Raw genomic sequence first — 144,179 nt, 5'->3', positions numbered from 1 at the left:
ATACAGCAGCAGTCGCCAACATGGTGCCTGCGAGCATTTGAGTTGACCTCAGGGCAAGACTGTCTCCTAATACATGGAACCTATTAAATGTGTAACAGTAGGTCCCACACAAGTATATTTGGTGACCCATTTTAGCATTTTATACTTTTTTTTTCCTTAATCCTTCCCAGAGAACAACGCCATCAACATTCGGTTAACTAGTGGACCATCTGCCGTCACTCTTCCCCTTCCATTTACTGTCCATCACAACACATGCTTTGCAGACAGAGAGGCACTCTGGCATCACATCCCTCCTGTAAACACACTGATTGTGTTCCCTCTTATTTAATGTAGGCCTACTTATGCCGTTGTTTTGTAGAAATATTTATGTGCACCTGGTTACATAATTAATAAAAAGCTTCCTCCACATGTGGCTCACCTGCTGGTATGACAGGCTATGGTTATAGTTACAGGTTATGACACATTGAAAAGCGCTAATATTGTCACATAAACCTGTAAATAATCTCAAAGTTTGATGATTCAAAGGTAAATGGAAGTTTAATAAGTCAAACTGTTATTCTAACCAGAGGGGGGCTTTCTCAGCATTGAATCATGGCTAGACTCTTGATTTCTAGAGAGGAGCGCATGGAGCATGTAATGCTTTTGAGAAACTCATCAACCATCAGCAGATACTTTTGTAATGAAAAAAATGGTATTACATTCTAAACAGATTGCAAAATAGAAGTATCTTGACTGGTTGTCTCAGACCTCACTGTATAGTGCAGTGTCTGTGCGAAATTGGTTCATCAAATTGTGGCTGCTTGACAGCACATTTCCAGGCTGCTTTTTGTTGCTAGTCCATCTCTGTATCTCCCATAATGTTCCATGATGATGTCAGATCTGACAACATGCCAGATATGTGCTCTTATCTCCCATATGTTGAGTGTTGATCTCAGAAGTCATCAGAGAGTTTATGTTTACTCTGAAATAGGGCAGAAGCTCTGGGAATCAAACTGTTTGTCCTCCTACTTTAAGCCTGCACTTCTAAATCTGCCTCAGTCTAATACTAGCATCTCCTATATGTTGATTTTAGGCCTGGAAAACCATCAGAGAATTTGTTGTTTACATTTAGATGGAGTCATGGCTCAAGGGATGTTATGTTCTGCAGCTCTTCCATCCTCCATTCCATCAGTATCACAATTTACTGAATAAACTTTTCAGTCTGTGCAGGGAGATCACTGAAGGGCATAGACGATTGTGCATTATAAATAAACACATGATAGTAGAAATGCAAATTGGGGCACAGATAAAAATTTGTTTGGTGTGTCCATAACAACAGAAACACCATTTTAAATTTCAATACTGTCTTGTATATGATGATGTTTATGGTGTTACTGTGGCATACCTGTTTTGGAAAACAAAACAAAAAAAAAATGATTCAGGGAATAAGCAAAGACCAACCAAGGCTAGACACAGAAATACAAACGTTTAAACTATTAGTTCAATGGTTCTGCTCTGATTAAAAAGTGCTTTTTAATCATTATAAATGTAAAAGTAATGTTTTATATACCGTAAAGTTAAATTTATAACCAGCCTTTAATGGCTCAGATGGAGGTTGGCAGTTTGATCTCTCCCTCTTCCTGTCCATGTGTTGAAGTATCCTTAGGCAAGTCACCTGATGTTTTACACCCAATGGTGAGGCAAGCATGTTGCATGGTAGCTCATTGCTATCAGTGTGACTGTCTGCGCGAGTGGGTGAATGGAAGTCGAAATTGTAAATCGCTTTGGATAAAAGCATTATATGAATGCAGCCATTTACCATTTATGTTAGTGAGATGGCCTACAGGGGAAAGTGGTTACTCAAAAGATATTGTGCTTAATAAATGTTTAATTTAGTATCTGAATAAAGAATTCTGGGAAGGCTTTCCACACGATTTTAAAGTATGTCTGTGGTAATGTGTGCCAAAAAAGCTTTAGTGATGTCAGGCACTGATGTTGGATGAGACGGCCTGACTCACAATCAGCGTAATGATTCCTCATGGTGTTCATGGGGTTGAGGTTAGGGATCTGTGCAGGCCAATCAAGTTCAACACCAAACCCATCTCACCATGTCTTTATAGACCTTGCTTTGTGCACCAGTGGCACAGTGATGCTGGAACAGTGTAGGACCTTCTCCAAACTGTTGCCACAAAGTGCCCAATTGGCTACCGTACAGTACACAAAACCCCTTGTGTCAAATCTGATATTTGTGATATTGGCTATATAAATACAATTTGAAAAAACAATTCACAACAGACCAACCACACCAGTCAATTATGCTTTTTATTCAGCATTAATCCCAATACATATTTCCCAAACATCATGTTTGGGTGCCACATGAAACCATGTTTTCTATCCTGCCTACTATACCAAAGACATTTCTGAACCAACATGAAAACAATCAATCAATCAATAAATGACATAACCTGTGTATTTCACAATTAACACGTTGTTTGTGTGTTCTGAACAACAGGAAACTCCACTCTGTACAAAAGAAGTTGTAGCAGTTAATGAATCGTGTGTGTGTGTGTGTGTGTGTGTGTGTGTGCGTGTGCGTGTGTGTGTGCATGCATGCGTGTGTGTGTGCCATATGATTACTTGCATTGACGTTGTGTGAGGGAGTAGATGAATGCTGCAGGTTGCAGGGTATTTTATGTATGGCTGCTGCAACAACATATTAGGAAGGTATTCTATGTATTAAACATGAGCTCTACCAGGAGAAATAAAGCACACTTGACATGTTTCCTTTTTCATATGGTCGCTGTTTACTCAAGCATTTTGCTCTTCTGCTTACAAAATGCTTCAGGGATTTCCAGTGTGATAAACAGGCTGTTTCTCTTGTTGATTTATTCAAATATATGTTCCTCTTGTGTGCCTTTTGACATTAAATCATACCTAAATCTCACCATCTGTCTCAGACATTCAGCCCGTGTGCCCCCCAGTATCTACAGGTATGTACTGTGAATATCCTGCCTGTTGACTACAGCACAGATTACATACCCTTTTTCGGGGGTTTTCCAAGTGTGACACTATGGCCAACCTTTTGACAAAATTGACACAATCACACTGCCCGTACACAAAAGAATTCTGAAGAGATTGCTTGGGGATGTAAGCACGCACCAGAATTTGAGCGTGTACCAGAGTCAGGCAGAAGAATCAATGCCTGCTGGCCTGTTAGCCTGTGGTGACTACTGCTGCCTGTTGTGCCTGTTAGAGATAATAACTGTTTTGCATTTTGATGTAAGTATTTGGATCATCTCCAGGATTATTATTTTGGCTTCTGTCATGACACAACATATGAGTTAGTTTACTGTTAAAATAAAACATGTAGCATCAACATAATTATCAAAGTAAGTAAGTAAAACACTTTCATAAGTTATCAGTTTTATAGCTTAGCTTTAGCCTTATACTATAGGAGGCTAATGAAGCATACGTTACTTTACTTATATTTGAAATATTTTAATTTATAATATACTAAGTATTAGGGGTGCACAATTAACTGGTATTGACAATAAGAGTGAGATTTTGTGACCTTTGATACAATCCATGTGATGGATGACCATGGCTGCTTCTTGCTGATTAGCACCTTTAATGAAACGTGTGATATGAAACGCTTACATGGTATCCTGTCATATATTTCTGGAGTCATGATAATTAAGTCAAACTGTCTGCCCTTCTATTTTTCTCCAAGGTGATCTAACAAACACACAAATGTTTCCATATAATGTCAATGTATGTGCAAATCTAGTGTATTTCCATAAACTGTTTTGAGCCATTGAATGGATGTGGATGTAAACAGAGGGCTAGAGGTAAACAAACCAGGAGACAAAATGGAGAAAGGTGTTCAGGAATTATTTTTGATAGGGCAAGGTGTAATTGTTTTTGCATGTCAGCTAGCATTGGCCATGTTGCATGTTGTCCGGAGATGATGAAGAAATGCAATGATTATAATGCACACAGGAAACAGAGGAAACAGCTGATCAGTCATCTGAGTTGAATGTTCACTACTTCAGAGTTTATTCAGCAAAATCTGCACATTTTGCACATTAACTCTCATTCGCAAAAGACAAAAAACATTTCAAGCGAGCATACAAATTTTTTTGCGAATTAGACAAAGTTTTTTCGAATTTTGCTGTTTCCATAACATTTCTCATGCGATATTCTTCAACATGTGCAAAGATATGCATTATGGAAACACGACTTGCTGTTGTCCACCTTTACACTTTACAAGTGTAAAGGTGGACACTACATTGTGTTAGTATTACCAAGGAATGTCACATTTAGTTAAGGTTAATATGCCTATCTGTTGTTGCTTATTGGGCTTGACATGTTATGCTTTCAGCCTATTTTTTGAGCATGCAGTACCTTTGAGGTTATTCTGGACAATATTCTGGACAATATTTTTCGTTGTTTAGCATATTTGCAATAATAATAAACATACATTTGCATAAAGCAAGCATATTTGTCCACTACCACGTTGATAAGAGTATTAAAAACTTGAAAAATATCCCTTTAAGGTACATTTAGAACAGATAATGAATATACTGTACACTAGGCTAATATTAGTGAGCAATGGCACATACTGAGAGTGTGTAAGTCTGTATGGTTAAATTCAGGACAACTCTCAGTGAACTCAGCATTCACCAAGGACCAGACCAGCATACAGAACTCCTAAATTATCTGTCCACTTTTTTAACAGAAATCTCAGAACTTTTGTCTGTCATTCACACAAGCTATGATACCTGCATTTTAATTTGTGGTTTTAACAAACATGTTGACAATTTGGCAGATACCAGAGCCAAAGAGTTTTTAGAATCGTTGAAATGTATGTCTTTTAAATAGCATGTCAATGTAGCAACTCACAAACATGGACACACTCTGGATTTAGTTATATCATATGGTCTTACTCTAATATCAACATATCTTCAGTCACTGGTCTGGCTCTGTCTGACCACCACTGTGTGTTTTTCAACAGTTTGAATCATTCTCTTCCAAGTACCAAAAAAATCAATTAGAAATATTTCAGTCAGGTTTTAGAACACAGCACAGAGATGGCCCTACTTAAAGTAGTGGCGGATATCAGATCAAATCTTGACAACAACAAGCCTTCAGTTCTGGTGCAACTTGACCTTAATGCAGCTTTTGATAAGGTGGACCACCAGATTCTTTTAAATAGATTAAGCAAGCATGTTGGCCTGTCTGGAATTGTTCTAACTTGGTTTTACTCGTATTTTTATGGAACATTTTTTCTATCCATAGGTGACTGTTTCTGAAATCGCTACAAGGTTGTCTGTGGGGTACCACAAGGATAAATTTTAGGACTGTTACTTTTTATTTTGTACATGCTTCCCCTGGACAGTGTCATCAGGAGGCACGGCATCTCTTTCCACAGCTATGCAGATGACACTCAGCTCTATGTGGCCGTGTCTCCTGATGACACTGGGCCCATTGATTCACTTTTAATTGTATTTTAGACATTAAGGCCTGGATGTCACAGAACTTTTTACAGCTCAACCAGGACAAAACAGAAATTTTAATCATCGGTTCAAAGGCTCAGATAGAGAACTGGTCTCCAAACTAAATGCACTAGGCATCAACCCAAGCCAAGAAGCTAGAAATCCTCAAGTGATCTTTGATTCAGATTTTAATTTTAAGCCACATTTACGCTATGTCACAAAATCACCTAAAAAACATTTCCAAAGTGAGGCCTTTTCTATCTCTGAGCAACACAGAGAGACTAATGCATGCTTTTATAACTAGCAGGGTAGACTACTGTAGCGCTCTCCTTTCTGCTCTGCCAAAGAATTCAATAAATCAGCTGCACTTAATTAAAAATTCTGCCGCAACAGTGCTGACTAAGACCAGAAGGAGAGCACATTACGCCTATTTTAAAGTCTTTACACTGGTTGCCTGTTAGTTTTTATATTGATTTTAAAATTATTTTATTAGTTTATTAGGCACTACATGGCCCTGCACCAGAATACATCACACAGATACTTTTAATTTATGAGCCAGGAAGGCCCCTCAGATCCTCCAGCTCATCTCTTTTAGCTGTTCCACGAAGCAAAACAAAAAACCTTGGTGATGCTGCTTTCAGCCTACACTCCGTGCCATTGGAACAGCCTGCTGGAGGATCTGAGAGGAGCTGGAAATATTGATATTTTTAAACGTACCTAAAAACCTATCTATTTGGTCTGGCTTTTACGTAATGTCTTATATTTTCTTTAATTTCTTGTCATTTTTATGGTTTTGATGTTTATACTCATTTTAATTTATTTTGTTTTTATCATAGTCCTTTATTTGTTTTACTATATTTTATACAGATTGTATTTGTTTTTATTCTTATTCTAATGTTATATTTTATTATTTATTTAATCAAAATTTTACGTGCTTTATTTATTTCTATCATTATTTTAATTGCTTTTTTATCTTTCATTCTTTATCTTTCATTTTTCTAACTTTCCATTTTCTTGCAATTGGTGTGCATAGTCTAAACCTGTTTTTATACCATGTTTTTTCTTTCTTTCAATCAGTTGTTAAGCACATTGGATTGCATTTTGATTTGTTTCAAAAGTACAATATAAATGCATTTTGATTGACTGATTGAACATTAGAGCACATAAACACCCAGCAATGGCAGCCACCCCTGTGGATCGCTGCTGCAGTCAGATTGATAAACAGAAGCAAAGATAAATCCTCATTTCAATCCCAAAAGTAATCTCTTAGCTCTCCTGCTGTTGGTAAATGGCTCTGAAACACAGGAATCATTTATAAAACTCTGTGCAGAATCCACATTAAATGTGTGTGTACGTACAAAGGGGAAAATGTACGTTACCCAAAAAAATATTCTGATTTATAAAACCTGGCATACGCCAAACAATGTGCAATTTACTTTTATAAATGTCAACTTGAGTGTACGCACATGGATGAGCCACATCCTGCCCTCTCCACACACATTCAACAATTAATGGTCAGTGCAAAGTGTCTTCTGAATGTTAATGTATAGAAATGAGCTGCTGATTGATGGTTCTTTACAGTGAATCATGGCAACAACCTAAAGGAAAATGAAGGAAGGTGTTTTTGGATGAGGAGGAGGTTACAAAGCACTTGTGAAGCCTTTAATTCATGCAGTGTGAGGACAGGGAAAGTCTGAATGCATCCATCATACAGCATTACCTGCGAGTGTCAACGCAGTATTAATATGTTTACAGAGATCAGACTGACTGCTTCACAATACTGACTTTATTTCCAGGATTTGATCATTTATACAGTCCATATGGGCAGGTGGTGAAGATGTAGCATCGAGCTGACTGGAGAAGGCTGAGTGTGTGTGGCAGCCACTATTAGAAGATATTATTCCACTTTGTTCCACAATTCTTTACCATCTGCATTGCCATCTCCCCCTGCTTCCAAAATGTCTGTACGCATGGGTCAGAGTTTGCTTACAGGTATGGCCATTCTCCCATCAAGTTTGTTTTTGTAGATCACAACCTTTTACACCCTGTTTTTACATGAAACCCCAGGTGAGAATCCGATGAAACTCCAAGTGTTAATTCCTCCAGAAGATCAGGCTCTGCACCCAACTCAATAGCCGGCTCTGAGCAGCTGATCAGCAGCTATGCTACCCCACTCCATGCGGCTATCCACACAACACTCCTCAAAAATGTTTTGTTTGAGCCCCCCAGCGGCAGAAGTTATATATTGTACTTTTAAGAGCAGAACAATCGTTTTGGACTACATTGGATTGCGCAGGTGTACATTGCGCAGGTTGCTCAGCAACCTCCAGTTAACACCAGACTGGGACTGAACGCAGGCTAAGAGACCGACAAATGTAGTTTGAAGACAGGGGGACATAAGAGGGGTGGAGCAGCAGGTGAAAAAATAGTACATATAACTGGAAATTTCTCCTCTTCTTATTCTGTAAACTGAAGATGTATTTTGACCAAACCAGACGTGATTGTGTAAAGAAAAAACAAGACTGTTTTAATGTTTGGTAAAAGAGTTGGTTGTTAAAAATATTTACATTTTGAAAGTTAACTTTGTTCATTTATTACATTAAAAACTAAGACCTAGTGAATCCTACCTTACTTGCCGCTTACATATTTATCCTAGTTGTAATGGTTTGAGATTTTGGTTTCGTTATTTCCTGTTTTATTTTGTAGCAGCCCAACAGGAGAAACACTTACTTTCTCTGTGTGGAAATCTGATGTTTTCACATCATAGATGGCAAAGAAAGGTGTTAAAATTGAGGCTGCAGATAAAACATAATCATGTCAGTTGATAAAGGAGTTTAGTTTGTTGCTGAACTGAAAAAATGACAAATTATTGAATCTTTTTATTGAACACCCAAATCCAATTTGACTGAAAAAATCCTGAGCCCTGTCAGGTACAGCCCTGTCACATCATCCTGATACACATGTCTACAAAATTCAAATAAACTAAATGGTGGTTTATGTCTGTGTTTTCAACACGGCACTTCTCTCCAGCTCCTAGGTCCTGTCCCTTCTTCCTAGTTTCCCTTCAGACCTGCTTTGCCTCTCAGTCCTGCCTTCTGGTGGCCCTTTGGACCTGCTCAAAGTTTGAGTTTTTGACTTAGTTATTTCCTGTTTTATTACAGGAAGGTACTCTTTGTAGTACCCATCTCAAGTGTCATGTTTCACTTACCACTTCCTCCCTTTGTCTGTCTCCCCTCTCTTTTTTTTTGTGTACACCTGGGTTTGCTGAGTCTTCAGACTAACTTCAGTTCTCTGCAACACAACAGACATTTTTGATGTGTTATTGGTTCACAATCTGTTGTTAATGTTTTTATTATTATTATTTGAATGTTTTGAACTACAATTCTGGCCATATCTACCCATTGCACTTTTATTCCTTATTTTTCATGGTCAAACCCTTCAAATATGTCTAGTAATTTGAATCCAATTCATATGATCAGGAGTAAAGAATTAGGCTGAACACACACACAGTTTTCACACAGTTTTAGTTAAGGTGAACACAAGGGAACATACAGGCCATCATATGGACCTTCTTCTGCTATATACGTTGATAGCAATCTTCTAATACATTTTGAAATGGAACTAGTTACATATAAATTACTATGTGTTTATCTTAGCTTTAATCAGTGTATTGATGATGATGAGCTAGTTTCAGCGGTGCTGTGGTAACAAAAAGCCATTTAGCTTTGGGATTTGATCTCTGTCAGTCCAGTCTTATCAGCCAACATCTAGAGGGAAAATCTTCCATACATATTTATAGTCTGGGATTGTGATTCTGACAAGAAATGATTAGATGATTATAAATTAGGAAGATTATAACTAGGATGACGATTGATAGCTGGGGAGCACGTAGAGGTTTCAAAACATGGTAGCATAATCATGCACACATTAGTTTAGCCTTAACCCTAAAATAACCTAAATGTCATATTACTATATTAAATATACTAATATTATCTGGTAATAAGCCTCGAGGAGCTGTATTTAAGCCTAAACTCCAAAGGTCTAAAACTCAAATACATATACATACATACATATACATTAACAATCTGTCAAAACTCTGTCAAATTCCAGACTCCTTGATTAACATTTTTAACACCCACATTAAAGCATCGAGATGCAATTAATTGCTTACATTAGTTTGCATTACTCCACAGCTCAGTGGGTTGATCTTAATTTTTTCCCTCCCACACACATCAGGCAGCTTCAGGCTTCTATTTTATGAACTAGTCAATGGGCACACTGAAAGAATGATCAGTTAAAGACATGGGAGTAAAACACACACTGATGACACTTGTAGGTTCAACATATGTACTGTACTTAAAAATGTTCCATAAAAATTGGGTGGAAAATATGTCTTCGTAGTGGTGCAGTTGCATGGCATTACATCATCTGCAGAACACCTTATACCATCAACAAGGGTGTAATTCTGGTGCTTCCCTTTTTTCTGAATTCCTGTATTAGATTAGGATATTATTATTTACAGGAGCATCCATCCATCCATACCATTATCCGTAACAGCTTATCCTTTTACAGGGTTGCGGGTGGCTGGAGCCGATCCCAGCTGACATTGGGTGAGCGGCGGGGGTACACCCTGAACAGGTTGAGAGTTAATCACAGGGCTGACATAGTAGCATCCTTCATATATTCAAGTAGCCATATATGTGGTTTGATAAAAAAAAAAAAAAAAAAAGCATCTTAAGGCGAGCAAAATCATGTTTAGGGGTAAAAAAGAATGGTTAGTCAGTCACTGGTTAGATAATCTCCCATCGGCTTGCTTCAACTTCTGTTTGTATAATAATGAATAATTTGGCGGCACATGGCGGGATGTAAACATGAAATAAAATAATAATAATAATAAAAAAATATGAGATAAATAGAGTCAGATTAGGCTGCAGTCATACAACATGAAATGCAAACAAAAGAAAGAACAAAACAAAACAGGAAATATGATTTTTTTTGAAGGGGGGGGGGGTAAAGCATGTGCTGTTGCAGACCTAAACATAATCAATAAAGCTTAGCCAGCACAGTTCACAACATCTACAGTAATATGACAATGGTATGATTGAAATTGCATTTTGCTGGCGTATTAAAAAAGGAGAGATGGAAAAAAAGATAAAAGAAAACACAGCTGTTGGACTGTGGGTTATATGTTATAACAGTCGAGGAATTAATGCAATTGCATTAGACCAAATGGATAATGTCTCAGGTTTTGGCCATTTAACCTGGGAGCTGATTTTTCTAAAAGACAGGTATCATAAAACAATACAGTCCAACCTCTACTCAAAACAATGAACTGGGGATGATTCTTTTCATTGCATATGTTAATGTAACATGTGGGCTATCACGTAAAAGCCAGAAGGATAGGCAGAGTGTGTAATGTTTATCCCGTAAATGTATCAGTGTTTCAGTGACATGTTCCCAAAGATCTTTCAGAATTGCACAAACCCAAAACATAGGAATACACAAGAACACGAATACCCTGGTTAGGGTTAGGGTCTTATACTCTGATTTTAGGGCTAGCAATCCTGTCTATCCTCAAAGAAACAGGATTTCTGAACGAATTCAAGATGGAACATTACCTTTTCCAGAAATGAAGATCCCTTTATGTCACTCTTTGCTTAAATATGAGGAGAAAAAATTGCGGGGGAAAAAAAAAAAAATTGCATATTCCTATTGCTCCTTTGTGCGAGGAGGAACAGGAGGAGCACTGCCAGAGCCCTACTAAATTACCTCCAGAAGGCTACTGGTGTGCATGTTTCTGACCAAACTGTCAGAATCAGACTCCATAAGGGCGGCATGAGGGCCCGACATCCTCTAGTGGGACCTGTGCTCACAGCCCAGCACCATGCAGCTCGATTGGCATTCACAAGAGAACATCCGAATTGGCAGGTCTGCCATTGGCGCCTCGTTCTCTTCACAGATGAGAGCAGGCTCACATTGAGCACATGTGACAGGCGTGAAAGAGTCTGGAGACGCTGTGGTGAACATAATGCTGCCTGTAACATCATCCAGCATGACTGGTTTGGCAGTGGGTCAGTGATGGTTTGGGAGGGCATATGCTTGGAGGGTCACACAGACCTCCATGTCATAGCCAACGGACTGCTGTTAGGTACCGGGATGAAATCCTGAGAGTGATTGTCAGACCTTATGCTGGTGCTGTGGGCCCTGGGTTCCTCCTGGTGCAGGACAATGCCTGACCTCATGTGGCCGGAGTTAGTTCCTGGATGACAAAGGAAATGATGCCATTGACTGGCCCTCTCGTTCTTGGTGCACCTGGCGCCAAGTATCGCCACAGACTGTCCAGGAGCTGACTGATGCTCTCATCCATCGACAATTGTTCTGACGTTATCAGGGGCATCTCTAGGATTTTGACACATCCGGGGCTTAGCCTAGAAGAGTTAAGCAGATGCGTGCGCAGAGCGCGCGCCGGAATTTTTAGACATAGAGACATTCTCCACATACCCTACAGGTACCTGCTCTTCTGGACTGAATTGAATTAAGGCATTTCATGGTTACCAGTTAATACCAAATAGGCTAGCAATTTTCACAAACTTCCCTCAATAGCCCAGGCACAAAAATGCCCCATTCATCATGTTGAACATACCAACAGCAGGGGCCATCCAGCTGGCAGGGGAGTGATAGCGTCTTGCCTCACCGGAGTGACTGTGTTTGATGTTGTTCAGGCTGGAATAAACCTTATTGGACAATATGTATTTTGTACTTTTTTGGAATTCCCTTCAACCATGAAAAGTTTGGAAACCCACCAACCGTAGTGTAACATTTCCGGTGCAGGCGTGATGCTGCAGGTTTTTCAGGTTCGTCTGCAGGCGAGTTAGTGTGAAGTGATTCAGGTGTGTTTTCACTCCGCTGTCAACACCAGAGCCACTGCAGCTGCATGCTCATTAAATACGGTTAGCGTTAGCTTAGCTTTAGCTACTAGCCGCTAACGTTACTCCTATACTTACTATAGGCGTCCATGTTAACCAGAGCTGCGACTTCACCTTGTCATTTTTCACCGATAAGGAGAGAAATCACTGAAAAATAGAGCAACAAGTCCTGAGTGCTGATGTATTTCATTCAATCTGCGGAAAACTACAACAGCGTTCAATATTGTCTGTTTTCAAGCATCGGTTTGCAATGCAGGACAACAGCAGGACTTTAAAATTAAAGTCTTACCAAAACCAGCGGAAACAAACAACTCATTTCTGTTTCTGTTCTCCGGTGCTGAGTGCAGTGAAGTCGCTGGACTCATTTTGAACCAGACTGCGGTGCTGAAAGTCTCAGGAAATGTAAAATTAAATGACACAGTCCAGGTCTCAGCCATGCAGTGAGGGCTGCGTTGTCAGTGTTCCATGGGCCACTTGTCGAATCCTCTTTTAGTCTGATGTCCGACATCATCAACCCGAGAAGTAGCAGCATGAACATTTCCACACTGAGTGACATCCAAACTATGGAACACACCTTGCTGACTCAGAAGCAGACGGCAGTGGAGATGTTCAAAAGAGAAGACCTCAAGTTTGGTCGAGCGGACCAGAGGATGTGCCACAACATCATGTCAGCAGGCACCAAGGACAAAGTTCTTAGGCAGCAAGCAGCTCTGAGGGAGATGGAGCGCAGGAGAGAGTTTAACTGCCAGCCATGCACAAGTGCTGCTAAAGCAAGATGAAGTCAGGCTGATGAGGATCAGTGAGCAGAAGAAGAAGAAGAAAGCATGTTACAAAGCAGTGCAAACGTGCATGCGAAATTCTTGTACAGGCAAAGAGACTTAAAAAATAAAAAGATATAAGATAAGAAAGAAAGTGAGGTGCTCTTATTCCCTCAAAGTCGTTTTTTTATGAGAGATTTGCCCTCTCTTTAACTGGGAATCTGGGATATGTCTTGGATTGTAATTGGGATGGATGTGCCTAGCAAGAGCCATGTATCTACTTGCACACAGAAATTCTAGTGTCAAAACACTCCCAAAAGCTTAATTTGCATATTAAAATCACTAAAATGTTCTCCCGGGGGGGATGCTTTTCACTGTATATTCTTCGTGTCTCTACGGTACCTGTTTTTCGAGCTCACCACAGAGGAATGGTTTAAAAAAGATAACAAAACAAATCAATCAAAATCTTCAAAATGATTTACCACCTAAAGATATGAGACAAACAAGATTCACTTATGCACCTAGTGTCTTTAAAGAATTTAGCCATACACACAAGTCTTGTTTTTGGAAAGTGGATCACAGGAACCATAGTGACCAAATTCATAGTCTTATTTCTGAATAAAAGCATCTCTATGAGGCCCAGATCTTGCGCACACCAAATACATTCATCCGCCCCACATGCCGCTTGGAATGATGGCACTTGGGTGGAATGATGGCACTTGGGCGGTCCACCCCTGTTTGCCAGATCTAGAGCTGGCCCAGACTAGGGACGGTTTTGGTTCATTCGGTTTGCCCAAGTGCCATCAATCCAGCCAAGTGCCATCATTCGACGCAGTATGTGGGCCAGATGATGGTGCCTGTTACAATTTTGCTATCTGGGCTGCCATTAACACAAATCACAGAACTGCAACTGGTAACACAAGTTCCATGTGAACAGCTTTACAATTTATCTTATAATACATTTTTATGTAAGTGTGTGTGTGAGCACGTGTGTGTTTGTGTTGTCCTTGCAGAGTAGCAGAAGACTACATTATCATGTATGGTCTGTCCCGGGCTGACCACTAGAATTTATACTGATGCTATCCTGAATCTGCTGACAAATCAGTCAGCCATATAAAACCATCCAGTCACTCAGGAAAAAAAACATGGTGCCACTGAGCAGCCATGAAAATATTCATTTTTTTTCATAAAAACATCCATTAAGTCAGCTGGGAAAAAAACAGTCCCCACAGCCCCCAAATAAATAAGTAGCGTTGCAAGTAACTTGGGGTAAGTAGTGCCAATTTTTACTTAAAGTGCCTTTAAAGCAAGGGGGGGTTACAGTAATGCCTCCAACTAAAAGATGTACATATAGTTTAGGATGTTGTGCATCCCTGGGAACAATCACTTTGGATCTTAAATAAACTGTTTGAGAAATATAGCTTTAGTGGCACAACTTGCCCCCCGTGCGGGGCAAGTTGTGCCATTAGAAAGAATACACTGGGGTAAATTGTGCCATTGATAATTGAAGTAAAACAGATCATTTTAATCTCACAAGCGATAATGCTAAATAAAAGCAAGACAAATTCAATACAAAATTACTTATTTAACGTTTATTTAAAGTTTTAACAACATCAAATGCCACTTTTCTATAACAAGGCCGATACCATCACATGAACACCTAATTGACTCTTACTCTTCACAGATCCAGCCTACTAGGCCTACAACTTAACATCCTACTTGTCAATGCTGCATGGAAATATGAACCTCCAAGTTTTGTGGTGTGGGTGGTTTACTTAAAGATAGTTTACCCTGTCTACCCGTGTCTGTCTTCTGTTTGTATTTGCGTGGCATGATGGATTTTGGTCTAAAATTAAGAATGTCACATAGTTTTAGTGATCAAATGTAAGAATACAATTTACAATATCAATAAAATACAATAAAGTAATATATAGTAAATAATCACAAGTTGATTATTTACTATACAAGTCACAAGTTCAGCCAGGCCCTTTGGCACAAATAACCCCAAACCCACCATTTTGAATAAAATGCATCCCCTAGCTGTTTTGAGCTAGCATCATGTAGCAACTGTATAGACTCATGGTGTAGCTTACTAAAGCACTAAAACATGTGTGAACTGTTTTCAAAGTTGTCTATAATTGTTCAAACACAGCAATCAAAAAACCTTGATCATAGAAATTTTACTTTGGAGGGCAAAAAATTGTTTTTTGAACTTAAATGTGCTTACCTCTCAAGCCATGTGTCTCCCTTCTTTGCAGGATGAGCGAAATGGATGCCTCTTCAAAAATATATGGTCACATGACCAACTTCTTCTATGGTTTTCTAGATAACTGGGGTGGCACTACTTGCCCCTTGGCACAAATTACCCCACTCTCCCCTACAGTGCTGCTGCACTTTAGCATTCGAGCATGTTTACCTATTCTAGTAGTAACCCAAAGTAAAATTCTAAACCCCAAAATGCATAATGTGTCTCCTTCGTCATCTAATTGTCAGGCTTAGCAGATAAAAGAGGACTCAGATGCAGAAAGGTGGCAGTATCGACAGGCTTTTATTTTCTGTTTAGCAGCTCTTCAGACAGAATGACAAAACATTAGGCTATGAAAAGTCTATGTGTCCAGGGGACCAAACACAGAACGACAGAACTGCAAAACTACACTGATCTCGAGAACTCTATGAAAATTTAGCAAACTGAAAATCACTCAACGAGGAGGGTGAAAATTAAACAAACTGAAAATCACTCAACGAGGAGGGCTTACAGGCTATAAAAATTAAACTACTCTGAATTACAAAAACTTTATGAACGAAAAGCGCTCCAAAACGGAGGAAAAAACAAATGCTATGAAGCTATAAGACAGAAACAAACAACTGACCACAAATACTATGAACAAAAAATCACTCTTCTTCAGAGGACTACTAACCAAAAAATAAAGCTTGGCAATACTTAACTTAGTACTGAATCGAGGCTGAGAACAAGGCTGTGGAACAGGGCTGGACGTATTCGACAGGACGAACGAAATACTCTGGCAACGCAGACAGGGGAAGACAAAGACTATATACACATGAGGAGGGATGGCACAGGTGGAAACAATCAGGGATCAGGGGAGACGCCAGACCGGTGACACAAGAGGAAGGGCAAGTGACCTGAAACGAGAGGAGAGTTACTTTTCAAAATAAAACATGAATTTCACAAGACAAAAACCCAAGACAGGACACTCCTCACCGCGGTGTGACACTAATGTGGATTGTTCTAATTTTTGCATATTGGGTAACCATGACCACACAACAGTTCTTCATGGGTGTTTTGACTCCTTGCGTTAATTTGTGTTCTCAATCTGAATACATTGAGATTATCACGACAGTGGATTGACATTGAGAAACAGAGGACAGGGGAATCAGAGTGTCAGAATGTGTCGATGAGATGATTATTGACATAGACGGAGAGAGGTCAGAGAGGAAGGAGGCATAATGGGAGGATTTAATGTCATAACAAGGACAGCAAAGGAAGTAAAGGTCGGAGACAGAGATATAAATAGGAAATACAGATGGATGGAGACATTAAGAGAGACGGGGACAGGAGAATATGAGAGAGATAGACAAGGCGCAACCAAAGTAAATGATAATTAAGGCCAATTCTTCGAAAACCAGGCTTGCTATCCTACAGCAAGACGTTATTCATCTTATTTAAGCAGCACAAATGCCGTTGGGTAAGAGGAAACTTTATCTTTCTGAGAATTAATTCACCTTAAATGAGATTAACCTGAAGTAAACATGAGAGACAGTCCCAGATTGTTCTTATATAAAAGCACATGGAAGCTTTAACAGGAATGTATGGAGCCCCTCTGGGATGCATGGTAGGAAAAAAACTGGATGTGGAAATCCGTGGGAATGGATTTGTAAACTGTGGGAGCAGTTTTGTGAATCGTGGGAACGGATTCTATACACTATACTTAGGCACACCATGTAAATGCTAACAATGGCAATAGTGGTATGCTGACTTTAAGCAGGTACAATGTTTACCGCATTCCCCACCTCCATACAGCACGTTAGCATGCTAACATTTGCAGGTATCTATCCACAAATTAATATTTTGATCTGATAGTGGCACTACATAAAAAGTCATGGGATCACCAAAGTTATTATAATTTCATGTCAATCCATCCAAAGTTGGGTTCGTCCTGGGTTCGAATCCCACTTGGGCAGGGCCTGTGCAGAGTTTTTATGTTTGCTCCACATGTACTGCTCCCTTGGGAATAAATGCAGAGTACCAGTTTCACTCTGTTGTACATTGTTTGACATGTGACATAAATAAAGATTCTTATTATTATTTTGTGCCAATCCATCCAGTTGATGTAGAGATATTTCACAGGATAACTGAAACTTGGTGGAGTGAGGGCCAAGGGATTGCCAGAGTCATTAGGTTTCTTCCTCTAGGCACCATGGACATCTTTAACTATATATAGACTAACATGAATTTCACTATGTAATGGATGTTTTAGACATGAGATATTTTATATATCTTACTTCGGGATTAAACGGGTGACCCGACAGATAGATGTACATTGCAATCCCATAGAGCCCTGCCGCTGGTGGATAAAAATGCATAGTGCTAAGGCTGAAAGACCAGGAGAAAATAAAAACATGTTTGGCAGGATGTTGAGTCACAGAGATATAGTGAAGCGCTGAAACATTCAATAGAATATAGAATAGAATATAGAATATCCAATGTTATTAGCTTAAATCATTGAATGGAACTGCAACAGGGAACATGTCGAAACAAGATTTGCTGTATTTATCTAAATCACTGTGATTGTTGCTGCCAGGCATACTCACTGGTAGGAAATGTTCTACAATCACAGGGAGTGGTAAATGCAGGGGAAAACCATGGCAGCAGCATCTGTGCCACACTTACAGGTGTCTGAAGAGACATATGAAGCCTGTGGTTTTGGTGATAGTAACTGCTTTCTGGCATTTACATTTTGGCATTTTTTCCTGGACACAAAAGCTACCAGTGGTCAACTAACCTGACTGATTGTGAGTGTGTCACTCTGAGACAATCAAGCAAATGAGCCCTCAAACACTATGTTAGGCCTTAACATCCAATAATGTAACAAAGAACTGCAAAATCACCAAGAAACAGTAGTACAGTGGAAATTAGCTGACAACAGCTAAACGACTCGTGGGAAATTGACTTTCAAAACTTGAATCGGTTCTTTCTGAATGGATTTATATGCTGTTAGATATTTTAGAGACAACGTCAAGAGACCACAGAGGAGCTGTAACTGAATGGTCCGCTGATGTGGCATCTTTAAATGGACTGCAGTCATACAGCAATTTTACCCAAAGCACTTTACAATTTGCCTGTCAGTCTCCAACTCACACACAGTCTCACACATGGACGCACCATGTGAGGTGGTGGCCAACCCCTCAAGAGCAACTATGGTTTGGCGTCTTTCTCAAAGACACTTTGACATGTGGTCAGGAGGCATTTTGTGGGATCTATCAACCCACAAAATGGATCAAAGAAGGACCCGCTCTACAGGACCTGCTTTATTCCTTCACCTTTGCCTAGATAGAATATTTAATAGAATTTACTTTAAAACATCATCTTGGAGTCATAGTCCTGATCAGATTTGCTGTAAATCACCTCAGTACCCCCTGTCTTCAAACTGGCATCTGTTGGTTACAGTCTGATGTCCAGCTGTGTTCACTGGGAGGTCATAGTCCAGTCAAACTTCCATTAGTTAAAACACAAAATATACAGTATGAGCTGTGCCACTCTTAACAATATTTTTACTAATTATATGGAAAACAGTTTAATGAGTGGACTGATGATAAATGATATCAGTGATCATTTACCTGTCTTTGTGATTCATGCCTGTGACTGTGGAAAAGAGAAAGAGGAACACAAAATCAAATACAGGAGACTGAGAACAGAAGATTCCACAAATGCATCTAGAGCGCAATTGCAAGCTCAAAACTGGAAAAGCCTTTCTGAAGAAAAGGATATCAACATAGCATATGAATCATTTCTAAAAAATATTTAAATGATTATATGACAAAAACTGTCCAATAAAGCAATTTAATATGAAGCAAAATTCTGCAAACAGGCCATGGATCAGAAAGGGTTTGCAAAATGCCTGCTAAAAAAAATACTACTCTATACAGACAATTTATAAAATATAAAACTAAAGAGGCCGAACAAAATATAAGGGTTAGGGTTAAAAATAAACTACCTAATATTATGAGGTCATGCAAGAAGGATTATTATACTAAAATATTACAGGATAACAAAAACAATATTATTAGGAGCAGTTCAACTAACACAAGTTATCCTGAATGTTTTATTGATGATACTAAGTCCTTAAATAATATGAATGATGTGGTTGGTAGGTTTAATGATTTTTTTGTAAATGTTGGCTGAAAAAATCAGGGACAAGCATCCGAAAGAGGGGAAGACTGCTGAAAACTACACAGCAAGAAATTCAGCTAAATCTATCTCAATGCTGTAGAAACAAAATAAATCAGAGACATAGTAAAGACATGTACGAATAAAACATCTACTGACTGGAACTGAATCAATGTGACGTTAGTCAGGAAAGTAATTGACAGTATTGCAAACCTACTAACCTCCATCTGTAACGCACACACACACGCACACACACACACACAAGAAAATTGCTAAAGTTATTCTATTATATAAAGCTGGGGACAAACAACATTTCCACAACTACAGGCATGTATCATTACTCTGCCAGTTCTCTAAAATATTGGAAAAACTGTTTATTAGAAGGTTGGGCAATTTCATTGAAAAGCATAATTTATTGTCAGACAGTCAATATGGTTTTAGAGCAAATAGAGCTACATCAATGGCATTAATGGAGTTAACAGAATAAATTACTGGTTGTATTGATTATACAAAGTATGTAGTAGGAGTTTTTATTGATTAAAAAATTGATTGTGTTGGATGGGTAAAAAGCTATATGGGTAACAGGCAGCAGTTTGTGCAAATGGGTGATTACATATCAACATGCTTAGACATAACTGTTGGGGTCCCACAGGGGTCGGTATTCGGTCCAAAAATGTTTATTTTGTAAGAAGAATTTGTTCACAGATAACACCAATGTTCTTTGTTCTGGGAAAAAAAACAGCCAGCCACAGAGCTGATTTTGAACCGTAGTGGCCCTGCCAGTAAACACACCGGCTCGGAGCTGCAGTGTCTCTGGGCTTGTTAGGTGAAGCAGACAGGCTCCGTGGTGGAGCAGCAGCAGGGCAGCCCTTGGCCATGTTTGCTCCACCTAAAGAGCCTAGAGACTCTCCTGCAGCAAAGAGCAGCTCCAGAGGATGAGTGGCCCTGACAGGAGCAGCAGAAGACTGGGAGAGAGCAGAAGAGGTTGGTGTGTTGGTGAAAAGAAATCAGAGGGCCGTAACTTATACTTGGCATAAGGCAGCGCACAGCACAAGTGTCATTGCTAGTTTTAGACTGACACAGTTGTCATTTTCACGCCCAGCGCCCATGTCATGTAAATAACAAATGTGCTTGCGCCCACCTGTGCGCCCCTGGGCGTGTTGGTCTTAAAACTATATGTGGTCAGTAACACTGATGGTGGATTGCTATCTTGAGGCAGCAGAAAGCGACAGCGCCATAGACCAACAAAAAGTTGGTCTAGAGTCAAAAAGGGCAGTCTGTTTCCTGATAACTGATCCTGATAGGACGCATTAGATGCACCTACACAGGCGGGTTCACACCGTTCATACACTCTGATTTTATGATTTGAGAGGCTGCGTTCAGTTATTTTAAACATTTCCATGAATGCAGTCATGTCATTGTAACAAATATCGTGACACATTTAATCAACAAAATTAAAAGCTGGAGAGGAAACTCTCTCTTCAGAATTAATCTTTAGCTTCTGAAATAAATATTTTTAGACAGAATTCAGGATTTATTAGGACATCTGCTTCACTCCAAACCATTTTACTGTATGAATCTAGACTGTGTGTGACCTTTCTATGTGTAGAAGAACACAGAACATTAATTAACATGAAATACTAACCGATCCCTTCAGCGAGTCAGGAGTTTGTCTTCTTGAGTAGTATGATTCTACCCTCTGCTGTTCAAACAGAACAATACAAGGGCAAGGAGAGATAGTCGAATGCATTTATACTGATTACCCTTGCTAGATCCATGAACTTCATGAGCAAAATAATAACCTAATATTTTGGCAGCTATCGTCACAGTCCCATGACGGTATTACTGCATTTTTTTAATCTCAATATCGCAAAATTCGGTGTATTGTTGCATCCCTAGTCCTGAGTAATCTGTAAGAACCTTCACCAGAGGCAAAACCCAATGCAAAAGAGTCTGTATTGCACATCCAGCTCCACCTGCTGCTTTTGTCTTTGACGGCATGGTAATGACTGAGGGTGACTCAGATGAGTATCTAAACATTTTTATAGACTCAGATCCTCCCTCTTGTGGACTATGACAGCTGGACAGTAAGAACAATGTTCAAAGAGACATAAGTAAGAAAATCATCCTGAAACTATAAAAGTAAGGGAGACAAAAATAGGATGTATCCCCATCTCCACTGGATATTACACCCTTGAAGATCAGTTCAGAAAAAGGAAGAAAGAAAGAAAATCTGTGAACCAATTGAATTTTCTGAAAATATTTCCACCTTCCCCAGTGCTCACATATTCTTCCACATATACTGTAACTACTGCCTTCTTTCATTGGAACAGCAAGAAAACTTACAAATAATTAAGCACTTAGCCAGCCTCACTGAACTGCCATGGGATAGCATTACATCCACTGAACTCCCAAAAAGGAGAAGTAGAAATTTTGGACACATATTTGGAAACTATTTAAGAAACCCATAATCCCTGCTGATCATAACCAGGGAGAAGGTAGAGTGAAGTGCTGCTCCCACCCTGCTATGGCAGCTTCATAATTGTGATTTTGCTTACCCATATTGCAATTGGGGTTTTAAATTATGATTACATTCCTTGAACTTGGCTGATACATAAATCCTACATTCACAGTGATGACAGACAGTCAGTTGGAGACAAATCAACCTCTGGGTAAAAAAATACAATCTTGTCCATATTTAGTAGGATTCTAAATTAGTCATATATTTAATCAATACTTTTCAAAAATATTCATTACATTCAATGGTGGCATTATTCATTTGTAATAGCTACATATTTGCCTGCTCATGGTGATAATAACAAACTGTTAGTTTAGCTTCACAAACTGAAAAATGCCTTAACAGCTAAAAATCGTATAGGGTCTCACTTCATTTATACCACAGGCTTACATTATAATCTGCTTCAAACCTTAACTGGAAATGTCCATCAACTGTTCACTATCTGTTGGCTGTCAGTCATTTATACTCAACAACTGCTCAGCTGCTAACCCTTAAAGTGAGCAAGCATGCTTCTGTAGACCATCTTGCTTGCCTCTATTTAAAGTTTAATTGGAACCACATACATTTGTCACACCAGGGAGAGAGAATCCTAACCCAAGGGTAAATCCGCATCCCACAGTTTTTTTTTCCTGCATAGACTGCAACTCAGGTCCAAGATTTAAATGTGTGGCCTGTGCTCCACAGTTGAGCAAAGCTTGGTGCCCAGATGAACCTTGGCCGGTTTTCTATTAAACTTACATGCGCTGAGTCCGCCTATGCTTAAAAGAACAAGTTAAGAAAATGGTTAAAAGTTGTTAGGCGCCTGTGAAAGTGAGACAGCATACCCTGACCGTGTGGAATGCGTCCATTAAATTTGTCTGATGTAAATGTATGATGTAAAAAAACCTCACCATCAGCTGAACATCAGCACCCTCACCAAAGACACCTCTGTTTGTTCAAAGGTAACATTATAAGGTAAAGTCACACTATGTAGATTCCACAGTCTTCAAGGACACATAAAATTGTTTATAGTCACATCTTAGGTTAGCAAATGTTACCAAAACGCTACCTATGCTACTCGCTCGTTGACATATAATGGTAAGCATGACATCAAGAGGAGTTAGCCTAATGTCAGATCAACATTAGCCAGGTTTCCCTCCTCATTATTTCTCTGGTAATGTTAAAAAGATTTGGAAAATAACAGGTAGGTTGCTGATATAGTTTTAAAATGACATGAATTATCGTTACCGAGAAAAGATCAAGGCTTCTCTCGTTTTTGTTCAAACTGGAATGACTTGGCCTCAATTTGGGTTATTTTGACATGTTCATAAAACTGTACGTCATGAATATATCCTTTCATCACTGACTGTAGACCTTGCTGTTGGCTTCTTGAAGCTATGTATCCTGATTCCCAGAAACTATTTGATTAACACTTTTTTATATCAAGCTTATCCAACCTAGCAACACTAACTAAAAGGGGCAGGATCAGTCAATTATTGGTTTGATTGCCTTAACATTCTATATTATTTATTAATGTTATAGCCATCCAACTAACCCAGAGGGAAAAAAAAACGACTGACTTTAGTGAATTTTAATCACTTTCATTGTTAATTAATTTCATCTAGCCTCATCATGATGTCTAATTTTTAATTGAAACAGTTTATGACCAAAAATCTGCAAAATTAATGACATTCCCATCAGCTTCAGCTAGAATTTGTGTTTAGTGCTAATTAGCAAACGGTGAACATTACCTGCTAAACATAATCATATTAGCATTGTCACTGTGAACATTAGAGCTTCAAGGTGATTTATTTGTCATTTTACAACACAAGGTCGCAATACAGAATAAAGGTTCACCTCAGGTGGAGCAGCTGAACAGTTTTTGGTTCCAAGGAATCAACATTACAGAAAACCTCTCATGGTCTAACCCTAACCCTAACCCTGGTAAGAATAAGCACCTTTTAAAGAGGAGCAATAGAAAGCATCCTGATTGAAAACCTCACAGACTGGCATGGTTCATGCAAGGCCCAGGACAGGAAGGCTCTACAGCAGGTGATGAAAACCACCCAGAACATCACTGGTAACCATCTACAGAGCATCAGTGACACCAGTGAAGTGAGATGTCTGCACAGAGCCCAAAGGATAGTAAAAGACAACACTGACCCCAGCCAGTCTTTTCACCCTGCTCCCATCTTGCAAACGATGCAGAGGTATCAACTACTGTACCACCAGACTACAGAGCAGCTTATTAGAGAGGCTGTGAGACTCCTGAACTTATCGTCAACACTCCACCATAAAAAAATGTTTTTGCTTGTCTAGCATAAAGGGACTACAACTTCCATTTCATTGAACAATCCTGTATTTTACAATGACTATTAAATTAACCTTTTATACCTTGCATCCTTGCATGTAAAAACGTAGAACATATAGTTTATATATATATATACACACACATAAGCTATATACAGAAACACGCAGTGTGTTTTTTGAATTTGCGTCAGGGTGAATGCAAACAGCAGCAACAACATTGTGCTGATAATCTGGTCGGCATCCAAGAGCAGCAGCCAGCCGGTCAGGAGGGAACGCAAAAGCTGAAGAGTGCAGTGTGTTTACTGTGAAAACTACAGATCGCAATCTGCCAAGCTCTGCAGCAGAAACCAGAGAAAGTGATGCTTCTGCTATTCCACCAATGTGCTGAATTGACGCTGTACCTACAGTGTAGCCTTGGCGTAGGTGCATGCAGTACGCTGTAGCCTGATGCAGGGGATTATAAGCCAGCTGCTCAGCCAATACAGCGGATAGACTGGATGGCGGAGGCGGGCTGCCCCACTGCTGCACTGCCATCCAAACTGGAATTAAATTCCCTATTTTTGTTCTGAGCACAAAATCAAAAGTATGGAAAGCAAAACATTATTTGTTTTTTTTTCACGCTCATAAATAATGATAAAACATATCGTTTTTTTGGGTTTTTTTTTTTCGATTTTGGATTCTCCATTGAATTACAGATTTATCATCAAAGAGACTTATCACTGACTGTGTTGTGGCTGTGTGAAACCTCTCTATGGTGAAGTTCTCCTTATAGAGAATTTACGGTCAGCCGGACAATTAAATGCAGAATTTACACACTTGTCAGGATATTACAGCTGCTTGCTGGAAAACAAACAATATGACTGAGGCCTGCCGTGTACCAATAACATAAATATCCTCCTCTGTCTCCAACACTCACTCTCTTTCTGCTCTTTTGTGTTCACTATATGTCATCCTTGACCTGCCTTTGTTCTATCTTCATTCCCATTCTCTCTGAGAGATTTATTTTTTCTCCCAGATCCCCTTCATATATCTGCAGACCAACATTCACTCTCTTTCTCATTAACATTGCGTAGCTTTCCCCTTCACCTCTACACTGTTGGACTATTTCTCCCATATTTTGTCCCTTTTCATCCAATTTCTTATGCCTTCACTCTCACCTTCTCTTCCAAAAAGGGTAATCACTCTTCCTCAGGTTCCAACCACACCTTTGATTTGTAGTTACATATTCTGGCTGTAATTCATAGTTTTGCTGCTGCCAGAGGTACTTATCTCTGTGTTCTGTCTGCTATGGGATTCATTTTGCTCCAAGAACACTGTTGAGTGTGTAGGTCATGTCTGTCTCTCTATGTCTTTACTTGTATGTGTGTGTACATATATATGCCATAGTAATGAATAACAAAGGTGATTGCTGCTCCTCAATACGCAAACAACCACACCAATATGAAGGGAAATCAATTTGTAGCGGAGCTAATTCCTGGTGGCTTTATCCACCACTGCATTCTGGCATGGATATGAGTGTGTGTGCCCCAGTTTATGAAAATGAATGCTTCCTCATAGATCAATACTTATCTGCCGCATTTCCTCCCTTGTGTAATTAGATAAGCCACCAGGGACAGGCATTATTCATACATGTAGACATGGATCTATTGGTTACAGTGTCGGCATGCATATCATCAGTTTGCTGCTGCCTGACAAAAAAGCAACCTGTATATTTTTCAATTAAACTGATGGCAAATGCTTTCACTTGCACACAGTACATCTGTAACTGCTTTAGCATGTTTGAGATCAAGCACTGTCAAAAATGCATTAGGTGTGTCTAACCAATTTTTCTTACTTTAATTGATTTAGGTGTGGTTTTAAAGACAAGACTAAGAGTCTCCAGCCATGTTAGCAGCTCTGTGAGGCTGGAAGTACAGAAGTTATCTGCGCTCAGTCCTAACGTTAGGATACTAACATGCTGTTGGAAGCTATAATGTCTAATATGATCACTAGTTTTGTGTGTTAGCACTGTAACATAGGGTAATTAGAACTAAGCACAGAGTACACATCTGAGGATGATGGAAATGCCATTTGTTTATCAAGTATTTGCTCATACATCAAAGTACTAGACTAATTAAAAATGTACCCGATGATGGTGTTTGGTGAAAAGTCAGGGAAACACTAAGGTCATTGCCACCTCACCCTGATTAATTGGTAGACTAAGGTGGATGCTAGGTTGAAGGCAGGGCTATGAAATGTTATATAAACAGAAATAGTAGCAGCGTGTCATCGCTATATAGCATTTTTCATTATCACTTGTCAGTCAACCTTTACAGAAAGATTATTTTAAAATGATACATGCAAGCAATGCAACTGATCTGTTGTTTGATCACCATTTCAGTTACTGTGTCAGACTACAGTCTTAACTGTGTTATTCTGTCTGCTGGATTAAAACAAGGTGACTTGATGAATCCTCTTACCTTACCATCCATCACCATTGTCAGCATCTCAATCAATGACATATATCGCTATTGCCAAACCAACATGACCGTTGTAGCGCAATAGTGACACATCATACAGTCGCAGTTTAGTTTAGGCAAGAAAATGACCTGGTTTGGTTTGGAAAAATATCATACTTTTGGTTAAAATCACAACATTCCTTCTGACGTGACGTGACTTCACTATGTAATAAGTTAAGAACTGACCATTGAACAGCTGTGTCTTGAATCAAAGTCATGTGCTTGTTTAACCCGACCATCCATCCCCGACCTCCTCCCTAGACAGACTTAACAGTTTTCATGCTACCTCTCTTCTCTTACCCTTTTACAGCTGTAATAACTACTACAGTTGCTAGATGTCGCCACCTAACAACAAATGTAAATATGGGTCATGATAAGCTGCTTTCATTTTTTACCTACATGTTTTTTGTGATGAAAACAGGCTTGCCATTTCAAACAGAAACTTTTTTTATCTGGCCTAATCTGTATTATTAAAACACACTTGACATTACCACCAGGGCCAAAACGTTTAGGGTTAACTGTTCACAGTTTAATTTTCCTCACTTGAATCGAGGGTCGAAGGACAGAGGGTGTCGTCTCTGTACAGATTGTAAAGCCCTCTGAGGCAAACTGTGATTTGTGAATTTGGGCTATACAAATAAAATTTGATTTGATTTGATTTGAAATAAAAGCTATATTTTCAAATTAATACAAGTTAGTAACCTATTACACCTCACTGTGTAATGCAATAAACAAAAACAATGATTTTTCATGTGGATTTGTTGTTTTCACATGTGAAATGTGTTTGTGTAAATAAGCTGGACCCCTGTCCATAATCATACAGTATGTGACTTTAGAAAGGACGTCTTGACATTCAAACAGTATATTTCTTTACTCTGATCATATTCATGCTAAAAGCATATACACATGCACAAGACTATAAATGTATGTCTCCTGACTCTAACCACACCCAGGCTAAAAGCTTGCTTAGACTGTTGCTGTCAGCTCTCATCATCCGTCCCTGTGTTTGGTCTGCTGCGATTTGTATGTGACCATGCACACGCACAAATATGCATTTAGCCAGGCACTTTGTTGTGTATGCAGTGCATAGTGTTAGCTTTGATGGATTTAAGTTGCTTCCACATGTGCACTTTCAAAGTCTGTGTTAGTGTGTGTGTGTGTGTGTGTGTGTGTGTGTGTGTGTGTGTGTGTGTGTGTGTGTGTGTGTGTGTGTGTGCGCGCGTGTGTGTGTGTGTGTGTGTGTGTGTGTGTGTGTCGGTGAGAGTGTTTTGGCCAGTCAGCTGTGCTCTCATCATATTACCAGGGGTTGTTGTGGCAAAGCAATAATTCATGGCCCAACTAACCAAGCCAAGAGACAAGCAGGCTTGGCTTGTACTGGAAGTAGGTGGTGAAAAACTGAGGTTGTGCTGGTGTATGTTGTACATCTACTAATGCATGTGTTTTTTGTTCCCAACCTACACAGAACAGTATTAACCTAACACACCTTTGTGTGATTAAATATATTTGAAAAGTGTCAGATTTGCTTTAATCATCAGTGATGGCACAGAGAGGATTATTATATTAGAGTGAATAGGCGTATTCATAACAACTACATGTCAACATTGTGGAGTCTGGTTTTGAATGAGGAGTGATCGTGTGTAATTGGCATTGAAGCAAATGTTCCAGCCCTATTTATTTTTACTTAAATGTGTTGTGGTCTCAGTGCAAACACTTGTTCTTAGCTGCACAGCAACATATCCTCAGCCAAAAACTCTAGTTTGTATTGTACACAAACTTACCCTCAGTGAGATGTTTTGTTTTTAATCATGCCAACTGAATTGCAGCATTATCTGTTTAGCTTGACTTGTGAACCAATGAGAGCCCATTACAGAAAGACTGAGAAGGATTTATAGAGAATTTTAATTACATATGTGAATATGTGAACCAATGTCCCCACATCCAGAAAAGCCTATGAAACCACAAGACCTATTCTTCATGTATATTGTCTGTATATTTGTGTCTTTATTGGTACGTCTCCCAGTACCTGGATTTGTTTTTCTTGTATCTAAGCTGCTATTCTTTAGTTCCCTCTTTTGCATCTGTTGGACTTTTACTTGTAATCCTCTGTAAAGCACTTGGAATTGCATTTATATAACTTTCTACACAAATACACATGTACTTTACACATAAAATAATGTAAAAGCAAGATTTTACTGTTGTAGTTGGTAGAGGTGGAGCTCATTCTGAAGTATTTTGTGTAGGACTGCAATAATAATGAATATTTTCATTATGGAAATAATCATTACCCTTTCAATTGACCAACATGCTTATTGGATAGAAGGCAAAATAGGAAACATATTTCAGTCCATTCCAGTTGATTGAAAACCTCACACTGTGGCTCTCACTGTTTTGTGGAACAACTTTGTGTCGTTGTATGTAGTCTGCAGTGTCAGCGACTTCAGGCATGTCTGTTAATCTCTAAAAGGCAAAGATGTCTCTGTTCAGGCAAAACGTCACTGTATCTTAAGTACTGCATGCACCACCATGTGCACTCTCTGGTAAAGTGTGCTCGTATGCTCACTGATAAGATCCGAACAGCAGCAGAGCAATGAACCCACAGCAGCACGGCAGAATAAACACAAGTTGGGCTACATTGACTGACTGAAAGGAGGAAGACGCATGTAATTCAAATATATGCAATTTATTAAAAAAATATCAAAACAATGGTCCAATGACTCTGTCAGGCTTTTAAGGTTGTAGAAAAGTAACTAGAAGCAACAAGCAGTCTTTGGATTCATTCTGGTAGGTAAATTGATGTAGAGTGCATTTTGGGGCTATTGGACTAGCCAGAGAACATCTGAAGCTGGTCAGTCTCACATTGTGACAGCAAGATACAATTGCAATCCACACAGTGTGACCACACATTTTAAAACCAGATATAAATGCAAAGACTAAATAACAAGTAAAGGACCAGACCAAGATATAACTCTGACTTGAAATCGAACTTCAGTCCATCCGCACTATTCACAACAGACCACCTATATAGCAACTGTTTCTTGAAAGTGTTTGTTAGTTAGTTATGTTACACACACATAAAATGCTTCAAAAAACACCCAAAGTAGTTAAAAACAGCCAAGTGTCTTCAGTTTCAAGAGTTGGTAAATTGCACCTCTATAATTTAGGCTGCAGGATTATATATTCATATACATAATTTATGGGCAGTTTTGGAGTGTTTGTTCTGCACCTGGCATTTTGTCAGAGCTCTAACTGGACTTGTGTTGATCATCATTCTCAGGTTTTTGCATGCAACCTCAAATTACAATCCTGTAAATCTCCCTGACATGTATATAGCCATAAACATTTCACATCGAGGGACTAACCATTTCTAACAAATGGTTATAGATTTGGTGGAAAAGCTCTGTTCTCTGAGGGAGCTCTCAAAGGACCCAAGCAGCGAGGATGATTCTGCTCAGAGAACTAAACAGACATACATGAACGTTAAACCTGAACAATACCAAAAGCAGCATACAATGAGGTGGTTGGTGTGGTTAAGGGAGCTGACATGAGCATACAAGCAGAGTAATTTGAAATGATAGGTTGTAAAGGCTGTATTGTACTATTGTATTATTTATTACTTCATTATTCAACATTACTAGTCAGCTGGTAGCCACACAGCTAGTGAAAGGTGGCATCAAGTAAACATATTTTTATGTTCAGCAGTGTATGTATGGCTGTGAGGGATTTTTTTTATAAGAAGTTCTATTTTTCGTTCTTCTTTTGCTGGGATTGAGTCTCTCTGAGTCTCTCTCCACCTCTGACACATTCCTCAGAATTCACAGTAATTTACTGTCTTTAAACAGTTATTACACTATTACAATCATGGCCTGTGGAAACCCAGCCCTTGTCTCCCTTACATAACACATGCATGGCTACTGAAAAAAACACAACTTTAAAGCAGCTCTCCGCAGTGAACTAAAGCAACTCTCCGCAGTGAACTAAAGCAGCTCTTTGCAGTGCACTAAGGCGAATAAGAATTCTCACTTAAGTGTTACATTCTGTTAGAAGACAAAAGGCCAAGAAAGAAGATTAAAACATAAAGGCCTCTAATTCCCTCAAACTGGGTACAATTCCAAGAAAAAAACCCTCATGGATCAAGTGGGTGTGACCAACTAATTTGAGCAATTTTAGTGACCTAATCCTGAAGAAGCACAGCCTGAAGTTGGAGGAATATATTGTTTGTTGGAGGAATAGGATATCAGCAGGTGGGTTCTGGATGAGCTGCAGTAATGGCCAGTCACATCAGTCCCTTTTATCTCGATTAAATGCAGCAGAAAGTCTAAACTGGTTTCTCTGTGCCACCTAAAGGCCAGTTGTCTTCTGAGTGCCAGAGGGGAGAACTACACACCCAAAGTGTTTATATACAAGTCTCTGATAGTTAATATACAGTACCATAATTATAATATACAGCATCCCAAGTATGCTTCAATGGGCATTTTTCCACATGTACAGATGTATATGTCTAGTATAGTCCCTTGTATAAGTGCATAAACTGAAGTCTTCCAATTGACTGATCTAAAGTTCTGCCCACTTAGACAAGCTTGACAATAGGAAATATGGCGACACCAGTCCTATTTAGTCATGTGTCTCTGTTTATTTGATAAAAAGTGAGGACTACAATATGCAATGGGAGGATATATTCAGTCTTATGAACACAGCAAAACTATGCAAACTGAGGCAAAGTCATTCCAGTCTCAACAAAAACGAGAGAAGCCTTGATCTTTTCTGGCTAATGATGATTATAAACAAAATGTCTTCCACAAGGTCAGGGTAAGAAGGTACAGGTCCCCCAGCAACATCTTCTAACCATCTTCTTAACTTGTTTTTCTTTTCAACACAGACAAACCTAGCACAACCACATGTAAGTTTAACAGGAAATTGGAAGTGGGAATTGTTATTGGAACACAGAGCGAAAAATGGGCAGAACTTAGGGAGGGTCAAATATGGTCCTGTTTACATGATGAAACCAGAGTCCATCTTGCAATGGAATCACACCAACTGCAACACCCCTCATGTTCACGTTCCGACCCATGACTCAGTAGTCATTACTACATCATTCCATAAGTACTCAGTACTCCAACTACAAGACCCCCCCAGGGTTTTACAAGGTCTTCATGAATTTAATAGAAGTCTCAAGATGATTTTTTTCAAGAAAATCCATGACATAAACTGGGAGGCCGTAGGGGAGATGATATGGAATGACCCAACAATATTGCCTGCACTAGAGTGGATGGGAATGACTGGAACTGAGTTACAGTGATCAGCAACTTAATGACTTGATAACATTCAGCCACTAAATGTGGCATTTTGTCCCCTCCCTACCATTGCATACACGTTAAAGGACCGTTATCATCAGCCCCCTAATGTTAGGTAAAATCATTTTGGACGCATATTGTAAAATAAATAATTCACAATCAGAAATGTTTTTTAAAGAAAAGAGATACTTTTATCCTGCACCTTTCTCTAACCTCTGTAGATCTATTATTTTAAGATGATAATATTATTATTTGATTTAATTATTTATTTAAAAAATAATGTGACCTTAAAAATAATGTGGGCCAGGGGCATAACGCTGGAGGCCTATGGCCTCTTTTCTATCTCCTACTTTCCTAGTTCAGGCCCTCTTGCTTGGACCGTGCTCATTTTTAAATTTCCTGTTTGCTCTCAACTACCTGGTAGCACACATAGACTCACAAACTGAGTCTGAGACAATGAATGTCCAACATATTCAACATTTCATGGCAATTCCTCCAGGAGCTGTTGAGATTTTCACTCCGGACCAAAGTGGACTGAGTAATCAACATTGCCATTCAAATGCTGTGCCACTAAAATGCTTTCAAGCAATACCACTGATATGGGACAACTTACCAGCCTGCTGTATAGAAAAGCAGAGAAGATTACAAACTTGTTTAGTTGATTTTTACTTCAACACACGTCAATGCTATGACATGTGTTGAAGTAAAGGCTGCTGGCTTGTTAATACATTTCCATCCGTCTCTGTTCAAGCAGCACTCGAACATCATTTAGTTAGCCTGAAGCAAAATGTTACTAAAAAAAATAACTACTGTTACATTATCAGTGGCTTCAATGTCAGTACCCGGCCTTGCCAGCTCCCTGATTGGTACCGCGCATGCACACTCTCAACAGAGATGAAAACAAAGAGCGACGTCTCACTACTTAGCTACTTCCAGCTTCCAAAACGTCAAACTTGTTCTGTTGTGACATCCAAAATGTCACAACAGAACAAAAACAGAAAGGCAAACTGTTCTCATGGCAATGGGAAAAGAGTCAATCAACCATTTTAGTTGGTTAACCTGCACAGTCACCATCATTTTGCTGTTAAAATGTTATATGACTGTAGAGGACATGCAAATGATGTCACCAATGTTGAACTCATCCTCATATGTGAAGCTAAACTTTTCCTCTTGCCATTGAACTGCTTTGTCTTAATGGTGTTAGACAAACTTTAACTTTAAAAGATCTTAAATGATCTCACTGCCATGAGTTCAGTCTGTTCATGGAATGAAATGGATGCACTGATAAGGGTGAACACTGTACACACCTTAAATGACCATCTTGGGTCTACTTTAAATGCAGCTCCTCCAGAAGAGGGTGACATACAATATGTAATAAAATATTGGAAAATAGTCTTATTTCAATAAAATATCTAGTCCATCTTAGGGTATGGATAGGAACTCCCTATTTTCTAGTCATTAGTATTATGTGCAGTTGTTCATGTATCCTTAATTCCCTATTACAGTATTTCAGACAGCAACTGAAGGTAACACTTAATCAGGCTTTACAGTCTACAGTGGGGATTTCCAAATGCCTGATAGGATATATGTTACAATATAGTGTGTATAAATACTTCAGATTAGCTACAGAGATTAATAGGCTTATGAGGGATCATGCTTATACTTAGATCTCAGTGTGCCTCAGGCATATGATGAAGGAGGCTGGGCAGATGAATGCAGCATGAGATCTCTGAGTGAAAGTTGCTTGTGTTGGGAGGTCTGGGTGAGAACGAGTGTCAGAACATACTCGTAGAAGTTATCTTTCCCATGTTTTAAACCTAAATCTCACTGGTCTGCTTGTCTCTTAAATATCTACAGCAGCTAAACCAGTGAACAGTGTCAATACCCCTATGTACAATTCATCATTTGATATTTTTCGTCTGCTTTTATAACAGCCTATTTCATTTTTGTGATTCTATTAACTTATTTAAAATATAAATATCTAGAGAATGGTTATTATTATAATTTGTAATATTGATAATTTGAGATATACCTGATTTTGATTTTTTTCTATTGTTCCTCAGGTAAGACAGCAGTTACCACCATTACAATAACGTCACTGAGAAACCAGCCAACTCACAATGATGTTTCTATTTATTCTTTCAGAATAAATCATTTATATGTCACCTCTTGAGTAGGGAAGCACTTTGTGGGTGTATCACAAAAAACAGCTAACAGTGTTGGGTAACCCTTAATTTAACAGGTTCACAAATTTCATGGTAAGTAGTACCAGCAACATATTTGAAATTATCCCTAAATTACCGCAACAATTACTTCAAAATGTATTGTAAAATAACCCCAACATCACTTCATTATAATATTTTGCTATTTTCCAATAATTAGTAAATAAATAGCTGATAATTTCCAGGAAAAATCCAACTGTTTTCTGCTTTCCTTCAGCAGGTCAGTAAATTTAAGCATTTTTTAAGCATTTACTTTTTCACTAATTTTGTATAATTCCAGCAGATCAGTCCAACTTTGGAACAATTTTCCTAAATGTCATTTTTTTTTATAGTGAGCCATCATAAACGGGTAAATCCCCAACATAACACAACTTCATAATAATCAAGAATCAAGTGAATAATTTACCATTTTAAAAGTTTAATTCTTTAATTGCCTATTGATGCCTAATAATGTGTATAATACCTGTGTCTGACATGAGCCACTGATGTTAGTCAGAAACTAGTTGTAAATTAAGCTGCAACAACTCACTTCAATTTAGTGGCCTGTTGAGGGTAGTTAGACAGAAACTAGTTGGACAATTAAAATAGCATGATCAGCAGAAGGAGAAACCAAGAAAAGTTTGTTAATATCCACTGATGTTTTGTTGGTTTCCTTTTCTAATGTAACTTGGTAAAGTGTATTTAGTATGAAAGCACAATACAAATAAAATGTATAATAATAATTAAAAAAAAAATAATAATAATATAAAATAAATGACTGTATTAAGCGCTTATTGGACAATAGCAATAGCATATTACTATTAAATAATGTTGGGGTAATTTTCAGTCAATTTTGAGGTAACTATTGTGGTAATATGGGGGTAATTTAAAAGAAAATTCAAATAACTTAGTTATTAAATTTCCTCTAACCCAATGTTGCATATCTTCTCCATAACCATCACTTATGTTACAAAGCTTTTGTACCCGCTCACACAGATTTGAACTGAACTTACCAGTAGTCTACGACTCAAATTGACATACAAATATAGGTGAAGTGCTGCCCGAGCGCACCAGAGTACACTCTTAAAGTGATGAATTGCTTCAACTACTTAGTTGTATGGCATGCTTGAGCAAAGATAGGCATCTTGGCATCAAAGCTCAACAGCTCTGCTTGTTACATTATGCAACGTATATGTTACGAGCTGGGCACGTACAGTATCGTCCTGTCATTCACTCTGTGCGAGGGCCAAGGGGCTGCATTTCATCCAACCTACACACAAAAGTAAGTAAGAGTTACAGAAGCAGCAACTACATTTAGGACCTAAGCCAACAAACTATTGACCTATATTAAAAAGTGGCATGTCAAGGCTTTGCGCACAGACTTAAATGGAAGTTTCTGCTCTGACATTTTCAGCAGCAAAAATATCCACAGTGGGAAAAACAATCAGCCTACCTGCTGCAGTCAGACTGTCTTTTATTATCACGTACAAAGTGTCCCCTGCCAGGCTTTGCGCAATGATAAATATGGAAGCCCATTTCTGCCAGTTAAAGAAAAGGATAAGATGAAAACTAAGCTTGAAGAATAAATCATAATTATGAGAGATAAAGCCATAATCATGAGATAAAATGTAGAAATTATGAGATAGAAGTAATTATTATGAGATTGAAAATTATGAAATACAAATTCCAAATGACGAGATAAAAAATTTGTAAATATGACATAAAAAGTCGATGTCAGATGGGTTAAAGACAGAATTATGAGATAAACTGAGATACAAAAGTCTTAACTATTAGATAAAATGTCAACAATAAACCATAATTTTGTCTTACCACGGGAATAGATTTAATTATTTTATTTGCCTTTAACTGGTGTAAATGGGCTTCCATCAAAAAGATCATGTCAGGGCAATCAATAAGTCATGTATGCATGAGAGAGAAGTCAGTCTCCCCTGGGTCAGTGTGCTCCTCAAGATTTTCTAATTCCTTTTTAATGTTAATTATGGGTGATTTTAATAAAAAAAAAAGTATAGATTAGCATTTATTGGAAGTAAAGGGAAATAATCCTACATCATTACTCTACATCACTACAGCAGATTTTTTGACTGTATTCTGATCGCATGGTTGTTTCAACATGTTCAAAATCCAACAGGGTGGAAGATGGTGACACATCACGTGTTCAGGGGCGGAGCTACACTCTCCAACCGAGGGAGTGGAGCATTCTCAAGGAGACCTTCTGATAAAGTGATTTTACATTCATATTAAATAGCTCTCCTGCCTTACCCTATCCTGTGCTATAAACACAAATTGGCACTTATTGAGCAAAGTAAACTTATGGCTAGAATAGTCTGAAACCACTTTGTCGATTTGTCTTTTCTTGTTCTGAAGAACAAAAAAAGAACACAGAATGCCACTGTGGCGTTCAAATGTTTCAGCACAGAGGACAGCAGGCGGCGCTCTACATGCACTCAGTAATGGACAGTTCAGCACTAATGCAGATAGATTGCTTTTTTTGCAATCCACTTTCCTCCACAGAACAATCCAAATAAGTTAATGAACCACTTTGTCCTTGTCAATGTTTATGTCCCGCTCATCCAAGAGGCTTCTTGAGAGTTGGCAGTCTTTTAAACTCTGTGTGGGAGTGTCCTCACAGAGTCGTTAAGAACACGTGTGAGCTTTGAGTTTCAGAGTTGTTAGGGCCACTTGTGGGTCGTTGATCCAGCTGGCCTTCATGTGGGTTGCTAAGGCTAGTTGAGCCCAGGTGTGAATGGTTGTTAAGCTGTCTGGGGAGGGAACTCAGTACTGCATTGTAGGTGGGTGATAAGTAATGTCTTTGGCCACCCACCTACAATGCTGTACACATTAGGAAGGTTCAGGCTTTTTTTTGCTCAAGAAGCTCCGTCGGCTGAAACTAATGCTGCAAGCAGCAATGAGCAGGTTTTGGTTAAATTCTGTCCACTAGGTTTTGAAGTATAACTATCTGGTATTTGTGGAGACCCCTATGGTTGGGGCTCAAAATGTTAAAAATGTTTTGACCATTGGTTATTGAGTTATGGCCAACTTATTCTGAGTCCTGAAATGTGTATCCTACTCACACAAGGCTGTATACCCAATTTAGAAAGTTGATTGAATCACATTTGAAAAAGATGCCACTTTACTATTTTTGAGTTTATGCTTATTAGTACAAAAAAAATCATGACATCATGGCAGACCTAAATGGTCCAAGAGGATTTTTGTAGAGCGCATTGAGCTCGACTTGTGTCCAATTTCAACTCAATCCAATTAACTGTGATTGTGTGCGTAATTTCTGAAATTTAATTATTTAGCCTTCATTGAAGCGCAACCATGTGGCCAATTTGGTTCATATTTCCAGGGAAGTATTTGCACTCCATTTTCAGTTATTGGGCCAAGTTTCATGTGTAAATATTAATAATAAACCAGCCCAGCCCTTTGGACTTGAACCCTAACTACTACATTTTCTAAGGACACTTACTCAGCACATCTTCAAGAAGATCTCCATAGCATGAGTAAATGGTTAAGTATACATTTGAGAAATTGTGGGTCAGCAATTGGAAGAGGAAAAGGACATACGTAGGTGTAGTGGTGGATGATTCAGTTGAATTCCACACACATATTTCTTTGTCGAGATCTCATCTTGAATTTTCAATTTCAGTCTGATGAATTAAAACATAGAAAAGATTGAGAAGGTCCAGAGAAAAGCGACTAGATTTATTCCAGGCCTGAAAGAGTTGTCATATGACAAGCAAATCTAAAAACCTACATCACACAACATTAATCACACATTAAAGTGTTGAGTCCCAAGGGACCAGGAATGGGCCAAATGGGTCCTGGCACTTGGTCCAACATTTCACCAAATAGTAGTCTCTTCAATATAGGCTGGAGTCCAGAAAAGAAGATCACTGAAGAGGTTCAGAGTCTAGTACAAAGAAGTTTATTAGGTTCCTCAACGCAGCAACACCAATAAGCTGAATAAGTCCCTTTTGTGCTCCTGCTTTTATGCCGAACACTACCTTACTTGGGCTCCAAGCGGAATGCATAGTCAGCACACAAGCGGGATAAGGCCCTCCCCTATGGTAAATCCAAGACTTGTAGCTAATAGATGACTTCACTGAAGGGGCCTGGCGAGGTAAATCTCTCCCTTACAATAAATCAAAAGATAAGCACTCTTCTCCCAATTAACATAGTTTCACCTCACACAGAGTATGTAATTCAAATTCATTTGTGGTCACACTGGATTAAAATTGTTTTACACCAAAACAGCAGTGCTGAAAAGTTGAGTTTTGATGTATGTTTTGAACTTGGGGAGATCCGTGCAGTCTCAGCTGTGTTTGGGGAGAGAGTTCCAGAGGGTGGAGGCAGCTATGAAGAAGGCTCTAACACCCCAGGTCCGGCACTTGGTCCTGAATGGTGGGGACAGAAGTTGGCTTCAGAGGGTGCGAGAGGGCATGTGGTGGTGGAGCAGGTTGGTGAGGTAGGAGGGGGCCTGGTTATATGGGCTTTGTGAGTGAGTATAAAGACTTTGAAGTGGATCCAGGGAGCCAGCAGAGGTTCTAAAGGACAGGGGTGATGTGGTCACGGGAGCGGGTGAGCAGGCGAGTGGCAGAGTTCTGGATGTACTGGAGTAAATGTAGGACTTTGGATGATGTACCATAGAGAATGCTGTTGCAGGAGTCGATTCTGGATGTGATGAAGGCATGGATCAACGTTTCGGCAGCAGAGAATGAGGGTGATGGGCCAAGACGAGCTAATTTTTTATAGTGGGAAAAAGGCAGATCTGGTGATATGCTTGACATGGTATTCGAATGAGAGGTTACTGTTGAAAATGACTCAGAGGTTGTGGATGTGTGCAGCGGGAGACAAAATGGAGTTATCGATGGTGAGGCAGAAATTGCGAGTGGTCTTGCTGAGGGATTTGGGTCAGATGATGATTTTGTCTGATTTATCTCAGTTTAGTTTAAGGAAGTTGGCTTGAATCAATGATTTAATATCAGTGAGGCAGTTGGCCAGAGTGGAGTGAGTTGCAGTGGTGATGGATTTGGTGGAGATATAGAGCTGGACGTCATCAGCGTAGCAGTGGAAGTGGAGCGCATGATGGCGTATGATGATACCAAGCGGGAGTATGTAGAGGATGAACAGGAGAGGACCAAACACTGAACCCTGGGGGAGGCCTTGAGACAGAGGAATAGTGGTGAAGGCGTAGTTGTTGATATTGATGAACTGTTGTTTGTGAGATCTGACCTGAGCTGGGCATGGGCAGAACCAGTGATGTTGAGGGAGGATTCAAGGTGGGAGAGGAGAATGGAGTGGTTGATAGTGTGAAAAGATGCAGTGAGGTAGAGGAGGATGAGGATGTTGAGGTGACCAGAGTCTGAAGAGAGGGGGTGGTTGTTTGTGAAAATTCATTACACTTAGTGCTATTAAAGCATGGAATGAGCTTCCAGAAGATGTGTCGAGGCCCCCTTCAGTTAACTCTTTTAGAAATAGGCTGGATAAATTCTGGTCATCAAAGGACATTTTGTAGAATTATAAAGCTGATTTTTATTTATGTATGAATTTAATGTGGTTTTAAATTTGTATATTATGGTATTTCATTTTTTTGGTTGTTTGTTTTGAGTCTGGAATAGAGGATTAATATCCAGTACCAGAACATCTTCAATAGACTTCAATAAACTTAAAAGTGACAACAAATAGCTTCAGGCTACACTGCAGTGACAACAAAAGAGATTAGATTTGTGTTATTACTCATGACTGGTGATTAACTAGTTTATCAGAGCTTTTAACATGCACTTAAGTCTCAGCATACTGTAAAGAACTGTCTGTTGCAGTTAAAAGTATAGGCTGATCTAATCACCAGTACACAAAGCATCACCCATTTTATGCAGGGAACTGCAGTGCACCATCACCAACAGCAGGAAGTTTTATCTGGCTGAATGAAATATTTATAATGCACACCCTATAGGAAAAAACATTGTTGATTGACAGTTTCTGACTGCTCAGGGTTAAGAGGTTGAATTTTACAATTATTAAGGCGCAGATGGGTACTGTATGTAGGCTAGAGCAGCTCTGCCTGCAGGAAAAATAAACTCCATCTATTAGTTATTTTCCTCGAGTTGGCTCGGTTAAGCTTTGTTAAAATTGCTGCCAATGAAAATGCACATTCAATTTTAGGTACAGTGTTGCAGAATACAGCATGGTCTAAGGACTATGATTACACAATTCAACCATATGATTCTTAGCATTTACAAAGGTGAAAACAATGTCAGCATATTTATCACTTAAACTGTAAACATCCAGCATAAATGATAAGATTAACCTGTTAGGAGGATGGACCAAAAAAAAATTTTGTTAGGCCCCTATGACTCCTTCACATACTTTTACACCCACCATTGTTGTGTATCCTATAACCTCAACACACACAGACCCAGAAACCAGAATTTCTTTATTGGAGTCAGATGTCTTGTAATCTGCCAGTTACTCTGTGGCAATTTCATAAAACTTGTTAATAGAAATATGCACTGTAGGAGCACAATATAAACTGAAATCATATTCAGTTGTATCTTAAAACTACATTTTCAATCATGACGCCTCTACAAGACATGTAATAGCGTACATGCCTTGCTATGTCTGTGAATCTGCAAGTCCAGACATATGGATGCAGCCTCAGAGAGGGTTTTCCACCCCCACATCAGACACAGGCACAGGGGGAGATATGAGCACAGGAAGCACTGGGAAGGGAGAAACATAAGGAAAACACAAGTGAACATACTGGGGCACAGCCATGGCCATGACAGAAAAGAGAGTGACAGGGAAGATATGCAAGACATGAACGATGGGTGTCAAATGTTGACAAGCAGGTTTGAACTGCTGTCTCTGAGGGTGCTACACATACAGTGCTTACCCTGCTGTGGCATCAAGTACGATCAAGGAAAAACACTTACTGTCAGGTAACTGACAGCCTACACTTTCTCAGGGTTCACTGAAGGTTTGCACTTATGCCAGATAGTTGTATGTTGTACAACAACACGTGAGAGTTGTCAGTATTGATGTGCTGTTTTATATAATCTTGCTCATGAACTAGATGATTTCCTCACAGGACACATCCTGCAGATGAGCTTCCCCAAAGTGAGAGAGATTTGCATGTTTCAATGTTTTTTTTTATACTGTCCAGCTTCCAAAATCAAGGGGAGAGATGAGGCGTTCATAAAAATGTTGATATGTTCATCTAGGTACCTTTCAATTATTACACTGTACTCAGTGCAATTACATTTTGCAAGCAGGAGTGAGTGATTTATGGCCTTTTTTGCCACAGGTTTTGCCTCTCAGGCTACATAGCTACTGCTCTACCCTTTGATTAATGGTGAATATGCAGCCAGACAGCAAGACCTCTAGGCTTTACTCAGGGCAAGAAAAATACTTCAAACTCCTATGCATGTTTTTCTTGTAAAATAATAAATACATTGAATGTATGTTATCATTCATAGACAACATTCTCTTAAATAGAGAGTATTGAATATTGTACAAGGTACAAGGTAATGTGTCATTATAAAACAAAAGATTTCATGATGAGATGTTGTTCCTTCAAGCTAAACAAAGAGGACATACAATATATATAGTAGTTTATATACATACAGTTTATACACAAACACTTGGACACCCAGGCTTAATAATGTAGTGTATTTTTGAAATTTGCATCAGGGTGAATGTAAACAGCAGGAATAAGATGAATATGAATATGGTTTTCATCATCATCATCTCAAGCATCAAAGATGAAAAAACAGAGTCCACCTTTCCTGGTCCCACTGTAGTCCTGTAGGACTCTGTAAAGATGAGGGCATAACAGTCGCATATCATGTGATTAATTTCTCTCCAACCAGACATTGGCCAGGAGCTGTCAATGCTGATGAATGTAATTCTGTCGTAGGTTATACGTGTTTCAGCGAAAAAGCCCAAAAATTAAAGATGAAGCGAAGACTAAGGTAGCTACTCCACCCTGTCTGCATGCCACAACGCAGAGTTATTTGTAAAGAAGTAAGTACATGCATTTATCATAAAGTATCAGCTCTCTATGATTTTTTTTTAAACAAATTACATGCATTTCTATTTTATTATATAACCACTGAAAATAGCATTCTTTTTTAAAAATGTGTGATCCTGCTGTGTAGACTGTTTTGGCAGAGTGGCTAATAGAAAGCCACTATGGAAAAAAAACCCATGACATCTCAGTAAGCATCTGTTTCATGCCTTTTGGCAAAGAGGCAAGATGTTCTATGTTGTGATTTAATTTTCCATTTTTTCTTTGTTACAATCCAAACATCAGCAGGACCACACCATCTCCAGCATGAAGCCTGCTAATGGCGGTATCGTGCTGTGGGGTTGTCTCAGCAGCTGCAACAACACGGGAAATAATTGGACTCACAAGGTCAAAGCAATATCCTGATGACCCCCTCAGACTGCTTCTGAGTGTCAGTGGCCCAAAATATGTACACACACATACACACTAGTAGTAAACCAAGGTTTGAATATATGTTTCTTTTTTCAACAGTGACATAGGATCTAATCCTGGTGCTGCCTCTTCTCTTCTGTTGATTAATTAATCATCAATGTTAGATTATCTGTTACTGTATTTTAAATGTTTCACTGCTACCTGAAGATAATATCTAAATATTCAGGGAATGTTTAACCCACAAGACAGAATGTCTCACGTCAAAAGCATGTAGGCTAACGTGAAGTTGTGAAAAACTGTAAACTTGTACTTTTTCAGAGAATGCAATGAAAAATATAGTGTTAACTGAAAGAATTTGTTTTCTTATCTTGCTTGTCCATTTAACTTGTTTGTTTAGGGAAAGTAAGCTGATTATGTTCATAGTTCATAGGAATTTCATGTATCTCTGTTTTGCATGTTGTCTGTCCTTCAACTATTGATATATTAAAATCTTATTTAATATATTTGAATATGTGAAAATTGCAACAGTAAACAATCAAGGTTTTATGTTAATACTAGATACATAATAAAAAGCATTTTTAAAGTATGCTATTATATACTTTTGCAGAATATATTGCTTTAATTAAATGAACAAATATGATGTAATGATATTGAGGGTAGTGGTGCTCAAAAGTTGCCAAAAGAAGCAGTCAAGTCACACACTAGATATCTACATGTCAACCCAACCCATCTCCCTCAAGCAGCACTCCCCTCCATCAGGGGCAAAAGTCTGATATCAAAAGAGGTTAGGGTTACTTTAGGTCTGGGTTATGATATCTTTGTTGTGTTTTGTTGTCTGCACAGGCTGTTTTGATTTGGCACAGTAGTGTAGTGATTAGCACAACAGGATGGAAGTAAACAAGTGTCTAACATATCCTTATTTTAAACAACTTGATCACATTCCCACACGCGCACTACACCTGCATCCTGTGCCACTGCAGGGGGGAAACTACTTTGAGGCAAACAGGTGGGGGGTCTTAATCTTTTGAAACTTAAAAGAAGGCCATTATAATCAGCACAAGTTCTTTCATTGCACATCATTAATATTTTATCGAAGTTAGTTATTTTTACAGTGAAATAGTTTGTAAGACAATCATAATTTTTTTCCAGGATTTAGAGGTAATGTCCCATGTCCCCTCTGGGATTTCAGCCCAACATATGTGTCAAACCTATAATGACTGATAATGTAGAAGATACTAAACATATGTACATATATAGGGATACCCAGTTTTAATTTGGATACATACCGCAGTGTGGTATTAACCTGCGAGTGAAACAGGGTGTCCCCTAGTATCTTATATACATGTTTAAGATATTAGAGTATCCTCTGAAAAGTGTTTTATTGGAAAGACACCAAATATATTGGATAGGTGAAAGTCTAATATAAGCACCGTTTACTCAGACCATGTCACTCTAAAATGTCCAAACTTTGCCATTGATCTTGTAAACACTTAGGTTCTACTAAATCCATGAAGGTATACTTTAAGTATATGATGCAGAAGGGTATTAGGACCAAAGGATACTAAAAGACAACACCCACCCGAGCCACAGTCTATTCACCAGTCTATTTTGCCAAAAGATACAGAAGTATCCGCTGCTATACCACGAGACTACTGCACAGCCTTTGTGTTGTAAAAGGACAATTATTTTGTAATATTGGGGGTCTGTTTTGGTCCGCCAATATGACGCCAAGGAGGGTACACTTTTTGCCACCTCCATTTCTATGTAAATCCAAGTCGTCGATGTCCCGGCAATTGCGTGACATGGGCGGAGGTGTCGATGACGTGCACTGTTGTGCGACCCACAGCCAAGAGTGTTAAAAGCAGGAAACAGCTGATCACAGCAGTGAGTTCATCACTTCATCCGTGGACGCCAGATTTACCTGGCTGCAAATGTGACTGTTAGAATGCCCGAGCGGCCAAAGGAGGCAATAAGGAGATTTTTTCCACAATTGACGATCCAAAGACACTTTTATTTTTCTCAATACTCACAATCACCATTCCAACACCTACACCAACCCCCAACACTTTCAGACTGACTCCTTATATACATTGTTTCCTCTGGTAATTGAGCTGGACTATACCATTCATACAGGTAAAATCAGAAACACACACATATTTAATAACCACACTATTTACACAACCCATTACCAGAAAATATATATCATCATAATACCTATTAACACACCCCCACATAAACCTCATAAATACCCATATCTATCTTACATTAATTAACTACATATTTACACCCCATGAAACTCCCCTCCGCCTATATTCCCACTTGTTTCACTCCCTCCCGGAACTATAAGGTGCGCGTGTTCCTGGGGAACTCTTTTGCCCGCACACCTTGGGAAACCGGAAGATCCGGAGGTAAGTTCATGCCAACTTTCAGTTCTTACATTTGACGTTCCTTCAGTTCGCTTGTCATTAATTTATTGACCAAGGTAAATTGACCTAACTGTCTCCTTCACCGGTGAACACCGGAACGCGTCCGCTCCGTGTCCCTCCCCGTGAAACGATCGTCTCCGTTATTGTGATGTATCCCCCCAATCAAGTCCTTTAATCCATCACCTGGTGCGTCTGAGTTTTATCCCATGCGTTCATGCTTCTCAGTCTTTTACATGACCATCCTCGTACACGTCACTCTGTACGTAGTGACGGCGGCTCGTCGTCACATTTCCTCCCCCCTCTCCCAAGAGTACAGTACTTCAATCCTCATGTACTCTTGAGAGACAGTCTGCCACCAAGTTGGCTTTCCCTGCTCGGTACTGGACCGTGAAGTCGTAGGGTTGCAGGGACAGGTACCATCCTGTGAGGCGTGTGTTGGAGTCCTTCATCCTGTTCAACCACTGCAAAGCACGATGATCCGTCTCCAGGATGAAGTGACGTCCCAGCAGGTAGTACCTCAGCGACTCCACCGCCCACTTCATTGCCAGGCACTCCTTCTCCACTGTGGAGTATCTCGTCTCCCGGTCCAGGAGTTTGCGGCTCAGAAACAGCACCGGACGGCTTTCTTGATCCGTCTCCTGCAGAAGCACTGCTCCAAGGCCGACCCCCGATGCATCCGTCTGTAGCACGAATGGCTGCGCAAAATCTGGATTATGGAGAACCGACTCACTTGTGATTGCTTCCTTCAGATCAGCAAAAGCCCTGTCACATTCCTCATTCCATCTCACTTTGTTTGGGGCTGAGGCCTTGGTGAGGTCAGTGAGGACGGCTGCCCTCTCTGCAAAATGGGGAATGAATCTTCTGTACCATCCCACTAGCCCCACAAAGGCACGCACCTTCTTCTTTGTGGTGGGCACAGGATATGAGTGGATGGCATCCACTTTCCCCACTCGAGGCTTCACCACCCCCTGTCCAACAACATGACCCAGGTACTCCACCTGTCTCTGAGCGAACGTGCACTTTGTGGGATTGATGGTAAGCCCAGCTTTCTTGATCAGGCGGAGGACTTGTCGAAGATGAGCCACATGTTCTTCCCAGGTCTGGCTGAAGATGACGACATCATCCAAGTATGCGGCTGCAAACTGCGGCACCTCTCTCAACACTTGGTCCATGAGTCGTTGGAACGTCGCTGGCGCCCCCTGGAGACCAAACGGCATCACCTTGAACTGGAACATGCCGTACGGTGTTTTGAACGCTGTCAGCTCCTTGGTTTCTGGTGCCAGTGCCAGCTGCCAGTACCCCTTGCTCAGGTCGAGCGTCGTGATGAACTTGGCCTTCCCAACCCTCTCTAGCAACTCATCGATGCGGGGCATTGGGTACGATTCAAACTTTGACACTGCATTGAGGTACCTGAAGTCAATGCAAAACCTCAGTGACCCATCTTTCTTCGGGACCAACACGATTGGACTGCACCACTCACTGGTTGAAGTCTCAATGATCCCCAGCTGCAACATCAGCTCAATCTCTGTCTTGAGTTTTGGGACCAATCGTTCCGGGATCCTGTAGCACTTCCGGCGGGGAGCGGCATCCTCTTTCAGGTGGACCTTGTGCTGGACCAGAGTTGTGAAGCCCGGTTTTTCCTGGAAAAGTTCTGGATCCAACAATGCTCTCATCTCCCTCTGCTGGACAGGCTGAAGATGGGAAACATCCACCCCACTGGGCTCCGAGATGTCAGTGGGGAACGACTGCTCCCTCTCTTCCTCCCTGTCAGGGACCCGGATGAGGAGCTGCTGCTTGACAGGCTGTTGGCTCGGCGGTGAAGGCACCTGAAAGTCCTTCAGCAGGTTTACATGGAAACACTGATGTTTCTTCATCTTATCCGGCATGTGCAGTTCATAGGTTACCTTACCCAGGCGCTTGGTGATTTGGTATGGCCCCTGCCATTTGGCTAACAGCTTACTGTCACTGGTCGGGAGTAACAGCAACACCTGCTGGCCCGGAAGAAAAGTCCTGTCTCTGGCCTTCTTGTCATACCAGGTCTTCTGGTTAGCCTGGGCAGTTCGCATGTGCTCTTGTGCTAGGGCTGTCATCTGTTCCAGTCTCTCTCTCATCTTAATGACATAGGTCACCACGTTATCCTGGTCTGGAATCCGATTCTCCCAGTGCTCCCTCAGGAGGTCGAGTGGCCCCCTCACCTGGCGACCGTAGAGAAGCTCGAATGGTGAGAATCCTGTTGACGCCTGTGGCACCTCACGATATGCAAACAGCAGATATGGCAGCCATTGGTCCCAATCCGACCCTGTGTTGGAGACAAACTTCCGCAGCATGTTCTTGAGAGTCTGATTGAACCTCTCAACCAGTCCGTCCGTTTGGGGATGATATGGGGTGGTCTTTATACCCTTCACTCCTAACAACTGATACACTTGTTGCAGTAGTTTGGACAGGAAATTTGTTCCACAGTCTGTCAGGATCTCTCTAGGCACACCTACCCTCGAAAATAGCTGGAGGAGGCAATTTGCCACCTGTCTGGCCTTAATAGACCTGAGGGGAAAGGCTTCTGGATAACGGGTAGCATAGTCACAGATTACCAAGATGTACCGATTGCCTGCTGAGCTTCTCTCCAGGGGCCCCACTATATCCATGCCTATTCTGTCAAACGGCGTCTCAATGATTGGCAGTGGCTGAAGCTGGGCACGGGCTGTCCCCCTAGGTGACGCTAGCTGACATATATCACACGAAGCACAAAAATCTTTCACCTGGGTGTACATGCCTGGCCACACAAACCTACTGGCTATCCTGTTGAGGGATTTCTGGAATGCCAGATGGCCTGCCCAGGGAATTGAGTGACCTAGCGCCATGACCTTCTGTGTAAGGCTCTGTGGTAAAGCTAAAGCCTCAACTTTACCCTGGCGCTGGTAGAGAATGCCGTTTTTTATGACATAACTTGCCTCGGCTAAACTGTCTGCCTTGCCCTGTTTCACACCCTCAACCTCTGAGACTTTGTCAAACCAGGCTTCCAGTGCCTGATCAGCCTGCTGCAGTGCTGCTATGTCAGAGGGGATGTTGAACTCTACAGGCTGGCTGGGCTTTGCTGCTTCCTCCTGCTGTTCCCTGGCTGTAGCCAAAACTTTTACCCTCCTTTTCTGAGCTTTAGATTTCGGCTGCTTAACTGGACCTGCCTCCAACTGAGCATGGTAGAATGGTAACTCTTCAAGAGTATTTCTCGCTTTCTGCGCCCTCGTCGTGACCATGTTACATGCTGTCCCTGCAGGTTGGGGTCTTCGCTGCTGCTGCTGAACCGGTGCCTCAACAGTGCCTTCGACATGTCTCTCCCTGGTGCTCTGATGTTCATTTCTTGCCTGCTGTATCAAATCTAGCAGTGTGGGGACATCATTACCAAGAACAACTGGGTAGGGTAGACTAGGCACTATAGCTACTGACAGGAGGTAGGTCTGACCACCTACAGTAAGATAAATCTCAGCCGTGGGGTACTCTTTCTCATCACCATGAACACAACTGATGTTGGCTGTGTTCTCACTCCACAGCTCTCTTGGTACTATGTGGGGCTGAACTGCAGACTGGAAACTCCCAGAATCTAAGAGAGCCTCCTCACACTGACCATTGACCAATGCTGAAGTAGTGAGCCCTTCTTCCTGGTGTGCAACTGGGTGAGTGGGTCTGGGAACTGAACACAAAAGAGACGGCTTACTCTGTCTGGTAGCAGGGCATGTGTACTGAGTGTGACCTATCTCATTGCACTGATAGCAGCGTGTGTCTTGCCTAGCTCTGGACTTAGGTCTGACCTGGAATTGACCACCCCTTTCACCCGCATTGGACTTACTGTGCCCAGTGAAGTAGCTATCATGGCTGAATGTGATTCCTCTGCTCCCGCTTCTGGCTGACATGAAAACCTCTGCAAGTCGGGCGGCCTCTTCTGCAGACTTCGGGTCCCGTTCTCGGATCCAGACTTCTAGCTCCGGGCTCACCATCCTCAGAAACTGCTCCAGAATCAGCAACTCCGAAATGTCTTTCACGGTGGATGTCTCTGGTTTGATCCATTTGTTGAACAAGTCCTTCAATCGGACATACAGTTCACGTGGGGTTTCACTATGATTGACGTCCAGGGAGCGAAACCTTCTCCTGTAGGTGTCGGCTGTGATCTCATATTTCTTCAAAATGACTTCTTTGACATTGTCATAATCTTCAGAGTCGGCAATGTCCATGAGAACATAAGCACTGCGTGCTTTACCTGTGAGCAGAGGGACGAGTTGAATAGCCCAATCTTCTTTAGGCCAGCGGCAGACAGACGCCATCCTTTCAAATGTCGTCAGATAATGTTCGATGTCATCCTCTGGAGAGAGTGGTATCAGCTTGGGCTCTCTGTGGATGTGTGGTCTCTGCGGTGGTGGTGGCACATTCTGCTGGCTGGCCTGGCCGGCTGTTGCCCCCTGATCTTCCGCATTGTCAACATCATCCGCATCGTGAGCCTCAGCTCCGGTCTCATACTCGTCCCGCATCTCTTGCACTTGTGCCTGTATCAGCTGAAACTGATGCTGCATACTTCTCCATCTCTGGTCTTGGCGTGTTGACTCTTTTTCCATCTCTCTATCTCTGGAAGCTTGGGAGTGCACCAGAGATTTCACCAGGTTTGTCAATTCCTCCAGCTTGTCAGGATCACCGGCTGCTGCCCCCTGTTTGTCAGCTGGAACACCTGGTTCACCATCATCTGGCTCTACCTGCTGCTCTGCCTTTTTCGGTCTCGTCATTGTACTCTCCTTCCTCTGCTTTCAAGCTTTTTCTTCTGACACCACTTGTTAGAATGCCCGAGCGGCCAAAGGAGGCAATAAGGAGATTTTTTCCACAATTGACGATCCAAAGACACTTTTATTTTTCTCAATACTCACAATCACCATTCCAACACCTACACCAACCCCCAACACTTTCAGACTGACTCCTTATATACATTGTTTCCTCTGGTAATTGAGCTGGACTATACCATTCATACAGGTAAAATCAGAAACACACACATATTTAATAACCACACTATTTACACAACCCATTACCAGAAAATATATATCATCATAATACCTATTAACACACCCCCACATAAACCTCATAAATACCCATATCTATCTTACATTAATTAACTACATATTTACACCCCATGAAACTCCCCTCCGCCTATATTCCCACTTGTTTCACTCCCTCCCGGAACTATAAGGTGCGCGTGTTCCTGGGGAACTCTTTTGCCCGCACACCTTGGGAAACCGGAAGATCCGGAGGTAAGTTCATGCCAACTTTCAGTTCTTACATTTGACGTTCCTTCAGTTCGCTTGTCATTAATTTATTGACCAAGGTAAATTGACCTAACTGTCTCCTTCACCGGTGAACACCGGAACGCGTCCGCTCCGTGTCCCTCCCCGTGAAACGATCGTCTCCGTTATTGTGATGTATCCCCCCAATCAAGTCCTTTAATCCATCACCTGGTGCGTCTGAGTTTTATCCCATGCGTTCATGCTTCTCAGTCTTTTACATGACCATCCTCGTACACGTCACTCTGTACGTAGTGACGGCGGCTCGTCGTCACAGTGACGCATTTTCTAACTGAAAGGGGCTAGTGAATATTCAATCTAGCTCTCTCATTAATTCTTCTTGTTTTTTTCTCCTGTGGTTGAATACAATATTAAGTACTTGGGATGGAAACAGTGTAGAACAGAAACATCCCCCAAAAAGAAAAAAAAGAACAATATAAAGATCAGGCTCAACAATCAACAACAAAAAGAGTGCGAATGTAACTTAAAGTGTGCATTTAGCCAAAATTACATAGTGGTACTTTAAAGGAAAAAAAAGTATATATTTATTATTATTACTATTATTGTTATTGTTATTATTATTATTATTATTATTATTTGTCTCTTGGTGTTTATGATGAAACATCCTTTCTTGTGCCTCAAAGGCTCTGCTTCTTCTCCTCTAGTATATTTTACCAAGCCCCATGTCCTGGTTGACTTCCAGTGACATCAACCATGTCTAGTGTTTCATTATACAACAGGTGAAAATATCCTGCATGGTCCTTCACCTCAGGTCTGACAATAACTTCACCATGAATATTTGATGAAGGAAGATAATAAATCACTTGTGTACTAGTGGTTTACAGTGGACAGTATATCCAGCGTCTGTGTGTGTGTGTGTGTGTGTGTGTGTGTGTGTGTGTGTGTGTGTGTGTGTATGTGTACCATCACTCTGTCTAAACATTATGGGCTCTTTCCACTGTCAAGGCCATTACATTTGACCTTCCCAGCCCTCTTGGCAGCTGTAACTGATGGCATAACAGACTTAATGGCCATTGAACTCCACTGAACCAACAGTACATAAATCAAATTTTTAAGCTGTGTGAAGAGGGTCCAGACAGTCCCAGGCCACTGCAACGACATCCTCAGTCCACTGGTCAAGTGTAAAACAAATAAAGCATTGTCCATAGTGACCACATAAGCCTTAGTTTGATAGTATACAATGTTTCCTATCTGACCATTCACAAACCTGGTGGCCCTGGTGCAGTTTCACAAAGTTGGCTCACTTTTAATCAGAGGAGATTACCATGGTAACCTAAGTTGCTGGACTAATCAATCATATCATATCAAAACCTGCAAACAGCTTGACTACTGACCAATCACATGAGGAAACATGCAGTTATCATTCCTCCAGGATCCTGACCGTGACAAATGACCAATCCAAAGTCCCGCCCCCATTTAGTTACTGTTGTGGGTCAGACAAGCTTGACAATAAGAAACATGGTGACACCGGTCCAGTTCAGCCCGGTGCTGCAGTGTTTCTTAGATAGTTTCAGCTAGGCGTAGGGTTACAGCAAGGACTACAGAACACAAGGGAAGGATATATTTTTGATGTATAGTTTTAGTATGCTGCAAAACAATGCAAATTGAGCTCAAGTCATTGCTGTCTCAATGAAAAATGAAAGTAAGCCTTGATCTGTTTTAGCTAAAAATAATTTATCATCTTAAAATACATTAGTAACCAACCCATCTGTCCTTTTCCATATCTTTTTTTAACGTTACCACAGAAACTTAAAGGAAGCAAACTTGGTCAACGCTGGTGATCTGACAATAAACCAAATCCTCTTGATGTAACGGTAGTTAACTTTTATGCATTAGCTAGATGTGAATGTACAATTTGATGGGTCCTTGAAGATCGTGGCATCTAAGACTTTACATCATGTTACCTTTGAACAAAAATAGCTGTCTTTGGTGATGGTGACAGTCCAATCCACTCTTTACGTCAGACAAAATGTCTTTGGTTTTAGGGATGGAATAAACAAAACGCATTCCACATGGTCAGGGTATCGAGGTACAGTTACAGGTCCCCCAGCAACATCTTTTATTCATCTTTTTAACTTTTTTTTCTTTTCAACATGGATGAACCTAGCACATAGCACATATAAGTTTAACAGGAAACGGGAAAGCTGACCGAGGTTCATCTGAGTACCAATCTCGCTCAACTGTTATTGGAGCAGAGAGTGAAAATGGGCAGGACTTAACGAAGGGTCAAAATTATTGACTTTACAATACAGTGACATGTAATAAAGACCAAAAGATATCAGTAGAATAATTTTGCTGTTTCAGACTCTCCATCTCTATTCTGGTTTTAAAACAAACAGAGCTTCTAACAAATAGGGATAGTTTACAACATTATATTCATAATGATGACTAGAGCCACGTTTTAATTGGACTAAATTTCTTTAATTGCCAAAGGAATTCCTGACAATGCCAATACTTTAACACTCATATTCCATCAATATAGCTCACAAGGAGACTTAGTGATGATACTTGGAGATAAAACTACACTTTTTGTTGTCTTGTATTTACTTAAACAAAATCCAGGCGCTGTTAATTCGCTCCCATCATTATAAATTCAGACATTAGCAAGTATTTTTTTTCTCTGTTTATTATATGCCTGACATATGTGTTCGTCACCAGACGAAAAAAGGAATTGCCACTTGAGACAACGTCTCAAACCATTATTTGGTAATGGTTTCTACAGTTTCTTATTCTGCAAGTTCATTGATTATATTGTCGACATTTCACCTTGCTGAAAACACTTTTTGCTGAAAATCTGAATTTCCCTGTGGGGACATCAGCGTTTCATCTTATTTCATATTAACCAGCACACTCACAGCTGGATCAGAAAAACCTAGAGTTAACAAAGCCGAGTAGAAGTACTGTTACTTCTCGTAAACACTTACTCAAGTAGAAGTAAATGTAGTCATCAAAATAACTACTTGAGTTAGCGCACAAAAGTATAATCTAAAAATGTTGCTTGAGTACTGAGTAACTTAGAAATAAAAAGGAAGAAAAACACCCACATACTTCTGTCTTTTCCCCCCAAGTCTTATCTGTTGCAGATCTGACTGGAATTATTTCAACTACAGATGGTCTTCAACAGGTGTTAGATCAAAAAGTAAATATAAAGAGTTTCCACAGAGTTATAGTGTCCTTGGAGTAAAGTAATTCAGGTGCAGATGTCTCAGATAACAATAAGAGTACAAAAGTTAAATTACTTATTTAGGTGAATCAGGAGATAATGCTGTGTCAGTGATGTTTGTGTATAGACAGTCATGCTCACACACAGTTAACTTGAATATTTACATTAGGGCAGGAAGCAGGAAGAGTAGCAGCAGTTCTGAAGCATGATATACTATGTGTATATTAGGGGTGTTCCAACAAGGGTACCTCACGATTTGATTCGATTTCGATTATGGGAGCTTCGATTCGATTATTGGCCACGATTCTTCGATTATTGCAATTTTTAATGCTTTTTTCCATACAAGATTGATTTTGTCTTCATCTGTGGCTATATTTGTAAATAAATAGCCTATCAATTAACTCAGTTCCTCGAAAACTACACTCATAAAGTAAATAACAAGGTTTTTTGAACATTTGACTTTTTTCAAAGACACAAAATATTTTATTTTATGACTATGTAAACATTTGCACTTTGACCTACTGAACTTTGACCAGGGAAAGCTCGACTTGCAGGAGAGCCCCCTCTTTTGGCGGAAAACACTGAAAACAGTCAAGCCCTGGATTTAATGAGGCGTAAACATGTGACGTGACGTGGCGTGAAGCACGAAGTTGGGCAGTGATCAGTGACAACAAAGTTGTCTTCAAAATAAGAGCTTTACATTGCACCCCATTGGATTTTAGAACTGGGTTCCTAGCGGGGGGCTTTTAATTTGAAAGTAGCAACCATTCGTAGCTTGCCGCTACATAACAGCTGACAGTCAGCAGCTACTAGCTGTTTGGTTGTGTCCGCTAGCTGTCAGCTACAGAGACCGAGGAGACGGTAGCATCTCCCGGATCTCAGCGGCTTTCCAGTTGCTCATCTTGACATCCGCGGATGAAGTGATGAACTGACTGCTGTGATCAGCTGTTTCCTGGTTTTAAAACTCCCGGCTGCGGGTCGCACAAAAGTGCACGTTATCGACACCTCCGCCCATGTCCCGCAATTGCCGGCACATTGACGCCTCGGATTTAGATAGCAATGGAGGCGGCAGTAAGTGTACTCTCAGAGGCCTCAAATTGGCCGACCAAAACAGACCGCCAATTTGCCGCCTTCTGTCTAAATGCGCGGACCTAGCAAAGCATCAACGTTAATTAATCGATGCCGAATCGTCACGTGAAGCATCGCGATGCATCGCCACATCGATGAATTGCACCCACTTCTAGTGTATATATTATCAAACTTATTACGACAACAGACACACTGACAGCACTCTGTCAGCGATGGGTTCTCTGACGTCCTACTGACTTCACACAACTGCAGCCCACTGCACTGTGCACTGTTAATTCATCCCTTAATATTAGCAGTTAGCGTGATTTGAAAGCCATACTCCTGCTGCTTTGAACGGAGTCATGTGGAGGCTACTACTCTGAAAAGTACAATCTAAAGTACAATCAATTCTTTTCAGAATCGATTTTCCATTGGAAACGATTCTCAATTCAAAATTGAATATTGACTGATGAATATAAAAGAAGGGCACTATTTTCTGTTGCTCATTTATTGTGTGCTAAACCATTAATTGGGGTGCTTAATCTACTGAAATACAATATGAGACACAACTGGCAATTAAGATAAAAGTTCTGCAGCCTTTCTATTTTATAAAGTTAACAGCATCAATTAATTAATTAATTAATTTGAAAGCATTTATGCGTGTATGTGGATAACAAAATAAAAAAATAAAGGGGTGTGATATGCTGTGTTATTAATGTTATAACTCCAGCAGTGAGAGCAGCCTTTCTGCTACACTGTTATACGTATTTGTATATGTGTGTATGTGTGTGTGTGTGTGTGTGTGTGTGTGTGTGTGAAGAGTGTGGATCCAGGAGGACGGCTGGGCAGGCCAAGGCATCGCCAAGTGGTGCCCAAGCCTCACAGCCTCCACTCCACCATGGTGACCTCAGCAAAAAAAAACATCCAAAGGTAAAAGGGTTTAATTTACAGAAGTACAGGTATAATGTTGCATTGTAATGTCTCATGATAGAATAAAAGGTATTAACAAACATGTGACCTGCTTAATGTTCATCTTGCAAAGGTGGTTATCCAGCCATTAAATAAAAGAAACGCTTGCAACCTGTGTCTTGTTTGAAAATAAACTTAATTCTCGCATGTGCATGCTGTAAATTATTCCTCACACTCAATATCACGCTACTAATTAACATTTAGAAAATGAGAGTTGGTCAAAGTTCGACAAAATATTTCTTTTCTAGAAGTTCCTTTATTGCTTGCAAGCAAGAGTCACACGTAAGCAGCACATAGAAATTGACTGAAGAGAGGTTGCAAGGTTGCATTTGGACCACCAATAATAATGGATAATAATGGACCACTCCCATTATCTCCACTTTCTCCCCAGGTTAACGTAAATTTAACATGCACGTACATCCCATAGTTTATGTTTCATATGTCAACCATTCTCAGAACACATATTCCCATGATGGGTTACACAGAAAGGTCACACAAATACTCTTCAGCATGAAGTCTGTTGTCTTATCTATGTAAGGTTTTTCAACCTCTATCACATATGCTCTGAAACCATACACTCTCCAACCACAAAACATTCACAGGTAATAAACCATGGGAGGCCAATAGACACAATCTTTTCATTCTTAACACATCTTCTATACTTGTTAAGTTTCATATGCAAGAATAACATATCAAAATAACAAAGGGACATTTGAGAATTTCTTTCACATGGGAGATAAGAATCTTGATTCATAGGTGAATCGATTTTTTTACCCACCCCTACCAGAGACACTCGCAGGATGAGTGACCCCAAGAGGTGCAGCAGAAGACCAGGAGAGAGGCCGAAGAGGTCGGTGGGTTTACCAGCAAAACTAAAGCTCATAAACGGCCTCGTCAGGCCACTACACACCTGTTAAATGGCTTTTTGTGTCACTCATAGCGCCTTTAATAGGCTGTTTAAATGAGCCAGGAAGGGAGCATGCTTAGGATTTGTCTGTTAAATGATTTTCATGTCACTCACTGCACTTTCCAATAATTTATGTTCTTTCCATTTGTATGCATGCTACCGTTTTATCGCCCAGGCCGAGTTTAAAGTAGAATAAATTATGAACTTCTGTGCTTGGTTCATTTATCAGATGGCTTCTCTCCCCCTTCACTGCCAGTTGTTTGCTTATATGAACTATTCATACTGAAAGTGATGCTACTCCAGCTTCCTGTCGGGCTCAACTACAGCCAATAGCAGTAAAAATACTGTGCCATTGACTTCAGACCAGCTTTTGCTGAGCGCACATTTGCTATTTAGACAACATGGGTGCTGGGCATGAGCAAGTTCATGTTTTCTAGCAGAAACTACTAGCCGATAACTCCATTGAGCATATAAACATGGCACATTTAGACCACATGATACAGCGTCTGTGCAACTGGAGTCTGAATGGGAGTCTTCGGGGTAAAAACTGCTGCATTTTGTCAATATAAGCATGGATAACTTTGACGTAACAAAGGAGGCTGTTGTTTTATCGCCATCTTGATGCAAAAAGAAAGAGGAAACCAGATGACTGTGCTTGTAACACAGCAAAAAAGTGCAGCATAGTCGAGGAGTACCCACTATTGCTTGTACTTATAATATAGCTATGTATGCCAGGCGGCTATGTTGTCTGATGACACAGCCTCACATAAACCGAGTCCTGTATTGTACGACGAATAAAGTAAAACAAGATGCCACACTGCTGTCTTGCATGGATATCATGCCAGTTAAATGTAGGACACCTGAAGTGGATAATCCAGCACAACAACAGACAAGTGAACTGAGTGTCAAGTACTACGTCCTGACAGAGACACAGGGGAAAAACCCAGTCTGCAAAGCATCATTTATGAGCATGTTTTGTGACTATTACATTTCATTTAATCCCTATGATTATGTCGAAGGTAGTTCTCTGATTGTCTGCATGTACTGTCTGCATTTTTCCTGGACCTCAGTCTTCTTGGTTTATAAAAGCTTTATGCATACAGACCACTAATAAGATACCACCTAATGTTAGATTATTATTTTTCATTTTTCACTTCCTGAGGTTTTGTAGACTCCACAAGTAATAATATGAGATAGTAAATTGAAATGATGAGATAACATAATTTGACTTTTTATCTCATAATATTATGCACAATCTCATAATTTCGATTTACTAACTCATAATTATGATTTACCATGTGATTTTTGGTGGAAATGGGCTTCCACAGGTTCTGGCCAGGGCTCTCCTGCAAAAAAGAACCCTCTGGATAAATAAATAAAGTGTTAAAAAAGACTTGTTTATTCCATCACAGAAAGGGAGAGAGTCCGCTCACAGATTTCACACGATTACTTTCACTTTAAGTCTTCAAATTAAAAAGTTTACACCCCTCTGAGTAGTCTTATGAGACAATTCCAGAAACTTAATTAAAATAGCTTACAGAACTAAAGGAAGGTTTGTTGATGACTAGCTGTTAATAAATAAAGATCGACTCCGCAACATTGCGAAGTGCTGGATGCAGAATGGGGTGCCAATGCAAGAACATTGCGGCGGTGCTCGAAATAGAGAGGAAAGAGGAGCCAAGAGAGAGGTCATGAGAGTTACATAAAAACATTCACCTGTGTGAAAAACAAAACTGCAAACATGGTCAACATCCATGTGTATGGAGAACACTGCCAATGCCATGACTTTAAAGCTGCAGCAGCTAAACACTGTTCCTCGCTAGATCATTTAAAATCAGTGATGCCAAAGTATTGGAAATCAACGGTGACGGGGTAGGCTTTAAGCAGCTGTACAGTGGTGACTTCTGTTTTGAAGTGTTGTAAGAAGTGGGAAACCTTCAGCAGTACTGAATACTCCCCCATCCTCCCTGCACCATAGACATAAGGGGACAGATCCACCATCATTCTACAGATAGACACCCACAGTAACAGTAGCACTGAAAACTGTAACACTGAACACAGAGTAGCACTGAAAACTGTGAAATACTGGTCATTGAATGTGGAATACTTTTTTAAAGCTTAATGCAGTCCATGGTTTATTTTTTTCCGATTTCTGTTAGCAGTTTATCTGAAGTTAGTCTGAACTTTCCCAGCTGTTTTAAACACTTTACCTGCTTGTGTTATAATAGATGAAATTACTGTTGCCATTAGAAAAAAAGCACAGAGCCATTACATGGCCCCATTCAATAGTGAAACATGAATTGTGGAGTAATCTGTTTTTGCAAAAAAATGTTTGAAAAACAGTTCCTCATCAAAGATGAATTATTTCATCCACTCACACAACATCCACTTACTACAGAATGATAGTTCTTATGACCTGTCCTGTCCGATCAGAGGACTGAGATCCGCGCACCACATTATGCACACAGAGACGCACCACAGCGCTCCTCCTGCTCCAGCTAACTAGAGCATTTCTTATAATGTGAACTGTTTCAAGATTTCAATGTCCTTTATTGGTCAACAGTATGTAAAAATAGAATAAGAATCAAAGACATAATACACAAGTAAGACTAAAACTAATAATTGTTTGAGCTTGTGAAATGTAGTAAGTGGGGGAGATGGGTTTTCCCCTCGATCAGTTTCCCGGGACAGGGACACGGTCAAATAAAATTACGTGATTTATTTCTTCACATTCTGTGTGTGTGTAGCAGACAGCAGCAGCAGGGCCGGGCCAGGAGGGCTACTGTGAGTACATACCTAATTAGCATTACAGAGGAGCAAGAGCCTTTGTAACACTACAAATTTGGTGTTTTGTTATCTTTTTATTTTTTAAACCATTCCTCTGTGGTGAGCTTGAAAAACAGGTACAGTAGAGATGTGAAAATACAGACAAAAACAGTTATAATAACTATGTGCACGGCTGACTAATCTAACAAGGCAGTAGGCTACCTTCGGAGGAGCCAGGGATCAAACATCCAATGCTACAATCTGCAGACAAGCGACTGTGTAGGGCCGTCCACATGAAGATCAATAACTAGGCTATAGCAACAACAATGTAAACAGCAGCACCAAGAACGCGCTGCGCAACTGTTTCAGCAGCTTAGGAAAATGAATATTGACGGATAACATGGACATTGATGACCTTAAAATTGCTTCTTATACACATTCAAATGACCTCTAAATATTTTTATTTATTTTTTTATCAGTTAGTTACTTTAATAATGACAGAAATAAAAAATAAAGAAATTGAAAATTGGCAGCAATCACAGTATTGTTCTACAATTCTATAGGTTTACTAACTACTAAAATCATGCATACTGTGCTGAATACAAGGGAAATACAGTGATCTTCACATTGCCTTGGAGCTGGGCGTAAAACATATACCTCAGACTGTATGTTTCACTTATAGGCTTATGCAAGTACAAACAGTAATTTAACGTTACACATCTTTAGTTTATTTAACTTAGTTCACAGAAGAGCTGTTAAAGTAAAATATCAGCCGAAGCAGTCATATCAACATAGCGTTACACTACATACATCCGCTTCCTGTGGAGTCAACCAGCCGAAATACGGAGAGCGGCACTCTGCCATTGCTGAGCACATTGTGGTCAAATGGGGTGTAAGTAAAAACCTGTCATCAGGATTTTACTGTCATCATCAGGATTCAAGCACTCTGCTGCCAGCTGCTAGCCTAGCGTCTACAGTTATCAAGTGCAGGCCCCCTTTTACGGCCATGGCATCACCCTGGTAACACAGCAACAAACAGGTCATGTGAAAGGAGAAACATCTGTATGCCCAAATGTCTAATGAACGTGCACTCCCCTTTCTTGTTTCTTGAAGTTTGGTGATTAAATAATTGACCGTCATTGTCATTCAAGGTTTGGGTTAGGGCCACCGTGAGGCCTAGAATAAATCTAGTGGGGGTGTGCATCTCCCCCTTATAAGACGATTTGATACATATCTAGATACATGGTAGTTATATATACAGTAAATATATACTGTATATAAAAGTAATATTTCTTTTCATTTATTTGGATCTCCAATAGCTTTGGCAAAACCATTGCTATTCTTCCTGGAGTCCATACCCAGCACAATAATCTTTTCACTGCAGTACTCAAACACAGAAAACACATCACACAGCACAAACACAAAACATACACAAGAACAAAACAGAGAAAAAAACAAACAAACAAACAAAACAAAACAAAAAAAAAAATGATATATAATATATAAGTAGTTGTCATGAGTGAACAACAACTTATAGGCCAATGAGGCAAAATAAAGCACCTACAAACAAACACATACGCACACCTCAAGTTTCTAAACTTTAAACTGGGTGAATATTTAATCTATGAACTGCAGACATAAACACACACACACCGCCAGATCCATTAATAAACTCTGAACTGCTTGCGGGCTGATAAATGAGGTAAATTACTTGAGGGTATTTAACAGGCTAAATTTCAGCCTTGTTTTAAACCTCATTATCCCTGTCTATCTGACTTTAGTCATCAGGATGTATTAAACACCTCAGCAGGATACACACTGAGACACAGTTTGTCTACTAAGTCTAAGTCTTCTCCTTTTTCAGTTGTTGATGTGAAAAACTAGGTTTATACAAAAATGATTTTAGATCATTGTGCTGGGAATTACATGAATATTATCATTCACCACTAAAAATTTAATTATGTAAGACTAGCATGAATTCTCACATATTTTTATAGATGTATCAGTTCGCAGGTCAGCAAACAATCAAGTTTGACTAAGTAAACATCTTTAGTTAAGGTTGGGCTTAATTTCAAAAGTTGAACAGTAATCTCAGTACTGTCAGAGCAGAATCCAAAACAACTCCTTCACCAGAAGGTCTGGCTCTGCACCCAACTCTCTCCTCCAGAGTTGGCTAGTTCTGAGCAGCTGAGGACCGATTTGTATCCAATATGCTCCACGATACTATCACCATGTTAGCCATTCACACATCCACTCAGACATTGATGGAACAGCTTTCAGCAGCAACTTGGGTTCAGTATCACAGTAATGTGAAAAATTGGCTGATTTTTATTAGAAATAATGTGTGTCACAGCAGGCAAATAGGACAGTGGGATATTCTGATCTGTGCATCAATGCCACCAATTGTGTTACAATTTGTGGTAAAAAGGTGAGGACCCAAATGCAAAACACCAGGGAGGCAGGCAGGATTAAAAACGAAAGGTGAGCTTTATTTAACAAAAAACTGAGTAAACCAAGAATCCAAAAACAACCAAGAGGCGTAAATCCCCAAAATTCCGAGTACAAACGCTAAAGCTGAAACAAAGTATCAACCAAGAGGAGTACAACTCACGAGGAACAAAAAACCTGAAACATACCACGGGATGACACAGGAAGATATGGAAATGGGCTCAGGTAAAGCACAGGTGGATAACACAGGTGAAACGGGAATCACACAGAACGAACTGACAAAGATGTGGAAGCACACAGACTATACACATAGTGCCGGTTGACAAACAAGACACAGGTGGACACAGAAAAAGGGCGGGAAAGCACACAACGGGAGGAACTGAAAAGCAACACATGAGGGCAAAACTTCTAAATAACAGAAGTCACAGATCAACACACAGAATCATGACAAATTGGTCTACATTTAGATGCACATAATATGCCATGCTGGTGTTGTCTGATGGCCTTCATCATTTGAATGCAATGCTACTTTATTGCCAGACTGTCACCTAGCCATGTGACCTTTACATTATCTGTCTTACTCCCCGCACAAGGAGCCATATTTTTACCTTTCAGGAGACCAAATGTCATTGTGAACATTTTTAACACACTTCCACATAGTGTGGCAAGTAGTTGGAGTTCCTGAAACATTTCTCTCCACATTCAGAAGACATTCAAGATAGCAGGCTTCTGCTGGACATTATTATTAATTTTTGCTTCCTGGGCATTTTCTTCCTTCGATTTCTCTCCCGTCAGATGTACAGATAGTGTGCTCGGCAGACGCCCAAGGTGGTTTTAATGTCACAAAGCATGATGGAAAGCCCCAATTCAGCCTCATGCTGATATATTATCACCATCTCCACAGTGCTTTATTGTTTCCGTCTGCCCTCTTTTTCTTCCCTGACCACTTTTTCCTGCTCTTTCACCCCCGTCCCCTTTCTTTCTGCTGCTGCTACTTCATCGCTTTTCATTCCTTCCATCTTTCCTCTTCTCATTGCGCCCTCTCTCTATCACTTTTATTACTTCTATCCTTCTCACTTGGATGTTCAGTGGCTGGTTTCAGCAGCTTCTCATCTCTAATTTTAAAGGCTGTGTGTGGGGACAGAGATGTTCATGAAGGAGATTCATTTGTGCCGCATGGTACCTGTTGGATATAAGCCACGCCACAGCTCTCTTTCAACCAGTGCTTCTTCTGAACCATTATTCTCTCAATCCTATTCATGCGTGCTCTTCTGTTCAAAACTTTAAGCTTGTCTCACATCTCTGCTCCCTATTGCCTGATTTCCTTTTTTCATATTGTATTTCTGTTACAACAAATACAAACATCATGCAACATGAACTCAAATTAATTCCAACCTAGAAACACAACAAAAACATTCTTGTACAGTCCGATCACTGACTCAACAGGCAAACATTAAATACGCATCAATGAAGTGTTAATCAGAAATATGAATCACAGTCATGAACAGAGCTAACAAAAAGCTGGTTAAAACAGCAAAACAACCTAATGATGTTGTTGTTGCTTTGTTATATTTACATGTCATTATCTGTGATTTAAACCCCGCTGCTTTTTGTTCCTGTTTCCCTCTGCCTGCATTTATCTCTCCTCACTCACAACCAGTACCTGTCCTTTCACATATTCTTAACTTATTATTATTTCTATTCTTCTCTTTTAAAAACAAATGATTCCCCATCGGAAATTTCATGGAGCTGTTTGACCATTGCAGGTGTAAAGGCAACTTTGCACTTCGTCTCCCCCAAGTGGCAGCAGGAGATGACAATGTCCATTTTGGTAAATTCAATATACTTTACCCAGGAATCCTGTAACACAACACAGTTTACATTGCTACAAAGTTGATGAACTGTTGTGTATTGAACATTTTTCATTCTGTCATTTTGGTTTTATTGTGTATTTTTTTGTGTGTTTTCTGTGTTTGCCCTTTTCTAGTTTTCTGTTCTTCCCTCCTGTTTTCTTGTGGTCAGCTTTCACTCACCTGTGTTACTCCGCCTCAATCCACCTGCACCTCATCCCCTCATTAGTTTTGTTTGTATTTAAGCCTATATTCTCCCTGCTGTCTTTGTCAGTTCGTCCTGTGTTATTCACCTGTGTGAATCACCTGTTTTGTTCACCTGAGCCTGTCTCCTCGGGTACATTCCGGGTTTTTTGTCCCTCATGTTTTTACTGGATAGTACTTTGCTTGTGGTTGTACTTTGTTTTTTGTCATTTGCACTGTGTTAAATACAGTGAAGGTAATGTGTGGGTGGACATTTTGCATCTGTTGTTGAGGCCGACAAATATAATGCAATGCACCTCGTAAAGTAACTGATTACATCTGCTGTTGAGTATTTACTATTACTAGTGCACAACCTGTTCAGAACCTGCTATTCAGCAAAGATGATCTGGTAATTTGAGGGGTTCGCAGATCCAGTCTAAAGCCTCCTGAACTGCTCAAAGACTCCTCAGGGCTGCCTCGATAACATCAAACATGTTTTGATACTGTATTTACAATTTAAAATCTAGATGACTATATCTGTGCTTTCTTAGCTGGACTACAACAACCAATGAGAGAGGCATCCTGGAGCAGCTGACTGTCGGGCGGCTGTGGCTCAGGGGGCAGGGTGTCTTGTTATCAGAAGGTCGCTGGTTCAATTCCCCTGGTCTGCATGTCGAAGTGTCCTTGGGCAAGATACTGAACCCCGAACTGCTCCTGATGTGATGTGATGTGATGTTGGCACCTTGCATGGCAGCCACTGCCATCAGTGTATGTATGAATTTCTGTAAGTCGCTTTGGACAAAAGTGCCTGCTAAATTCCCTAAATGTAAATGTTGCCAAGCAACAGTAAACATTGTAGCGCTTGAGGCTAACATTAGCTATACTACTGACATAAGGTGTTCAAGCAAGGCTGCAGGAGAATATTCTCATGCACTTTGTGTTTCACGTGGTGCAGAAGGTTCCACAGATTTCATCAGATTTCATCAGCTACTACAGAAACTGTAGTAGCTTTCTACAGAAAGATTGCACCACAAAGATGGGCAATCTTGAAGGACTCCAACACTAAAATCGTGGAGTGAAACGAGGTGGGAGAGCTGTGTCAACAGCAAAGAGGCTGTGCAGTACCAGCTCCTAAACATAAGAGAGGCACTGTTGGAGGTCAGGGACAAATCCACAGAATGCCTGACCAAAGTTGAAGCTTTCTTCCTTTGCAAAGTGGTATGATATGATATCCTCAACCAAGTAAACTATGCAACTTGATGTTGCAGTTGACTTCCTCATGAAGGCAAAACCTTACGGACAAGATACAGAGACACAGGATTTGCTGCAGCTCAGGCCTCTGATAAAAATGTGGAGGCCGTGCTTTAAGACAAGAGGCTTAGAAGTACAAGGAGACAATTTGCCCATTGGATATGACATGAATTCTTTAATGTGGCTGACACCACCACTTAATCATGAAAGGAAAGGTTTGAAACATTGGATGAAGTGAGAGCCCGATTTTGGAGTGCTGCCTAACTTAAAAAAATTGGATGGTGAGGAATGAAGCTGATGTTGATGGACAGGTACTGGCTCTGGATATCAGCAATTTGCCAAGCCTGCCTTCAGATGACATGACTGCACTAGAGCTTCTCTCCATCCACAAAAACCAGCCGAAGGAACTGTACCAACTCACCCTTGTGGATTGGCCTGCACTCTCCCTGTGGCTGTGACCTCAGCAGAAAGGAGCTTTTCAAAGCTGAAGCTCATTAAGAACTACCTGAGGTCATCCATGGGACAGGATCTCCTCAGATGACTTCAATCAGCATCACAAGACAATGATGAAGTCATGAGACTGAAAATCAAAGTTTAGGGACAGTGTAGCATGTCAACAAGCTTTATATTTATTTTGTGATATAAGGGAAATGGTCTATTATGCAGTCATAATTTTATACAGGAGTCATTTCAACCACAGATGGTCCCTCTTTGGTAAAGAAGATAATTTACAACTGTTTTTATTTATTACGAAATGACTAATCATCATCTGTACTCTATAAAGTACACCAATAAGTGGATAATTTTTTTAAATTATATTTTTGGCTTTATAATTAAGTAAAAAAAAAAATATATATATATATATAGATATACTGTATATCTGAGGATAAGACTGAAGTAATTTGTTCTGTAAGTATTTTTGTACTGTTATGGTGCGTTCCATTGTAAGTCACTTTGAGCAATACCAGTCAATAACAACGCAAACACCAAAGCAACATGTCCACAGATGAAGGTTGAATAGTACTGTGAAAAGACTGATTTAATGAGACATGAATAAGACATAAGTGTGAAAAATAGTTATATTCTACAGCTTTCATAGCTGCTGGTAAGCGGAGCAGCCATCTTGGATTTTGAGGTTGGGGTCAGTAGAATGACTGTCTGAGCTGAAAAACCAACTTTTGAGGACATTCAAGTTTAAATGGTAAACTCAGATACTCTAACTTTGCACGTCAAATGGAACACAGCGTAAGTCAAGCAGTTATTTTGATGACTCCCTTGACGTCTGCTTGACTACTTGTTGTTGCAAAATCTTTATACTTGAGTACAGTTTTTGCCGATTCTAATCACCTCTACCCCCACTGTTTCTACATCTGAAACTGACAGTTCTCAAGAAGACAGCTGATTGCGCAGGAGAGGCTAAATGAAGAACACAGAGGAGAAACCTGACTCATATTAACCATTAAAGAATAAGACAACAGAGTGAGGTATTAACAGATACAGCTCCATTTAAAAAAAACCTTTCAAACCGCCATGTTTCGACAGGAGCCAAGAGGAGGCAAACCAAACAGAAGTTTAGCAAAAGCCCCGTGTTACCTAAGATTGTGGTATAAATGTTCTGATTATGATAACTTCCAGACTGAATGTCATGTGGGAAGCTCTGTTTCAGCTTTACGCCTTCCCAGCCAGAGGGGAGACATTTTTATTTTCCTGGCCCTGGGCAAAGGCACTCCATCAACTTTGGTAGCTACTGTAGGTGAGCTAATTTAGCATGGATAGATGCACAATTTTGTGATGATGTGCCCCGAGGCATCACCCCCATTGCCAGGTTTGCTGAGGCATCAAAGTGGCTATAACAGGCAGATTTTCCAGGTCAGAGTGCCCAGAGGAAATGTCCGAAGGAAAATCAACACTGCTCTATGACATTTGTGCAAAATCACCTACAGGGAAGAAACTGGAAGGCTGCAGTATGTGGAGAAATAAAGTAATTGGCACAGGCTCTGTTAAAAATTAGATTAAAGTTGATAAAGTATCAAGATCTCTTCCAGTAGTCCCAATGCCCAGTGCAACCACAGTATTTTCTTGACAGGAAAATGCTTTTGAATATGTGAACAGCAGCTTTCTTCTTCCTGACTTTTCTTGTTAAAGATATGACTCAGCAACCTTACAATATTTTATCCAGCTTAAGTATTACTTTTTATTAACCTCCACAATAACTGTTCACATGAATAAAATGATGACACATGTAAGGGGAAGGGGCACGACTAACAAGATCATACAAAGAAATCATGATGGACTACAAGAGGAGAGAGCTTGCAGCCAGATGCGCTGATTGCCTATACACCTATGTTGGCTGCTGGCCACTGAAAGATGCACTGAAAGCATCAATGGATTCCACAAAGTCCCAAAGCTTTAAAGATGGAGTTTGTAGAATATGTGAAAAACACATGAGACTGGGATGGAAACAACTGTGCTCCCCCCTCCCCTCCCTGTTTCGACTCCGTAGCTCCACACTGTTATCGTGGAGGTGCGCCACTGTAGCGCTAGGAATATTCACGTCGGAACGTTTCTGTCATTCACTTGCCATGGCCAAATTACAGGTAAGAAAGTACTTTACCTTTCTCTTGTGAACAAATTGAACGTATGAACAAACAAACATTACTTTTGCATTGTTTAGAAGAGCGATAGAGACCGACAACTATTATTTCTTGCTAACGTCTCAGCATGACATAGCCTACATGTCTGGCACTAATAAAGCTACGATATTCGTCATAGTGACGTGATACTTATACAGCATAATCTAATGACAACAGCAACACTTATAGATCACGGGAAAGAGGTGTGAATGCTAAGAATAATAAAACAACGTATAACACTAAAGTAAACAATTACATTACATTATATTAATTGACAATTTTTGGCTTGGTTAGTCGTGTACGCTTTTGTTAGTAATGCCGGGATAGCGGCTTTTCCTGCCGGGACGTCCGCCATTGCACCTTCACGGAACGTGAACGGGCATCGACTTTGGTCTAGCAACCAATAGGAACGCCCAAAACAGCTTGCTCTGTAAAATGAACTGTGATTGGCTGAACGCTGCCGTCACGGCACTGATTTTTTAAAGCCTGAATACAGAGCCAAGAGGAGAAACAGAAGTCCAGTGTTCTGTCATAACACTGTGAATTACATTATGCTGAAAGGTTATTATTGATTTTTGACCAAATGACGTCAGAAATAACTTACACACTCCAGCTTTAAGGACTTTAACTCTCATAAACATAGAAGGGAGATAAAGGTTTTTTTTTTTCATTATATATTTATTGCTTGTATTAATTCAAACATTTCATCACTAACTACCTGGTCTCTGAGTGCCACTCATAGCCTCTCCCTAACTTTCTCCTCCATTTTCTGTCTGTTATACTAGGAATAATTAACAGCAAGTAGTCCTTCCTGACGGTATGAACCAAGAAATGCCTACACCTGGAGTCATACTAAATCATTCCCCAAACAATACATTTTTGTCCCTATTGGACATATCAGGAGGCTTCAGAATTTTGGGTGAGAACATACTTTTGTGTCTGATAGTTTCCTCTTGAGCATATTAACATACAAGTGGAAATGGTATGGAATGTTGAGTAGTTTATTGAAATGTATTCAATAAACTATTGCATACTTAATCCAAATTCTTCATCACTGCTCCTGAGATCATAGACATTCAAATAACAGTTATTGATCTTTAGAAGTGACAGAAATGGTAATGATTAACACATCTCAATTTCTACTCACTAGTAGTCTTTTAAGTGTTTATATTGTAGGTGACATGTGCCAGATTGTTCAGTCTCAACCGGTGACTTTCCCACATTATTTCAAATATCTCCAGCATCTCTCGGCTCAGCAATCAGGTTCAGTGCCTTAACCTGCTCACCTGTGTATCCTGAACCTTTCTGGAAACCAAGTGAGACCACTCTACCCTGGCTCTCATCTGTTTTCAGTCTTGCTACGATAAGCCAGCCAGCTGCTGGCTGTAGCTTTATATTTACCCCAGACATGAGGATGGTATCAGTTTTCTCTTATTACTTACAGCGTGAGAGCTATTTCCCAAAATGTTGAACTATTTCTTTAAAGTCTCAAATATGAATACTGGTATCAGCCTCAAAATGCCTTGGCTATACACAGGACACATCAGACTGTATCACCATGCTTTAACCACAACCAATAGTCATCCACAAACTTAAAAAATTATTATTATTTACAAAAAGACTGGGACACCGATGTGCCTGTCCCGTCCACTCTGTACAATCATGACTGCACTCCCAGATATCAAGAGAACTCTGTTGTTAAATATGCAGATGACACCACCCTCATCAGCTGCATTAGAGACAATGGTGAGAATTCATATTGGGAGGAAATCAACAGTCTTGCAGAGTGGTAGTAGTAGCAACTATACTTTACATTGTTGTTATGGACACGTGGAGTTTAAAATACATTATGCAATGATTCAACCTGCAGGTAAACTGTTGAACAAGGTGTGCAGTGTCCTGTTATACAATTGTAATGGACACCTACCAGCCAGAAAGTAGTTTCTGTTGCCAAATAGCACACATGTTTTGGCTGAGAATGAACCAGACACAGCAGGTGCTGCTCCACAAGACGACTAGATTTAACACAGTGAGTAGTGTGTGTGTGTGTGTGTGTGTGTGTGTACTTTGCTAGTGAGAACAAGGCCCATACACTTGGCCCAGTTGCTCTGTACCATGCTGAAGCACGATCGTCTCTTCTCTCCAGTCCCCTGCTGGCCTGCACTCACATTGCTCCGGCCGCAACCAGACCTGAGCATGGTTACCTCTAGTATAAACGTCCTTACGTCATAGCATGGCCGCAACACAATGGAGAACAACACAGAGAACATGATTAACTTGATACTGACTTTTTTGTGGCTTATTTTGTGTTGTTTGGGTCATACGGCCTGGTGTGAGTGCGCCCTAAGTGGGGCCACAGCAGTGCTGATGGTGGAAGTTCCTCCTAAGGTTTAATAGGATTGGTTGTTACGTCCTTGGTGGAGCTGCAAGCAGCAACAGAGCGCAGCAGAGCCAAGTTTGAGACAACTTGCACTACAAAGCAAGTGAGAAAAGCAGAAAAGGAGAAAAAGACAAGAAAAGGAAATGGGAAGACCTAATAAAACCAGTGGAGCCGAATCTGAGACAATGGTGGAGGCTATGAACGCATTGAGAGAGGAGATAAAGGAAATGCTTAAGACAAGCATGACCGAAATCATGAAGAAGATGGAACCTCTCCAAAAGATGACGGCTGAAATCAAACAGCTCCAAGAAGAGATGGCAAAAAAAGACCAGCTGCTAAAGGAGCTGGGGAACAGAGTGGAGGACCTGGAACAGCAAGGGAGACTCAACGAGGTGATTGTGACGGGCCTCAAGATTAAGCATCAGACCTACGCAAAGGCAGCTGCGACGGCGACCAACTCGTTGGAGCCTGATGAATCAGATATCAAATCTGTGGAGAAACAGGTGTCTGAGTTCCTGGCTGGCAAAGATATCGATGTGGATTTCAACAACGTGGAAGTATGTCACCTCTTACCCCGGAGGAAGGACTCTGGAACACGAGCTGTCGTGCTGAGATTCACCAACAGAAAATACAAGACAGCACTGCTGAAGCAGGGCAGGAAGCTCAAAGGCTCGGACGTCTACATCAACGAGAATCTCACCAGAAAGAATGCGAGCATCGCCAGAAAAGCTCGACAACTGAAGAAAGGAGGCAAGATCCAACACACCTGGACGGCGAACTGCAGAATCTACATCAAAATGAATGGATCTTCACCAGAAGACGTCAAAATAATGCAAATCAGGAGTGAGGAAGAACTGGACAAATTCAACAATTAAGGTATGGCTGACGATCTCTCCATAACTACAGAGCAACAAAGGTTAAGGGTTCTTACACAGTACAAAAAGACAATGAATATAACAGAGAGGATTGCCACACATGAAAATGTGGAGCTGATAACACATCAACATGTGAAACACACCTTAACAGACCCGAATGAAGGAATTGACCCGGAAAATCACTTCTACTGTAACATGACTGAGAAATGCCAATACTACACGGATGAGAAATACAATGGGAGCATTGAGATGGAGGGGAAACTGTCTCTCATTCACTTTAATAGCCGGAGTCTATATACCAACTTTGACCACATCAAGGAATACCTACACCACTTCAAAAATCCTTTCAACATCATTGCGGTGTCGGAAACATGGATTAATGAAGACAAAGGCGCAGATTTTTGCCTGGAAGGATATAAGCTTGTTTGTGTGAACAGAAGAAACAAAGGTGGAGGTGGAGTGGCCCTTTTCATTGACAATAACATCAAGTTCGAGACGGTACAAAATATGTCTATAGCTGTTGAATATTTAATGGAATGTGTGACAATTGAAATCTGTATTGCAAAAGGTAGAAATATATTGATAAGTTGTGTTTACAAAGCACCAGACTCCAAGATAGATGATTTCAATGAATGTGTGGGTGGGATATTCTCAGAAACTAGCCAAAAGAGGGTATTCATCTGTGGTGATGTAAATATTGACCTACTTAACCCAAAAAATAATACGATGATAGATGAGTTTACCAATACGATGTATTCGATGGGCCTACAACCTCTCATTACACGACCAAGTAGAATCACTACCCACAGTGCCACTTTAATCGATAACATTTTCACTAATATTATGGGGAACGACATAACAAGCGGACTACTGATAAATGACATAAGTGACCACCTACCAATCTTTGCTATCTATGACTGGAAACACACTGTGAGAAGAATACAGACCAACTGTACGTATAGAAGGGTTAGGAATGACAAAGGATTGAATACACTAAAAAATGAATTAGTAAGGCAAAACTGGAGCAGTGTTTACAATACAACAGATGTGAATGATGCATATGATGCCTTTTTGCATATATTTAAAACATTGTATGACAAGCACTGTCCGGTAGAAAAAAGAAAAACTAAACAGAGCAAAGACATGAAACCTTGGCTGACAAAAACATTGATAAATGCCTGCAAGAAGAAAAACACCCTGTACAGACAATACATAACATTAAGGACGGACCAGGCAGAAATGAGATACAAACGATACAGAAACAAACTAAATAATATCCTAAATAATCACAAAAAAGAATATTACAGTAATCTACTAGCAGAAAACAGGAACTATACCAAAAAACTATGGGATATTCTAAATGATGTGATCAAGAACAAAAACTCAAAACCCAGCTACCCTCCCTACTTTAAGGATAATAATATGAAAGAAGACAATATGGAAATCATAGCAGAAAGATTCAACAACTTCTTTGTTAATGTGGGGCCAGATCTAGCCAAGGACATTCCTGACTCACCCCTACACTGGGACCACTTTGATAAGGACAGAGGCAGAAATCCCAGCACAATGTTTCTCACACCAGTGAAGGACACAGAGATTAGACACCTGGTCAACAAATGCGTATCCAAAACATCCACCGATGTCAATGACCTCGACATGAAGCTAATAAAGACAGTTTTAGATGGAATCATTTCACCTCTCACATATATCTGCAACCTGTCATTCCAAACTGGAGTATTTCCTACCAAAATGAAAGTTGCAAAAGTGGTCCCACTGTACAAGAAAGGTGATATACATGAATTTACAAATTACAGACCAGTCTCAATACTGCCGCAACTGTCTAAAATCCTAGAGAAATTATTTAACAATAGACTAGATAGCTTTATCAACAAACATAATCTATTATACGATAGCCAATATGGATTCAGAACGAAACACTCAACTGCTCTAGCTCTAACGGAATCTGTGGAATTCATCACTGATGCTATTGACCAAAAATTACACTCAATAGGAATCTTTATAGATCTAAAAAAGGCATTTGACACAATTAACCATGATATTTTGGTAGCTAAACTGGAAAGATATGGTGTTAGAGGCATAGTGTTGACGTGGGTCAAGAGCTACCTACACAAGAGATCCCAATATGTTAAAATGGGAGAGAACTCATCAACTTGTTTGGAGATAGTCTGTGGGGTCCCGCAGGGGTCGGTACTGGGTCCAAAGCTGTTTATACTATATATAAATGATATATACAAAGTAACCAATATTTTGAAATTAATATTATTCGCAGATGATACAAATATTTTTTGTTCGGGGAACGATTTGAACCAATTAGTGGAAACAGTCAATAATGAAATGGCCAAGCTCCACTTGTGGTTCAATATAAATAAACTATCACTAAATCTAGAGAAAACTAAATACATGCTATATGGGAAGAAGGGCCACAACAAGAGTATTAACATTCAAGTCAATGGAGTGAATATCGAAAGGGTCAATGAATACAAAGTGTTGGGGGTGACTATCGATGACAGGTTAAATTGGAAAACCCACATTAAACACTTAAAAAGCAAACTTGCCAGGAGTGTGTCCATACTTTGGAAAGCGCAAAAACTACTTAATCAAAAAGCACTATATCTGTTGTACTGTGCACTAGTCTCTCCACACCTACAATACTGTGCAGAGGTCTGGGGACACACGTATAAAGGTAACACACATCCCCTGCTAATGCTTCAAAAAAAGGCTTTGAGAATTCTACATTTTGCCAACTACAGGGAACACACCAATCAATTATATATCAAATCAAAATTACTCAAATTACCTGATTTAATAAACTACCGCACAGTACAAATGATGTACAAGGCTGCCAACAAAAGCCTCCCTCACAACTTACAAACACTATTCCTACATAGACAGGAGGGACACAATCTGAGAGGGAACTTTGTTTTCAGAAAGAGGAAGGTACGAACTACATTAAAGTCTTTTACCATGTCGGTCATGGGTGTCAGACAATGGAATAATCTTGATGAGGAACTCAAAAAATCTGCAAATCTGAGTGTTTTCAAAAAAAAGTATGTAAATATGATTATTGATCGTTATAAACTGAACCAAGAAGAGAGTCTGGTAAAGGTCAGAGGCAGGAATCAGCAAACGCTATGTTGAGACTACAGGGAAGACTAAACAAGTACCAACTGTACCCAAACAATAGCTGACACTGAAAAGTACAAATATCCACTTTTGTGAAGAATTCAACTGACTCTGTTAATCGAGACACAAAGGAGAATCAATTGGTCCATGATGGAGTTGCTAAACTGGTCACTGAATGCAATCGACAGAGTGTTCTCAACAAGGCGTACTGGTTCTGGTGAGCCTACATGCCCGGACGGGACCTTCATGGCCGGCTACACAATGGATGGATGGGGAAAATGGAGAGTCTTGTGCCTTGCCGTAATGGATATAGAGGACGTTGAGGACGTGTACATATTCACGTTCATGACAATCGGAATGCTCTCCCTGGGATATGGAATGTTCATGCTACTTCGGAAGCTGAGAAAGATCGCTGCCGAGCAGACCAGTGTGAGGGCTGACAACGCCAAAACTCAGAGTGCTGTGGTGGACATGCGATCTGGCATCTCCACAATGTGCGAGTACATGGGAAAGATGCGAGCAGACGTGGCTTCTAACCAAGAGGTCTTGGTGAAGCTAAGCGCGGCGAAAGCTACAGAAGAGATGGATGAATAAAGACGGCAATACTGGCTCTCACACCATCCCAGTTAACAACCAAATAACTGAAACTAACCTATATCGATTGGATCACCTTATGACTGTGTTACACTCCAGGCAACAAGTAGAGACTGTTGTTCACTCATGATGGACCAATATAGACACTGTGCAGACACACACGTAGTCTGTTGACTGTCTAGAGCTGGACTGCAGCTCTGTTCACTGCATGCTGCTATAACATGTACGTCAAAATACAAAAGAAATATAACTTGTGGAAATAATGTATTCTGTGGGCAACGGGGGCGGGACTAGATAAGCATCTGCTTCTCCCGCTTTCCCTTTCGGCCATGTGTACTACCTGATTTTAACTAAGATGATGTGTGATGATGACTGTCTAATAACATGCCGAAATAAATAAATAAATAAATAAATCTCAGCACTTATTCTTGGCTATTTATTCCTGTGGATCATCCACAGGGAACCCATTAAAAATGACTCCCACATATACAGAACAGACATATACACATTCACACCAACACACACAGACCCACACACAAAGATCCAATTAAAAATGATTAACACACAAAAAGTAGACACATGGACACACACATCTAACAAAAAGAAAAAAGTACACATGCATTCACAAATACAACACACACTTGGTGCACAAACATGCAAGCTCGCTCACTCAAGAGCAGGGGACATATTGACAGCATATGCCAACACACACAAACTCACACAACGGAGCACCACATTTAGAACATACAGCATAGACCACAAATGAATCGTATCAACCATGCACTGATGCAGGTTTACATCCACACTAATGATACATGTACACACTGCCACATGGTTGGTAAATCCCTTTACAGATGTCCACATACGCCCACCATGCACCCACACACATTCCACACAACATATATACAAACAAACCAATGGACTCGAGATGTGCAGATGCACACAGTTAAACTAACACATAATACTTTACATATAAATATAGAGAGTAAATAGCACTCTCACAATTGGACAGCCTGCAGGAACATCACCACTGGAACTCAAATTATGTAGGTTTGCTACACTATCTTATAATATTAGAATAATGTTAGAATAATTAACATTTTGCTGTTGTTTGAACTTTTCTCAAAAGCCGCAAGCAGCATTAGTACAGACCAACCGATCAGCCCCTTTAGAATAGCATGTTTTGAACTGCCACTGCGTTTGTCATAATTAAAACTTGATCATGTAGCGAAATCTCAATGCTTTTGCACTCGTTTTAGGGGCACCTTCTCCAAAGAGGAAAGTTGAAATCCAATCAGTAATTTCTTAAATTCTCAGTCAAATATCTAGAAGTGTGACTTCGTGATTAAATTGATCTCCATTCCAAATGTCAAAGGAATACACAGAACTACGACTGAATAAATTAAAATGTTTATCAACTAATTACACATTTTCACAAATTACTTAAATGAAATGATGATGAGACATGAATATTTCCCGAATACAAGTGGTCAAAATGATGAATGATGAATCGAATGAGGAAACTGGAAATGGTGGAGGAAATAATCTGTACTACAGATTCTAGTAACTTATACTGAAGGAAAATGCTAAATTCGGAGGTTGAATTACTGACAATAAGACTATTATTATTATTATTTTATTGATTTTGACATCAACCCAGTCTACTACTATCTACCAATAGTAGTTGAGAGGGTGGTTTAGCCTACTTTAGATATGTGAAGGCTGTTCCGGAGTTGAGAACTCGGTCAGAACCAAAGCACTGGATGCGATGGAAGGAACCCTCTCACGGCGAACAAACCAAGTCTCTTCTCGACAGTGATTAGGCGTTGGGAGTCTGGCACTTCTCACTGGAAGTTGCTCAGTGTTCATAGGCCTAGTACAGACAAGATGCCTGTTTGGGTCTCAGCTGGTTGATGGCAAAGTATTACTTTGGTTCTATTGCTGTTATTCGGGAAAAACCATATGGTTGTATAAAACTGGTAGCAAGGTTATAAAAAAACTCAGTTGTCGTTGAAACTTGGTTATCAAATTAAGAATAGTAGAAACTATAGGATATGGGGTGTGTTTTCCGGTCGATCAACCAATCAGCACTTGTTTCTGTCCTTTCATTCTTTGAGACAGTAATTCTCGAAACTCTAGATTATTAAAACATGGACATACATATATGTCATCCACCATGACCCATTTAAATATCAAGACCAAGTAATATGTTATCTAGGAGTATATAAACAAGCGAGGAAGAGACAAAGAAACAAAACATTGACATGAGTGAATTTCTTTTTTGGGTAAATTATCATGAAGAACGTTAACATCATGCAAATAACTGCTAAAAGTAATAAAATAGTAGGTAAAATAACCTAAAATAATCTAACTACATGACTATACAAAATCGGGATTCTACAACATTTCCTTCACTAATTGTAATAAGATGTATTCTGTATACTCAGCCTACATATGTAGAATGGCAGAAACAATTATCCATACATGATCAGTAGATGGCAGTATTGTCACATGTTAGAAATGCAATGAAAACTTAAATGAATAACTCTGCTTGGAAGGTGTTGAAACACTCAGATTTCCTCTACCTTGAACAAGAATTTTAACTGTATGTGATGAGTATAATGACAAATGAATAAAACAGTCCCTTCTCATTTTAAGGATGCTGCAAAGGTAGAAGCATTTAACGTTCAAATCAGTCTGGAATGCAGGCAGATTTATGATCTTTGTTGTTATCTGTCCAGGCTCCCCTGTAAAGGGAAAAAAAGTTACATGTGGTCTGTGTCAGGGCCGTGGCAGACAGAGATTCACGCTTAAGCGTTAATTACAATTTGTTTAATTTTTATAGCCATTATAACGAACAGTTAATACCAATTAAAGATGAGGTCTGTTCTCCAGTTGAATGACTCAGACCTCATCTCCATCCTGTGGAGGTGTCAATTGTCCTTTTGGTCCTGTTGTCCCACCAGGCCCTTATTGTAAATCTGTCGGAAATGTTAAAAGCTGTTCGTCTTTAGAAGTGAGAAAACTCTCCCTTCTGGATTGTGTCATACTGATAGGTTTGTGGTTGCAAAGTGGGGGGAAGAAATTGTTTTTGTATGAGTGTACCCCAGATGACCTTCCTGTGAGATGCAGCACTGCTGAGGTGGGACGTAAGCAGTATGACAAATGGGATTATCCAGGAGACGGTGACATCAGAATTGAGTGTTTTTTTGAGTGAAAAGTGAGAAGTCCTATTGACTACTAACTGTGAAGACAGTGGCAATGTTCCAACCCAGAGACTTTGCAGAACCTAATATCAAACCTTTTGTTGACATCATTCAGGTGGCTGTGGCTCAGGGGTAGAGCCAGCCTCTTGTCCTTGGGCAAGATACTGAATGTATGTATGAATTACTGTAAGTCGCTTCGGACAAAAAGCGTCTGCTAAATGCCCTAAATGTAAATGTAATTCTCTGCTTGAGGGACTAGGGTTCTTCTTGCTCAGCAAATGCACTGCTTCTAATTGCAAGTACTCCGGTATTCCGGGTAATGGGGTGTGTTTATCTGCAGGCCCAGCTCAACATCAGTGTCAGTGTTTCAGTGTCAACCAACAATTTCCTGGATCCTAGATCATATTTCCCTGATTCTTTTGCCCACGTACACACAGCTAATAAAAAAGGAACAAACCATCAGTAAAAACTGTAGAAGTGTGGACAGATGAAGCCACAGCAGCCCTACAAGAATGATCATCTCACTTTCACATGAACCGGTGGACGCAGCTTTCAAAGGTACCTCTGAAGGACTCGCCTTCGGAGGCCACAAAGACTGCGTCCTTCGAAGGATGCAGTCCCTGAATTGAGACACAGCCTGTAACTGGATATTGGACTTCCTAACAAGCAGACCCCAGAGAGTACGGATTGGCAGTCACACCTCCTGTGCTTATGTTGGCCCCATTACAAACAAAGAGTTCATGTCAAGAGGAAATCAACAGACTTGCAGAGAACAATCTACTGCTGAAAGTCTGCAAAACCAAGGAGCTTGAGTGTTCACAAACTAGGTCAGGCTGATTTTTACTCTCTCTACCAACAGATGGCAGCATGAATGTTTTTGACGTACACATGGATAAATTGTGTTTTTGTTAGCTCATGCCAGCGTTTATCTAGATTTATACAGATGAACCTGAGGTACCATTGCACACTAATTCAACAAAGACAGCACACATTATATAAAGTCCTCGCAGATCACCCAAGGCGATGGACCTTTTAACTTCATGATTGATTAGTTTATTAATAAGATCAGCTTCACATGTGATTAGAAGAAGTGTAGTTGAACAGAATCGCTTGTTGACTGGCCTGGAGAAATGCGTATCTGATGTGAACAGCAAGACTGCTGCTTGCTCCAGAATAGACATGCCGAAGCATTTCGCAACATGTCACCTGCGGTGTGTTCTCGCTAATGAGATCGATAGACAGTCGACTCTATGACCCTGACCTTTATAGTGAATGATGGGAGTCCTCTCCCGTCTGAGAGACATTTTTTTATTTTTTATTTTAAGAAAAATGATAATAAAAGAATGAATAGTAGGATGATGAACATACTTGATGATGGTGAGACTTTTGTATGTTGCCATAATACAAAACATCAATTCACATTCAACATTCAATACACTTAATAACACAACATTGTTTTACACTATTTAAAGTTTTTATACCAAACATAACTTATGGTATTCTGTAAACTACAAGGTTGTTGATATATGAGTACACGTATCCATCATAGTAAAACATTGCATTTCAAATGAACTCATTGAGGGAACTTTTTCTTTGCAAGGGATACGAGACAGTAAATGATGGTGGGTATGACTGAAAGAGATTGATTGGGACAGTGGTGAAGAGAGAAGAAAAGGAATAATATTTAATAACACATAAAGAAAAATGTTTTTTTTTTTCATCTATACTGCTTAGCACTGATTTATTCGCCAGCTGGTAATGGTAAAGTAGACTTATTGCCACCTGCATACCATTTCTTATCTCCATGTTGTAATAATGGTAGGTATTCATGCACTTTTCTTGCTCAAACAAGCTATGAGAATGGGTAGAAATGCGAGCAGCTTCTCTGCTGTCTGATGTGCAATATGTGGTTCAGTGCTGTCAGACAGCTGCTGCATAAGAGCATTTTTGACATATTACCTGTAAGTCTGACAATACTCTCCAAGTGAAAAGATGAACAGTGCTCAAAAACAGTTTCTAGATCATCAGGAATGGATAATACTACTTAAATTGATATATTAACACTGTATTTAAATTTAGACCCATGCAAACATGTAGTGGATGTGGCAATATGTGCATGCAGTTTTTGTCTTAGGCCAATTGACAACCTTTGAGGCTGAAAAATGAAGCCGAAAAATGAAGCCATTGCAGAAGTACCAAAAACTGCTGTTTGTTGTATAGCCACTTAAGGCTGACTGTAAAAGTGAGTCTGTAAAAAAGGCTGTCACTGTGGGCATATCTGCCCCATGTCTCGCCTGCCCAACCCTGCTCTGCGCATGTGAACAGAGCATGACTACGCTGTGTGTGCAGTGAGTGTGAAAGCAGATTAGCAGATGATGACCGGACTTTACCTGAGCGGACCATGTTGATAACTGATGAACAGTTTCTCTTTTCCAAGTGTGTGCTCCCATGAGAACGTTAGTAAATTGTTCTCCTACGTAATGGTACACACTGTTTTGTTTGCATTTAGCTGAAGGTGTATTTGGATAGTAAGCTGATCTTCTGTCTGAAGAATGTGATCAACTGTTGCAGCTAGCTGGTAAGGGTCTGTGTGAGTTGTGTTTCTGCATTACTTCTGTGCAGTTAATTTGCTATATTAACTGGCTGTATTTCTGTTATGAATGTTCTGATGAATGCCATATGTTGCGATTTCAATGCATGGATTTGCCGTTGTAAATTGATAACTTATGCTATTCTAGCCATTACTACTTAGCTTAGGTTACGCTACATAATTTTCGGCTTATCAGTCTGTACTGCGTTGTGCTTTATTGTTTCAGAACCACACACAAACATATTACATTAGAGATGGATAAATGGTCCTGTCTCTGCATCTTTTTTCCACACTCTCAACCGAACATGAAAAATAGTGTACTCACCCGAATCCCAGAAGTGATTGCTGCCACACCTATGGATCCATCCAAATTCTCCTACACAGAGTCGCCCCCATAAGAGCCCTTGTTAAAATGCCCAACTTTACACCAGACATAAACATATTAACAGACTGGCACAAAAAACAATTTTTGTTCTCTAAAGCTAATTCTCACGCTTGGTCAACTGTACGGGGTGTGAATTTTCATATAACCCACTCATTTACATTATATTAAGGCTTAAAGTTATGCATAATAAAGTGTGTGGCTACTGTGAGTGGCAGCTAGCTGCGAGCTGTCTGCTCGGCTTCACCGCAACTAATTCCAGTAACTGATCTCGACCTCTCTGCCTGTTTGTGTTGATCATTCTGGATCATGTAATATATTTTTTTAATGTAAATTTCAGAGAAATAATATAGCTTGCAGTGTGGTTAATTGGAATGACAGACCGGGGCAGAGGGACAGACGCTGGTGTTTTAAATTAACAAGTGACCCTGTTTGCGTTAACCAGCAGACAGCTGCTGGAGCTGGTGAGCTCTGGAGGAGACAGCCGTGGGCAGAGCCCCGAGCTTCTTGAGCAAAAAACACAACAACAGCAGAGGAGAGCACAGAGTTTGTTTGGTTAACTTTTGGGTTAAAAAGTGAATGTATCTTCAGTCCACCACAGCAACGGGCAGCGAAGGTGCTGAAATCCATTGTAATGTTCTTTGTTTGACTGCTGAATGGAGGGGAAAGAAGAAAGAAAGTATCTGGTGAGGTCTTACCTTTTCATTCCACTGAGCACTACTCTGTGACCTGGTATGAGCAACACTGTTTTGTTCAGTGTTCCACGCAACTTCATATCCTACTACTATTCTATAACCTACTACCTACTACCGACTTTGTTGTAAATCCCAAGTTGGCACAGGGTGTTTTATATAGAAAATGACTGGATGCACTATGCCGTTCCACTGTCTGACTCCCTGTCTGGCTTGATCTGCTCTTTGCTGAACATAAATAATGACTCACACACCCTTGGTGCTGGTAGTTGCTCGCTATCATGTGCTAATCTACAGTAAGGTATTCTGGTGAAAAATGTGAGGTAAAATTCACTTACCACCACCCACGCTCCACCTCTTTGCCCATTTTTGATTAGCCAGGAGTAAGCGTTAGGTTGGCGACAGCTGGTCCCGCCCACCTTGAGCTTCATTCCGACTTATGAATGAAGTCACGGCAGCTCTGTCCACCATTTTTACAGTGGGTGTGGTTGAAAGAAAGTCATAACTGTTCCGTGTATTATTGCTTTCAATTCAATCCATTATTCAGGCTACAGAAGATTTCTTGCCAAGAGCAGCCATGCTTTACACATTCTCTTTTTTTTCTCTGTTTTACATTAAATTAATGTGGTTTGAACTTTTGCTCTAAGAAACGACTTGGGCTTTGGGAAATTATATGATGTGCATTTTTCAGTATTTTCTGATGTTTTATAGATGAGACAATTCTTTCATTTTATTGAAATACAAACAATTGCATTACATTTTAATAAACATTATTGTTAACTGTCGCCCCATACCATAATTAAACTTTTGAACAACACAGTTGAATTTGTTAGGATGCTCTTAATTCCCCCCTGCTCAGTCCTACTTACTGTGCTTGGGAAACATGTCACAGTGAGCTTGTCTACACTGACAGTTGAAAAACCCCTTGGAACACAGTTTTTTATTTCATTGTCTGTTTATGTAAATACACCCGTCTCCTGTGGAACAAATGTACTGGTCCCAAAGCACTGTTTGCTAATTAATTACAAAAGGTATTTCAAAAACAAGGCCAAAGATCGCTGCTGTAAATGGATGCGTGTGATGAAAGCACAACAGCATACCACAGTGGCTTTCACAGCAGGAGCTGAATTAAGCACATCAGCACACATCTGCATTTCACTCCAGCTCAGGGAGTAACTGATTGACCCTCATTGTTATAATATGACACCTCATGCTTTGTACTAATGTTTGATCAAATGTGATTTGACACTCAAATAACTTCTAATAGAAAGTGAGGCATGCAATGCATTAGAGAGGCTGATGAGACATTATTTAGACCAGAAGTAAAAACTATTGTCCACAGACAAGCAGAATATACTTTAAGGTCTGTGTGATCTAGATCTGGTTGAAAAATCTTGCAGCCTGGTCCCAGACCTCTGACTAACTGACTTTTTGTCCAGTGATTGGTTTTGTGGTTCTTGGCAGCTGTTTCACCCATTTGTAGAAACAATTGAGACAATCAGAACTTTGTAGGTGGGATTGAGAATGGGGATGTCATCTTCCTGTGCCAGAGCAACAATAGCCCTTTTCACACAGACACTCTGCATTACCTCCGAGCGAAGGCTCGCCATTTCTCCGCCTGCTCCAGCTCCAGTGTATAATCATATGGATGCTGTTATATAATGTGTTGTGATTGAGATCCTGACCCAACATGCATCATGGAAAGTGTCAAAGTTACGTTTTTCACTCTAAATTACATAATTACGTAATCACCACCAGTAAACAGGACCCTGTCTGACTCTATCACTCACAGGGAGGGATGTTGTTTTCTGGGGGAAGTTCTGAAGTCTCAGTCGGGAGGGCTGACCGTTGCAGTGATTTTTTTCAAGTCAGTAACTACAACAACACAATAGTGGAAGGAGACAAACACATGGTGAGTTAAAAGTTTTTTGTCGGGGACAGACGCTGTTTTTCAGACAGGAATGTGACAAAAGAGTTGGTAGGACAGACAGACAGAGGCTTTTCCACATATAACTGCACATATCCTCATAAGTTGCAAAAGACCCTACCAGTTACTATGTTACTGTTGTAACATAACCCGCAGATTCCACTGGATACAGCTACGTTATGGCTGCGTTACGGCTCCGGTATGATTGTGCACCGTCGTCCTCGTCCGGCAACCCCCACTAGTTGCGTTTTGAGTCCGCCACGGCGCAGCTCCGCCGATCAGCTGGAGAAGCGAAACCGCGATAATTACATAATCACACACGACCTCAGTTAAATGTATGTGTTATAAACACAACAACACAAAGTGTTTCCGACCAACAGATTGGAAGAGGAGCTCGTATTTGTCTCTTTTTTGAGGTTTTTGTGTTTGTATCAACACGGAGTGTTTTATTTTGAATCAACCGGATTTCTTGTGGTTGTTTCGTGTCTGACTTCCTGTCTGCTCTGTGCTAAATTCGGCTGAATTGCTGCGTTGTGTTGCGGCGTCCGCCAGAATAGAAGTCCTGCGTATCTGATCCGCAGGGCTGCGGACTGCTGGAGCTGGGACGCAGCAGACACGCAAGCGCAGCGGACCTGGTGGAGGTTAACACATAGACTAGAGTGCTACGGATCAGCTCCGCCGCCGTACCGTATCCAGTGGAATCTGCGGGTAACTGTACTGTTGCTGGCCTGCTATGCTGCAGCTCTGATACTACCTCCGGAGGCACATCAGAGCAGCAGTGAAACTCCCCCCCCTCTCTGCATCTGAAACTTCTTGATATGCATGGAATTTTCCTTCCTTACTTCCTTCCGTCCTTCCTTTCTTCCTTCCTTTGGTACAAGTGTGAGTCGCACCTTGATCTACATTAAAGTCTCTTGTGGCCATGAAATAAAACCCGACATAAAGTCAGCCATTTTGAATTTAGTGCTAATTTTTGGCGATATGCATTAGTTGTACTTCAGTTAACTCCTCTTAAGCTTTGGCAGGATCAACTTCAAATTTTCACAGGCCAACCTTGAAACCTTTGTGATGAAAAGTTATGAAAGCTTCAGTTTTTGTTGAAAGGTTTGACCATGGCAGCGCGGTGAAAGTCAGTGATTCGCAATATAAAACAGGAAATTGTTGCAACTCCAGTGTACATGGTCAAATCTGCCCCAAACTTCACATGTTGGATAACAGTCCTGGCATGAACACATTTACTTGCTAGAATTTAGTTAAAGTCAGAGCACCACCTAGTGGCAACACAACATTACCTTTTTCTACATTTCTTACAGCATTCCCAGGGGTTAGTTTGACGTACATGCATGAAAGTCAGTACGCATTTGTATTGGACCTAGACCTAAAGAAAAGTCTTTCCTCCTACAGCTTTAACTCAACTGACTTCAATTTTTCTCAAGCCAATCGTAACAACTGTTTAATGAGAAATATACAGTGTGTACATTTTTGTTACTGTTTGTAGTACATAAATAGGACACGGAATTGATCCTAAGTTCTTGTGTTATTGTGTTTTAAACCTATTTCTTTGAGTCAATATAATTAATTTCAATTCATTCAGTTTATTTTTCTCAACATTTTAATTGTGATTGTACTATGCCACTAATATCTAACAACTATAGATGAGAATTAAATGAAATACATCCTTTTGATCGGTGATCGGTGTTGATCTTGGGTAAAATGCAAAGACCACATGATTATTCAGATTCATCAGGATGTTTAACACAATATTTTTTGACCTTCCACATACACAATATCAAAACTATATGCACTTTGACATGCATCTGAAGAACAGAAAAATGTAAATTTGAAAATATTTTGAGTCAAGAATTCTGCTAAATGGGATACCTTATCAATCCACATATAGCATCTGATTCTCCAGTAAAAGTCAACCAAAAAGCCTGCATTCAAAGCAACTTTTAAGCTGTACACCAAAGCCTGCAACTCTAAACAGTGAGTTTAAAACAGGTTTGTCAGTGATGGCTGGCCAATAAAGGGAGCATGTGTGGCACCACAGCTGCAAAGCTTAAGTCAGCTTAATCAGCAAGTTTAATAAATTATTTTGAAATAATTGAAATTAACTACTCAATTAGTTTTTGCTCCTGATCCCACCTCCATCTAAAACAAGCGTTTTATATGGAGGCAGAGACTTCTGGCTACTCTAACAGGCTGGACGCTGCTGCTTGGTGTTACCTTTTGCTTTTATTTTCGGCGTCCATGTTAACAGGTTAGACCGGCCACGCTGGATGCATGAGACATGCTTCTCATGCACATGTCAGGCGTGGCTGCTGTGTTGCGTGATCTAGAGATTCAGATTCTCGACTATTTCTGCTGTGACACGCATGGTTCTCGGCAAAAATAGACCTGAAAATGACTTGTAGACAGTCATATGGACATCATACCGACATTTCACTACAGTTTTAATGTCTGTATCTGTAGAATATGTCACAGACATGCAAACAAACAGGCAGTTTCTTTCCTTCACTTTCACTCTTCTTTCACTTTCTCACCCTCCCTCTTTCCCTCTTGTGCTTTCTCACTCATTCAAAGGGAAAAAAGGAAAATCACGTCATCATATTTAGTTATCAAAGGCAAACTCCATTTAAAACGACAGTGCAGGCAGGAGCTATGATAACAATATATAGCATACAGTATTATGCCCAGCCGTAATTACATAACATCTGACAAATTATTACAGAAACCTGGGATTTGTATATATGACAGCTGTGATGCACTCTGAAATGGTGGGGGCACCAAATCACAGAAAATAAGAATATATGTGTGTTCTCAATATGAGGGAGATGCACTGCAAAAGTAAAATCAATCATATTTTCATTGCTGTCCTGGCAACCACATCATTACCGACTCCATTTTTTCTTTAGTTCTTGCAGTGTTTGAAAAGATGGGTCAAATGTTCATGCCTGATTTGCTTGCTCAAAAGGTGACATTTTAATGTCAGTTTGTAACCACAATTTATACAGGGTTCATTAACCTTTTCCAAGGTCAGATTCAAGCACTTTCAATGTTCATTTGCAAGCTTTTCCAACACCTTAAAGCTGTGGTAATGAAACATTTATACGAATAAAAATATACTCTAAATATTTTTTTCAGTTCTTAATCACATTGATGGTATTATGCTATATAGAAACTGAAACAAGACCAGTTGCCTATGATACAGCACTTAGAATTATTATGCTATAAACACAATTCTGGTTGTTTATAGCATAATAATTCTAATAGCAAGGGGATGTGAAGTTTTATGCTTCAAAATGTGTCACGTGCTATCTAAGCTGGCTGAGTCTACATAAAACAATAACCCAAAAAATCACTCAACAAATAACTTCACTTTCAATAAATTCTTCACTGAAAATGTGAAAAATAAGAACTTTCGTCTTTGAGATGGCAGTCAATCAGCTCATTGACTTTTTTGTTTCACACAGTATTGTTTTGATTTGACAACACAAAATAGTGCAAAAATATAGGGCTAACCCAGGTTAGGCCAAAAGTTGCATTATATGCATACATATACTGTAGAAACTCAAAATGCATATTCCTCTTCACATTAACTCAGCAAGATCAAACTTAAGTTCATGTTAATGGCCTTTATTCCCTTTTGTTGAAAAGCAGGACCCTGATTCATGGATTCCCAGCATGTTGTCATCTCCCACTCACTGTGTCTACAGTGGGCAGGGTCACACATCAAAACAGACTGGCAGATCACAGTCACACACACAGACTCAGAGGCACAAGCGAGGCCCAGGCAGAGCCGTCTTCACTTTAGGTTCTCCGACTTATTTTATTTCTACATCTAATAAGTGAACTATTCATTCAGATAGCAATTTTTCATGAAAGAAAAACAGTTACAATTTCAAGCATTTTCAAGCACTATCCAAAATTCAAGCACTTTTCAAACCTTGAATACACAACATTAAAATTCAAGGATTTCAAGCACACGTACAAACCCTGTTTATAGCCTTTTATCAGACTATATTACCAAATCAATGTGACTTAACCTGTACACATGTTAATATCTTTCAAAACATAGTTGTTTTTTGAATGAAAAAATGAGCTTAATTTATTTCTCTAAACATATTTTCATTTCTTGGTTTCCGTAAAAACATCAAAATGACATTAGCCGACTGCCCTGAACCCGACATCCCTCTCTGCATTGCTATTCATGTTCCATCCCCTTCTCTCTGAGAAGAATTGGTCTTCAATTAAAGCCAGCTGTCTGCCTTTGATATATGACTGCTGGAATCGCTTTGGCACCGGGTAGTTCTTTCCCACTTGAAGTCATTTGTTACTGTGTGGGTGCACATTAGTTTAAATCTGCTCCCTATACCTTTTAACACTCATAAAGGGCACTGATTCAAATTTCAGATGAAAACAGAACTCCTGAAAGGGGGCTAACTGTTGAAAAGCAGTATTATGTGTGAGTCATGACTGACCTTGAGCTTTGAAAAAGGAAAGGAAGGTGTGATATTGTAGATGGTGGAGGAGGGAAATATGGAGAGATCTGGGAGTTAAGTGGGAAAACTGGTGATCTTATACTTTGAACACTTTTGACCCGCAATGACCTTATAACTTGGGAGATTTTCAATTTATTAAAATGGAAACATGGTACTCTCAGGATGAATAGCTCAGAAAACTAAAGTGTATCATCATCATCATCATCATCATCATCATTAAAACAGAAAGAAACAAGAATGTTTTGCATGTAAATCTGACAGGTTTTCACCCTTCGGTGATGATATTTGACTCTGGGTTGAAAATGAGATGGAGGGGGGAAATTCTGCAGAAGGCATCAGGATGGGTAAGCAAGGCACAGAGGGCAATATTAATGTGAAACAAACTATGCTGAAGCAGAAATGTTTTGGGGTAACAAGTGACCTTGAAGTGTGAAACAACAAATTTGACTTTGGGGAAGAAAGAAGGCACAGGAAGAGACTTTTTTTTTTATATGTGTGTAAGAGTGAGAGAGAGATCGGAAGAGATGTGATGCAGTCAGAGAAGGACAAGAATGAGAACGCTCCACTGAGAATTTGGTAAGAGGGTCCCTTTTCACTCATGTACTTTAGCAGCACAGACAAACCTGTTACCCCAGTGTGTCCAGTAACAGAGAGCTGGGAGCAGAGGCAGATAGGAAAGTGTAAGGATAGGGAAAGGACAAAGAGTTAGGAGATGACCAAAGACAAGGAGTAAGAGTCACGCAAGGGGATAACAGTAGTTGAGGGTGAATGTGAATGTCTGTAGAGCAGTCTCAACTCTGCAGCACTGTGGTCTTTCCCTCTCCGCCAGCGCCATGTGCAAGCTGTCAGTGCGTGTGGCCTGTTGGGCAGATAACAGGACGCCAGCCACCAATTGAGTGGGAGTTCAGTTGTAGTGACATACAGTACTATGGATATGTGACACTCTTACACAGTTTGTAAGAGCTTCTCTACCACTCTTTCTCTCTCAAGCAGCATGTTCTATACCTTGTCAATATAAGTAAATACTGAAAATACATTGTATGATCTAAAAGCTTGAGACCATTAGTCAAATTACTTAGATTTTGCATTACTATTTTTTGCATTACAAATGATAATATCAGTTAAGAATTTTGGGTGAAAAGTTGATTCTTTGAAAAATGTCTTTCAAATGAATTTCAAATATCTGAACACAACTCAAAGCTCTGCTGCAGGAACTTCTTCAAGACCAAGGAGTCCCGATTGTCATGGATCTTCCTCCACAGTGACCTGACCTCAACCCCATTGAATATGTATTGGGGCACTTGAAGACTGAGAAAGCCAAGCACATCACAAGAAGCTTTGTGGTACACTGTCAAATCATGCTGGGATAACGTGAGTCATGCCAGCTCATGTGCATGCTGTCATTAAAGCAAAAGGGGGACATGCCAAATACTAAGATATTCTGAAATTCATAGACATTTTTGAATCCCTTCAGGCTACCAAAACAATCACTAACATTTATACAAATGAGAATTTTATTTACTATCATTTATTATTTACATAAACAAGCTATAATTGATATTTTTATAATAAGTGCCAACTGGCAAAGTGAAATCAATGTGTGAGGGGTCTTACATTACGATGAACCTAAAGAGAATTATCACCTGAGTGTGCAACTCTGCTCAGTTTTATGGAGCTTTTAAAGTGAGTTCCAACTCATTGTTAAGCATTGTAAACACAGTGGAGCATTTAGCAGCTAAAGAGACAGATATTTCCCCCAGGAGCTGTTAGAGACAAACAGAGTGAATAGTAGACTTAGAATCATTAAGTGGACACAGCACAGCAATTGATGATAATGTTGCTCTGCAACTGCTAAATGTGTTGATATGCAACCATTTGCGAATAAGTTCACTATATCAATGATGTGTGCGACACTTATTCCATTGCCACCATTGAGGTTGCCAAGATAATTGCAGATAGTCCAAGAAGTGACAGTTCCAATCCAAGAAATAGCTTGTTGCATAACCCCTGTGTCTTTTACACTTCTTGTACAGGGTACAGAGACAATATGTATGTGTATTTGTATTTATGTGCTGTCTGGTAGATTTTGTTATCTTTGGACAGTGCCAGGCTATCTGTTTCTCCATCATTCCATCTTTGTGCCAAGCTAAGCTAATAGACTGCTGGCTGTATTTCATATTACCCATACAAACATGAGAGTGGTGGCAGGCAAATAATCTCCCAAAATGTCCAACTATAAAGTACACTGCCAAACTCTTATTTGGGGTTGGTGAGATTGTAGAAATACAATTTTTAAAGTATCCAACTGAAAAAATCCACCTCTCACTTCAGGCCTCCCTTCCAGAGTCAGTCTTAAACAGAACATGTACTGCCTGACTACTAGGGATGAGCAAGTACGACATGATCTGTATCCGCATCCTTTCTCGGAATGGGAAGGGTTTAAACCAGATGCTGGTGTTACTTCAACCAGAAGTTGTCGATTTACACCTGAAATTGATATGGGCTGTTGATCATAAAATGCTTTATTTACAAACAAATTTACAGAACTGTAGAGATAAGTCCTGCTAGGTGACTGTAGAATGTTAGGGTTGTCATGGGGACAATAATGCAGACCAACGTTTCCTGGACCTAACAGCTGGTGTGTCTCTGATATGCTCCTGCCTCCTTACGTCTTCACTTAGCATTAACGCCATGACATGGTGTCAGAAGTTAATTAGTCAGAAGTTAATTAGTAGCCAAGTGAGTCGTCAGCTGGCGGTTTGTTATTTTTTCGTGAAAAAAAAAGTGTCTTTTTGGTCTTAGTGTTGCCAACCGCTGCGCGGAAGGAAAGGTTTGCAACTTTGTAGCTTACAGCAACGTTACCAAGACAACGGGTCGAAAGCGTTCATCATGAACCAGTTTCAGGGTGCTCCACCGGAGAAATTCTCGTTTAAAACAGAGGACTGCCCGAAATGGATCAAACGATTCGACAGATTTCGCATCGCAGGATTGAAAACCCAAGCAGAGGAAAATCAAGTGAATGCTTTGATCTACACAAAGGGCGAGGAGGCGGAAGACATTCTAACGTCCTTGCACCTAACGGCTGATGAAGCAAGTGAGTACCACACAGTCAAAGAGAAGTTGGACACACATCTGGACAGTATGCACGCACAGCAGCATGGTGGTGCAAAAACAAAACAGGCTCAGCCACGGTCCAAACCCGTGTTCAGTAAAGCACAGAGCAGACCATGCAGAAGGTGTGGGGACACAAGAGGACACAGCCTAGACCAATGTCCAGCATAGGATGTAACACGCAACCAGTGAAGAAAAAAAGGACATTATGCTTGAGTCTGTAGGTCAAAAAAGTTACTTGAGGTGAATATGGCCACAATGTCACACACACAGGATAGTGATGAAGAATATGGAGTTTCTTTCCTGGGCTCATTGTCAACAGAGACAGGGGACAGTGCTGGTCCCTGACACGACTGGGAGACAACAGTTTGTATGGACTCAAAAGCACGACCAGACACAGCACATATAAAGTAAAAGTCTTTACTTTAATCAGGTTCGGTACACAGGTGGTCAGTCAGCGAAGGCAAACAAATCCGGCAGGGGTTAGGCAGAGAGACAGGGTCGAGGAAAAAACAGGCAGAAGATCCAAAAACCGTAGAAACTGAGACACTAGGAAAAGGCTGGAACGCTTAGCACAAAGACAAAAGATGAACTGGCAACGGACAGAGGAAACACAGGGACTATATATACACACCCACACACACAGAGGGAACAGGTGAAGGTAATCAGGGCGGGGAAAGACAATCACGGAGGAAGGAGGACCCACAAAGGCAGGGAGGGGGAATCTGAAACGAGAGGAAAGGTAAATACTACAGAACACAGACAGTGAATAATGATTATAACACAGAGTGAGACATGACAGTCCCTTGATGACTGAGGTAAAAATGGATGACCACAAAGCAGTGTTTAAAATTGACACGGACGCAGATGTGACAGCCATACCCAAAAAACTGTACGACGAGGGCCAGTATGGTCAGCTATCAAAAGCTACATTGGTTCTCAAAGGGCCAGGAGGAAACCCTCTGAAAGTGATGGGTAAGTTCAAAGCCACTCTCAACAAGAGAAATAAAACAAAGAAAGAGACTGTATATGTTGTGGATGGGCTGAGGACACCGCTGCTAAGCCGAGCAGCCGCCACAGAGCTGCAGCTAGTCGTCAGGCTGGACAACGTCAGCCTGGACACAAGCGAGGTGGTGAAGCAAGAATTCCCAAAGCTCTTCTCTGGACTCGGAAAAATGGGGGGTGAGTACACCATCGTACTCGTACGGAAAGATGCAAAGCCTTTTGCAGTCTCAACACCTAGGCAAGTCTCACTTCCCCTCCTACCCAAAGTCAAAGAGGAGCTAAATCGCATGGAGCAGCAAGGTGTCATCTCTAAAGTGGAGCAGCCCAAAGCATGGTGTGCGCCCATGGTGGTCGTTCCTAAACGCGCATGAGAAGCTGTGAGGATTTGCACCGACCTCCCAGAGCTGAATAAGTCACTAGAGAGAGAGAGACATCAACTTCCCTCGGTGGAGAACACTCTTGGTCAGCTCACCGGGGCAAAAGTCTTCTCAAAACTAGATGCCAACTCAGGATTTTGGCAAATTCCACTCTCCAAGGAATCTTCTCTGCTGACCACGTTCATCACTCCATTCAGACGGTACTGCTATAATGTTTGCTATGCTATGTTTTGGCATCTCATCAGCTCCAGAACATTTTCAGAAATGTATGCAGCAGATCCTAGAAGGCATAGATGGTGCTGTGTGCCACATGGATGATGTGCTCATCTGGGGAGCCAGTCAGGCAGAACACGATGAGAGGCTGCGGAAAACACTCTCACGGCTGCAGAGTGCAGGAGTGACACTGAACGACAAATGTGAGTTTTCAAAAAGCAAGATAAAGTTTCTGGGGCAGATCACCGAGTCAGCAGGGGTCAGTCCGGACCCAGACAAGGTGAGCGCTATCAAATCCATGAAGGAGCCCAGAAATGTCAGTGAAGTGAGGCGCTTTCTGGGGATGACTAATCATCTTGGTAAATTCATGCCTCACCTGGCTGAGAAAACTCACCCACTCAGAGAGCTGATCAAAAAATCGAATGTGTGGACTTGGGGGTCGCAACAGCAGCAGGCTTTTGACAGCCTAAAGGAGGACCTGACTACTCCTCCAGGTCTAGCTCTGTATAACCCAAATATTGACACGCTTGTCTCAGCAGATGCCTCATCATAGGCATGGGTGCTGTTCTCCTCCAGCGGCAAGACAGCACAGCAAAGTGGAAACCAGTGGCATATGCGTCAAGGGCGCTCAGTAGCACTGAACAGAGGTATGCCCAGATTGAGAAGGAGGCTCTTGCCTCCACATGGGCCTGTGAGAGGTTTGCAGAGTTCCTCATCGGGAAAACCTTTCACATAGAGACAGACCACAAACCTCTCGTCCCACTGCTGGGCTCAAAAAGCCTTGATGAGTTGCCACCACGCATCCAGCGTCTACGCATGCGCCTCATGAGATTTTCTTACACTATATCTCATGTGCCAGGAAAAGAGATAGCTACTGCAGATGTGCTGTCTCGAGCACCTGAAAACAGCACGCCTGCAGGACTGTCAGAAGAGGACATCGACTTGTAAACCGACTCCATCATTACCAGCAACAGAGAAAAGGCAAAAAGAAATACAGACACAACAGGACAATGATTACATACTGAGACAGATAAAACAGTATTGTGCAGAAGGATGGCCAGACAAGTTCTCAATAGACCAGGTGCTCCAGCCATATCTGCCATTTCAAGGAGAAATGACAGTTCAAAGTGGCTTGCTTCTCTACGACAGCAGACTTGTCATCCCGCCATCGCTCAGAGCAGATATTCTAGCCAAGCTGCATGAGGGTCATCTCGGCATAACCAAGTGCAGGGAGAGAGCCAAGAGTTCGGTATGGTGGCCTGGACTCAACAAAGAACTGACAAAACTGATAGAGAGTTGTAATACATGCGCCAGAGAGAGAACAACCCTGAGAGAAACAATGTTGCCTACAGAGTTCCCGCAAAGGCCGTGGTCAACAGTAGGAGCAGACCTGTTTCAAATCAAAGACAAACAGTATTTAGTCATAGTGGATTATTATTCTCGCTTCTTTGAAGTAGCAAAATTAACTTTCACAACATCAGAGGCTGTGATTGAACACTTCAAGTCTATCTTTGCTCGTCATGGCATACCAGAAGTGGTGCGCACAGACAATGGCCCACAGTTTGCATCAAAGAGATTTCAGAAGTTTGCACAGGATTGGAGTTTCAGTCATGACACCTCCAGTCCACACTTCCCACAAAGCAATGGAGAGGCGGAGCGAGCTGTGAGGACAATTAACAATCTCCTCAAGAAATCCAGTGACCCCTATCTAGCCCTGATGGCCTATCGCTCTGCTCCTCTGGCCAATGGATACAGTCCCACAGAGCTACTCATGGGGAGGAAGATCCGCACAACAATTCCTGTCCTTCCCTCCCAGCTCAACCCATCATGTACAGATATGGAGGACGTGAAAAGAAAGGAGCAAAGCTACAGACAAAAACAGCAGCAGAACTACAACCGTCGCCACGCAGCACGTGACATGCCAGACCTGCAACCCGGCGACCATGTGTGGGTCAAGGACATGCAACAGAGAGGCACCGTGGTGTCCACTGCAGGAACGCCCAGATCCTACATCGTGGAGACTTCGAGAGGCAGCCTGCGGAGGAACAGATTCCATCTCTCGCAGACTCCTGTGGCGCCTGCCACACCCACCGAGATCCCTGACCTGTCATTGGAAAACACCACTCCAGCGGCAGATCCTACTACATCTACTGACACACCCGTCACCCCTGAGAGGTGTGACTTCAGTCATAAACAGACTCCAGTGAACGAGAGACGCTATCCTGTCAGAGTCAGGACTGCTCCAGTTCGCTTGAACTATGTGAAAATGTGAACATCTACCCTAAGTGAATGCTGGGTAACAATAATTCCCTCACTCAGTGGAAGAGCCTGGGCTCTTGATACAGAAATGTATATATTGTGTGTTTAAAAACAAAAAAATGTGACTGTGATCTTATATTGTGTAAAATAGTAATAATACTAATAATTGTTTAATATCAGAGAAGATGACTGTTTAACTTAGTATTTGGTAGTTGTTATATGATGTTTACAGCAGTTGTGTTTATTTGATAGTTTCCTCATGTCTAGTCAGACACTTTTAAAGTAAGGTCTCTCTTGGAAACTAACTGGAAAAGGGAGATGTAGAGATAAGTCCTGCTAGGTGAAGAACAGCCTCAGAATTTAGCTTCAGATCAATGTTTTTGATCACAAGAGTAGGAATATTTACCAAACAAGTCTTTTTATAAACTTGAAAGAATAAACACTGGCATTTCAACATATGGAGTTATTATAACTGAGGTTCAGGAACTGGACCACGCCACTCCTCCTCACTGATCTGCCAACCAGGCCCAGCCAATCAAACCACCTGCGTCTCATTAACCTAACCACCTGTGACGCATTAACCTGATCACCTATGTCACCCTGATTCAATCACCTGTGAAATCTATATATGCAAGCCTAACCATTTCTCTCCCGTTCGTCTCAAGTTCTTACAACCCTCCCCCCCAGACCCTCCCCTTCTCCACTATCATCTCTCACAGGATCACCAGCAGCCCAGCCTTCGACATCGCCATCCCATGGCAAGAAGATCCTCCAGAACAGGGACCCAGGCCATTCCAGCACAGGAACCACAGGGGGGACAATGAAGCCACGGCAACTAAGACGTGCGCCCATTGAGACGTACCCCCATTCTGAGTCTCAACCTCCTCTGTTCCTAGACGGTCCAGCCAATCCGCAACCCTACTCAAACCTCCCTTCCTTCATCCAACAACCCTGACCCCCCTGTTCCTATTGTCACAAAATCTTCTACCAATTTAAATAAACTACCTTAACGTTAAAATGTGGCGTGGGCTTGTAAGTGAATTGTAAGCGTGACATCATTTATGTTTTTAAGACCTCAGGACAATTTTTAAAGTAAAACACATTGTTAGTTATTTATGCAACAGTTCAATGTATATCCATGTTGTGCTTTGACACAACATTAATAGGGAATTTAGGTTAAATCTTGCTATCAATAATAATTCATTTAGCTGCGCCTCTGACGCCCCTCCGGAGGTAGTATCAGAGCAGCAGCAGAAGCGAACTGGCATCTGTGTGAGTGGATAAGCCGGCTGGTGGCGTGGGGGTGTGTCGATTTGATGGTCACCATAGTCTGATAACTAAACAGAGCCATCACTCCACAAAATAAAGAGAAATGTCCCATAAAGCAACATTACATGAACAAACAACATTATCGTAGTAACTGGTAGTGTCTTTGGCAACTTATATGAGAAAAAAAATATCACAGTTATACATGGAGTAGTGTCTGTCATCCTGTCCATTTTGAAAACCACAATGAATGACTTCATCTGTGGGTCCTAACATCCAACAACACAACACATAATGTTTGAAAGTGTAATATGTAAGATGGCAATATGTAAGATGGTGGCCTAACCTACCAGGCCAAGCATAAATATGTGACTATATGGGAATGAGACAATCAACAATCAACTACCCTTCTCCAAAATCACTTACTGCACCTTTAATGCCCATGTGTATAAAGCTTTTATTTATAGTCTAAATTACACTACTATTTATTTTGCTTATTTATTTTATGTCACTCCAGCCATATAAAGTAAAATAAATTGACAATGTACTTTGTATATTCATTAAATAAAATAAGGGAGAGAGAAACAGTAAAAGTGGGTGAGGAGGCAGAGTTTTAAATCTTTACTCTGGTTTTATGATCTATTTAATTGAATTGGTGCTGTATGAGCTGTAACTTGTGACTGCATGGCGCCCAGTAGGAGCCACGTTTTCCAAGTCAGCTGAAAATATTTTACAAACTGGGATATATTACATCCCAAAATATGTTACAAACATTTTACTAATCAGGAACGCACTGATGGAAGAACGTAACCTGGTGTGGAAACAAAGAACAGAGGTGAGTCGTGAGCTGTTGTTAATCCCTGTAGACAGTAGCCCTTTTCACACAGTGACTCTGCATTACCACCTTTTTTTGTTCACATTGAACAAAGCATTGTTAAAAGCTTGAGCAATATATAGCACTGAGCCACAGAGAACTATCTTTGGCCAAGCCTCGTGGGGGACTCTGGTCGCGCGCAATAAGTGCATGCAGATAGGCAGGTACATGTGTTGACAAGCAGGTAGGACTGTCCAAACTTTTCATTCAATCCAAATGATATGATTGGATGGGTTTATTAAAGGCTTGTGACAGCCACAGGCACTGTATTATTTTCTTCTACTTTTTTTTTTAGAGCATTTGATTTATTGATTGCTGCAAAGATGTTAAGAGGCTTTTGACAAATGTAACCAACTGAAGAGTTTGAAGTCAACTTTAAGGTGGCAGCGCATTGCAAAATGAAATTGACAATAAATGTCTTAAAACAGTTCTGTGATTCTCTGTGCCTTAAGACTACTACGCAATGAATATTAATGCCTCTGAAAAACTGTTATACAGTATGTAAAATAAAAACACTGTTATATGTAAAATAAAAACACTGTTATAAGAGAACTGATTTTAAAAGGTTTGAAAAGAAAACTGAGGTTTGGATTTATTCATTTGTCAGCTGCCACAGAGAGCATGAAGTTGCCATCGGAGAAACTGAAAAGAAAAGAAAAGAAAAGAAAAGACAGAAAAAAAAACAAAAAAAAAACAGGGATACCATTCCAATTTGCAGGAAGATAAGTAAGCTCAGGGGCAATTTAATTAAACCATGCTGCATTATTCATCAACAGGCCCTGAGCCCATAATGCATATGTCATGACTACTGCCATTAAGATAGTAAAGTGTATTTGTGTAAAAGGACTGAATCAGATACACTTCTGCAGGTTCTTTGAGGACCTGGAAGCAGAAAATGCAGATGTATTTTATCATAATTATACCTGCCAGGACTGTGTGCTTCATTTTCTCTGTGACTGGGAGCAGAGATCGAGTCGCTCCTGTCAGTGAAAGGAGAGCAACAGGGAGAGCTAGCTGACCCTGCCTGGCTGCAAGATCTGCCTTCTCTTGACATTGGGCATTTAAATGTAGTCAACATACATCAAGTCTGCAAACATTTTACTAACTGATTGATAAGCACCTGACAGATGCAAGGCCTACATGTGAACATTTGTTTTACTGTGAGAGGTGGACAGTCATTTTCCTGAGAAAAAACATTACTTGGTGAATGAGAAAACATGCTTAACACCTCTGTGAAAAGGTTGATTAAACCCTTGGACAAAGATGACAGAGTAAGGATATTTTATAGTTGGTTGTGAATGCTGGAGATCACGCACGAAAGCGCACGGAGTGCTAAAAAATCCCACCTTTTCACACTTTTTCAAAACATATGTAATCATTCACTCTTTCAGCTACAAACTCTAATTGTATTCCACAATTTGTTTACATTCAAGGTATTATTCATCTTTCAAATCCCATTAAAACATTTCAATATATTTAACTGTCTTTGAAGCTTTGTCTTTGCTTAGTTATAATGTAAGTCAAATAGAAATCACTTCAAACCCACTCATTTTCCAACTCTTTCCAGTCCTTCATAAATTCCTATACAACTTCCATTCAAACTTTGAAATGTTCACAAAGATTAGGACTTTCTGATATCAATTCAACTTTTAGATTAGTTATCTCATCTGGCTTGGGATTCCCGAGGAGGAGCTGGGAAATGTTGCTGAGGAGGAGAGGGACGTATGGGATATCTTACTGGCCTTCATGAGCAGCCTGGATAAACAACAGATCAGGGATGCGTAGATGAAGAAAGAGTACATTTCTATCTACATTTCTAGTACCTTATTTAGTGAACTCTCCCATTTATTTGTGTGAGCGCATACTTGGACCCGTTGTGTGTGTGCAGTGTGTAAGTGTATGCGTATGCATATGTGTGCCAGTTTATGTATGCCAGCCCCTTTGTCAGCAAAAAACAAAAATCCATTTGTGTGAAAGCTGGCAACCATAGCTCTTTGAAGTCTTTGTGTCCGAGCACACGTGGAGGAATGTAATTCCTTTGAGCTCTGAGCACCGTCTATTTCTGTCCATGTATGTCTAATTGAAATGTTGCTCCAAAAACAATAAAACGAGGCTATGGGGTAAATCCAATTTAAAAAGTTGATGAGGATGGGATTTTCAGGCTGGAATGATTCCCAGCACTTCAGGTTCAGGTTAAATTCAGTCGCATTTCGTCAACTGGATGTGTGTGCAAGGCATGTGTATACGCATTCATAGACACGAACGTATGAGCACACGAACAAATGCACAATCTTGATGTGTCATTAAATATTATCATGGACTGGGAGCTATATGGAAACACATTTCATGCACATTAAGCAAGATTCAAGTGTATTCTCCTTGTATACATTAAAGACTCAGGGAAAAACAGATAGCGTTTCACTCATTTGCTTTCATTACACTTCTGCTGACTAATAAAGTTAACACCTGCTGAGATCCTTTATTATTCACTTTCTCACTTGGTGTGTATGGTGACTGCTGATAGAGGTGCTGACTGATGGCTTTGATAGAAAATGCATCACGTTATTATGCTTTGAAGTTTTTTCTCTGATAACCTTCAAACGTATTGTCTCTTTTCATGATCCTGTGGCTAAGCAATTCGTTTAATACTTAAATTCTGTATTCACAAAGTTCAGACTTAACTTTTGTCTGTTTATTCAGCAAACGTTGATGTAAAGCATATTCAGTGTCTAGCGCTGCGGTTGATCTGTGGAAACAACATTCACCTCAGATTGGAAAGACAGAAGAGAAGCAGGTAAACAGCTGGTGAGAAGGCATTAAAAGGGAAATCATTTTTGATTCGATGACAGGGGACGTGCTTTTCCATGTACAGTCTGTGTGTCCAATGTGAAGTCCAATCGTACTAAAACTGGCAATAGACAAGTTACAGTACAAAAGTATTATCAATTATTTATATATATATATATATATATATATATATATATATATATATATATATATATATATAAAGAATCAAAGTAAAAGTCCTTGTTTTGCATTGTATGTTGCATTATTAGATTGTTAATACTATTGCATTGGTGAATTATTTCAGTGGATGCTAACTGATGCAGTCACCAGATCAATTTGAAGCATCATTAGATGATTAATTGGAGACGAAAGAAAAAACTATTTTGCTACACAAACCTATTATTTATTTAACCTGTATTTATTTTACTTGCTTTGTGAAATACAGAATGGTTTTACTGCTCATAGACATCTGAAACCAAGGGTGCTCCAATTAATCGGACAACAATTTTTATGAGCCCTTATACGTTGTAAAAAGTTTGATCGGTGGTCTCAATAGAGCCTGATCAAAAAAGTCGATCGGATAAACACACACCAGTTTCTCTATGCACTGCAATGCCACAGCCACAAACACTGCAGGACTCTGCTGCTCACCAGCTGCTAACAGCTAATGAGCTCTCCTCCTGCCAATATCAGTATGGATTTTTAGTTTAATCTTGATTTAACCAGTACAACATATTTGTGAAATCCTGCCAGCAAGCCTTTTGTGACTGGGGGGATATCTGTACAGCAGAACATTTCTCGTTAGGTCTCATGCTTAGAAGCCAGCCAGTCACTGTAACTAGCACTGACACAGCGCTGTGGAGCGAGAGAACTGTGGTAACAGCATGAGAAGACGTGCTCAGCTGTAATCAGTGAAGTCAGAAGTAGTCAGTTCATTTCCTCATTTGGGACTGTCTGTTTGTAATAAGTACATTTTTGGGGAGGACAAGGCGACGCCATTTGTTTTGAGTCCTGCAGCATAACAACTGACTGAGCCTACAGCAGACAGAGCAATTAGCTTACAGCAGACCTTCGCACTCAAAAGCACTGAGAGTTTCTGTTCAGAGGAACATGAAACGTTGAACAGTGCACTGCAGTTTAATGTGGCAACTAGGGATGTCACAATAACAGTTTTCCTTAGTAAGATTATTGTCAGAGAATTTATCACAATATTACAATTATCACAATTATTATGCATTGATTGATTTCACAACTCTATTCATATGTAAAATCACATGAACACTCCTTAAAGGTCTTAAAGTTTCCTTTATTTCTATCTTTTGATGCCAACATAACAAAAATAAAATTAAAATTTTTTTTATTTTATTTTAAAAATTAGTAAAACATGAAACAGACTGGAAGCACAAGTGTACAAGCACTGGATCGAGCTGGAAGCACAAGCCCAACGTTTACGCACAGATGGGAGAAAGCAAAAGGAGGTAATGCTAAATGTTCACTGACTGAGTGAGGACCTTGACTACATGGCGTTTTCTTCTCCAGGTCACTGCACACTGACACTGAGACTGACGACAAAAAAAAAAGAAAGAAAAAAAAGCGATCGACCTCACGCTGCACTGAAAGGAAAACCCATGTCGTACTCGTACATAATTAATTGCAAATGACACGCTAACATTTAATTTCCTACCAATTCAATGCAACGTTAGGAAAACATTGACGTATTTTAATGTAACTGTGTATTTACCTTTATTTTGGCAAACAAAGTCGAGTGGTTGTCCCGCAGGTGGTGAAACACATTAGATGCGTTTACTCCTTTGACTGCAATTCTTTTAAAACATGATTTACCCGCTGGCAAGCCGTCCTCAAAAACGACACCCTGGTCATTTTTCCTGTATCAAAAATATTCCGACAGGGCTGACATAACACGTTTGGTCGGGGGGCATAATTTCTTAACTATGGTTCCGGCATAATATTTTCTGACGGTATTCAGGAAACGTTACGATCAATTAATCGTAGCACTTAATACCGCAATTCACTGTGAAGTTGAGTAATCAAGACATCCCTAGTGGCAACACAAAAAGTTTACACTAAATAAATATACTCAAGGTATAAGCAGTGACCAGGTGGTGGATTACCACTGCTGTACCACCGTACAAAGGTCTCAGTTAAAAGACTGAGTAAACTGAGACTTCTGTCTCCTAGTCACTATTTCTATTCTGTGTGGTTTTTTTTTTTACACTTTGTAGATAACTTGTGGTAAATGGACTTTTCCAGTCTACTGAGCGCTCAAAGCACTTTACAACACTTGTCACATTCACCCATTCACACTCACATTCATATACTAATGGCAGAGGCTGCCATGAACGATGCCAGCTGCTCATCAGGAGCAATTTGTGGTTCAGTATCTTGCTCAAGGAGACTTCGACATGCAGCTGGGAGGGCAGGGGAATCGAACCAGTGACCTTCCGATTACTCAACGACCTTCTGAGCTACAGCCTCCCTAAAATGAAAACTTTTAATTTTGTTTTAAACCTATTTCTTTAAATTGACGTAAAATATTATTTATTTACTCAACATTTTCATGGGTATTTTATGCTACAATCTACCATGCTATGCTACTATGCTACTATTTGTCCAGTGAATAGAGAGAGAGATGAAACTGATACCAATGCTCCACTGGTAAGACAGTGAAAAGACTGGATCTCAAACTGTTATACCTTATGTACTGGTTTTTGAAAAGATTAAACCTCTATCACCATTCATAAGCGGTGAATGCTCCTTGTTTGATGGGAAGGTTGAAGGCTCTGTAATATTTAAACTATAATTGGAACAAATGTTGTCCAAGCAGCTTAAGCAGGATTATCGTGCAATAGAGAGCAGTGGGACAATTGAGCAATCTGGTGGGAACAAATTATTGACAGGATGGTTGCCTGGTAGATTACCTCACCACTGGGAAGGCAGTGGTGGGCTTCCAAACCTATGGTTTGGGGAGCCGGAGACAGTTCCCTCCCTGCCAATGCTGCCATTAGTTGTGCCACCAATTCCCAGTAACCACCATCAGAACTGGCATGATGAGATGTAATAATGGTGGATTTGGCTGGTAACAGCTTCAGCTTACTGCTGAGGCAAGCTGTAAGTACACACTGTACACTGTTTGGTTTACAGCCACCATTCCATACCTGGGAGAGCCTTTCTATTTCAGTTTTGTCTGATCCTAACACAAAACTGAGGGTAGTTAGTGGGAGATGTCTGTGTCTATTTCCAAACCAACTGTGGAGGGTTGTCAGAAGAATCTGATCATGACCCAATTATCAATGTTAGCATGCTAAAAAGCTAAACCAGGGGAGTCAAACACAATCACACGGGACCAATATTAAAAACTGGGTCCTAGTCGAGGGCTGGGTGAGGTCAGTATTTATTGAAAAAACAGACAACTTGATGATGTTTTTTCAGATGTATTATAACAAATTATTTATACAGAAATATGAACTCCGACGAAGACGTCGGAACCAAGCTTATAGATTTAACAAACAAATGATAAATCAAATTTAAAATAAAAGATACATCAGTGGCATTATTTTTTTATGTCCTCCTCTCTATGAGCAGTTTTTCGTTTCCAATGGCAATGGCAATCAAAAACAGCCAAAAAAAAAAATTTTCTTCAATGAAAATCTAAAATCGTTTTGATGAACAATGTGTTGAAAATGTGCAAATATTTCAAACATACAGCCATTAACAGTCTACCTTGTGATAACAGGAGAAAAATACAAAAAGGAAACATGAAGTTAAGCACACTCTGCTCTGATGCTCATTAGCCCAAGCCAAATTAATTAATGCAAGTTCATCAATGTTTGGGGTCAGGTTCTGGGCTGTGGAAATTCTCAGGATAGAGTGAAGGTGTGCATCAGTGAGACGACTCCTGTTTGATTTTTTGTTAATGTTCATCACAGAGAAAAGTTGCTCAGGTATGTGCTGTCAATCATGCAGAGCATTTGGGCAGCTTGTAGGTGGAGTTGGGGCATCTTTTCGGGGATTAAACGTGGGAACTGTGCAGCGCCCACAGAGTCATACTTTTCCTTGAGCGTGTCACTACATTAGTTCGATCAGCTCCATTCGGATGTTTATAGGTGCTCTTTCCACGTCAATTCCAAGTGGATTACTGAGAAGTTCAAACTTAATTTTCTGGTCAGCAAATCGCCGTGTGAACTCTGTACTATGCTCAGCTTTTCAGCAAAATGTGCACAGAGACCATGTCTGTCATGGATTGGCAGCACGGAAAGTGATCCAAGTTTCTTTGCAACATCTGCATCTCCCACAGGCGCGGCTTCACTTTAAAAGCACTCACTGCAGCGTACATGTCCGTGATCACAAAGTCCCTGAAGCTGGAGGGCTTAGTGCATTGAGATGGTTTGTTATGTTGCACAGAAACGCCAACTCACACAGCCCGTTTTCATCCCGGAGCTCTGTTGTGTCTCTCCCTTTGCTTTCCATAAACTGACAGTTTTCCTCATGTGTTCAGCACTTTCCTTCGACATAGACAGCGCACCTCTGTGTGATAGGGCACGTCACCATGTTCAGAACTTATCTCCTCCAGAAAATACTTAAATTGGCGGTGATTTAAACCTTTGGCTCTTATAAAGTTAACTTCCCCTGTTACAGTGCTCATTACATGTTCCATTTTCAGGGCTTTACCACACAATGCTTTCTGGTGTATGATACATTGATAAAGTGTCAGTTTACCTGCGCAATTCTCCTCCTGAATCTTCCCCCGCATCCTGCCCACTAATCCACTCTTTTCGCCACACATTGCAGGTGCTCCATCTGTCATCAGTCCAGTTTGTCCCAAGGCAGCTTCATTTCATTTACACATTTAGATGCTTCTTCAAACATGTCTTCTCCCGTGGTTGTGCCATGCATTGATTATATCCCAAAGGTTTCTCTATAACACATAAACTGAAGTCCACTCCACGGATGAAGATTGACAGCTGGGCAGTATCAGTTGTGTCGCTGCTCTCATCCGCAGCAAGGGAATTTGCAATGAATTATTTTCATTTTTCCATCAGCTGTTTTTGTAGATTGGTGGCAAACTCACATGCACCATCAGCTATGGTGTTTTTGCTTAGACTTACATATAAAAACGATTGCTTTTTGTCTGGACACATGACGTCGCACAAATAAATCATGCATCGCTTCACAAACTCTCCCTCCGTAAATGGCCAGGCTGATTTAGCTAATTCTTCTGCCACAATAAAACTAGCTTTAACGAAAGCCTCATTTTGAGATTTTGCTTATATGAACATAGTCTGCTGTGACACCGGACTTCTTTTTAACTCTTGTACCTTCTGGAGCTTCTGCTGTATGTCCAGATCCTTGTACTTGTCCTGGTGTTTCATTTCATAGTGTTGTCTTACGTTATATTCTTTAACTACGGCCACATCAGCTCCACACACAAGACAAACAGGGTTACCCTTTATGTTAGTGAACAGATACTCCCACCTGTCTTGAAGCCCCTGTTTTCAGGTTCCACCTTTCGTTTGGCCATTACTTTTAGGGGCTAGCTTAAATTTGACTGGAAAGTGACTAGATGAGCACAGGACTTGATTAGTATATCAATAAAGAGATGGGGGAGGGGGCTACTGCCTGCAGGCCTTGATTGACATGCCAATGTGCCAGCTATTGCAGTGCAGTCTAGGATTTGTGGTATCAGTGCTGTGCCTGCTACTGGCGGGCCAGTTCTGATAGACATAAGACATTATCTTCCGGGCCAGATACAATTGTACCCGGGCCTTGAGGTTGACATGTATGAGCTAAACATGTTGCTGAACATGGTAAATACACCTGCTAAACATTAGTTTGTTGAAAGCGGTATTGTGAAGATGTTAGTATGCTGATGTCAGCATTTAACTGAAAGCACAGCTGTGCTGAAGTACAGCTTCACCACTGATTGAGGTAACTACTCAAGTGTGTACTGCTTTTTAATCAGCTGTGGCTCATTTGATGAGGAAGGTGCAATGAAATGCAATGAGCCAGAGAATAAATGCTAACTTGCTGTTTTTTAAACTGTAAAAAAAAACTTTCAGAACACAATAATGGCAAATTTCATGCATTTCTGCAGGTTTCCTGTTTTTAGTTTTTAGAGGGGAAACCCTTAAAATACTGTTCATTATGAATGATTGGGCTCAGAAGCTTTATAATCCAGACTGGACCTCAGGTGTGTTGTTGGGGACTGTGCAATAATGCTAATCCATAATACTTAATCCAATATTTGTCCTTTAATGACTCCTGCTGGTCACTCACAATATGTGTTTGGACACTAACTTTGGCTGAATCCAAATTTGCATCCTCTGGACTTGCGGACTGAGCCCTAGCAGGCTTCAGTCTTGCGAATGTGAGGCAAATATAAGCCACTGATAGACAGCTCTAAAGACTAAAATAATGAAATGCATCTTGATTACGACTACAGTCTATACCTCTAAATATTGCTATATTATAATGTATTTGAATATTATTTCTAGCCTACATGATTCAAGTAATGTTAAAATAAAGTAATTGTTTTACACATTCATAATAATGGTGTGTTCCATTGTACTTGGAAATAAACGACCTCTGACATCGAAAAGTGTAATGGAATGAAAGTACTTACAGGTCTGAAAGTAGTGATGTCCAGAGTTGATACCAAAGATAGCCCTGACTCTTTTACTGACTCTCACTGAATACTAAAAGTGATAAAATTCCATTAGCTTTGATTGATATCAAAAAATATAGCGAGCACTAGGATAACGTTGGGATGCAGCTGTCGCAGTTTTAGGGTGGTTTGTATTTGGAATAAAACAGTCTTAAATCAAGTTTTATCAACCCACATTCTTATTTTTCATGTGGCTTGTTACATGTCATGTGTTTTCGTTACGGTTGCTACTTGGTATGTTAATATAAGGAATAAATATTCTGTGATATATTCCAGATGTAACCCTTCTTTTTCATAATATGTGGTCACTGTTTTCCCTCTGCTCCTCCTGCTCTTTGCTTGGTGAGAAGTGGCCCATGAGAGAAACGAAATATCCAATAGCTGACAGGGCAAACTCAGGTAAATACTCTTTGCTACGGGGCTGGATAGTGTGTTAGTTTGTGTGTGTGTCTGTGTGTGTTGGTGACCCCCATGGGCAGTCATTAGAGAACAGGCACAGTCCTGGAATGGCTACAGTTCAGCACCTAGAGGCTTTTTTTTCTCTGCCTCTCGCTCTTACACTCACAGGAACAAGAGAAACACTCAAATACACTGTTATTTTTTATTGCTTTTCTAAATGGCCACAGTTACAAGACTCTAGAGACTTTGACAATGAGACACAAAAAGGATGAAAAGAAGAGCACCAAAGGAATAAATATGGCAGAGAGAGACTAAATAGGATGAGCCGATGATCTCTGAGATACACACAGGTGTTCAAGGTTACACTCAGTTCCTAGTGTCTGGCCCCTGATGCGTGTCAGACCAGGTCCACGTTAAATTAAGTCAAACTGAGCCAAGAAGGGTTCAGTTTTGTTGCCATAAAAGTTAGATATGTGGCCCAATATATTTGCATGCATTCAGTGTTAAACAGCAATTTGTGTATATAATCAATAAAAAATGACTATGTATAATGTGAAATTTGTGGCTAGTATATAGAAAGAGAAAGAGAATTATTACCTGATAATGTTGTTCCCCTCCCCCAGAAGCCTCTTAACATCTTCCATCTTCATTTAAGGTACTTCAAGGGCATATATGTCAGATATTCATGTACATGATTCAGAGGTACCCACATATGAAGATTCCAGATATTTCAACCAAATCTCTCCCAGGCAGATGAATCCTGGCAAAGTAATCATTTTCAACCAGCAATTACAATCCAGTAGATATTCACAAATCACAGACATTACTTCTGTGAAAGAACAGTTTCTTGACTATTGTGGGAGAGTAAGTGATTGAGCTGAGAGAGATAGCTCTCTTTACCAGTAAATCCTAAATTATTTGGGCATGAGAGTGCTAGAAAGCTTTCAACAGCAAATACGTGCTTTTTTTAAGATAATCGTGTCATTTTCATTTCCCAAAACACATTAATTTTGTTTGAGATTAATCTCTCAATTTTATTAGATCATAAGTAAACATGCATCAAGGAAAAAAGCAGGAAAGTACCTAGAGGATATTGCAAGTTTAAAGACTGAGCAGAGAAAAAGTATCCTATACACGGTACATAAAGCAGCGGATTTTCTATTCTTTCACACAAATAATTCTTTTTGGCTGTGACTAACAGGATGTCTATCAGCTTTCATTTTCGAACTGTTGTTTTTCTGATGAGGAGAAGCTCCAAATTCTGCCACCACTACTCCATTCCTCCCACTATCGAGGCTGAAGTGGCATTCTCAATATGTGTGTGGTATTTGCGCGTGTTCTTACACACTGAGGCAAGCATGGATTACTGTCACATACTCAAGTGGCAAATGAAAATATTGTGCACATCACCAAGGAGCTGCTGAATTTAAAATGAAAATACCTAAATCATAAAGAGTCTGACAGGGAGAAGGGGAGAAAGAGTGATGGGAGACACACACAGGCTGAAATTCTAAATAGCAGAAAATTACAGATTTCCTTTGTCACATCCAAATATTGTCCTGTGTTCGTCTATCCCACTGAATTTATCTTCATCTGTCAGATCTCCTCCATTTGCTTCCTCTTAAGTCATGTCTCTCTCCATTTCACTCCCTCCGACGTTGTATTCCACCATAAACAGAACACTTGATGAAAAATGGATGAATTATTGTTTATCCAGATCTTCTTAACAGATAGACACCCCCTCAAATGTCAACTCTTTTGTGTTTTTCTGTGAATGAATAGACAAACTGCTGTCCTCATTTTCACTGTTTATTCATGTGAATAGACAACATAATGAAGAGTCTCAGTCTTATTTGTGAATTTAAATTCCTGTCAGCGTAGATTCATGGGGTAAATTCTCAATTTTCAAATCTTGGGGTCTTCTAGGGATAAACTGTATGCTATATTAATGTGCTTTGGTCATAGGAAGAAAATAGTAAATACACAAGTAAGGCTAACCAATACACTAAATAAGTACAAAGCAATAGAGTGTAGAGTTACAACAAAGATGAAGAGACAGCTGAACTTAAATGTATCATGGAATAGCTTGTAAAAAGTCACCCAGCCTGCACCACATGTCACAGGTATAAAAAAAACTTCAGCTGCCATTTGACCACAATTGCTGCTCTGGTGATGTTTTTGTTAGACATCCCTACCTGATCATGACTTTGTCTCCATTTTACTCTTCTTCCAAACAAAATTCAGGGTTCCAAACAAACAACATGTAAATAAATGAAATACTTTTTATTTTATTTTCCTTTCTCAATAGAAAAATACAACCTTCAAACTTCTGAACTCAGGTTTCTCTCTTTTACTGGAAAAAGCTTAATCGCCTCATTAACTCATCTTAAGACACCATTTAAACTCGATATAGATAAAATAAAACTCACCAAAACAGTCTGGCGTTGTCTTTCCACAATCACCTCTGGTTTGGTCGAAATAAATCCTCAATTCACAGAGTAAGATCAGCTCTATCCACCGTTTTCTGCGCTGATGATGTCAGACACTGTCTCCTACTGAATGCTTCTCCTGTCCGTGTCAGCTGTGTGTTATTGTCTCGGAGTCACAGTCTTGGTCAGAGCTGCTGTAAATCACCTCCATACTGTAGCCCCTGTAATCAAGCTTAAAGCCGTCGGTCTCAGAGGCGAACTCTAGTGCCATTGACTCCATGGCTAACTGAGCCATGAGCTAATCAGTTAACAGTAACTAGCTACAGCCAAGAGTAGAGTGTGTGCTAAGGGGCAACATTTTGGCTGCTACCATAGGCTACCATTCTAGTATGCCTTCAGCCAAGTACTCATGGTTCTCAGAGCCATGGCAGATAAAATGATTTGTTGGCTAAATGTATTTCATCACATGGTCCTGGTAAGGGTTCAGTCAACAGTTCTGTTGGGTTTACAGTAGGTCAGTGGTTCAATTAAGCCAAGATTAGGATTATAGGTCACAATTGATTGGTTTAGGAAAGATGTTCAACATCTTGCAGTGGTAAAAAGATGTACTCCTCCATGAGCTGGATTCAAACATACTTTCTGGGCCCCATGGGATTTTTTTGTTGCAATACCACGAGTGGCCATTGGAAAAAAATGGCGTGCCTGCTGAGAGGCGGCGTCATAACCAGGTCTTATAATAGATCCATGGGGGAGTTTTACTCCAGGTGACATTTTTTAAAAAGGTATTAACTTCATTCGAAAATCTCTGGTATAAATCAGGCTCAGTATAGCCTAATTACAGACTCTTAAATTTGATCTTGAATTGATTTATTTAATTAAAGTACTGTAGATTAATTACTGTGTATGTCATTAGCAATGGCCAATGTTATGTAAAAAAGATACACAAACAATTTGTTTCAACAATTAGTTTTAATCAGGCTTTGCCACAAAGGTTTACTGAATGCAGCATTTAAAATGTTAATTATTGGTTGTGTAATAATATTTGTTAAATGCCTGTAAGAATAGGAAAGAGAGTTGCACAAATGTTTTGTGGTTTTGTTATCCTTGGACCTTTTGTGACTTTGTTACTTTCGGGACCTTTCTGATTCCTGGACCAATCGCCTTTGAGGTCAAAGTACAGGGGGTGGAGGAACTGAGGTGAAGGGGAAGTGGGTGGAGATGCGTGAGAGTGACAAGCGGAGGAAGACGACAGATGCAGGTTATTGTAAAGTGGAAACATTAACTTTTTAGTTAATATCTACGCCAGTTTGAGTGAAAGTGTTCGACCAGGACTCTTGTAAAAATGTTATTGGCGATAGACTTCTGTCCGTTTGAGTGGACTACTCGGCACAAGACGACAGAGGAATTTAAGTTAGCTTCTGACCTAGCGGCTAGCAGTGCTTTTGCATGGATTTTGCTAACAAGCTAGCGACAAGCGAACTTGATGAGTAAAGCCTGTGTGGAGCTGTGAGACCGACGACAAACACAAAGACCCCCACTGAGCTTCGCGTTTGTTGTGTGGGCAGAATTGTACATAGTTGTGTGTTTGTTTCTGCTAATAAAGCTCTGTCTTTGAAATTTTCCTTTCCTCAATAAATTCATTCATGTCCTTGATGGTAATAATAGTGTAGTCTATAGCATATCATATGATTGAATGAATGAATGAATGAATAAATAAATATACAGTGTTGGGTATAGTTACTTTGGAAAGTAGTTAATTAGGTTACAACGTTACCATCAATTAAAAGTAATCAGTTACGTTACAGCATTACCTATGAATAAAAGTAACGCTTTAGAGTACTCATGCATTACCAAAAATTAAAAGCCGTTTGCAGCGCCTCGCACATGCTGCAACTTAACTGACACACACACACACACACACAGCCTCCTTTAAATGCACCGAGAAGTCGTGACAATGATGAATAACGTCAGTCATCAAACCAAATTAACTCTGCAGGATAACAATAACAGGAAAGACAGTCAGCAATATGCCACATAGCGTTTTATTAATTAATTACTTTTTTTTTATCACAGAACACATGAATCAAAGTTCACACCTACCCAGCCCAGGTAGCCTATATATGAGCACCAAACAAGATTAGGTAACTCCTGAATTTTTTTTTTTACCCGAATGCAGTTGTGAAAGTGCGTAAAGTGCGCTTACTTGTAAACACAATCTGAGGTAAACAGGTAGCAGATTCAGATTCATTTAGAAATTAACGACCAGTCAACGATCTAACAGAAATTTTAAAAACTGCCTCTATGTCAAACAAAAATGACAACAGGCTGAATAAAATCGCTCACTGGCACACAGGCAAATGACAAATAGCCTAACAGCCGAACTAAAAAACTATTCAAGTGTCACAGGCCTAAATTCACTTTACTCTCATCCACTTACATTTACTCTTCAAAGTAGTGATTAAAATGTAGCAGAAGATGATTTTCGAAACGTCTGTCCGACATTCGATTTCTCCTTTTCCTCCACACACACACACACAGGTAACGTAGGTCAGCAGCAGGGCACAGACGCATCACAGCGCTGCGCTTCCGCTGACACATCCGCAGGTGGCACAGTACTGTCTGACAAAAAGCAGGCTGCAGTCGGGATTTCCCTTTCCTTATCCAGAGAAATTCTTAAAACAACGAATTACTTTTTTGAAAAAATAACAAAATTACTGATTGCTTGACGCACGAAACTTACACGTTGCGTTACATGAAAAAAGTAATTAGAGTACTGTAACGCGTTACCCACAACACTGTATATATATATATATATAGAGGGGTGGGGTTTAAATTTATAATGACGGTGTATTTACGGTGGTTTCGCTGCTATTCATATGCTAATTAGAGCCGTTCGCACTTTCGCGAGCTCCACATACGTCATGGTTTGTTTCCGACGATTTTCGGCACAGACGTTCACAGCCTGTAAATTGTCGTTAACTGCCAAAAATTAGGGAGATTTCCGGGCGTTTACTGGGCCGAAAATCCCACTTTTCATGCAGTGGTGTGCATTTTCACCTGTTGGCTTCCAACTTCACAAGCTTGTTGTCTGCCTGTCTCTGCCTGGTATTGTAACCCTTTATTCCGGACTACAAGTGTTTTTAGACCTAGTGCTCTGTGCACCCAGGGAATATCCTGTCTGATTCTGCCTGCCGTATCAGCGGATCCATCAGAGACTTTGTTAAGAGACATTTCTGTAATTTTGCTTAGAAAAATGCTAGAAAAATGTTGTTTATTTTCTACTATTGTTATTGCTTATTGTTATATTGAACAGTCCTTTGGCTGCTGTGACGCACAAATTTCCCCGTTTGCGGGACTAATAAAGATTCTGATTCTGAATCCCCTGCTTCACTGCTCCCCGCACCAGTAGGGAGAGCTGTGGTCCAGAGGTGAACCTATCCCCTGCCCCCCCCTTCTTCCTCAACCTCTCTATGAGACTTTCTCAGTAGCAGCAGATGCACCTTTACGAAACAGAGGGCGCCCAGCCGCCCACCCCCCACACGGCAACATGACATAAATGACTTGATGTGTAAATGAGCAATACAAAAAACAGAGAGAATTAATGCAACAAATCTAAGGCAGCTGGTACGGGTCGGCACCGGGGGTGATCCGCCGAGATGAGATAAGCCCACAGGCAGCTGCTACAGAGCTGGTTACTGTGGGCGACTGTCCGCTCTCGCTTTTTTCTCATGCTGCCCACATTGCCCCTATGAGGAACCGCCCCTGTCTGAAGGAGAGGTATAGCAGGGCCTTCCTTCCTGCTGCTGTCAGACTCTACAATCAGCACTGCTCCCAGTAGACCTCAATGTGCACTGTGCAATAAAAACTGTATACATAACTAATTTCTTATTTTGGTTTGCATGAACTGGGCAATTTTCGTACTCATATTTATTACTTATTAATAACAATACACTGCCCACAGTGTTTATAATTACACTGTTTATATTTGTACATATTCTGTATATATGATTTTATTTCTGCTTCTTCTTACCTTTTTTATTTGTTTATTTTTTACAATTATTGTACCGCACCACTACTATCCTTCGCAGCCTCCCATATCCCAAGATCCTTTGCGCGCCGCTCAGTCCCGAAACAGAAGAGGGAAAGAAAGAGAAAATGGCGACATCAAGTAGAGCAGACATGACATTCAAATGTAAGTCTTGGGTTTATACTCAGTTTTTACTCATTTGAACATCCAACACCAGATATGTTAAACTTCAAGGGACTATAAAACCTCCAAATTTTAACTTTCAGTTAAAGTATGTGATGCTGGTAATGCTATGGTAAATATAGTTGTTATTCACCAATGGGTTAATGTTTATTTTGTAATGTTGATCATTCAATTCAGATTTGACACATTGTACACACAAATAAATGTACACGTTTGATAGATTTGAACCAAAACAGACTTTAATGCATGAACATCTGGTGACGCAACCAGGAAATACTCCGAAGGCTAGACCGTCCCATTTAACAACTGTGATTGAGGGTTTCGGAGGTCTCTCCGAAGGACTCGCCTTCGAGGGCCGCAAAGGCCGCGTCCTCAAAGGATGCAGACCCTGAATTGGAACACAGCCTGTTATTATGGCAAGAGTATTTGTTAATCCACCATCATGTGCGCTGTACACTATAGTGAGTCCAGTTTGGACATCAGAGCTAGAGGACCCGCCCTCCAGGGACTGGGTCTACCAAGCTGGTCTACTACTGCCTTACCAAACAGCAGTAGACCAGCTGGGTAGACCCGATTCCCACAGTCCACAGGACCACCGAGGCGCGTAAGCCCACACGCCACGACAAGGCAATTTTATTTTATTTATTTTTTTTGTCTTTTATTTTGCTATGTAACATACTATAAGAACCCACTACAATAAAAAAACAACACTGTAAATTTAACTTTATTTACTACTAACACAGCTAACACTAATACTAACACTACATCCTACTGCTCAGTGTCATCACACAGAAGAAAGATGAGCACCTCCGTAGCATCCACAAACATCACGTCGATGTCACTGTAATCGGATGACGTGATGCTGGCGGGATGCTCCGGTGCATCCTGGAAGACGTTGTCCTCCTCATCCTCCTCCAGGATGGGTCGGAGAGAGACTGGCCTGTTATAGCCGTCACCACCCTCCTCCTCGGACGACAGGCAGGCTGGACTCCCCTGTGGTGGCCCTGACCCACCGTCACCCTCCAACGTGCTGTGGTGGAGGATGATTGTGTCGTCCGAGTCATCTGAGTTGGCAGGTAAGTTTTTGGGAGCAGATATTTTTGCTGGGGGCTCGCTGTAGCCCTCTTCATCGGAGGAATCAGGCAGTAGTGGCCTCTTCCTAAATCCCTCCATCTTCCTATGCTGCTGTTTTTCAGGTCTGCTCGTGCTGAAAGGCAGCTCTACTGTTCGGAGTGCAGGTGAGAAATGAGCACTCTCCACAGCTCCTCCCCTTTTAGTCGATTGGAAGTACCTTTTTGTGAAGTAACTTTTACGTGTTTTATCATAATTTGTATGTTTTTAAGCAAAGTGGGTTAGTGATTTTTTTTATAGTTAATTATGGTTGTATATAGTTAGATTTAGTTATTTGTACTTAGATACCTTAGATACAAGGAGAGGACCCATTGGAGAAGGCAGAAAACGTATAGCACATCGCAGCTATCTGATCAGAGTGGTGGGCAACCAGAGAGCTAACCCTAACCGTAACCCTAACCCCATTGACTTGAATGGGAGGGTTAAAATCCCGATTACTCCAGCTAGGAAGTTCGTAGAGACAAATGGATGAAAGATTCTGAGTCCTCGTCATCAGTTTTTAAATATTTTTATTTATTTATTTTAAAACAATGCTTTGTTGTGAGTGGGTGCATGTGTAATGTGAGTGGGTGCAGTGTTTGCCAAAGTAGGTAGGTAAATATGTTCGTAACTATGTAAGTGTGTGTGTGTGTGTGTGTGTATGTGTATGTATGTAGAAAAATCAAAACATGCCAACAGCAAAACTGGAAAGAACACAGTTAAAAAAAACAACAGCGTAAGACTAACCCCTAACCCCCTTCCTCTTCATGGTGCCAGAAAGCCAGCGGAATGTCCAGAGCATCCAAAAACTCCTCTAGCTCGTCATCATCATCCTCAGATGGGGAAGAGGGTGGACTCTCTGGGGCATTAACAAAAACCTCATGTTCGGCATCCTCCTCCCCAGGTGAGAGACACGACGGACTCCCCGGTGGAGCCACCACGAAGCCCCTCTCATCATCCGAGTGGCTGGTAGTGACGCTGACAGTGTCGTCATCGTCGTCATCATCATCATCATCATCACGAGGTGAGTCACGGGGACGAAGCTTTTTAGGGGGTGGAGAGTCGCTTGACCCCCATCCTTCCCCAAACTCAGGTGGCAAACTTCCTTCTGCCATGTTGCTGGAAGTCAGATTACGAAAGAATGAATGGCTGGTGTGTTTCACTGTGTAATTGACATTCCTTTGGTTGTCAGGATGGGAATGAGCTCCTGCTCTTGGGCGACTCCTTATATAACCTCCACTTCCAATGACTCCTCCCCCTACGGAATTGATTTAAAGTAAGTAGACTATTTTTAATATTGTTTTTACAGGTAAACATGAATTTGGTGTTTTTAAATTGTTTTAAAAAATTCATTGTTTTTGTAGGTAAGTATAACATTGAAGTGTTTTGGAAAAAATTTTCTAAAATCAAATAGATTTTATGGAAATTATATTTTTGATGAAATTATAATAAATGAAATGGTGTAGGATTCTAGAATTGCAGGTAGGTATCCAATTGAGGTAGGTATACATTGTTTTTTTAGTCTTTGTAAGGTAAATATAATTGTATTTTGGATTGTGTAAGGTAATTATGAATTGGCAAGGTAAGTAGGAATTATATATATATTTTTTGAATTTATAATTTGTATGTTTTCAAAGTAAGTGTTTATTGTAATTGGTATATATTTGAAGGTAAGTCTGTATTATGATTTATGTATATTATAACATAAGTAATTGTTGTATTTTAACTTTTAGGCTAATTTTAGGCTAATAACCCAAACCCTACCGGAAACGGGATGAGTTGCCAGTCCCCAACCAGAGACGGGATCAGTTCCCCGCCCCCGCAGTACAGGGAACATAAAAGACTTGCCATTGAAGGACAGTTTGGTTACATGCTGGCATTCCAACATCCCAAAATTCCGACATCCCAAAAGTCCGACATACCGCCATTCCGACATGTCACCATTCCGACATACCACTATTCCGACATGCGAACGTCCCGGCATTCCGACAAAGTTTAACCATAATCCGCAACCCATAACCCTAACCCTTTTAAAAGATGTGTCGGAATGGCAACACATTTAAAAAATAAATACCACCATTCCGACCTTAGGAGGCAAAAAATGTCGGAATGATGGGATGTTTCATTAAAGGTTTAAGTGTTGCCATTCCAACAATTAGGGCCGAATGTTGGAATGGCGGTTGCCTCCCGGACAGATCACAGCAGTGCGCTACATGAAAAGCCCAAAGACCACAGAGCCTCAGCAAACACAAGAGAAAGAGGTGCCAGATATTTCTACTGATGTCCCAGAACAAGCTGTATCCGACACACACAACAAATCCGACACACCAAAATCAATCATCGTGATTATTGCCAATATTGCTGGGAACCCAAGGCCACCGAGTAAACAGAGTGACACCAAACTCTCTGAGTTCATAATTACACCTGCTGAAGAAGCTTCACTGCTGTTTAACAGCATCAGTCACAATCTTGGTGCCTGGGTGAAGAAAATCAAAGATGGTCAGGTTTTTGTTTTCCAGGCAGTGTAAGTCCCACGTGGCATCCTTGTGGCATAGAATGTTGCAAACCTCTGACCCATGGCTGTTCCATGAACCTGTTGGTGTTTGTTGTTGTTATTATTATTATTATTATTATTATTATTATTATTATTATTGTTAAAGGAGAAATCATTCAGTCATTATTCAAACAGATTTTTAAATAATTGTCTGACTTCTTGGTCCGGCCTACTGCTGTGTGGATACCTGTTGAAGCAGGATTGAACCACCTTCATTCTCTGTGCAGTGTTGACGTTGATGTATAAGCTGTCTGGGACAATTGTGAAGAGACATGCTTGGCTTAGAACAGCCATGTGTCTTCAAGGTAGCTGGGGTGCCTGATGGAAAGGAGGCCCAGGTAATGGTCTATATATGGTTATGTTGTATGATCTACTGCTGCAATCAGAAACGATAGGTCTGCCGGTATCAGCCAGTTGTCTTTTATGGGCCGGCTTGATGACAGTATGAGTTTCGGTAAATTTTTTTTGACAATTGGATTAGGGCCCAGACCAGTTGCATTTGCAGATTTTCTGGTATATTGGTTGGAGGTTGGTATGTCCGCAGGACCTGCCTGTCTGATTTTATGAGTTTGTGTTTTCTTGTCCAACTGGGAGATCTCAGGTAGTTGTACAGGTGTGTGAATGGTATATGTTCAATATCAGATTGGTAATGGAAATTGTCAATTATATTTGGGGAGGTCCCTTTGAAGTTTTCTCCATCATATTTTGTTGAGCATAGAATGAATGACAGTCCCTTCTCCAGGATGGGGGGCTGAGGTCTGCCTTGCTTTGTTCCTGAAGAAAAGACATCTTGTTACTGAGATGTGTACAAAGTTGTTGCAGAACTTGTCTCCTGTAGGTGGATATTTGTACAATGTTACTGTGGCAATGGACTGAGAGGATCCTGATATGTGAGCTTTCTGAAGAGGAGGTAGAGGGTTGATGAGGAGCAGGTAAATAACAGAACAGGTAGATGGAGTCTAGGGTTTAGTTTCCTGATTTCCTTCAATGAGAGAGGGATGGTAGAGGGAGGAGAAGGCCGATTAAGATTTAGACAGCTCTTGCAAACATGGGGGATTGAGGGAGAGAATGATTGATGTGTTGCCTCCAAAGGGATTATGGGTAAAAAGCATGCTAGGAATTGTGGGATACATGGATTAAGTGGTAAACTGAAACAAAATGAAATAAAGCAAGAGTACTTTGTCCTCTGAGTCTGTTTTTGAGGTAAATAGTCCCCTTGATCCACAAGCTGCAATGTAGATGAAGAGCTTGATGTACACTATGCTGGATTTTTGCACTGTTTTGTGTGGATTTTTTGTTTGTGTGTGTAGTGATCAATAACCAAATGGTGCAAATTTCTCCACCAAAGAAATGTCATGCATTTTGAATGATGAAAATGATTACTCAATACCTCTGACAAGGCCAAACAGTCGCCTTTAAATTAATCAAGTATCAAACTGGATAGTCCTGTATTATTCTAAATGGTAAAGCACCCTAAACTGCTTAACCACAATTTAAGATCACCAGATCTCTGACAGCCAACAATAAAACAATGCAGATGGAATAATCCCCCTTGTGTTGTACATGGGCAGAAGAAGCATTTAAAATGTGGGTGGGACAATTTTAACAGAGGTTCACCCTAAGAATTTTTTTTGAGTGTAGATATAATGTCATGTATTACGGTGCCTTTTTTAACAGGTTGTATAGTAGCATGAGAAATTATGGCTTGGCCTACATTTTGCAATTTCATCCAGAGGAAATAACCCAGATAACTTAAAACAACAACAACAACAAAAAAAACATTAAAAAGGTAAATAATTGTAACTTCAGTTACAACACAGACAGCTGTCACCTCCAGAAGTTCTCCGACGATACAGCCATCGTTGCATGTGTAGCAGAGGGGAACGATCTAGAGTACAGGAAGGTCATCACCAACTTTGTCGCCTGGTGTGAACTGAACCACCTGCGCATCAACGCCAGTAAGACAAAGGAGGTGGTGATCGATTTCAGGAGGAAGCCTCCTCAAACTGCACCGGATCCAGGGTTTGGACGTTGAGATCGTGGAGGAGTACAAATACCTGGGTGTTCACATAAACAATAAACTGGATTGGACACACAACACAGATGTCCTGTTCAAGAAGGGCCAAAGTCGTCTCCATCTATTGAGGAGACTGAGGTCCTTTGGTGTGTGCAGGTCACTGCTAAAAACTTTCTATGACTCTGTGGTAGCATCAGCAATCTTCTACACTGTGGTCTGCTGGGGCTGTGGAAGCTCAGAGAGGGACAGGAAGGACTGGACTCCACTGAGGAGGTGGGTGAGAGGAGGATGTTAGCCAAGCTGACATCTATTATGAACATCCCCTCTCACCCCCTACATGAGACTGTGGGGGCCCTAAGCAGCTCCTTCAGTAACAGACTGCTCCACCCACGGTGCAAAAGAGAACGCTACTGCAGGTCGTTCATTCCATCTGCAGTCAGACTGTACAACACCAAAAACTCTTAATGTAGCACCATAGGCACCTTAACACCACCATATCTTGCACTATTACCACTTCTACCTCTGCCATTCTGTGTATTTACTGTGTAATTACTGTGTGCAATAATACCTTTTTAATACCTTTTTAAATGTATTTTTTATTTTATTTTATTTTTCTACACATTTATATTTTCTGTCTCTTATTTAAATCCTTTTTAGTATCTTTAGTATTTTAAGTCTACTTGTTTTTATGTCCCCTGTACGTATTGGATGTCTGTCTACCTGCTGCTGTAACAAGTAAATTTCCCCGATGTGGGATAAATAAAAGTCTAAAGTCTAAAAGTCTAAAGTCTAAATGTAAGTTGAGTCAGTGACTAATTCATAAGGCTTTGTAGCACAGGCTCATGATATGCTGTACTTTTTTTTAAATAAGTATCTTTGAAACGCATATTTTCTTACATTTTTAATAGAAAATAACTTAAATTCAACCCATAGAAATTAATGTGACACAATCACCAACAATGAAATTTTTGTATTTCATAAATTCCATAACCTCACAAGGTTAAAGGGGCGGCTGTGGCTCAGGGGTAGAGCTGGCGTTTTGTTGATGGAAGGTCGCTGGTTTGATTCCCCTGGTCTGCATGTCAAAGTGTCCTTGAGCAAGATACTGAACTCCAATTGTTCCTGATGTGCTGGTCGGCACCTTGCATGGCAGCCACTGCCATCAGTGTATGAATGTATGTATGAATTACTGTAAGTCGCTTTGGACAAAAGCATCTGCTACATGCCCTAAAATGCAAAGGTGGGACTTGTTGTGGAAGAATAATGGGTTGATTAAGAAAAAATGTAAAAGTCAAGCTAAAATGAAAAAAAGAAGAATTTTACCAATTCTAAGTTAAGCACAGCTGCTCCGTCATTGGCTGCACAGACCGGCACATGAGGGACCACGACTTTTCAACATTTGTGAGCGTGAAACTACAGAATATTTTTGGCAGCAGTGGTTGAGCAAGCTACAGAGTGAATGAGGAGAGTAAGCAGCAGTATCGTGTAAACCAGTTAGTTCGAGAAATACAACTTTTTTCTGATTGTGTCACAGCGGTATAAAGCTTTGAGTATTGGTGCCTTCATATATTGAGTCAGAAATTTGGTTTCAGAGCGCCCAGAACATCCTCTGTATGGAGGATATTTTTGGTCATAAGTAAAATTCAAAGTCGAAATTAAAGGTAAAAGAAAATTGAATATTTTATAACACAACTAGGAATAATCAGGCCATAAATAAACTTCAAAAGAAAAAAATAATTGAATGAACAAACCTAAAATGTAAAATATAATTAAAATAAATAAAGCAACATTTAAAATGCAAACGCTGAACAAGGAAATGCTCAAACTGAACGCATTTGTAAAGATGAAATTGCAAATGGTGTTGCAAATAAGACAAGGGAAACATGAAATGTGTAACTCAGAAGGGGTAGCAAGAATGGGAATTTGTTAATAAAATCAGGGAGAACTAATCAGTAGATCTCAACATTACGTTTTTTGGCTACAGCTGTCTCAGACATGAGTAAAATGTATAGAAATCATCTATAAATTAACTTGAATGTAATCAACTCATTCCTAAGTTACTGCACACTGATAAAGGAATATTCTGCCTGTTTTTTGCACATGACCATTTCAAATCCAGGAATTCATATCATAAGGTCTACCACTGACTACCCCAGTAATGAACAGGCCACATTTTCGCATCTTGAACAGTCACGGTCCAGCCTTGTACTAGGTTTTGGCGCAATTTGTATTGCTATTGTAAACACCAATCAATATTCTTAACAAGCCCCTCCCTACCTGACAGTTTTAACAGGAAACCAATATCAAGCATGTGGAAGCAAATATCAAAAAATTTTAACTTCTCTGTACTGTCCCAAACTTATGAATTCTTACTGAGGTGCATCTTAAATGGGTCACACATGTTTATTTTATTTGTTTATTTTTAAAAAAGGCTCAGTAATGTCCTAAAACTCCTGGTTACTGTAGTTTTTCATAAATGTTGCTCAAACAATAGAAAGTGGTGCCCTTTCTTGGACTATTTTCAGCAGCAGATCCACATTTGATACTCTCCTGAGTAGTTTAGTGCAGCAGGAAAATGTGTGTGTGTGTGTGTGTGTGTGTGTGTAAATGAAGGAACATATGAGCGAATGCAGCAGTGTGGCTAATTGGTGTGATTTGAATGGAGACAGCAGTGGAGCTATGTGGCACAGAGGAAGAAAATATATCACTTACACAAGATTCAGATAAACACAATACTTGTAGAGCAATATAATTTAGTGTTTTGCTGTTTGCTCACAGTAAGACATAAATATTTTTTTTGTATTCTTGATAAATGAAGTGTAGGAGGTCATGTGAAACAAACAATGAATGCCACTGACTCACAGGGCTGGAAGCCTGGCTGGAGCTGAGGTGGGAGTAATAAACTGTCATGAATCATGACTGACTGACTTCATAAGAAACCTGTCAACCAAACCACTACACCTAGACACATGTGATTACAATTTTAACTATTGACATCCTAACCAAACTTAAAAGTTGACTATGAATTTTAGCAAAGATTTAGGACTTGTTGAATAGAACAGACTTCTTGGTGGTTAACACAAACATTTTATTAACTAATTTATAATAATGCAAAGTTTTGTGGCAGTCAGCATCTTTGCAAAACTTTCCTTTTGAAAAGAACCATATTGTAAAAGTTTCTATGGGCCTACTCACACTTATCAATGAGAGACTAATGTGGGGGGCCACAGGTCAGACTCAAACCCTGGGCTGTTGCAGCGAGGACTAAGCCTCTGTGCATGGGATGCCTTCACTACCAACTGAGCTACTGGGGTGCCCAAACGGTGAGGGACATTTTGAACTGGGTCAGGACCCCAGACAGAAGCACAGCACAATTACAACTTTTTTTAGTTTAGTTTAGAAGTTTATTGAGCAGGGACAAATACATTGTACATTGTTTCATATAAAATATAAAATAGATGCCATGCATACAGGTTTCTAGTCAAGACTAATTTGCAACCCCTGTCCCTGGTTAGGCCTTTACTAAAAGTTACACACAAATAAGAATACAGAACACATCAAATACAGGAGACATAAGGACAAAAACAAGGACAACAATTAATGTGTGTGTGCGCATGTGCGCGCATGTGTGGGTCAATGTTCACAGAGTTTTGCAGTTTCAACCATTGATTTAGTTGTGTGTTAAAAACCTTGAACTCAGTCAATGTTTTAATTTCTGATGGTAATGTATTCCACAGTTTGGTGCCTATCACTGCAAAGGATGATTGTCCGAATGTGGTTTTGCGTTTCCCTATACTACAATTTCCGCTCGTTGCACCCCTAGTTCTAATTCTATTGTTCTGTTTGTTTATCAGTTGGCAGAGTATTTCTGGAGCAAGGTTGTTCACACACTTAAAAATTAGTTTTAAAAATTGAAAGTTTACAAAGCTGTCAAAACCCAGTAAATTGTGTTTCTTGACAATTTGGCAATGATGCCATCTAGCAGGTTTCTGATCCATTATTTTCAGTGCCTGTTTGTATGAGGATTTTATTGGTGTCATTGTTGTTTGGTTGGCTTGACCCCAGACGGTTATACAGTACGACAAATGTGAAAATATCATGGCATGCATAAATTGTTGTGCTGCCTTAAGAGGTATATATTGTCTTATTAGGCGAAAGCAATTTAAGTTGGTCTTGACAGTTTTGCACAGCTTCTTAACATGTCTATTAAATTTAAGCTGAGAATCTAAAATAACACCTAAAAATTTGAACTCATCTACTTGATCTATCTCTATCTCATCAATCTTTACTCTGGAATTTTCTTTGGCTTTTCTTTTAATTGAAAAGCACATTGATACTGTCTTTTTGTAATTTAGAGTCAAATGATTGTTTCTGAGCCACTGGGATACACCAGACATCTCTTCTGATAGAGTTTTGGCTGCCAACTGAGGTGTTTTTGCAGACGCAAATACCACAGTGTCGTCTGCATACATTTGGCATCTGGCTGTTGTACAACTGTCTGGTAAATCATTAATATATAAGCTAAAAAGTAAAGGGCCTAATATAGAACCTTGTGGAATTCCCATTGAACAAGTCTGGACAGTTGACAGGGTAGAATTGGATCTAACCCACTGCTCTCTATGTTTAAGATATGTATGGAACCAGGCAATTGCCTCATGTGAGAAATTAAATGTTTTGAGTTTGTTAAGGAGAATTTCATGGTTAACAGTATCAAAGGCTTTTTTCAAATCCAAGAATACTGCCACCACTACATTCCCCTAATCTAACAGCTGTTTAATAGTTTCTGTGAGGTAGCAGTTTGCCAAAGGTACTGTTGAGTACCTTGCTCTGAATCCAAATTGTTTGGGGTGCAGTAGGTCTTTATTTTCAAGGTAATCAACAAGTTGTTTAACAACTGTTTTCTCAAGAACTTTTGAGAGTGCAGGTACGATTGAAATTGGCCTATAATTAGAGACCAGGTCAGGTGAACCAGACTTGTGAATGGGAGTTATAATTGCCTTTTTCCAGGGCTCAGGAAATGTATTACTTCTGATAGAGCAGTTGACCACATGAGTCACTGGCACTTGAACAACAGAACTGTGTTTTTTAATAAATTAAAGTATCTAATCCAAAATAATCCTTAGCTTTAGATTGACTTAACTGCATTATAACTTTACCAATCTCACTTTGGTCTCACGCACATGCGAGGGCCCCTAGAAATGGAGTTTGGCCTCATCAAATCGAGGTTCCAGCACCTGAAACACCTGACCCCACAAAGAGGATGTTACAGGCAGAGTTATAAGACATATATGCCGATAACTAATCTTGTTTTAACTAATCATGCTTTAAACCATCTCATACTTAGAGGATCCTGCATGATTTCTGGTGGCTCCAGCAAGCACACAGAATTTGGCACATTGGGAAAAAAAACACTGATATTATCCATGTATATCAATTGGAATATTCTTAACCAACCTTTTTTATGCAGTCAGCCACTGTTCTGGGTTTACAATTTGTTACCTGAAAACACTGGTGGTGGCTTCTGTGTAATAACCATGAATCAGGGCTGCAAAATGCAAAACTATTTAATTTCATGGTAACATTAGATTAAACCAACCATCAAGAGGCCTAGTGATTACCTGTTAGCTAGTTAGCTCAATTAGCCATGCATCTAGTGATTCAGACTGGGAGCTTGGTGCACCAGAAGAGAGTCAGTGTTTACATCACTAGCACAGGAATGTTGGAACCGGAATGGGCTATTGCTAGCTGGTTAGCATGCTCACTTCAGTAGATATCTCTGCACAGCAATACGTATCTTAATAATCTAAACTGTTTTTTTTGTCTCAGTATGTTGATCATTTATTTTTTGTGTTTTCAACTAAAATTCGCACAAATAAAGCACAAAATTGTACTTTTTAATTTTTTTTTATTTGCTGTATTAAAACATAATTACAATTTAACTTAGTTGGAACTTACACATCCAATCAATGGTTCTGGTGATCAAATGCCTGAGTTCTTCAGTTTCCAAAAGTAATTTCTGCTGGAAGGTTGTCAACATCGCTGCTCTCTTATTCACATTACTTTTGTGTAATAGCATGCAAACGCAATTAGTCTGAGTACTTGAGTGTGTTGATTTAGCCTGACTGTGACTGTGAATTGACTTTTAAGTTGTAGCACAAAAAAAAGGCAGGCAGGTGGCAAAAATTAAGAAAACGGGCAGAAGGAAGAACCAAGGAAATACAAAATATTCAAAAACTAAAGCAAGTAGAGACCGAATAAAGCAGAGGTAACTCAGATGAAACAAGATAAAACAAACAGAGCAATGGAAGAGGCAATGACACATGCTGAATACAAATTTGCACCATCTAGACTTGTGGACTGAGCCCTCGCAGGCTTCAGTCGTACGTTCTGTGACATGTTCGCTGTCATCACGTCAAGTCTGCAAGTGTGTGAGACTGCAAGGCAAAAATAAGGCACTGGTAGACAGCCCTAACGACCTCTATAGTCTATTTCTAGCCTGCATGATTCAAGTACCCTTATAATAATGTAATTGTTTTACACATTCATAATGACTTCTACAATGTCAACAGTAGGTTAAGGAAATCAAGCAACAATTATTGCGATAAAACTTCAAAAGAAGAGTTCTACAGTTAAGGGAAATGAGGTTGTTTTTTTTTTTGCTGAGAATTGGATGCAAAGATTGATACCACTGTGTATGAAGCTAGACCCGAGAGACAATTAGCTGTGCTTTGCATAAAGACCAGAGACAGGTAGTCTGGTGGAGCCTGAGTGAGATTAGCTGAATTAAAATAGTTTATTGACTAGCGGTGCAAAAGGTTCATCTGGGATCCCAAAGTGTATGGACACTGACACAACATACAGATACATTTTTCTTTTGAATTTGCACAGAGATAAACAAATATATAAATGCAAACGTTAGGCATTTTCACTTCCAGTTCCAGAGTTTGATACTTCTGTGTGGGAAGAAAGGGGAAAAGGTTCTGTTACTGTATGTCCTGCCACATTTTGTGGAAAGTGGTTTGCGTACAATCAGGTTTCATTGTTAGCTCACCATCAAAGCTGATCAAATGAAGGTGTCAAGGTTGTTGGGAAACTCTTGACAGGCATCACAAAAAATCTGACCTATTATCAGTCACAAAAAAATAATTAACATTTTCAATTCTTAAGTTCTGTAAATTCTTTAAATAAAATACAAAGTTCCTCAGTAACATCAATTACACAATTTAACATTCAGCTCAAATTGTTGCTGTTTGCCAATTAGCAGATACCTATGGGTGTTTTGTATTGTGGCTAGTGCAAAGCTAGTGGGATCCGCGCCAGCAAATCACGTCAAGCACTCTGTGACAATACAAGATTAATTTTATAAGCATAACTCACCGATGAACCCAGAGAATATAGAGAAAACATTCAATTTCTTGAGAAGGCTGGGCGTTCAGTCCATCGTCTCACTAAACAATGACCAGTTAGAGCGCCAAGAGGGAGAGGAAGTGTATTACAAAATTACACCTGCCAGCAAAAAGCTCAGAATTCAACACTTATCTCATGTGTTTAACCAGTGTGCAAATATACAAATGTTAATGTAAAAACAATAATTATGATTGTCCAGAGTTACATGCAGTAACTATTACTCGTCAAGGCGTTATGCTATGCTATGCTAAACTGACTGCTTCTTGGGTCTAGTTTTATCGTTACCATACAGAAGGAGTTGTCTACCTATTACTAATTTGTATGGATCTACACAAATTGTTTGAGGATGTTTAAAATTAATGTACCTGTCTGGAGCCCAGAATGTCCTTCGCTCTCAGTTTGTAGTTTCCTCATGGGCTTTACTTTTAGCCATCCTTTTTCCACAGTAACTATGTCCACTCCACTAAAATGAACATCTGTTGCTCTCCTTTGTCCATTATCCATTTAGTTTCCCTTGAAGAGAGAGAAGCAATAGAAGAGCACCAACTCTGAAACAGCTCCAAAGTGTGAAAGAAGGTTATTTCACAGGTGAACCTGGGAGTTGTATAAAGCAATGGCATGTTTATCACCACACAGTGATTACATGCTCCCACTCCAAATCAGAAGCTAATGTACCTTAGCTTGAATCATTCCCTTCTATCTATCAGAAAAGACAGTGACAAGAAACAGTTCAGATACATTAGCCAAGACCTAAGTCAGTGAAAATGCTGCGTGATAAAATTAATGAGTTCTTGCTTTTGTAATAATTGATCATACTGTTGGCAGTGCAGCCACGTTTGCCACATTAGTTGTTACTTTACAAATGTACCCACTGGAGTTGTGTGAGCAGTCTGGTCTGACACTATCCCTGTGATAAATTCTGCCTCAACTATTTCAGACAAAGAGATTGTTGCATTTGAAATTATGAGCACCTGCTTTGCGCTCTTCCCACAACTGCTCTGTCTAATTTACATCCAATGTCACCAGCATCTGTCTGCTATCATCATTTTTAAAAGAAACTGTCTGGCACAATGAAAAGGTTGTGCTAGAGAAAAGTGAGTTAGAGCAACGTATTAAAACCGCTGTCAGTGTGGCTGTTTGCCGAACATTCCATTCGTCTTTGGACAACTTGCAGCATTGGCAAAGGCAATGCAATAACTTTTCCATTAGCATTTAGAGTTGGCAAGCCAAGATTTGTTTAGTATTCGCCATTGTGTGCCACACTTAAATACTTTGTTTTGTTGCTGTATTCGCCATAAACCTACATGATTAGGGAACTGTGCATTGACTGTATTGTGTTCAGTTCTGTAGACAAAAAAAGACAAAGCTTAGTTTCAAGATTCATCAATTGTGCTTGTGTATTGTACAACAATAATAGTGACAAAACTGGGACCGAAAAGTAATAATAAAAGTTTAATCACATCTGGCAGCTCAGAGCAAGTGTCTGAAAGAGTCACAGAAAGTCCTTGCTGTCACCTGTCATTGTTTGTTGTGTAGTTTTGTGTTCTAACCAGTTATGGCCATGATGGAAAAAATCCACCATCTCATTGGAAAAAAAATGGCATGATTTTGTATATTTATTTATTTATTTATTATATATTGTAATAAACATCTCCCCCAAAGTCTGATCGCACACCATCAAGAATGTTGCTTTCTACTCAAGAGAATGATTTTGCTGACTATCCAAGATGAAGAGACAGCTTGACTTCACCTTTAACGCTGTGTTTTTAGAAACATCTGAGCAAAGGCAGCCCAGCTTCCTGTCCTTCACCACTTACGTAGCTGCTTTTGTGTTGGAACATATAGATTTTGTCATCCCAACATATGCTGCTCAAGTAATTACAGGTAGATTAGTATTGGAGGGTTAAAACCCCTGTCACAGGTGAGGTTTTATGATGCAGGCTTTTGAAGATCAATCACAAGGGCAGTGCACGGTCAAAACGAGCTGTTCGACACAGATCATCTAGTAATGTGAGGGATTTACAGATCGATTCTTAAGCCTCCTGAACTGCTTAACTATTTAGGGCTTCCCTGATAATATTAAACTTGTTTATATATTGTTGATATTTACAATTTAAAATCTGGATGATTACATCGGTACTGACTGAGCTGGACCACAACAACCAATGAGAGAGGCACCCTGGAGCAGCTGCTGCCAAGCAGCGGTAAACAACCTAGCCCTTGAGTCTTAGTTAGCTAACATACTACTGTTGACAGAAACTTGCAGATGAATAGAAAACCTGTGTTGACCTGTGTTGTTAACCTGTGCATCTTCCCTCTCATCCAGACTCATTTGACCATCAGTTTTTGTTTTTTTTTCCTCACTGCAATGTGTTACTACAGCAAGTTGTTGCACCACACTAAGCTTTATTTTGTTTACGTCTGCTTCACCATGAGATCATGTGAGAGGGATCACGTCGGCCCAGCTTCAGTCTGCAGAGCCATGAAGCCTGAGCGCTGAAGCCATGCCCCCACTGCTGCACAGAGCGCCTTTGTTGTTCATTCAAAATGTATCAATATTGAATGTGTGGCATATTGCACCATATTTGACACTGCACTGCACTTGGGTCCTCGGTGACAAACCTGCCAAGGGTGAAGTTGATCAGATGAGCAGTTCTCAAGATATGTGGAGGACAAACAGACAAAGATTCCTTGCTTTACAGTAGATGATGAACTGGAAGTAAACATGAAGACTTTCTCTGTTGCTAATGAGGTCATCTGACCCTAAGTATGCTTTGGCAAGTCGTTGCCAACACATCTCAAAGGATCCCCTCTAACCAACAGTCCAACCAAGTCTGCTACACATTCTTTTTCATGTCTTTTTGCAGTCCAACTGCTTTCATGTCACATGTCTTTGTCAGACATCTATAAAAAATAAAGCAAAAAATTAGCAAGGGATCGGAAAAAAACAAAAATAAGAGAGACAGCAGGGATGGACAGCAGCTGTCTTTCTATCCTGCCAGAAATGCTGACTAAAAACATCACATTTATAGTACTATTGTATGTAATATAATGTTTTTCAATCCACTTATGATAAAGTATTTGTCATAGAGAAAAAAAAAAAAAAAAAAAGACTAGTATAATGCCTTGACTCTAAGGTGATGATTGTAAAATACTTGTTAAATGCTACCCCTTGTGATGACAAGGGTCCATCTGCACACCTCACATCTGTGGACTCCAGATGTTGAGCCATTGGGAGGAGCGGAGCCGGGCATGAGGTGCCTTACTTCATCTTCTACCACAAAAGCATAAAAGCTGAGAGCTTCACTTTTAAAGGATATCAAAGTACTTTCTGTACAACATCAGAGAGTAACTGTAACTTCTTTGTAGCAGCTCAATGAGACTACAGTTCAGAGGCAATGGGCGAATTAAAAGCACCAACTTTAAATAAAAACTGGATTTAATGACTACAGCAGTGGTCTTCAAATGCTTTGTTCACTCACAAAGGTGATTAGATCTCTGTGGTGGAAGAAAGAAGAAGCTGGGGGTTTGCTCACCAATGGTAAAGTCAAACTCAAATGAAATTGCACATTTTCTTTCTGTGCTACATCTTACAGATCAGGGGTCTCATTAATTTAAAAGAAAAAAAAACACTGCAGAGAATCCATACTAAATATTTGTGTACATACAAATGAAGAAAAGTAAATATGCCAAAAAATACTCTGATTTGTAAAACTTTGCATACAAGTGCAATTTCCTTAAATAAATCCCAAATCATCTTAAAATTTAACAAATGTCAAATGGATCAGCCCCTTATCTCACCCTTTCCACACCCACATTCAACCATAAGTGGTCAATATAAAGTGCCTTTGGGATGTAAATGCATGGAATTGAGCTACTGCTCAATACAGTAAATCTTAGCGACAAGAATATGAAGAAAATGATTACTTTTTACGCAGAAAACGTGGTCTTTGTGGGTGAAGTGGACGTACTAAAGTTATTTTTAATTATTTCAGTCATGAAAGTCTGTACATCCGTCAGCATTACGCACTAGTGGCACTGGAGTATTTATATCTTTACAGCGATCAGACTGACTGCTTCATACCTGCAAAGTGATTGCAACAATCAGTGTTTTCTCTATCTATATATGCGTTAAACAGTGTTTATACTATTTATTTATTGACGTTTTGTTACAGTGAACTTGGCCTGTTTTATGATTAGATTCACAATAAGGCTATGGAGTGTGACAAATGTGTGAGAGCTGTTAATGGCTTTATTTTCAGGCTTTGATTTTTTTTTACAATCCATATGTGGAGTGGAGGCGTTTATGTACAGGGTGATGTTCTGAAGAAGGCAGTGTGTGTGGCAACTAACGAGCTGCCTCCACTCCATCAAGGTAAACCATGTTCAGCGTTTTAGTTTAGCATGTAAAAACATTCGCACAGAACAAAAAGATACATCTGAAGCCGTATAAAAGAGGGTGCTCAAGCGGTCCACAGAGTGACGGCCCTGGGATAACTCCCCTGCTTGCTTTTGATGGTGACATGGGCATCGTCTTCACACCTGTACTGTATCTGTCCACTTTTGATCGGATTAGTCAGGACGGACATTGATACCAGATGTGAGCGGCTTATATAGTTGAACTATATTTGTAAAGTCTGACGTGTTTACTGTCAATAACATGTTGTGTTTCATCATAAATGTAGTGTAAATGGTAAAATGAGAGAAAGTCCCCCTAACTCCCTTTAATTTTCATTTTATTACAGTGATGTACGTCTTTACTGGCATACAGAGCGGGGAAGTGAGATCTGATCACAAGTGGTCACTGGAGACACTTGTTAATTAACTTTCTCTTCTGTCTACTTTTAGTGCGTCACACAAATTAACCACCTCAAGCTCCGACAGAGAAAAGCAGGCAGGTGTGAACTGGAAGGTAAGCCTTCCTTAGTGGCCCCCGGTAATGCAGTTTTTTTAGGGTCGTATTAATCACCCACTGAACCTGATATGGAGAGAGCAGAAAAGAGAACCTACAGCTTGTAAGGGTTAGCCATTACATGATATGAAATGTTTAACTGTTGTAGCTGTGTCTCATAGTGAGAGCGGTGGGTGCCTCGTTACAGACCCCACTTAAAATAACTAGTAAAGGGGTTGAAGTATATTTTGATAAACTGATAACAGTCAGTGGCAGTTAATACTTGAGCAAACTCGACTAGAACTTTAGAGTCTAACTTGAGTTTTTTACCTGTAGGTATATAATCATCACTTGTATGTATTATAGTATACTATGCAGTACAGTATTAGTAGTATAATGTATAATACAAGTAAGTACAATAAAACTGTAATTATTTCTTTAAAGGAAATAGTTAGTAGTTGGTCTTAATGACTTATATTAATCTTTTAAATCAGACTTCCACAGAGAGGAACATATTAGTATATGGGATCCCTGTCTGTCATACTAGCTAAATCGTCACTGAAAATGTCCTGGAAAAGTCCTTGAAAATCCTCTCAAGAAAAGAGTGGGAACCCTGACCAGTTAGCACTAGTTCGCATGGAGCACCGTCAAGGATTATTGTTATGACATTGTTATGACTGTAGCAAAAAAGAACCCAAATGCAAACTCCAGACAGCCAAAAGCTGGAAACAATAAAATGTTCTGTTTGTCATAATGTTGGGATTACATAAGTGAGGCAGACTTAAGAACTGTGCAAAACATTATAAGTTGTAATATCCCGTGCTACTAGTTTAATGTCAATGCATCTCTGAGCTGGCTGTTCAGTGACTGAAAGCTGGGTCGGCACAGGACATTATATCTCTAGAATCACTAACCAAGAGTCATTGACCACATCAAGACTTTTAAAGAGCCATGGTCCTTACAAGACACAAAAGAGTTCACTTGTGAGTAATGTTCAAATGTTCACACCTTGTTCTGTCAGTTGGCAGCAAACTCACTTCATTTTCTTTACCATAATTAGTGGCATAATTGCCACAAAATGGGTATTTGTGCTCACATGAAAATGAGTTACTTGTGACAACATGTATGTGAAACTTTTTTGCAGAGCTTGCTTTAAGTCTGACTTTCCTGCAGTTGTTCCAAAAATAAGAAGAAGTATTTTGCTCTCATATGTCTAATTCTAGTTGAACTGCTTGTGTGACACAAACTTCAATGGATGTACCTGGTAGAATGTCTTCCATGAGTCACAGCGGAAATAATAACTGTGAATCTAGTGTGGCTGAAAAATCTTGCCTTCAAGTGCTCTGTTTCTCCTGCCAAGTTTTTCTGTTAATGTTGAGGCATTATAACACTTTCTCTAGTAAGGTGTTCTTGAGGACAAAGAGTGGTCGAATGGGGGCTTTTGCTACATTCCAATACCCGTACCACCATACCATTATATATGCCAGAAAAAGATTTAGTATGTCCTAATAAGTAGTGGGTCAAATGCAACATGGAAAAAAACAAAATACCAGGATGCCCTTACTGCATCAGAAGTATGCAAGCCAGCATTAGCTTATCTGGCTATTCTCACTTCCAATCCTCTGTATTGTAGATGATATGCCACAACGACTGAGCTAGAGAGGACAGACAGATGATAGCTCATTGGCTGTGTTCCAAATTGTTAATGTGTTCTTATACTTCAAATTCAGCCTACGGACTGCTATGGATGTATGAGCAAGAGAATCAAAGTTCAAGGTTGGTCAAGGTCAATGTAATGATGAAGAAGGATGTCCCAATTGCATGCGTACTGCATGCAACAGTACATATTATGTAAGGACAGGTTCAGTACATACTAAAGGTAAAAAGAAAAACTGGGATTTGGAACACAGCTTTTGTCTACACTGTCCCTGAAGTCCTTGTGTGACAGATGATGTGGTATGTTTCGGAGCAGTTGAGTCACTTTGTATTGTTGTTTTGCATCGTGGTGCCTGGAGTTAATCTGACTCAGCTGTTTAGGCTCAAGGTTCTTCGGTGTCCCTGCATTCCACCTTGCACTGCTCATCTGTACATGCAGGGGCTATCTTTCCAATGACCACTGCATTCTGCACCTGCAATCATCACATTATTACTTCTCCACTTACCAATTAATTCCTGTCTTTGTAAACATATTTAATTGCATCAATGTTTTTCATGAACACCTTCCACAGAATACCTGCATCATGACAATGCAGCCGACTTTACTTTCCCTCAGCAGTACATGTATGTTAAAGGAATAGAACGAAATTCAGGCATTATTGACTCACCCTCATACTGATGAGAAGTCCGGTGTAGTTTCTTATTCCTCAAAGTTGCAGCTGGAGACCCGCGGGGGGAATTTCGTTCTAGAGTGAATTATTCCTTTAAGCTTGATTGACTCTCTGGCTAGCTCTACTGTTGCCATCAGAACACACATATAAAGTCACTGTGTTTCTTTAACAGTACTTTTTAGTTATTTGCTTACTATGCTGGTAAATAATCTGTGTTGTCCATAATTATTGACCAACACCTTACAAAAACACAATGTAATTAACAATGTCAGTGTAACTAACAGCAGGTCATTGCTTCATGTCGTCTCCCCACTCTGTGAGAATTGACAAATGAGTCACTGTTACAGACAGGAACAGTATTTTATTCAGAAAATCGGCAAAAAAACTCAATGATTGACAGCAGTATATGAACACCACCTACCGTGTAATAAGAATTATTAAGCCACTTTAATAACCTGACACTTTTGATCAAATCAACAGAATAACACATCACCAAAGCAGGCAGCAGAGTGATGTATAAACAATGTAAACCATACAGTGCTGCAGCTACAAACACATTAAATAAATTAATTAAGTATTAAAGCAAAGGAGAGATGCAAGGTTTTTACACGCCACACATATACATACTGTTTGCTGCTGCTGATACTCTAATCTGAAATGTGAGTTACAACAATATGTTTGTTCCTCTACTTACCTGTCTTACCGCTGATAGGATCGTGTTGGCATTTAGCACTCAGCCAGACCCAGCATTGTCACGCAACATTATGGGTGTGTTGAAGGGTGTATTGTGTGTATTTTATTATCTACTGACATTTTTATCAGGCATGCACACCTGCTTTAAGAGAGCCACCATTGTACCTAAAACAACTCTGCTGTATCTAGTCTTGACAAGTATCGCCCCATGGCAGTCTCCCCCATTGTGTGTTTTGAGAAAGGCAACATGCCTACCAGCCTGGGCCCTCACCAGTTTGTGTTCACAACAAACGGATCAACAGAGGATGTCATATTCACTGCCCTCCACTCAGCCCTCCCAATGCTGTCTTTTGATTTTCAGCTCCACATTTAACACAATCTCACCCTTGAAGCTGACTGGAAAACTACACTCTGCAATTGGATATTGGAATTCCTCACAAACAGACCCTAGACAGTTTGAATTGGCTGGAACACCTCCTCTACTTTAATTTTCAACACTTGAACCCCGACAGGGTTGTGTGCTTAGCCCCCTCCTGTTCACACTGTACACCCATGACTGCATTCTCAGACATAGAGAGAACTCTATTGTGAAGCATGTGGATGACAACGCCATCATCAGCTGTATTATAAACAACGATGAGAGTTCATATCAGGAGGAACTCAACAATTTTGCAGACTGGTGCACAGAGAACAATCTACTGCTTAACGTCAGCAAGGAGGTGTTGATTTAGAAAAAAAGTAGGCAAAGACACGTACCCCTGTCTACATAAGCGGCGCTGAGGTGGAGCAGGTGAACAGTTTTAGGTTCCTGTGAATCAACATCACAGAGCACCTATCATGGTCATCAAACATCTCCACCCTTGTGTTCCGAAAAGGCCCTACTTCTTAACAGTGCCAAGTTCTCTTCAACTTTTACAGAGGAGCAATAGAAAGCATCCTGACTACAAACATCAAAAACATGGTTCGTGCACTGCCCAGGACAGGAAGGCTCTATAGCGGGAGATTTAACCGCCCAGAACACTGGTACCCATCCACAGAGCATCAGTGATATCGATGAAGTGAGGTGTCTGCACAGAACCTTAAGGATACTAAAAGGATAGTAAAAGACAACACCCACCCAGCCTCAGTCTGGAGCTGCCACCGTGTTGCCATCTGGGAAAAGATACAGAAGTATCCATTGCCATACCACCAGTCTATGAAGCAGCTTCTTCCTTCAGGTTGTGATGCTCCCGAACTCATCGTCAACACTCCACCATAAAAACTTGCATTTCATTGTGCAACCCTATGTTGTAGAATGACAATGAAATGAACCTTGAACCTTATAAATCCACCAAATTAATGCGTACTCCTGCTAGCCTTCAGATGACAGAAGCCTAGGTTAGATTGCTAGTTAATGCTAGTGTGATAGGTAGAGCTCCTCCTCCCTCCACTGGCAGCTCGGCCACGCCCCTCCAATCAGTAATGATCCCTAACAGCCGAGGCTAGATCACCTCCTGGTCATCTTTAAATGTAGTGGCAGACGGCCAGCGGTAGGTTCTTCTTGCTCTCTCCCGACCCCGCACTGCCATGAATGGCGATGTCTAGTTAAGGTATGCTTTTTCTTTTTCTGTTAAAAATAGTGCTGGCACAGGCACTTAGCACTTTCCTTGCTTTTGTACAGGTGCAGGACTGAGCACTTAAGCTGTTAGTCACCGTGCTGGGTAATTGAGTAATCTTCTGTATTTCTGGTTGGATACGTGCTTTAAGGTGCTCAGATATTCAGTGCATACTAGTTATTTTACATCTTGTGTATGATACGTGCCTTTCATACTAGGAACGGGGAATTGATGTCGGCTTCTGGTGCTGTAGCTGAGCTCTAGGCACTGCTGTTTTTGCCCCTTTGTTAAATATATTTTGTGTATTTATGGTTACCCTGTTTTATTAAGCGTCTTCATTATAAATTGTTGTAGTTATTTTGTTTTCTCCCCAGTTAAGTTTTGTTTATTTCTTTGCTTCTTTTCTTTGGTAAACCAACCTTGAGTTTCTATTCTATTCTGGAGTCCTTTTAATGCCAGTACAGGTGGGCTGGTCATAGGCTTACAGGTGGTGGCTCACTAGGTGGAGGGTTTCCCCATCCTGAGTTTATTTGCATGTTTAATATTTTGTTGTGTTCTAATCTGTTTGTCTTTTTGCTTTGCAGTGTGTGTGTGTGTAACTCCCCTTTCTGGTACCTGGTGGTGGTGCTCCCTCTCCCCTTCACTCCCACACTCCTGTTGGCCTCCCTGATACAGTTGCCTTGTGCTGGTAAATGCTTCAGTATAGCAAAACCTGTTTTTAGCAGAGTATATTTTTGGTAGTGAAATAGTCTGAATTTTAAGCCAAGTTGGCGTGTTATCTGAGTGTGAAATTTACCTTGTCTAAATAAAACTTGAATATTGTTGAAAACTAGAAATTCACCTCTCTGCTCCTATTTACTTCAAATCAAAGAACCTGTATTCAGTGTGGTATTCTCTGGGTGAAAGTCCCAGAGTGGCATTGTCAGGGGTATACAGCTGCCCCGGTCACACTAGCTAACATGGTTGTGGCAAATTAATGTTCAAATTACTTAATGTTTTTAAGACAAAAAGACAACTAATGTACTTGCAATCCTCCTCTCACCTGGGATCCCTAAGCGTGAGGTCTGCAATTCAACCCTCTGGCTTTTGATGCACTAACATTAGCTCAGCTTTGCTTTCAGATGAAAGTTATTAACTGATTCTGACATTAGAAGACAAGGAACCATTATTTTGTGTAAAACAATCTTATGCGTTTTTTTTTTTTATTTTCTGATAGGTGACACAGCATGACCCTTACTTACGTTCCTTGAAACGGACAGTTAACAGACACACATTAATTTGTTCTTTATTTGGGGCTCCAAGTAAGCTTGAAATTTCGTTTGACAGTTGGACAGCAACAATGCCATGGGCAAAGACTGGTTGAGAAGAAAAGGAAAGAGAGAAAATAGGAAATCCAAGCACAAGAGTGACATAAGGAATACCCACAAACCCACAGGGTCAGTGAGAGGAAAAAGTAGGAAAATGCAGAGAAAATGGATGGATAAGAAAGAGAAATCAAGAATATAAAGAGCAAAAAGGAGGAAGGCAGAGTTGCACATGTATTCCAGTGTATAAAAGAAAAGTATATAATTTTGCAAGAGAGAAAACTATTCCTGGCCTGCCTAATAAGGCCCCCTGTTAAAAGATGTGTGAAGAGAGGAAGGCATAAGGATGACTGGCACACTGAATAATACAAGAGCAGCCACAGAGGGCCGCTGCTAGCAGGGAGGATATAAGGACATGAGGAAATGTCTCAGAGAGGTAAATGAACTTTAAGCTGACTCCACTAAAATAATTCACTGGTGTTTTTGGCTTCAATAGGGAACATGCCACTTTCTTAGCTAAGGGATCAGGGACAACAGAATACACTTCAGAGGCAATGTGGGTATTAGAAACACCAACTTTAAATACAATCTGGATTTAACGACTAAAGCAGTGTTCACTCACACAGGTGATTAGATCTCTGTGGTTGTAGAAAGGAGAAGCTGGGGGTTTGCTCAATAACATCAAAGTCAAACTCAAATGAAATTGCGCATTTCTTTCTGTGCTGCAGCTTACAGATCTGCTCTGTAAATAACATTTCCTGTGCTCTCCTTTGAGGAACGAAACTAAGAATCTACAGTCATGCTAGGAGCTCTCTCAAGTACAGCTGAGGCTGATGAGAATGTCATTAGTCTTGCAGTACTGGACCTATTAAAATTTTTATGTGATGATGATGATGATCAACAAAATTATGTAGCTCATCCTGTGGGAACAGGAAGATGCATTCACGCCACCTACTGAACCTCTCTTGAGTATTGCAGGCAAAACCTCCCCCTTTACATTATATATATAGAGCTCTATATAATATTGTTTGATTGCTGGCCAGCACTTCATTTTTTTAGTGAAAGACAATTAAAGGACTCCTTTGAAATTTTTATAAAAGAGACATTCGTCAATTGAAGACCATTTGGTATTTTCATGGACTCAGAAAAGGGAACTCCCTGAATTAAAAGACAAGTAAATCTTGTCAAGCACAATTCACAAGTGGAACATCGTAACACAGTAAGTTCATTGTCAGAAGGAAATTTGTCTTTGAAGTTCATTTATTTCCTTTGAAGGCAAATGTTTTGTGTTCTAATAACAGACCAAGTTTAAAGGTAATTTGTATTTATTTGCACAACATAGGAACGTGGGCCTTATTTTGATTCAAGTGCAAGTTTCCTTTGATTCACATTCACGTTTATTTGAAGTGTGATGAGGTTGGATGTTCTTCAGTAGAGCAATTTGTAAATAATGGATTGGCTGTAAGCTGCTATCACAACCCTGAATAAATTCTACTTATTGGTCACAGTAACACAACAGGAAACTCTTCTGTGTCCAAGCACCTAACATTTTGTGCCATCTTGTGGATGTACAGCATAGCCACAGCAATTCATTGAGCTAAAAGCATTCTCATAAATACAATGCTAACGTGCAAATACAAAGTAGGGAGGATGCTTACTATGTTCACGGTCTTGGGGCCTTTCTCAAACCAGACCCTGCCCACCCCCACTCCGTTATGGAGGGTGCTCTGTTTGTAGTCACATGCACAGCTGAATGAAGCCCCCTTCATTAGGATGTAAGGCAGCTGCAGGTTTCGAGACAAATTTCCCTCTCTGAGGTGGAAAAATAAACCGTCATACCTTTTTTTCCAATCATTTCTATATGCATTTTTAGGAAGCTGCATTTCTTCTTCGTAAACATCTCCTTTGCTACTGTGATGTTTCTAAACAAATCCAGCAAAGTACCAAAATTAGACAGGTCACCATTACTGCACTGGTGTCTCCCAACATTATCTGCACATTTGAATGCAAGCCGTCCTAATGATACATGATTTTCTACTTTTACCTTTACTTTCTATGTATCTTTACTTTTGACAGCAATGTCTAGGAAATCACAAAGAACCTGTACAGTTCTCAGCTGGTAGGTTGCCTCTATCTGAGACCATTAACTTTACATAGATTCCCTGGGCTTGCAGGACCAATATGTTCGCCAGAATAATACATCCTGTGTGCTCTCTTCTCTCCAGTTCTGTGTTTTGAATTAAAACATTTAAAATGGCTGCAAAATATTTTGTTGCTGGTGGTTCTGGGAGCTGGAGTCTCATTTTTCATGTTGCACCAGGGTTGCCCCGAGGCCCTGGTCGAAACAAGGAGGAAGGAGGAATGGGCTAAATTGAAGCGTTTCGGACAGAGGGTGAATACAAAGTTGCGGCCCTGGACAGTATGAGAAAAAATAATGTGTGGTTTTTGAACATTAAAGCATTTAAACCTGTTCTAGTAAACACCTCAAACAAAAATAGGAATCTCAAAATGAGCATATGTCTCCTTTGAGTATGTTATTTGGGGTCCAGGGTAGTCAGCGGAAGTTGTTCTGCATCTCTCATATGTTGGTGGAGGAGTTTGAATGAATAGACTAACTTCGCGTATCCCATCCTACCTGCTGTTGGTGTGTCTTTCTGTCAGTGTTTTGTTTTGTGGAGAATTAAATGTGGCCTGAGAGGAGCCACAGGAGAAATACAACAAACGCACAGCAATAGATTCCCAATGTCAAACACGCACACACGCTGACACATCCCCCCACAAAGTGTAATGCACACTCTAGATTAATCGCACTTTACAAAATGAGGCACACTCAATATGCAACCTGCTTCTGCCTGGACAGCCAGCTCTGTGTGTATGTGTGAGTGTGCATATTTTCTTAGAACTGTGTGAAACTGGATTACACTGTCAGCATCAATCAAAAAATAACCCTTCTTCCTGCCTGCATATATGCCGCAGCATTTGTCCACACAATTTTAGAAATGTGGCTGTGGAGTGTGTATGAGTGTGCGCGCTTGTGTATGTTCCTGATGTCAGTGGTGAATGTCAGTAATAGCCCATGGCCTAATCTCTGCTCACTGACATTTGACAAAGTTAAAGCGGAGGAGTGATGATTGACAGAAGGAGGCAGAAGATGGAAACAGTTGTCAGTTTTTCCCTGAAAGGACACGGCACACTTCACAGACACTGAATGAAAAGAATTCAGCTTGCTCCCATTCATCATCAACTCACGGACATTAGCCACATTAGGGGGGATGGTACACTAGCCAATTACAAGGTTGATAGTCAATATTTATAGTAACAGACAACAAGGAAACATATGTTAGCAAATTTAAGTTGCACTTGGCTATTTTTAAAAGTAGGCACACAAAATGGAGGTAAAGGTCTGAAATGCTCGTACCCATTTAGATTTTTGTGGTATAAAAAGAAACTGGATACGCTGAAGACCTTCAAGACTTTTTGGATGTACTGCAAAACGGGGCTACTCTATACTTACAGTAAACTGCAAACTACTGCTAAATTCTGTACCAAAATGTACAGTGAGTTTAAAGAATGCTAAAATAAATACAAATGCGCACACATAAATGCGGGTGGTCAGTCTTTACTGGTCAGTAAAGCAGATTGATTTAGCAATGTGAAGTTAGCTGTTATTAGTTTGTTTCCACAGAGCACAGAAAAAATATGTTATTTCCATTAGCATGATCAAGCTAACAGATCATATCCCCCCTCAATAACCCTTAGGTATTTCTTGCCCCAGTCTGACAGGTAGTGTCACACTCTATGCTGTCTGAAGCTGTTGCTGGCCCTTGCAATGGCCAAGGACCATACAATAACTACAGACATCAGAAGTTGAAAAAGTAAAATTCTATGACCATTGACCAGTTTGACCTGGAGTGGTTCAGCTGTCTGGGAGTCTACCTGAACTTGTTGATTTCTAGCCTGCCTGTGATACACAATTCCCAATGCTATGGCAATTGTACCAAAGGTCAACATTAACTTACATTTTTAAGCATGCAAGTGAACTTACGCAAAGGCTCAAATTGACTTTAAGGGCCGGATCTACTCAAGGTTTGCGTGTATTAAAACGTGTGCAAACTCCTTGCACACGCAAAAAATTGTACAAACTGATTAACTAACAGTGCGCAAAAAGGGTTAGGACTGTCAAAGGTGCAAAATAGCGCGTCTGCATCCAGTTAGTACGTTTGCAGTAATGAATATGCAACATGGGGCGTTTACACACAATTGTGCGTGTTCTGGGTGGAGAAAATGTAAATATATTAATTTAGCACACGCAAAGTGATTTATCAAACCTGAAAGCAATTTTGCTCATAGAAACTGCTTCTATATTTAACACGCCTCAAAGGGAGGTGCAAACGGTTTGTATGCGTAATTGCGCACATGGCTGCGGTTATTGTTGCAAGAAGGAGACGCCGAGAACGCATTTTTCACCCTTGTGTGAACATTTTTGGGATGAATGAGGAAACTATCATTAGAACATATCGCCTATCCAGCCTTGCCATTTTGGAGCTGTTGGAGGATTTCAGAGCGGATTGCACCTGCTCCTCAATGCTGGTCAGAGGCATCTCATCCACGGTGCCCCCGCCTGTTTTATTTGCAGACCTTTTATTATAGCCAGTTTTTCTTTTGTTCTTCTTCTTATGTCTTGGTATCTCATTTCCACTTCATCCACTGTTCGCCTGTTTTTTCCAACAGCATTAACTTTTTCACTGATTTTCTCCCACACGGCGTTCCTTTGTGCGACCGTCAGATTCCTTTGCTGCAGCTCATTGAAATGATTATTCGCTTCCTCTACCAACACTTCTAATTCCAAAGGGTCCAATTTCACTTTGCGCTTTCGCTCTCTCAAACTCGCCATGCTGAAAACCATGAAATACGCTAAACCCTCATTTAAATAGGCGTGTCTTCAACACGTTTGCACCTGTTGTCATTAACGCAATCACTCTTAGTAAATCACCCGCAAACCGCGGTTCAACCCCACATGCAAATTTCTAGATTGCGCACACAGATTAGTACAAGCAATTTGAGATCTTAGTAGATCCGGCCCTAAATGTATTATTTAAATTTAGTTAACTTACATACATAACTAAACTTGCGTAACTTACTTATTGTACTTATTTAACTCAAACATAGATATTTAGCAGTAGAATGGCTGCCTGAACCTAACCAAACTGTGATTGTGAAGTGTCATGAGATGACATTTGTTGTGAATTGATGCTATACAAATAAAGATTGACTGATTGATTGAACATTAACCATGTGATTGTGGGAATCATTGTCAAAACAACCAAATTAGTTTTTTAGGTATGTGTTGGGTTGATCTAATTGATGTCCTGATTGTCACTATCTAAAATACATGGACAAGGCCAACTGTGGGAGCTACAGGGACATCTCCCTCCTGTCCACAAATTTGGAAGTTTTACATTGAACTTTTATTTTAGTTACCTGATAACTTAAAACTTGTCATGTAGTTAATGTGATGTTTTCATTATCTAACTTTGTTGGTTATCAAATTTCACGTAATATTTGTCAACACTTATGGCCTAAAGTAAAACAAATGTTGAGTAATTGCCTAGAAATTAAAACCAAAAAATCTCCACCCTAGCTGTCATACCAAATGTCTCAGGGACTTGAAACTAACTTTGAAAGACATTACCTTTCCCCAGGTGTGCCATATAACCTGTGCTCAGCCATATAGATACAATTTTAATCATCTCTTTTCAAAAAAGTGCCATGCCTAAATGACTGAAGTTCTATCTTTCCTTCTGTCCTGTAAACAATGAAGCATAAGAAAGCAAATGTCTGACCAGCAATTCTTACCCTTTCAGACTGTTTACTCGATTATATGAACGGAATGCACCTGTCATTAACCACAGTCATCTGTATTGCAAACTTTGCATAAAGTAAGGTTGGAATGTAATTCTCTCTCCTCAGCATAATGTATCATTAATATGGCCAGAGACCAATAGGATTCTTTTCTCTGTGCCGAGTGTCTACAAACCACTCAGAGATCAATCACACTTATTCATGAGAGCACTCATAAGCTTAGCAATATATAGCAATCGTAACATGACATACCTGCAAGTATAACAGGTATATCTGCCATTATCAACACTGCAACTTTCATTGGGACTGTCATTGTCAACTGTCTTTACAATGATAAAGGTAAAGTAGTCTTACAGCTCCGACACATGCACTATACCAAGGACGGAGTATAAAATGTAAGGTTTCTGAAAACGTGCTGCTGAGGCATTTTATTTTATTGGGGAAAGAAATACTGTCACAATCACAAGTATGTGATGTGGTTGAATACCAAGAAATATGCCTGGATACACTGTCAGTAAAATAAGCTCACAAAAAAACTAACTTTTGGAAAAGTAATGTTGTAGAATTTGACCTTTTACAATTATATCACTGTTTGGGCTGGGACCAGCAACATCTTTTATGCATGAAATAAAATGTCATATGCCAGTTATAACAAAAAAGAAGAGCATACAGAAACCCACAACTGGAGGGGTAAAC

The sequence above is a fragment of the Pagrus pagrus genome (genome assembly GCF_965226575.1).
Source record: "Pagrus pagrus genome assembly, chromosome: 5".
In the NCBI taxonomy this organism is placed as follows: Eukaryota; Metazoa; Chordata; class Actinopteri; order Spariformes; family Sparidae; genus Pagrus; species Pagrus pagrus.
This window is presented reverse-complemented; position numbering follows the sequence as displayed.